General features: G+C 32.5%; 5 protein-coding genes across 5 annotated transcripts; 2 read left to right on the top strand and 3 right to left on the bottom strand.

The window, feature by feature from the left end:
• Nucleotides 1-8,907: 8,907 nt before the first annotated feature.
• LOC143078488 (uncharacterized) lies at nt 8,908-13,305 on the top strand (the record flags this gene model as incomplete). The annotated part of the gene is made up of 2 exons (XM_076253348.1): nt 8,908-9,425; nt 12,972-13,305. Coding segments are annotated over 2 exons (852 nt in total), but the record flags the coding sequence as incomplete, so codon positions are not given.
• Nucleotides 13,306-23,875: 10,570 nt separating this feature from the next.
• LOC143080412 (uncharacterized) lies at nt 23,876-44,033 on the bottom strand. The gene is made up of 15 exons (XM_076256248.1): nt 43,987-44,033; nt 41,748-41,792; nt 39,110-39,198; nt 37,929-38,000; nt 36,170-36,368; nt 34,101-34,192; nt 32,873-32,953; nt 31,940-32,024; nt 30,765-30,776; nt 30,065-30,166; nt 29,072-29,086; nt 27,630-27,737; nt 25,522-25,640; nt 24,870-24,969; nt 23,876-24,110 (listed from the first exon to the last, which is right to left on the bottom strand). The coding sequence occupies exons 1-15, from the start codon at nt 44,009-44,011 to the stop codon at nt 23,899-23,901; spliced, it is 1,356 nt and encodes a 451-aa protein (XP_076112363.1). The 5' UTR covers nt 44,012-44,033; the 3' UTR covers nt 23,876-23,898.
• Nucleotides 44,034-51,026: 6,993 nt separating this feature from the next.
• Nucleotides 51,027-61,557, bottom strand: LOC143080414 (thymidine kinase 2, mitochondrial-like). The gene is made up of 9 exons (XM_076256250.1): nt 61,408-61,557; nt 57,708-57,757; nt 56,860-56,934; nt 56,090-56,143; nt 55,428-55,517; nt 55,184-55,257; nt 54,204-54,372; nt 52,062-52,142; nt 51,027-51,239 (listed from the first exon to the last, which is right to left on the bottom strand). Exons 1-9 carry the CDS (start codon nt 61,529-61,531, stop codon nt 51,156-51,158), a joined length of 801 nt encoding a protein of 266 aa, XP_076112365.1. The 5' UTR covers nt 61,532-61,557; the 3' UTR covers nt 51,027-51,155.
• An 86-nt stretch (nt 61,558-61,643) lies between these two features.
• LOC143080413 (dehydrogenase/reductase SDR family member 4-like) lies at nt 61,644-74,302 on the top strand. Its single transcript, XM_076256249.1, has 9 exons — nt 61,644-61,855; nt 63,605-63,782; nt 64,028-64,105; nt 64,801-64,824; nt 66,118-66,188; nt 67,043-67,094; nt 71,485-71,619; nt 72,490-72,545; nt 73,385-74,302. Exons 1-9 carry the CDS (start codon nt 61,749-61,751, stop codon nt 73,497-73,499), a joined length of 816 nt encoding a protein of 271 aa, XP_076112364.1. The 5' UTR covers nt 61,644-61,748; the 3' UTR covers nt 73,500-74,302.
• Nucleotides 74,303-78,205: 3,903 nt separating this feature from the next.
• LOC143080415 (uncharacterized) lies at nt 78,206-88,342 on the bottom strand. The gene is made up of 2 exons (XM_076256251.1): nt 88,167-88,342; nt 78,206-80,305 (listed from the first exon to the last, which is right to left on the bottom strand). Exon 2 carries the CDS (start codon nt 80,263-80,265, stop codon nt 78,502-78,504), a length of 1,764 nt encoding a protein of 587 aa, XP_076112366.1. The 5' UTR covers nt 80,266-80,305; nt 88,167-88,342; the 3' UTR covers nt 78,206-78,501.
• Between the last annotated feature and the right edge of the window lie 55,837 nt (nt 88,343-144,179).

Below are 144,179 nucleotides of genomic sequence, written 5' to 3' on the forward strand. Positions count from 1 at the left end.
AACAACGTCAGTACCTTGAATCGACTTTTGGTTATATTTGGCAACAGCGCAATTATTTTCTCTTTTTCTTCTTAATAAATCATCAGCAGAGATTTATTTGTTATGAGAACAGTTTGGTACGTCTAGTGGAGCAAATACTGGACAGTAAACGAAGGTGAAGAGCATACCCAAAGAAGCTTTTTCAAGAAATGAATGATTTTGTATTCGAAATAACATACGTTTTATAAATGTTTTTAAACATTGACATCTGGTGGTTCTAATCTTGGGAATTAATAATAAATTTTTCGATTTTGATGAAAATTAAATGAAGAATTGGTCATATCATGGTATATGCGTGAAAACGTGAAATCGATTATCTTGTTTAAAAAAAGAAAAAAACACGTTAAATTGACTAGCACGATGAAGTCTCGTAAAGTGAAGTACCAGAATTGTAAGATGGTCTATAATTCATCAATTAAATATCACACAAAATTTGGTTTAATTTTCTGTTGTTATGTCTTTTGTGATTGCTGCAATATCTATATTTACTACAATGTATTCGTATTCATGTACAAATTCTTATCTACTATATCCTATTATTTACCTCATTTTTGCCACACTGTACGACCTTGCTAAAATGCATTGGGAGAGGTACTCTGATGCACTGCAAACAAATTGGTGAGCCGGAAGTCCCTTCGAATTATGAAAATTAATATTTCTATTTAAATTTAAAAAAATGTAGCTATATAATTGCAAAAAAAACCATCTGAATAACGAAAACAACTTTTTATTGCATGAATATTTGCATAGTAATGTTATCATTTATCAGCAAACTGAATTTTCATATCATCTGGGTCCGTTATTTTATGTAAAGCCATTTTGTCAAAGATTATCGTTGTTTTTCTGATATTGTTGTACGTCTCCTCCCCCATATTGTGTTCATATTGTTCCATATATTAGATTTATTCCTTCATTGTATGTTTTTTTGTATATATGTCTATTCGATTGCGTTAAGCCATTTTAATTGCTACTTTATGGTGTGTCTTTTCATGTTGTAATGTTAAACTACTACGTCAGGTTAGGGAGAAGGTTGACGCCTGTTAAAACGCTTGAAAAGTTATATAACAAAAATACCGAATTCCGAGGAAAATTTTAAACTGAAATTCCCTCAGCAAATTCAATGTTTAAAACCTGTTGTTGAGTGGGTGTCGTTTGATGATGTGGTTCGTATGTGTTTTTCGTTTCTTGTTGTCGATATTTTAGACCATTCGGTTTGAATGTGTTTACTATAGTCATTTTTGGGTACTTAAACTTTAGCTATTCAATGTGAGCCACGGCTCCGTGTTGAAGGTCGCACTTTGACTTATAAATGTTTACTTTTTACACATTGTGACTTGTATGGAGAGTTTTCTCATTGGCACTCATACCACACCTTCTTATTTCTATATAAATCTCTTCAACAGACGTATTTAACAGTGAGGAAACCTTTTCCACTGATCGCATTTACTGAAGTCTGGTCAACGAACTGCAATATCAACAAGGAGAACACATCTAATATATTCAATATAAGTTATATCAAATTGTTAAGTCTAGTTGTACAAATGCTGTATGAATCTTAACTGAAGCAAAACAGGAAAAAAATCATGTTTCTTAACATTATTCAAAATATTTAAAAGGACGATGTGTACTTGTTTCCACATGAGGTTTTTGAAGCTATAAAATGACAAGCTTCGCGCTTTGTCGGTTGGTTCCCTCCGTAAAATATCCAGTATACCAGGTACCAGTTTACGCGCTTTAAAGATTGCAATTTAATATCTAGTGGAGAAATATAGTTACATTCTTGTTGCTGTGTTGGAATCTATATTTTCATTATTAATTATTGCAATTTAATTTCTAGTGCAGAAATATAGTTACATTCTTGTTGCTGTGTTGGAATCTATAATTTCATTATTCCGGAAGAAGGAAGAATTCGAAATCCTTTTACTCTGTGGTGTTGAATTAATACATGTTCCTACATTTTCTTATATGTACATTGATTATTGTTCTGTCCAAGAGTTGTTTTATTTTCTTATGCATGACATTGGCAAATACTAAGTAATTTAGGACATGGTTTGTGATTCAGTTCGTAGATAGGATTATTAATTTAGTTTTATCAACTAGTATTAGTAAGATGAGAATAACCCTGTGCACTTTTCAATTATCTCAAACCTGTCTTTCATGTTTTGAACTTTTGTTGATATAGCAAAATAGAGCTACCTGGAGATTTTGAAGACAAGTGACACTACCCGGAAGAATTGAAGCAGTTGACATTAAGGTTCACAGAATTTAAAAAAAAAACATAATGATTACAGCAATAAGGACACAGGCTTTACCTACATAAAATAATTCCGGACATGATCATACACTAAATAACGGTCTTATTAGAACTGTTATAGATAATAATCATTTATCATTTAAATAAAGGTGTTCGCTATGTGCAGATTACACATGTTAGATAAGAAAATATGTTATAAATCATGTTGCGAAGGAAGCACTGACTAATGAACTTTGATACCCTCGGGATGAACAGTCCATCAGCAGTGTTATATATTCAGTGCTAGTAAATGAATACAACACATTAAGACTTATATTCATGAGTGTCAATACACGGTAGAAATTAACTAAACAGACTATAAAGAAGGACTAAAGTTTTCTACAGAAAATGTCTGTACCAAGTCAGGAAAATGAAAAATGGTTTCCATTCGTTTGGTGTGTTATAAGAGTTGGTTAAATCGGCTAGTGTAAAACAACTGATACAGGAAAACCAATGGTCTAATCTATAATATAAAAACGAGAAAAGATAAACACTTCTGAACCACATTAACAAAGGATAACCATTAAAACACATTCCTCACCGTATACATTCCTTTGTCTTCCTTTCTTCGTATAACGTCTGTAAAATGTCAGCGGCAAGTAACAAAATGAAGCATTTTGGCCAGTGGGCGTTGAAAATCAATTGAAAAAGAGATCATAGCATCTCGATCAGAGTATATGAATATGCTGATTCATTAAATTGTATTTTGTTGTGTATTTCATCTGACTAGATAACGTTAGTTGGGTCAAATATATGGCGTCGGTGATATTAAGTTCAGTTCAAAGTTATAAGGACGGATCAAGCCTTTTTTTGTCAAAATGCCGATATATACAATGTTTTGATCACTACAACAATGATATGTAGAAAGCAAGATAACAAAAATACCTAACTCTGAGGAAAATTCTAAATGGAAAGTTCCTAAGTGAAAGGTAAAGTCAAAAGCTCAAACACATCAAACGAATAGATCACAACTGTCATATTCCTAAATTGGTACAGACTTTTTCTAATTGTAAAAATGGTGGATTAAACTTGGAATTATAGGTAGCCAAACATCTTACTTGTATGACGGCCGCATAAAATCCAGTATATTGCCAACAATGTGTGAATAAATCAAACAGACGTTATAGATAAAAAAAAAATTGTCAAAAATAGGGTAACAGCAGCCATAATTGTGCTATAATCTTAAGGACAAAAAACACAAACAAATATGTCAACAACGAAAATCAAAAAGTTATACTGACAAAGCACATTGAAAAAAAACCAGAAAGACAAGAATACACGAATTTACCATAGTGCTATAACGGGATGTATAAGTACCTAGCCACGTCAAATGGGTATTACCAAGTATAGACTGATCAGTTCAAGTAATAGTTTTCCAAGGCAAATAAAATAATACTATAACACGTTATTAAGATGATAAACAACATCAGTACCTAGAATCTACACTTCGAGACCATAGTGTATTGTTTGTGAAGTTGATACGTAATATTTATCAACAAGGTATTGGTTTCGTCCAATGATATTTATTTTTAAAAGTCTGAGTGGTAGCTGCAAGCACATGAGTACCGAATGAGTTGTGAAGTGTATAAATCGTATGCAGGTAAAGTTGGTATATTGCTACTGAGGTAGGGTAAGTTGATCTTTTTAAAATTAAAATCGTTTTGTTTGCCATAGATTCTGGTACTGATATGACCGTTAATGTCAAATTCGAGGTATAAATCTAAAAATAAGGCAGAGGAAGCTGTGTCTGTTGTTAAATTTATTTCTAGTTCCGGAGGATATATGTGTGGAAGCCAAACAGAAAAGTCTGGATTGTTAATGGAATCAGAAAAATTATCATCAAAATATAGGAGCGGAATTTAATGCTCTGGCTTTTTTTTATTATCATTTTTGTTAACAAGTGTCTAAAGGAAATTAAAGTTCATCGCGCATTTTCTCAAGCAACAGGTTGGGACAAAATGACACATTTTGTATGGATTATACAGGAAAAAACATCATTATGTGATTAGAATCTAAACTAAATGATAGAATTGTAAAATAAAATACGAGAAGATATCTTTTAGAAAATGATGAGAATAACAAAAAGAAAAGATGGGGTCACCGTGCTTTTTTTCCGGCTAAAATACAAAATATCAAAATTCCATGTATAATCCTTCGGAAAATGCACCATTTTACAGTCACCTCCCTTAAAATGCCAATTTAAAAATATAAAAAAATTAAGCCAAAAAATCTACACTTTTAAAAATGTTAATATTTCTTACTTATAATGTTATCAATCTGGTTTTTTTTAAATGCAATTCACATAAGTTATCTGCTTTCCTGCATCAAATTTTGCTAACTTGATTAAAAATTCTATGATTTTACAATCCAAGATGGCGAAAGACACTCATACCACCGTAAACAAAGTTATGAAACTTTTTCCCCTTTATATTTTTCAAATTGAAATAGGACGAAAGTTTGTAGTTCCTTTTTCATTCTTTATATGTATTACAACAATGATGGGTCAATCAGGTCAAAATAATTTTTGTTCATATGGATGCTTGTACAAGAAAGTGAAACTTCCATGTTAACACATTCCAGGTTAACATGTGGTTAGTTCTTTGCCATTTGTCTTACATGATATCAATAACAAAGATCATGACATGTTAAAGATATGTACTCAGATACGCTGAAAAAAATCCCATGGTCAATTTAAATCTATATAGTAAATCCTTTTAAAAACACATGCAAGGCTGCGACTCAGATCGTCTCCACGATTTAAATGCACATTTATGTTTGCATTTCTTATCAAAAAATTCTTACTTTCTGTCAACATGGTCAAATGGCAAGACAGAACCCAAATAAAGGTTAGTTATAAAGAGTTCTCACCAAAGTTATTGAGAAATATCCACCCAAGTGAATTGTCAAAATGTAAGTAAGCGTCATAATTCATTAGGCGAATATATATATATTTATTAAAGTTTTGTACACCGGTATGTAAACATTACCACGTGTATTTGTTTATGAAATTACACGTGTTTGAAAGTATATAATAGGTTAAATGTTTTTCATTGGTCGAGGTAGAACTGACCATAATATTTGAATAAGGTCATTTCAAATATTTCGTGCTATACTTTTGGCGGTTTTGTAAATTAAAGATATTGTCATTCGAGGTTCGCTTTTGGTGCAGTAAAGTTGTAAGCTTGTGCTTAACCTGAGTATGTCTGAGAATAGAGAAGGAAGTCCAATGTCCGAAGGTGAGACTGAGCATTCACACATTTCAACCAGTAAATCACAAAGTAGCAACCACATAGTAGAAGAGCGCCGTGATTTAGCTGATACTTTTGAACTTTTTAAAGTGTATTTTGACAATAAGCTAGTAAATCTTAAATCAGATTTGGTCTGTGAACAGGACGTAATTTCCAAAAAGTTAAAAGAAGAGGTTTCCCTTAAATTCAAGCACGAGGGCAACAAAATACAATACAAATTTAACGAGGAAACTATTACCGAGTTAAACAAGGTTTATAGCTTTGTTCCCCGTTCAGAAACCAAGGTGTCACGTATAATCATAGACCTCATAGATAAGGTTAAGGGCAGAAACAAACTGATACGCATAGCAGATACTTCAGTCGGTGGTTGGGCTACTGTCAGAGAGTATGAAGCAAATGTTATCGCTTCAGACTCTGAAGATGAAAAGAAAATCCGCCAGGCGGAGTCCAGAGCCATGCGTTCGACTAAAGACAAATCCCGACGCCCAAATCCCTTCAAGACAACTTCTAGACCGGCTCCCGTTGAAACTGCTCCTAATCCTTATTATTCTAATCAGTATCAGCGTCAGAACCCGCCGCCCTTTCGAGCTGGCAGCGGGCGGCGTGAGCCGTCCCAGCACGATATGTGTCATGCCTGTAAACAATTTGGCCACTGGAGGAAGAACTGTCCACTTGTCAAACGCAACCAGTTCAACTTCAACAATACACAACAGAACAATTAACAATGAACAGTTAGTTAATGATAAGTATTTATATTTATTTTTCTGAATTTGATAGTGATTATTGTTTAAATCATGATATTGAGATTTTGCTTAGACAAGTAAGATTTTTTGAAAATTTCAAATCTAATACGGGTATTTTCTCTGGTGTAAAGGAAAGGTTAGCTGAAAGTATTTAGTACTGGGAGCATATTAGTGCTAATTCATTTATTTTAGACACACTGAAAAATGGTTATCTTATTCCATTTATTGATACTCCTTCGAGCATGTACATGAAAAATAACAAATCTGCTCTTAAGAATGATAATTTTGTTAGCAAATCTGTAAATGAACTTGTTCTTTCAGGTTGCGTCATTGAGGTCCCATTTCAACCTTACATTGTCAATCCGCTCAGTGTAGCTACTCAAACGTCTGGGAAAAGGCGTCTAATTTTAGATTTGAGCACTTTGAATTTATCGGTGAAAAAGGAAAAGATTAAATTTGAAGATTGGAAAATAGCTGTGCAATATTTTCAGAAAAATGATTATCTGTATAAATTTGATTTAAAATCTGGTTATTTTCATTTGGATATATGTCCACAGCAGCACACGTATCTAGGTTTTTCGTGGGAAGATAAATTTTATTGCTTCACTGTTTTAGCATTTGGTCTTTCAACGGGTCCTTACATATTTACAAAGTGTCTCAGACCATTGGTCAAGTATTGGAGAAAAAATGGTATAAAAATAGTTTTATATCTTAATGATGGATTTGGTATGAATAACGAAAATAATGAATGCATCAAAGATGCTGAATTTGTGAAACAATCACTTTTGAGTGCGGGTTTTCTTCTGAACGAAGAAAAATCAGTTTTTACTCCTGTACAGAAGTTGGAGTGGTTGGGAATCATTTGGGATTCATGTAATTTCACTTTATGCATTCCTCAAAGGAGAATTGACGAATTATTACAATCTATTCATAATGTTTTCAGAGAAATTCCATATATTTCTGCCAGAAATTTAGCCCAGGTAACGGGTAGAATTATAAGTATGTCTCCTGTGATCGGAAATATTACTAGAATAATGACTAGATATTGCTATATGTCTATTGAAAGTAGAATGTCATGGGATAGTTATTTAGTTTTAGAAAGTAAAAGTTTTGTGATATCAGAATTAAAGTTCTGGCTTGATAACATTGCAAATGTAAATTTTAAAACATTAAATCAATATAGTCAGTCACATGTAATGGTATATTCTGATGCTAGCAGCATAGCTGCCGGAGCATGTACAGTAGAGTTTGAAAGTAAAATTTTTCACACTATGTGGAAATCCACTGAAATGTTAGAGAGTTCCACGTGGAGGGAACTAAAGGCCATAGAATTGGCGTTGATGTCTTATCAACATGCATTTGCTGGAAAATCCTTAAAATGGCTAACTGATAATCAAAATTGTGTCAGAATTGTTCAAGCAGGAAGCATGAAAGAAAAACTGCAAGATATAGCAATTTCCATTTTTTCTATTTGTTTACAAAAGGGAATCTCCATTAACATACAATGGATTCCGAGAGGGGAAAATTCGAAAGCTGATTATATCAGTAAAATCATAGATTATGAAGACTGGGGAGTTTCAAAATTGTTCTATACTTTTATTAACGACCTTTGGGGTCCTTATACAGTCGATCGTTTTGCTAGTTCTCGTAACACAAAATTAGAAAGATTTAACTCTTTATTCTGGAATGTAAATACAGAAGCTGTAGACTGTTTTACTCATAATTGGTCTGGTGAAAACAATTGGATTGTACCACCTATTTACTTAGTATTGAGAGCTATAAAACATGTAATTGCTTGTAAAGCTAGAGGTACTTTAATTGTACCAAAATGGATATCTGCGACCTATTGGCCTTTCATTTTTGATAAAAATATGAATTACAGAGATAACATATCTGATGTTATTGAATTTAAAAATACAAGTGGTATTTTTGTCAGTGGTTCTAATAGAAAATCCATTTTTGGCACTGAACCTTTTATTGCTTCAGTATTGGCAGTGAAGTTAGATGCGACAAGGATAACAAGGCCCTAGTGCACTAATGTGTATTGTAGCTGGCGAGGTTAAAGTTCCGAGGCCCTAGTACATGAATGTGTATTGTAGCTGGCGAGGTTAAAGTGACGAGGTCCTAGTACACGGATGTATATTGTAGCTGGCGAGGTTAAAGTAACGAGGCCCTAGTACATGAATGTGTATTGTAGCAGGCACGGTTGTTGTTAAGGCCCTAGTGTGTATATACATTGTAGAAAGCATGGTTGTATTCAACACGGCACTAATGTATGTAGCATTGTAGCAGGCATGGTCAAATAAATATTGGACAAGGTCCTGTTATGTTTACAGTGGCATGGTTCACTTGTATATAAGTTTTTAATACTTTGACATTTTATAATGTTTGTTTCACGATTGCACATTTTTCAGATATTTTTCGAGTTGGTAGATGGAAACAGAATTCAGATATTTCGGATGAACTTTCTACATTGAAAGCTAGACTACCAGAGTACTGCTTGAGCTCACGTTCTCTGAACACTCGTAAAAAGTACCAGTATGCCTTTAATGCTTTCTGTAAGTGGACTGAAATATATAATATTACTCCATTACCTTCATCTGATTATACAGTTTCTCTATATTTGATTCACATTTCACAGAATGCAAAATCGGCAAGCAAGATAAATGAAGTAATATACGCCATTAGTTGGGCACATAAACTGGCTGGATTTAATAATCCTTGTACATCTGAATTAGTAACGTTTGTAAACGAAGGAGCACAGAGAAAATTGGGACATTTTATCACTAAGAAAGATCCTATTACACCAGACATTTTGCGAAAGATTGTTCATACTTATGGTCATCTTAATAGTAATCTTAAAGACTTAAGAACTGTTTGTATGTGTTTATTAAGCTATGCAGGTTTTTTAAGGTTTTCAGAACTAGTTAATTTGAGAGGTATCGATATAAAGATTTATTCTACACATGCAAATTCATATTTGGCGAAGAGTAAAACTGATATTTACAGAGAAGGGAGGGATGTGGTTATTTATAGAACTAATCTTGTAACTTGTCCTGTTTGTATGCTAGAACGATATCTCAAATTAGCTAGTATCACCCCGTATAGCCCCGATACAAATGAAACCGGACGTTGACGCGTTCGAAGCGATAATCAGGACAATATTTAGGATGACAACAATTTCGAATGCCTCTCTAGAACTTATTTGAGTATATATAAATATGTCAATGTGCATACTAGTTTATTTATTCAATTATACAATCGTTGTTAGTTTTAGATATTGCATAGAACGTTTGATAAAACTGCTAGATGCAAAACGCACAGACATGGTGCAATTTTATACGTTTTATGAGATAAACAATGCTGAATATCTTTTCGTGCATACACCTTTTCGTATTAATACCTTAAGCAATAACAAATAACTATACGTTGAATTACTATGTGCCTTCAAATGTTCCCTAGAACTAAGAATAAACGCAATATCATAGTAAATAAGTTTTCTCTTACTGTATTGTTCGTTCCACTAAATGTGTCGCGTTCGTTGTGCGTTTTTAAATAATCACTGTGCAGTTCGTTGACAAAAACCGTCACAAATCACTTTCTTGTCAAGGTATTCGAGATGATGTCGGCGACCCTTTTTTCGGTATTTTATTGTAAATGTTTATCCGTTAAATTAGTCAAAATAGTTGAACTTAAATCACCAGTCACCCAAAGCCAAAATTGCAGTGTTTAACCAGCGTACATCTGATAGGAATGTTTCTATTGAAAATTGGGACTTTCAACGTTATTCCTGATGAAATGAACAGTTAATAAATATATTCCAGAGGAAATAAAGTTTCAAAAAGTATAGAACAGTCATTAAAACATTAATGAGTTCCTTTTCACAATTTGAGGCTCTTCCAAATGCTGATGTTGGACCAAATTCGCATAGACGAAAGTAGACATAGGAGTTCGTTGAACTTAGTTTGCCGGATGGCATTCCAACTGCTTTATCTATGGGTGTTTTTTTTTTTTTTTTTTTTTTTTTACATATAGAGCTTTTTAGATGTGGGGTGATGGCCAGTGATACAGTGATACAACTTTCCACCAAAGTTTAAATGAAGTGGGTGAATAAAGCAATTATTATAGTCCAATGTACAACATTTAACAGTGAGGAAAACCTATACCATATAGTCGGCTATAAAAGACACCAATATAAAAAAAATGTGAAAAAATAAAAACGAGAAAACTAACGGTTATTTATAACTTATGGATTATTTATCAAAGAAAAAAAAATGACAGATCTATATAACCTATGTTATACAGGCCCATGACGTAGGACCGACACGAAAAAAATGCGGCGGGATTAAACATATGAGCCCCCAACTCTCTCCTTAACCTGGGACACTGGTGTAACAGCACAACTTATAAAAATAACCTAAAAAAAATCTGTACAGTTGCAATTGGCTCAACTCAAAATGTCGTTACAAGGCACAAAAACCATATACATAAAATATCGACAAGGAGTAATTGTAGTAACTGATAGTTATTTCAAAGCGCATTAAAACTAAGAGGTAAATCATGTATCTAAAGTATTAGTCATTGAATATGTTCCAGACTGTATGAGTATTTGGACCGTACGCGTACGGTCTGGGCCGTATGCGTACTTTTTCAAAATACTCATACGGTCGGACCGTACGCGTACGGTCTGACTAACATTAGAAGTATACATAAATTATCGACAAAGGACGAATGAGAATATACGATCCAATGTCTCGTGTACTTTACGAACCATTGAAAAACTTTTTGAGAGGTCCATAAATGGCCTATTGAAAGGCAACATTTGTGTCCTTATTCAATATAATACCTCATTTTATCCAGTGGCAGTCCAAACTTCTCTGACGAAATTCCGGAGGGCCTCCTTCCAGGACCTACATGTAGTATCTGTTGCTACTTTGTGCTTATCCTGAACGTTAAGCAGCCAACAATCAGCTATTACGTACGCGTGTCATTAACAAATAAAGGGGTCCAGAAATTGTTAAGTATCAACTGTGAAACGTTTCAATTTTTTATTGATATCTATTAAGACATGATAGAAGAAACGAAGCAAATGTCTAAGGTTAGGTTGATGGTTGATGATTGATGCTTTGCTCAATTGCATAATTTACCGATGACGCCAAAGGTAACTGGGGAATATAAATATGGTCCTTTTGGTCTTCTCCGAAATAAGTCGAAATTTGAATGAAATGCATATGGGTGGGTATAGACTTTAAGGTGCTTAAAGTACCAGAATTACCAATCATGTAGATTTTGGCATCACAGTAGAAAGACTGTAATGTTCGAGGAAACTAAGCATAATCTTTATACCTTAAAAATTAAACAAACAAAAAAAAACATAATCGAAGAAAGCATTTCAGTTAATATTAAGAAGTATCTCTTCATATTTATATCTTTACATTAAAGAAACTGTATTACTATTGACGGCTATAAGTTACATGTTCATTGTATACACATATTCTCTAGCTTTAATGTAACTAAAATCCATTAATTGTTTTTGATTGCCGTCTACATCAAAAAGAAGATGTGATATTGAAACAACTCTTCGCAAGAGACCAGACGACACAAAAATGAACAACTATAGGTCCCCGTACGGCCTTCAACAATGAACAAAGCCCATACCGCATAGTCAGCTAAAAAATAACACAGAAATGACAAATGTAAAATTTAAACAATTCATAAGAGAAAACTAACAGCCTAATTTTTGCACAAAATAGTGAACACAAATATATATAACCACTGATTACAAGCTCCTGGCTTTAGACAGGCACATACAGAATATGGCGGGATTAAACATGTTAGCGGGCACATAACCCACCCCTAACCGTACATTGACTGTCGTATGGTAAACATTTTCTAAAATTCTATCAAATTAGATATTCGGACGTGTGTATCTGTATGCTTAGTCATATTTGCATCTGTCGAGTTATGTATTTGTACCAATTTAACTTTCGTATACATAAGGATTTTTTTTTTTAATGTACAAAATACCTCCAAAAGTGTTTCGACAATACAACGGATATTATGGGTTGCTGTCTGCATGTTATGGTTGTAAATTATTTATTTTTTAAGCATGCATATTGGTTATAATCATATCAAATCACTATTTCATACACACAAAATTCATTGACAAACGCAATATTGTGTCAACGAAGCGTACAGTATAAAAAGGTGTAATGACAACGAAGCGTACACAACATGAAAATAAAGACACTTTAAAACGTGTATTTTTTTGTTTCTAGACAAAGCACAGACATACGACCTTTATAAGTTTTTTAATTTTAACTATGAAATTTTCAAAAATGTATGTTATAAAAACTATCAGGTACAAGAAACATTAAGTTTTGAATATTTAAAAATACCAAGCACGTTTTATCATTGATATCGTCGTGCGTTATTTGATGTTTGTATATAAAAATTCCACATATTTGAAAAACCTTTTAGTAACTAATGAGTATTATGGCAAAGAATATATTGGAGCAAAATATCCGAAGAAGAGATATTGGATTTTCTTTAAAAGTATTAATTTCTTACTGTCTGAACTCAGTGTTACACGATGTGTTCGATTCGAACGCGTCAACGTCCGGTTTCATGTGTATCGGGGTTATACAGGGTGAGTATTACATCAAATTCTGATGAATTTATTTTTAGATCCGTTAATTTTTGTAAGTCTGATAATTCTTATAAACTTAGAAGTACAGGTCCGTTGTCATACACGAGAGCTCGGGAAATACTACTTTCAAGTTTACAGAGTATAGGCTTAGATAGTAAAAAAATTGGACTGCATAGTCTCCGTTCAGGAGGGGCATCGGCTGCTGCAGCGGCTGGTGTAGAGGACAGATTGTTCAAAAAGCATGGTCGGTGGAAAAGTGACACGGCAAAAGACGGTTATGTTAAAGAGTCTTTGAAGGATAGACTTTCTGTAACAAATAATATTGGAATTTAATTATTGATTTTTTCTTTTATTTTTTCTTTACCCTTTCTTTATTTTTCGAAGCTTTGCTGCACACTGTCAGGCGAGCTGATCCCATACAAAGGTGTTGAGTTTATTTTGTAAATAATTTATGTTCGCTTGAAGTTATGAATTAGAACATAAATATATTTATTAAAGTTTTGTACACCGGTATGTAAACAGTACCACGTGTATTTGTTTATGAAATTACACGTGTTTGAAAGTATATAATAGGTTAAATGTTTTTCATTGGTCGAGGTAGAACTGACCATAATATTTGAATAAGGTCATTTCAAATATTTCGTGCTATACTTTTGGCGGTTTTGTAAATTAAAGATATTGTCATTCGAGGTTCGCTTTTGGTGCAGTAAAGTTTCCCACCCTCCCACCAGACTTAATGTATTTTATTTGTGTTATTTTTTATTAATGTGAAAAATAATGTGTGTAAGAACAGAATCTTTATTTGATTCATAATATGTATTTTCGTACATAATGAAAATTGTTTTTATTTTTGTAGATTGGTTTTTGTGTTGGTTACCTGCAGCGGCCTAGGCAGACAGTAACACTGATGAACATTTTTTACGTTGCATTTGTCTTTAATAAAATTAAAGCTTTGCTGCACACTGTCAGGCGAGCTGATCCCATACAAAGGTGTTGAGTTTATTTTGTAAATAATTTATGTTCGCTTGAAGTTATGAATTAGAACATAAGGTGATTTATCACGTATGCGTTACAAAAACAAAATTGAAGAACTCCATGCAAGTATCAATCTTATATGTGAATAAAAATTATAGAAATATAATATATATGTTTTGAGCACCAGACACAAGTTGTTTCCTTTTTCCTTTTTCCTTTTTCGATATTCAAATTTTGAAAAATATTACAAGTCCAAACTGAATTTTTTTTCCCTCAAAATTTTTTTTCACAAATTTTTTTTCCTCAAATTTTTTTTTCCTTAAAAAAAAAATTTTTTTTTTCAAATTTTTTTTCACAAAATTTTTTTTCTTCAAATTTTTTTTTTCCTCAAAAATATTTTCCTCAATTTTTTTTTTCCTCATTTTTTTCGTTTCCTTATTCGTTTTCTATTTCAATTTTCGATTTTCATTTCCTTATTCGTTTTCTATTTCCTTTTTCGATTTTCATTTCCTTATTCGGTTTCTATTTCCTTTTTTGATTTTCATTTCCTTATTCGGTTTCTTTTTCCTTATTCGGTTTCTATTTCCTTATTTGATTTTCATTTCCTTATTCGGTTTCTATTTCCTTATTCGATTTTCATTTCCTTATTCGGTTTCTATTTCCTTTTTCGATTTTCATTTTCTTATTCGTTTTCTATTTTCTTTTTTGATTTTCATTTCCTTATTCGGTTTCTATTTTCTTTTTTGATTTTCATTTCCTTATTCGGTTTCTATTTCCTTTTTCAATTTTCATTTCCTTATTCGGTTTCTTTTTCCTTATTCGGTTTCTATTTCCTTATTCGATATTCATTTCCTTATTCGGTTTCTTTTTCCTTATTTGATTTTCATTTCCTTATTCGGTTTCTTTTTCCTTTTTCAATTTTCATTTCCTTATTCAGTTTCTATTTCCTTATTCGATTTTCATTTCCTTATTCGGTTTCCTTTTTCTTTTTCGATATCAAATTTTGAAAAATATTACAAGTCAAAACTGATTTTTTTTTCAAATTTTTTTTACAAAATTTTTTTCCTCAAAATTTTTTTTTCCTCAAATTTTTTTTTCCTCAAATATTTTTTTTCCTTCAAATTTTTTTTTCTGATTTTTTTTCGTTTCCTTATTCGTTTTCTATTTCCTTTTTTCAATTTTCATTTCGTTATTCGTTTTCTTTTTCCTTTTTCGATTTTCATTTCCTTATTCGGTTTCTATTTCCTTTTTCGATTTTCATTTCCTTATTTGTTTTCTATTTCCTTTTTCGATTTTCATTACCTTATTCGGTTTCTATTTCCTTTTTTGATTTTCATTTCCTTATTCGGTTTCTTTTTCCTTATTCGGTTTCTATTTCCTTATTCGATTTCTATTTCCTTTTTTGATTTTCATTTCCTTATTCGGTTTCTTTTTCCTTATTCGCTTTCTATTTCCTTATTCGATTTTCATTTTCTTATGCAGTTTCTTTTTCCTTATTCGATTTTCATTTCCTTCTTTGGTTTCTTTTTCCTTATTCGGTTTCTATTTCCTTATTCTGTTTCCTTTTTCCTTATTCGGTTTCTATTTCGTTATTCGATTTTCATTTCCTTATTCGGTTTCTATTTCCTTTTTCGATTTTCATTACCCTATTTGGTTTCTATTTCCTTTTTTGATTTTCATTTCCTTATTTGGTTTCTTTTTCCTTATTCGGTTTCTATTTCCTTATTCGATTTCTATTTCCTTTTTTGATTTTCATTTCCTTATTTGGTTTCTTTTTCCTTATTCGGTTTCTATTTCCTTATTCGATTTTCATTTCCTTATTCGGTTTCTTTTTCCTTATTCGATTTTCATTTCCTACTTTAGTTTCTTTTTCCTTATTCGGTTTCTATTTCCTTATTCTGTTTCCTTTTTCCTTATTTGTTTTCTATTTCCTTATTCGATTTTCATTTCCTTATTCGGTTTCTACTTCCTTATTCGATTTTCATTTCCTTATTCGGTTTCTATTTCCTTTTTCGATTTTCATTTCCTTATTCGTTTTCTATTTCCTTTTTCGATTTTCATTACCTTATTCGGTTTCTATTTCCTTTTTTGATTTTCATTTCCTTATTCGGTTTCTTTTTCCTTATTCGGTTTCTATTTCCTTATTCGATTTCTATTTCCTTTTTTGATTTTGATTTTCTTATTCGGTTTCTTTTTCCTTATTCGGTTTCTATTTCCTTATTCGATTTTTATTTCCTTTTTTGATTTTCATTTCCTTATTCGGTTTCTTTTTCCTTATTCGGTTTCTATTTCCTTATTCGATTTTCATTTCCTTATTCGGTTTCTTTTTCCTTACTCGATTTTCATTTCCTTCTTTGGTTTCTTTTTCCTTATTCGGTTTCTATTTCCTTATTCTGTTTCCTTTTTCTTTATTCGGTTTCTATTTCGTTATTCGATTTTCATTTCCTTATTCAGTTTCTATTTCCTTTTTCGATTTTCATTACCCTATTCGGTTTCTATTTCCTTTTTTGATTTTCATTTCCTTATTTGTTTTCTTTTTCCTTATTCGGTTTCTATTTCCTTATTCGATTTCTATTTCCTTTTTTGATTTTCATTTCCTTATTCGGTTTCTTTTTCCTTATTCGGTTTCTATTTCCTTATTCAATTTTCATTTCCTTATTCGGTTTCTTTTTCCTTATTCGATTTTCATTTCCTTCTTTAGTTTCTTTTTCCTTATTCCGTTTCTATTTCTTTATTCTGTTTCCTTTTTCCTTATTCGGTTTCTATTTCCTTATTCGATTTTCATTTCCTTATTCGGTTTCTATTTCCTTATTCGATTTTCATTTCCTTATTCGGTTTCTATTTCCTTTTTCGATTTTCATTTCCTTATTCATTTTCTATTTCCTTTTTCGATTTTCATTACCTTATTCGGTTTCTATTTCCTTTTTTGATTTTCATTTCCTTATTCGGTTTCTTTTTCCTTATTCGGTTTCTATTTCCTTATTCGATTTTCATTTCCTTATTCGTTTTCTATTTTCTTTTTTGTTTTTCATTTCCTTATTTGGTTTCTATTTTCTTTTTTGATTTTCATTTCCTTATTCGGTTTCTTTTTCCTTATTCGGTTTCTATTTCCTTATTCGATTTTCATTTCCTTATTCGGTTTCTATTTCCTTTTTCGATTTTCATTTCCTTATTCGTTTTCTATTTCCTTTTTCGATTTTCATTTCCTTATTCGGTTTCTATTTCCTTTTTCAATTTTCATTTCCTTATTCGGTCTCTTTTTCCTTATTCGGTTTCTATTTCCTTATTCGATTTTCATTTCCTTATTCGGTTTCTATTTCCTTTTTCGATTTTCATTTCCTTATTCGTTTTCTATTCCCTTTTACGATTTTCATTTCCTTATTCGGTTTCTATTTCCTTATTTGATTTTCATTTCCTTATTCGTTTTCTATTTCCTTATTCGATTTTCATTTCCTTATTCGTTTTCTATTTTCTTTTTCGATTTTCATTTCCTTATTCGGTTTCTATTTTCTTTTTTGATTTTCATTTCTTTATTCGGTTTCTTTTTCCTTATTCGGTTTCTATTTCCTTATTCGATTTTCATTTCCTTATTCGGTTTCTATTTCCTTTTTCGATTTTCATTTCCTTATTCGTTTTCTATTTCCTTTTTCGATTTTCATTTCCTTATTCGGTTTCTATTTCCTTTTTCAATTTTCATTTCCTTATTCGGTTTCTTTTTCCTTATTCGGTTTCTATTTCCTTATTCGATTTTCATTTCCTTATTCGGTTTCTTTTTTCTTATTTGATTTTCATTTCCTTATTCGGCTTCTTTTTCCTTATTCGGTTTCTATTTCCTTATTCGATTTCTATTTCCTTTTTTGATTTTCATTTCCTTATTCGGTTTCTTTTTCCTTATTTGGTTTCTATTTCCTTATTCGATTTCTATTTCCTTTTTTGGTTTTCATTTCCTTATTCGGTTTCTTTTTCCTTATTCGGTTTCTATTTCCTTATTTGGATTTCTATTTCCTTATTCGGTTTGCTGGAGAAAATCGTTTCGTAGTGCCGGGACACTACAACTACCATGGCATGCAGTCGTTTTGTATACTCATTTTTCAATTATATTTGTACAAAAGAATTAACAAGGGTTAGTACCATGTAATTTTCAGTATGTTTTTATCAATTTAATATTGAGTTGATATCAATTACGACACAATTTGTCCACTACGAAACGATTTTGTAAACTACTAAACTCATCAAAATGTCCACTAAGTAGCATGAGACTAGCTCATCAAAATGTCCACTAAGTAGCATGAGACTGAGTTGTTTCTTCGTATGTAAAGTACTGTCTAATACCGCAGTCCCACTAGGCCACGATCGCACTACGATCTGTGAAAAAAATGCAAATTTTGATGATCGTAGTACGATCGTGTAGATCGTAGTACGATCGTGTAGATCGTAGTAAGGTCGTATCACGGTCGTGGTGAGGTCTTCAAGATCGTGATGAGCGTGGACAACTTTGAACATGTTCAAAACAATCGTGTTGCGGTCGTGGCGAAATCATGTCGTAGTAGAAGCGTAGTGAAAGCGCGCTAAGGTCGCAGTAAGATCGCAAAGGTCGCTGTACCATCGTAGCGAGAGCGTAGCGAAAGCGTGATTCTATTCGGAGAGAATGTGCTACGATCTCACAGCGACGTTATTACGACATCACTACGACCATCTCGTTCTCATGGCGACTACACCACGTTTACACCACGCTGTTTAAGACCATAGCACGATTCTAGCACGCCCTTGTCGTACTCACCACGCTCTTCTTACGACCTGCATGACTACGTGCATAATACGACCATCATTCTCGTCATTTTCACATAAAATATATTAAATCTCTCCAAATTTTGTTTGTCTATATGTGATTAGGACTTCTTGTCCATTTTCTCTAACGGCCCAACCATGCTTCTCGTTTCTATTTAGATTAGACCGGCCGTTGGTTTTATACTAGTAATTTTTGGGGCCCTTTATAGCTTGCTGTTCGGTGTGAGCCCAAGCTCCGTGTTTGACACCGTACCTTCGCCAATAAAGGTTTACTTTTATAAATTGTTACTTGGATGGAGAGTTGTCTCAAACGCACTCATACCACATATTCCTATATCTATTGACACATCTGTGTCATCTCTGGTATCGTTCACTAAAATATCGTCATTTGAGTTTTATGGACCAGCAATAGATTGTAACTTGGGTTGGATTGGTCGGTCCGACATCTCTGCTGGATCAGGATTCGTTACTATTGGAGCTCCCTCTGCCTCTACATCAACCCCTACCACCACGCCCACGTGTTCTAGTAAATTTTGGCAGCATGACTGTATTGTTTCCGCGAAATCTACGTATTAATCAGAAATAGAAGGAATGGAACTGTATTGATATGGAACACGATGTTGACGTTATTGCTGAGAACGTAGTAAGATCGCGGTATGAGCGTAGTATAACCGTGGTAAGAACGTGCTATAATCGCAGTAGAAGCGTGGTAGATCGTGTTGCAATCGGATAACTCGTAGTATGGTCGTAGTAAGAACGCGATGAGCGTAGAAAGATCTTGATAAGCGTAGTGAGGTCGCAGAATAAGCGCGGTGAGAACGTAGTATAATCGTAGCGGGATCGTTGTAGAAGTGTAATGAGGACGTAGTAGCATCGTGAAAGCAACGGAAATTTACATTTTCATGCCGCTCATACGGCGACCTCACCACGATCTGAATTTATTTTAGATCGCGGTGAGCGTGGTGGGATCGTGGTCTTGTGGGACTGGGGCTTAATCTTTATCGTTTAAAAATGGTTCTCCAATTCAGAAAAAAATGAGATCTTTCTAGTATACAATGAAGAACGAAATCATTCTCGTCTCAATAAAAGTTGCAAGACAGCCCTAGCACCGGTTTGAGCAGAATTGTTTACTAAAGTCAATATCGTCACAGTTGTACGTGGCATAGAAGACACACAGATTTGAGGCAATACGAACAATTTAATATGAACAGCTGACAAAGAAAGACTAACAAATCTGTCATAGATTGCCCGACAATTTTACTTATACATTAATATATAACAAGACACATTTAAAGTGAAATACATGGTAAGTTACTAGAGGTTGTATATATATATATAATCCCTCAAAAATGAAGTTTTATATGGTATGTATATATGATTAACCAAGTGTGTTCCGTCCTGCCTGTCGATTTGTCCATAGATCTGTAAAGTACTAGTAGTTACATTATGTATGTGGTCTTTTTACCGAGCACAGAAAAAAAAATCCATCATACATGTCATTTTTACCGCGCTGAAGTACGTCCATTATTCATTTTTCATTATTCAAAATTTGATAATGAATAATGGAATAGTTCACTATTCACTATTCAATGTAAATGAAATAGTTTAGGTTTCATTATTCAAATTGGAGGGGTGAATAGTGAAATAAAAATTAAAAAAAAAAATAACTGACACTATAGCTAAGTTCCGTACGTATTTCTAAATTCGTCATTTTGGTGTTATCAAACGAACATTCAAATTATTATAAGAAAAAAATAAAAACACTCTGTAAATCTTTTATTTTATTTATTTATTTAGTTCGGGAGGATAAACTAATGGCTTTTCCTTAACTATTTTTAACAGAAATTAAAATTGAGAATGGAAATGGGGAATGTGCCAAAGAGACAACAACCCGACCATAGAAAAAAACAACAGTAGAAGGTCACCAACAGGTCTTCAATGTAGCGGGAAATTCCCGCACCCGGAGGCGTCCTTCAGCTGGCCCCTAAACAAATATATACTAGTTCAGTGATAATGAACGCCATACTAATTCCATGTATAGACAACCTTAATACCAAAACATATATATCAAAATACTCTACGTTGTCTTTTTTTATTTCCCCTGGATCTTTGCTATTTTTCATCCTCTCACGATTAAAGATATAACAAGTTGATTGTGCAGCAATGACCATTAGAGGGGTTACGGTGGACCTAAATACCAAAACACGCGTGAAAAATTAAGAAATAGCCAATTTTGAATAATGAAATGGATATTTTGAATAATGGAATGGACTGCTGTGACCCTTCAGTCCGTTATTGCAGATAAACCTTATACCTCATTCGAAAACTTACTAAGAATGGAACAAAAGGTATATAGTCAATATGTTTCGCAACGCATATTAGAGGAGTACCGACGGACATTTAAGTATGTGCCTGTCCCAAGTCAGGAGCCTGTAATTCAGTGGTTGTCGTTTGTTTATGTGTTACATATTTGTTTTTCGGTCATTTTTTTACATAAATAAGGCCGTTAGTTTTCTCGTTTGAATTGTTTTACATTGTCTAATCGGGGCCTATTATAGCTGACTATGCGGTATGGGCTTTGCTCATTGTTGAAGGCCGTACGGTGACCTATAGTTGTTACTGTCTGTGTCTTTTTGGTCTTTTGTGGATAGTTGTCTCATTGGCAATCATACCGCATCTTCTTTTTTATATATTAATATCGAAATACGCGTGAACATTGAGAACTAGCTTATTTGGAATAATGGAACGGACTGCTGCAACCCGTCAGCTCCTAATTCAGGAAAAAAAATATACACCAAATTAAAGCTTATTGATAGAGGAATACATTGAGAATAAACGATATGTGCCGCAATGGCAATTAGCTGGGTTGTGGAGGCCTAAATACAAAAATACGCGTGAAAATTAAGAAATAGCAAATTTTTAATAATGAAATGGATATTTTGAATAATGAAATGGACTGCTGTGACCCTTCAGCCCGTAAGTACAGATCAACCTTAGCTTATACCTCACTCGAATGCTTATTAAGAATGGAACAAAAGGTATATAGTCAATATGTTCCGCAACGCATATTAGACCGGGAGTACCGACGGACTTAATATCGAAATACGCGTGAACATTGAGAAATAGCTTAATTTCAATAATGGAATAGACTACTGCAAATCGTGTTATGACCCCCTCAAGCTGTCGTTAATTCTCGTTGACCTCGAATTTAAGCCCTTATATAAGTTGAATATTTGTCTTTATGTAGTATAGAACTTTATCAATAAAACGACATCAAAGATTCATCAAAGATGTAATTTAATATATGATATATAAAACAAAAACAAATACCGATCACTCCAGTGACACTTAGAAATATAAATAGAAATATTTATGAAAAGCCAAAAAAGAAATGTACAGCGAAAACCTACCGCTTAGGACCGCTTAAATGATGTTGAGACCCCCGGTCTTTCAATGTCCTAAATTTGACGAAATAATAGACTCTGTAATATATAAAACTTATATCAAATGGATGTAGATACACACGTGATTAAAAAGGAACTTGGGTTCTGGGTATTGTATTTATGTTAAAGAGCAACTTTGAACCTCTGTGGTGGCCAGACGGGCCCGGATCTCAGAAAAATATTTAAGTGGGAAATAGCCTAGGTCAATACCTTTGAAATGAGCTAGGTCCGGTTCAGAACTTTGATGTAGGGATATGCCGAGTAGTACCGAATGTGTGGTTAATACGGAAAATAACGTTAAGGGTCACCTTTGAACCGAGCTCTGTGGTGGCCAGACGGGCCCGGATCCCCAAGAAATATTTCAGTGGGAAATAGCTTATGTCAATACCTTTGAAAGGGATTGACACAAGCTATTTCCCACTTAAATATTTTTCTGGGATCCGGGACCGTCTGACCACCGTATTGAAATAGAAACCGAATACGGAAACAGAAACCAAATAAGGAAATGAATTTCGAATAAGGAAAAAGAAACCGAATAAGGAAACAGAAATGAAAAAAGGAAATGAAAATCAAATAAGGAAATAGCAACCGAAAAAGGAAATGAAAAAGGAAAAAGGAAAAAGAAACCGAATAAGGAAATGAAAATCGAATAAGGAAATAGAAACCGAATAAGGAAATGAAAATCGAAAAAGGAAATAGAAAACGAATAAGGAAATGAAAATCGAAAAAGGAAATAGAAACCGAAGAAGGAAATGAAAATCGAATAAGGAAATAGAAACCGAATAAGGAAAAAGAAACCGAATAAGGAAATGAAAATCAAAAAAGGAAATAGAAACCGAATAAGGAAATGAAAATCGAAAATCGAAAAACGAAATAGAAAACAAATAAAAAAATTGAGGAAAAAAAAAATTTTTGAGGAAAAAAAAATTTGTGAAAAAAAATTTGAAAAAAAAATTTTAAGGAAAAAAAAATTTAAGGAAAAAAAATTTTGTGAAAAAAAAATTTGAGGGGGAAAAAAATAGTTTGGACTTGTAATATTTTTCAAAATTTGAATATCGAAAAAGGAAAAAGGAAAAAGGAAACAACTTGTGTCTGGTGTTTTGAGCGGAGGTGAAACTAATGTGCATTTTCCGCCTGCGTAAAATTAGAAGTTTTTCCTTTTGTTTGCACTGATTTAAATTTATGATGTGTTTATTTATACGAGATAATAAATCAATCAAAAAAGGACAATGATATACAAAACGTTGAATAAACTCGGATATTATTGTCATTAAATGTGTATTAATCTACTATTTCCAGTAAGGAAAAATGCCATATTTTTTTAAGAAAGAGTCAAGCAGAAACAACTCCATGTTTCTCATTTAATGAAAAACTTTAGTTTATAGCTGCGTTTGTGTGTTATTTATGCCCCTATTGTAGTATGTGTATTTTGATAAGTAGTTGATTCGAATTTTCATGCGTTTTATATAATCAAGACCCTTGATTTAAGTTGTACAATTTATATATAATGTTTGTAGGTAATTACCGTTACTAACATATTGTCGTTAAAACATTCGAAATAAAATGCAAAAAAGTACCTACAACGGAGAGAAGTTATAAGGAAATCTGGTAAGGAAACAGAGGGAAGATTTTAATGTTTACAAATAAACAAATGTTGATTACTTCATGTTTCATCGAGAAGATATAAAGAAATCGTGTAAGGGAAAAAGAGGGAAACATTTTAATGTTTACAAATAAACAAATGCTGAGTATTGCATGTTTCATCATTCCACTGCCAACCAAATTGCTGTCTTAGTTCCATACAGTCTTCGTCGTGATATTTGTTACTTGGTTCTCCTTGATGCCAGTTGTCAGTATAATGTGTCACTGATTCCCCGCTTGTCCACTCCCAATGACCTTCCCTTTTTCTATCTGTCGCACCAACCCACCATCCTGATGAAAGAAAATCATTTCAAATATAGCCTTGTTTTTAAAAAGGAATTCCATTTATGAATACTACAATCGAAATTGTAATTATTTCAAACATTTAGAAGTAAATTACACAAGCGATAGTTTCATGCAATCGTCGCTGAAAGAAAAATGTTCAATGAATGTTCATAACATGTACAAGAAAAGATTTTTTTTTTGTGTAACTTTAGCGGGAAGAATGACTCAAAGAAAAATCGTCGAGAAAATTTAAAACCTGAATCTTCATACATTTAATTTGAATCACGAAATCAAATCGCCGCGAATTTGGATAGTAAAGGCTACACGCGAAATAGTGTTTTTGCGAAAACAAGTTGGTTTACAGTATATAAGAGGAATATTGTCAGACTCTTGTAAGAGAAGCTTGAACAAAGGACTTGCATTGCAGTCAGACTATTTTTGTTCTTATTTTTACCGTTTGAAGTACGACCTTTCACTGCTTGTGACGCTAGCAATTGATATTGGTTCTTATTCTTACCATGTGAAGTATGACTTTTCTCGGCTTGTGACGCTGGCATTGTAATTGGTTCTTATTCTTACCATGTGAAGTATGACTTTTCCCGGCATGTGTCGCTAGCATTGTAATTGGTTTTTATTCTTACCATGTGAAGTATGACTTTTCCCGGCATGTGTCGCTAGCATTGTATTTGGTTTTTATTCTTACCATGTGAAGTATGACTTTTCTCGGCTTGTGACGCTAGCATTGTAATTGGTTCTTATTCTTACCGTGTGAGGTATGACTTCTTTCGGCTTTTGACGCTAGCATTCGACTTTCAGTAGAACTTTTTATTACTGCAAGTCTTGCACCGTGACTTCTGCACCATGACTAGAATAGATACGTTATTACAATTTCAATTTCAAGTTCTATAGGTTGGCGCCAAATTCATAAAATACATGTCAGTATGTTGCGATTTAGTTATATTTATATAGGGCGTTGCCATACATTAGTTTTATCAGTTATTTCATTGAATATTTACCCCTCAGACTTGTAAAATGTGCTTCCATATACGTGTTCTTTCATTAATAGTTTGACCCATGGGTTATTTGATGCATGTTTGATCCTATTATTAAGTGTTAGCCGGATCCCAACCCTCCCCTTACCTAGGACAGTGGTGTAACAGTACAGCATACGAATGAAACATAAAAATCAGTTGAAAAAAGGCTTAACTCATCAGATGGATAAAAAATACAAATACTACAGATACAAGTGGATGTGGCCGGGTACTTGTACATCCCAACAACAATGATGCTTAACACAAAAACACATATGACAAATAGTCAACGTAGTTTTCAGGAACGGACTTGAATATTATTGCATAAATAATGTCGTTCTGAATATATTTATTTAACAAATATGGAATATATATATATTAGTTACCTCAGCGCTATCCCATGACAATGTGTTTGAACTAAAATAATAACAGTGGTGAGATCCACCAGTATAAAGATACTCCCAGCCAGGTTTACAATTACCTGATGTTGGCGGCCGCACGACATCTACAAATATAAGAATAGACAGACATGTTTTTAGTACTAAAAACAAAACAAAAAACAAACATATATTTGTGGTATGTGTTATGTAGAACAAACATTAGGCGAAACAAACGAATGTGCATTTACTGTCACATGCTGAAAAAAGCGGAGGTAGGTAGGAATTTTGTTAGTTTTTTTTGCATTGAGTCTATTGGAACAAAATAGTGACTTTAACAGTGCTTAATCAAAAATGGTCAAAAACGATTTTAGGACAGTGGATAACAATTAGGGTAGGTAGAGGAACATGCAGTTAACGCATATACTTTTTTTATCGATCTGATGAGCTTTATTATGATGGGAATGCACTTATCCACTGCCATTGAACTAACATTAAAACTAGACTTTGCATTCGTTGAATAGTCTCAATCCTAAATTAAAGCATAACATATACAAGCACTATAATATGAAGTAGCTATTTATCAAAGGCAATAGTCAAATAAAACTAGACCAACTTTGCCCTCGGTAGCTGAACTTTTGTTCCTCTATAATTTCTAAATTAAATGTAAATTACGGCGATTTTAGTAAAGGACTGTTATAAATCCCGTCAGAATCTAAGCATTGAAAGCTATAAAGCATATATTTCTTAAAGTTAGTTGTAATTGTTTCTTATTCTATATATAAACAAAACAATCTCTTGTCGATAGTGATTATTTAAGTACTTTTACCATCAAATTAATATAAAACATATGTATCATAATATTAGTATATCCTCACCATAGTACACTAATACTCATATGAAATATATAATTTGAACACAAACTGAATTTTAATATCTATGATATTTATGCATCACACTTCTTTCCAAAATTAACCATATTAAGTATGAAATGTTTCATTACCATAGATATATTTAACTTCAAACATCTTGCATGTGAAGTAGAGCTGTTATGTATGTAATTAGTGCTGTTTTTAGATAATAGAATAAGTGTGCCATTTTGGGCTAATTTTAACTCAAGTTCTTTCAAATCTTTGCATTTGCTTTGATTTGGTATCGGGGCCGCGGTGGCCGAGTGGTCTAAGTAGTTACTATTTTAATCACTAGCTAGTAAAACTCGGGTTGTGAGATCGAACCCTGCTCGTTCGGGAGCAGACGACTCCAATCTTAATTCACTAGTATTGTCAGTTTTTTCTATCGAAGGTCGGTGGTTTTCTCCAGGCACTCCGGCTTGATCAACAAATAAAAACTGGCTGCCACGAAATAGCCCCAAAGTGGTGGTAAAAAGTGGCGTTAAAAAAAATTACAAAAAAATGATATGATATTAGTACAGAGTAAACTGAATTTAAACGAAAGAAAATTTCAAATTTCATTTCAATACTTAAACATGAATATAACCAGATTTTCAATGATATTAAATGTGTTACATTAACACCCAAAACCTTTAAATCTATCAGCATAAGTTTGCTCTTGTACAGTTTTTTTTTAAAGTAGCTAGCGCGATAATATGTACTAATTAAAACACAAAAAGGTTCTACAAATTTTTTTTTCTTCTTTTAACCTCATGATTACAATCAGGTAGGTACATTATCTTTTTCCAATTCCAAAGGTCGAGCAAGAGGACGTGTGTTACCAATGTCTTTATTGAGAAATTCCGGTAAATAAGTACTGGATACTAAAGCAAAATCCATTAAATGTAAATACATCATATTATACACTATGGGAAATTGGACCCCAAAAAAGTGTTTGGTTTGGAGTTCTTTTCATTCTCTTTATTGTTTTAATATCTTTCAAAACTGTTTGTGTGGTTTTTTTTTTCGTTGTTTTTATATGAAAGTTATGTGGTCATAATTACATTTTTTTAAATAAGAAACAAGGATTTTGAACTTCATCTCTTCAAATATTTCAATATAAATGTATTAAAAATTTCTCTCTATGTTCAGTTTGAAATTGACATTTTCATTATGTTTTCCTTCAGTAGAGATGTTGTGTTTGATGGCGATAGAGATGTTACTTACGCGCTACATTGCACGTGGTCCCTGTCCACTGTTGCGTACAGGAACAGTAGAAACCGGAAAATCCGTTTGAACATTGTCCACCATTTCTGCACGGATTTGGGTTACAGTCTGATAAAATAATGTGATTATAGTAATTTAAAAATAATATACATTAAATGCAGAATTAATGTAGATTCTACCATAACAACTTTATAATTGGTCATGATATTTATCACAGTGAAAGTTTAATTTCGAAAATTTCGAATGTAAGGCTGTCCGATCATTTTGCAATTAAATTTTGATTTCATTACCGAGAATGAATAAATATCATTATTACAATGCTTGCACATGAATTACCGTGATTTCCCAGTGAAATAAAAACCAATAATTTCACATGTAAATGAAACATGGTTGTTTCACTCCTCTGACGTCATGATCAGACAACAAAGCATCTGTGAATGCGTAGAAAAATATATAGTTCCTCATATTTTCTACTTTAATTTCACAAAAATATCCATTTGTCAATGTAATAAAGAGAATGACTAATCAAAGAATTCAAATATAAAAAATGTAGAACTCGTGACCAAAAAAAAACTGATAACTGATTACTTCGATGATTACTCTATAATTATAAATGTGTTGAATTTTAAGAACTCGACAGAATAGTCGAAAGCTTGGTAATATTCTTCTATATAAAACCAATTTAAATGCCTGACGATTTCAAACTTTGAAAAATAGCCTGGCTCCATATTACTAGTTTGTTTGTTAGTGGCTATCCCATGTCAGGAACCTTTTCAATTGTTGTTCAATCTGATATTTTTTGTGGATTTTATTATAAGGAGCCTTTGGTGATGACGGCTGAACTGTGAACGGTTATGTATAATGAATTCACAGGATTATGCACACGCAACAATTGCATACACCGATCTTGTTGAGACTGTTTGTTGCAAACCCAGGTATATCCGTTAAGATTATTATTACATGTACCATAAATGCATGGGTTCGGAGTGCAATATAAATTATGTGAAAAAAATGAAATATATCAGAGGATAAAATTCTGTAACTCCATACCAATCCAAAGAAAGATGGAGACAAAGAATAACCTATTTCTGGGAAATAAGGAAATACAGTACACAAGTTAAACGTTTTTGTACGTCTGTCCTTTTAACATTGATTCCCGTCAACAGTACTTTCATTTAAATATATATATTAATATTAAGGATGGCTGCTTGCTACAGTTTCTGCAATCTAATAGTAAAATTTGTAACTTGAAAGAAAAAATATTATACTCCGGACATATATAAATCAATCAAATGTACCTCTCAAAAGTGACTAACTATACACTTACAATGGATGTGATCTACTAGTAGAATAATAGGTATGTTAGTATATATATTAGGCAAAGTAATAACATCATCGAATTTGCAAAATTTATTTGACAGTAGTAAAGTTTTATAACTTACGATCGACAACAACACCTGTAAAATAAATTTGGAAAAATATATAAATTTTGTGTGCGATACCAAGGTTGCTTTCAAAGTTCACAAGCCGTGATGAACTGACAAAGCCCAGATAAAAGAAAGAAAACGAAATGAAAAACAAGTACACTATAGATATCAAAGACTGATCATAACACCTTACACAAATATCTAATTTGATGCCTCTCTGAATTACACACTGAGTTTGAGAGGAGACGAAGCTACAGAGGGAGGCTAAATGCATTCGTAAAACATGGCTTTATGTGAATTCATATATCAATTATATCACAGAACAAATTCCTTATATACAAGATATACATGTATATAAATAAATACAAAACGATACCTTATCTTAAACGCATAGTTTTATATATATATATATAGAGAGAGAGAGAGAGACGAATGTATTTTATTAGACATTCATCAGTGGGAATAATTGCATAATATTGAAGTGTGAGTTTTATCTCTTGCTTGTCATAAGTGTCAAAATTGTTGGCTGTTATGTTTTATTGTTGTTTTGTTTTGTATATGTTTTTTTATATGTGTTCATGTGTTTCAGCGATGATCCTTTTGTACTGGATTTTATACTGAATAAAATTAGTTAGTTAAATTAGTATATAGATATGCTCGAACCGGAAGTTATTTACTGCCACTGTAAGTGTTGCTTTCATCCTATTGCAGGTTATTCATAATGTTGAAGTTTAAATAATGAGTCTAGGTAATATTTAAGGTTGTTTTATACGACATTGACATGCCATTGTTCTGATTAACTTGAAAATACACTTTAAGATTCCTTAATGATATTGACATTTTGCAAACGTATTTGTTCATAATAAAAGAATGTAAGGGTATTTCTACATTTCGCTACAAGTGCATGCAAAAAAATGAAATGTATTTATTTATTTCAAGAGATAATTAATGCAACAAAGGAGTAATGTATATAAAATAATTTCCATTTAATATTGTGTATATACTTACGTGTACTGCATGTTAGCCCAGTGAACCCTTGTAGACATGCGCAGGTATATCCAGCAATGTTGTTAACGCATTTTCCGTGTTGACATGGATTCGGACTGCAATCTATTATATAATGTAAAGGAACAATCCTGGTATCTATGATGAGTTTATTTACATTGCAAAATGGACAAAAGAGTTGACAGGAAACAATAGTGTGTACCAATTATGTTAAACGGTACACAAATAGTCACTGTTTCTTTCTTTTCACTTATCATGTTTATATAGAAATATTTATGAAAATATGGTCTCACAAATTTGACTAATATCCCTCTCATCATCTTAAAGTTCAAATAGTAGTATTGTACCATATCTTAGGAGTTTCATGCGGTGTTTTGTGTGATGTTTTGGGTTTCAGATGTTTTAAGATCAAAACACTTAAACTGTTATTTGGTATACCAAAATGAAATAACGGTGTAAAATTATTTAGATAACCATTTATAAGCAATGTTTTTAAAGTTCTTGTTAAAAGATACAGTTATGTCTGATAAAGTTTAATGTCTAGAGTTTCAAATAATATGTTACACATTTTATTTTTATTTTCTGAAAGTTTTTTGGATGACTCTACCTCAGGTCAAAATTCATGCAACTTCTTCATTTAAATCGTAATGTAATTCTTTTCTAAAGGGGCGGCTGTTGTATGGTTTAGTGAAATTGTACTTACGGTTAACTTGCACTGAAACAAAACAAATCTTATATTACCATACAACATACTCAATATCGTTTAAAATGTTGTAAATCGTAAATGAGATTCATTTACCATTGGCGTTTCTAAAGTGTAATATAATGCCTATGATCCTGAAAATAAAAATCCCGTGTACAATGCAAGATAGAAGGTACCATTTTCAGTCTCATAGAAGCATGGAAGGGTTTTCATATATAACGGAAATATTTTAAAAAATGCATCCCATGTTTGTTACTCAAGCAAAGAATCGTTTACAGTAACACGAAGGGTGTCACGTGTGGGTGAGGATTTGGTCATTCTTTTCTAGCACATGAGATCAACCCCATTTCTAAGTGGCGTTCGTGTTGCTTGGTGTTTAGCTTTTTATGTTCTGTTGTTTAACTTTTGTTTGTCTTAGTGTCGTTGCTAGTTCTTAAACATGGTGTCCAATATTTCCATTTTGTATCTCCCATATTTAACCCCACCGCTTACGATGAAGCAGGCTTGTAACCACTGGACTTTGTCCGTCTAAAATACATTGAGTACAAAACTTTCAAAAGGTTTACTTGACTACAATGCATGTGAATGATTATATACTTTTTCTGCAACTTGACTATGTTGAGTTGTAGCAATTTTCACATACGCAGTACAGTCACCTCCTGTTTGTCGATAGTTTGAATTTTACGACACTAATTATACAAGGCAGACTTTTATCAAACTTTCCGTAGCGTCTATGAAGGTACTATTTTATATTTGGTCTTCAGTTTTATATTGTTGTGTTACAGTGTGTATGCAATTATTACATCTGCCGTGCAACCACTTCCTGTTTACCAATAATTTGGAATCTTACAACCGTTACTTTCATTGTACAAGGAAAGTTTTCACCACATGTTTTGTCTTGCCTGTAATGATTTTTAGTGATGATTCAGTACACATGTTAACCCAGTATCTGCGTGGTGTGACACAATTGGTCTTGTCATTTATATACAAGTAAACTATTCTATCGTTTATTTTTAAGTTCCAGTATTTAAATATTTAAATATTTAAATATTACTTAATGATTATAACAATTTTGAATTCAGCATTTTCCTTTGTCTTTTTTACGTTCCGATCGTGGAATCGTGACCATAATCAATTTTATAAATCATTTTCAAGAACAGTATCACTAAATATACCTGCTCCACACTCTCTGTTACAAAGATCCCAATCACAGCAGGAAATCGTACATTTAGGTCCATGAACTGAATGAATTAGGCGACACTGAAATTTGCGATATAAATCATCTCACATGCAAATAGTATAAGTCATATGTAAGCGTTTTAAATTACATTGTAATACGTACATTAAAAGAGCCCATAGCACGTTCACATGCACACACTTGCAGAAGTTAAAAGAGTATTCTTCTTTAATGACTTGACTTGAAACCAATTTTGATAAAATAAACATATGCATGTACCAAAAGAAAATGGTATTTTGTATCTTTCAATCAGTTGTATTGAGGTTTAGAGATGGTATGTCAGTAACTGGTAGTAGTCCTTTGTTATTTTATGTATCATTTTCATTTTGTTTAAAGTTTCTGTTGTTACCTATTATGACATCGGTCTCGGATTTCTTTTAAACTGAGTTTTTCTGTGCGTATTTGCTGTGTGTGTGTTTTTTTTTTTTTGTTTTGTTTTTTTTTATATAGGCTAGATGTATATGGGTAGGTTGAGATCTCACAAAACATGTTTAACCCCGCCGAATTTTTGCATCCGTCCCAAATCAGGAGTTTTTGGCCTTTGTTAGTCTTCACGGATTTTTAATTATAGTCTCTTTCCGGTGTTTAGTATGACGTCCATTATCATTGAATGTGTACACAATTTTGTTTGGGGGCCAGCTGAAGCACGTCTTTGTGTGCAGGATTTTCTCGCTGTGCTGAAGACCCATTGGTGGCTGTTGTTTGCTCTTTGGTAGGGTTGTTGTCTCATTAACACATTCCCCATATCAATTCTTAATTCTATGTCTATAACAATATTGATAATGCTTATTGCTGATAGTGCAGAAAAATAAGCACAATACTGAAAAAAAAACTTTGTATACTGTTAATACAATGAGTTTTAAACGGTTACCACGTCTTTTCGTCGACATGACGATGACCATGCTACACTTGTTTGACCAAGACCAACAGGATGTTGTTGTACAAAACATTCCTGAAAAATATCAAGGCACGAACTGTTATAAAGTTTCTATAACCAGTAGCTTATACAAACACACCTTTATTTTCACTGAGATAACTGAACTATTAAAGTTTATATGTTAACCTGAGGTCATAAGAATATCACTTGAAATCATATATCAATGGGTTTTCAAGATTTTTACATTCTCGATATATACTTTATATCATAAAGTATGTCTTTACACTGAGTATTGTAGAATCAATATCATTCTTAATGAGATATGAAATGTGAACATTGTAACTTTCAATTCTCTATAACTTGAAATCGTACAACATTTGTTTCATCAACTTTTGTTTGTATTATTATTAGGTTGTTTCTGTCTAAAATAAGAAATAGCGACGAGAGCTTATTCGAAAAACTGGATAAGATAGGGTTTGTTTTCATCAAGCTATCGGTAGCGCTGCCTGAGAGAGTTTGAACCTAGCTTTTATGATTTCTTTATTTATCACCGAATAGTTTTTGAATAGTTTTTTGAATAGATTGTTGTAAACATGTCAGTAGCCCTGATTATTTACTAGTTGGTGATATGCTCCGAATTTGATATTCTAGAAATTCAAGAGCAGTATTATCTACAAGATGAAATAACAAAACTACCGAAATTCCAAGAAAAATCAAAAACAGAAAGTCCGAAATCAAATACCAAAATCGAAAGCTCAAACACATTAAGCGAATAGATATATACAACTGTCATATTCCTGACTTGGTACGGGCATTTCTATAAGGAAATGAAAATTGATTAATTCTATAATTGCTTAATTTTGTGTTTCCTACGCGTTTGTTGATGCATTAATCTGATCAGCGTTATATAAAAATTACTTGTTTGAAATAAACTTTAATACTACGACTGCAAGATCAAGATAAAACAATTGAAACATCATTACTTATACCGAATATAGATTTTGGAATATATTTCCTTAACTGTTGAAATAGAAAAAATTCTATTTCCTTGAGTATTATGAAACACACTATTATATTGATATTAAAAAAAACTTCTTGTCCATATCATGAAACGCAAAACATTCAGTTTAGACAAGTTGAATCGTAAAGAGGTCATCGCAAAAACAAAATTAAAACTTAGAGATTTCAACATGCTTTGAAAATATAAAGAACTCGAACAAACCTCGCCAGAGCCACACAATTTGATATCATTACAGCTGGTAGGGTCTTGTTCATAGTTACATGCAAAGCACAAAGTTCCAGTGTGCTGAAAAGCTGAAATATAATGATTACCATTGTTGTTTCGAGAATAGTGTAAGTTTCAATAATTAAAGTTTGACAACATTGTCTCAATATACAAATAAATTATTAATTGATAAATATATGAGTGAAAGCACTTCTTACAAAACATGGAATTTGTCATTGTATTTTGAGAATAAAGTAATTTAACAAAAAGACCAAATATCGATGAAAATTCTAAACGGAAGCTCCTTAGACAAAAACCCAAACACCTCAAACGAATGGATAACAAATGCCATATTCTTGACTTGGTACATGCATTTTCTGATGTAGAAAATGGTTGAATAAAATTGGTTTTATAGCTAGCTAAACATTTCGCTAAAGAATAAGTATGAAATCACCAGCTGTGTAGGTTAGAGTTCAGAAGTATTATTCAACAAAAACTAAAGTCGAAAACGGTTTCTTAATATCAAAACAAATGTAAGCTATGTTACAAATTTGATTTTCTAGCACATAGCTATAACTTATCTTCAATCCTAAAAAGTATATTTTTTAATATTAATTTGAAGAAAAGAAGATGTTGAAAAATATCTTATGCATCTCACCAAAATAAATTTATTGATGTTCAGTAGTTGTCGTTTGTTGATTTGGTTCATTAGTGTTTCTGTTCCTCGTTTTTTTTATAAAAATTTGACCGTTGGTTTACCCGTTTAATTCTATCCTAATTCTATCTTATTTTTGGGAAATCGTTTCAGAAATTCAAATGTAACGTCACTTTGTGCGTTGAACTGGCTTTGGCTAACTCGGCTGTGTATTTTTATGTTCTGGTATTTAGGTTGTTTTATGTAAAGTATCCGTTTTTATTCCGTGGTTAGTCACCACTTCGGTTTTATCATGTATATCGTTTATATAGTCATTTGTATAAAATTAACTGTTTGCAAAAGTATGAATTATTCTAAATAATAAGGATGTTCTTATTCCAGGCAGAAAATCCTAGCCGTATTGGTTACAACTTTTTAGAACTTTTTGTGCTCTTCAACTTTGTACTTGTTTTGGCTTTCAAACTTTTTTCATCTGAACGTCACTGATTAGTCTTGTGTGGACGAAACGCACGTCTGACGTATTAAATTTTAAACCAGGTACCTTTAGTTAGCTATTATTCGTGTGTTTCTCTGTCCTATATTTTCTCCCATTTATTTTTGTTGTAGTCCTGTCATGTAATGTTGTAATTTTAATGTTATATTTAACATTGTCATTAAAGCGGGAGGTTTGGCATGCCACAAAACCAGGTTTATCCCACCATTTTTTTCTTAAAATGTCCTGTACCATGTCAGGAAGATGGCCATTGTTATATTATAGTTCGTTTCTGTGTGTGTTACATTTTTAATGTTGTGTTTCTGTTGTGTCGTAGTTCTGTTATATTTGATGCGTTTCCCTCAGTTTTAGTTTGTAACCCGGATTTGTTTTTTTCTCAATCGATTTATGAATTTCGAACAGCGGTATACTAATGTTGCCTTTATTTAAATGGTTTTACTCTAGTCATTCCTTAGGGTCCTTTATAGCTTGATGTTCAGTGTAAGCCAAGGCTTCGTGTTTCAGACCGTACTTTGACCTTTAATGGTTGACTTAGACAAATTGTGACTTGGACGGAGAGTTGTCTCATTGTCACTCATACCACATCTTCTCATATCTATGTTCCTTGTATAAGATATTTTATAAGAGAGTTACATACCTGTTCCACACAGTGAGCCAGCATTACAGATATCTGAGTGACAACATCGGTTACAGATATCCCTCTCACCAGTCAGCGATCGATACTTCACTGACAAATGAATTCCTTGTATGAGATATTTTATAAGAGAGTTAATTACCTGTTGTTCCACACAGTGAGCCAGCATTACAAATATCTGAGTGACAACATTGGTTACAGATATCCCTCTCACCAGTCAGCGATCGATACTTCACTGACAAATATATTCCTTGTATGAAATATTTTATAAGAGAGTTAATTACCTGTTGTTCCGCACAGCGAGCCAGCATTACAGATATCTGAGTGACAACATTGGTTACAGATATCCCTTTCTCCAGTTGGAGATCGAGACTTCACTGACAGATGTCGAACATGCTGGTTTTTGTTTGTAGAGTTACTATCGAATATTTCATTTTCTCGCTTTCCAAAAATCGTACTCCCAGAAGACCCACACTTATTTGACTATTTAAAGTAAAAAAAAAATAATGATCAGATATTAATATAAATATTCATTTCAAAGTTATATATAATTTTTAAGTTGCTGTAAGGAACAGGCTTGATTTTCAATTTTACCATAAATTCTTGACATGAATCTCCACCATATATTTACATTGCAGCAGTGAATATATTTCTTATTGTGTATGTTTAATTTTACTGTGATTTGTTGCGACTGTCAAACAAGTGAGAGGTTTAGCTAGCTACACAGCTACTTTTGCATAGGTGCCATTTCTGTACTTAAAATCTGTAGTACAGGAAATTTACTTTTAATAATTAGTACTATTTCTTTAGTTTTAAATTATTGTAATATTAAGGTAGATGTATTTTACAGTACTTTATTTGTACTTAAAATTTTGGTCCAGAAATAATACCAACAATAATCACAATAATCCATGTTTGAAAATCATAATTTTCAGAGATTTGAAATAGACCAAACTTTCAAAATGCTGCAAATGTAACGGTGTAACCAAACATATGTAGTACTGAAATTCCAAGTACAAAACAAGTGCTTTAAAATACAAGTATATACATAAATATTACAATAATTTTAAGGTAGAAGAATAGTACTGAATATTAAAAGTATATTTTCAGTACTATAGCTTTTTGGTACAGATATAGTACCTATACAAAAGTAGCTGTATATAAAACCAGGTTCAAGTCAGTATTTTCTACATTAAAAATGCATGTACTAAGTCAGGAATATGACAGTTGTTATCCATTCGCTTTATGTGTTTGAGATGTTGATTTTATCATTTGATTAGGGATTTTCCTTTTTTGAATTTTATTCGGAGTTAAGTATTTTTGTGATTTTACGTTTGGTTGTTTAACTGGTTCTTATCTTAGTCAGTTTAAACAATTGATTTCAGATAGAAGGTACTAAGATCATTATTTTCAGTCGTATACTTGGATATGTCAAATAATAGTAGTAATGAATGATAGCACTTTTCGAAGTCATAGAATGATTTGTTTTCAGTCCCTCTGTCACTATCGCAAACTTGAAATTTGTGTACTCTCCCGGCGCACGTGAGATCACCCCGGATTCTTGGTTGTGTTTGTGTTCTCAGTTTTTGTTTTTCTATGTTGTGTTTGTGTACTATAATTTGAGTTTTGGACTTCCTTTATGCTTTGGCATTGTCAGTTTATTTTCGACTAGTGAGTTTGAATGTACATTTTGTACCTTTCGCCCCTATTTCATATAATTTTTACAATGGGACATTTCAAGGCTAAAAGAAAATTGGGATTAGATTTTTGGGTTTGAAATGTGATTCCTTTATCCGTCATTTTGATGGTCAAAGACACCCTGGTTTAATGCGGGGACAAAAAGCATTTTTCACACAATTAATTTCCTTGGAAGTTCAGTTCTTTTCCATCATTTAATAATTTCATAGCTTTTACATATTTATTTTTGGGACCTCTTTTCTTCCAAAAAGTACAAAGGGTTAAGCGCTTATATATATAGGGTCCATATGTGCTATCAAGTTATATGTTCGTTTATAATCAATTAATATTAACACCATATTTTACCTCTGGAAGACTGCATCCCAAGTCAAACAATGTGTGGCCGTCATATGTAACATACTCTCTCATACTGCAGATCTAAAATCAATAGATGTATAATCTATACGTACAGTGTACAATGTACACAATTTGGTTAATTTGACATACATTAGACCGTTATTTTTCTCGTTTGAATTGTTTTATATTTGTCATTTCGGGGCCTTTTATAGCTGACTACTGTAAATTATGAAATTAATACGATATTTTTATTATTGCGAAATATGCGACAGGGTTATTATCGCAAAAAATTAAACTCGCATTTTGAAATTATTTATATGAATTACTCGGGATTTTTCTCCCTATCGCAAAAATTAAAATTGCATTTAAGTCTAAAATAACAAATTCGGAATAATAAATGCACGCAATAATTTCTGAATTAACAGTATCTGGTATGGGCTTTGTTCATTATGAAGACTGTATGGTGGCCTATAGTTGTTAATTTCTGTGTCATTTGGTCTTTTGTGGAGAGTTGTCATACCACATCTTCTTTTTAATATTGATATGTTTGCTGCCATGGTCACACTTATTAATCATATGTAATGCTTCCATGTGTGTCAATCTTTTAAATAATCCTAAACAATAGCCTTATTGAGAGCAGAAATTGTATGTTACCAAAGATGGTTTGTTTAGGGTTTTTATGTGAGTTTTTTTCATCTTTTAAACGAGTGATAATTAATACAAATGCATCCTCTCAGATCATCATTAGACACAATATCACTTTTCCTTGTCCATTGTTTTTAAAATGTTATAATTAAGATATGCTAACTAACGCAAATGAAAATAATGGTCTAGGAGAAAAACGTTGTTTCTCCATTTCTTTTACACATTTACATTCGCAATATACAGCACTGATACAGAAATAAACGTGTCATTATCCTGCCATTTGCACAAAGGCATGTGCTTTTTATTGGAAATGTCATGTATAAATGATTGGAAAAACACATGTAATAGACTCGTACGATAAAATATTGCCAAGTGATTTTCCAGAATTTGTGAAATGGCCTATAATTCATCAATTAAATATCTCACAAAATTTTATAGCCTTTTATGTTGTTATGTCTTTTGTGGTTACTGTAATATTTATATTGTAATAAAAATGTATTCGTCATCCATGTAGAAATAAGAATCTGCTGTATTTAATTATGTACCTCATTTCTACCACATTGTACGACCTTGGTGCAAAATGTTGGATTCGGTACTCTGCTGCACTGTAAACAAATGGGTGAACCGGAAGCCCCTTCGAATAATGAAAAAGACTTTTTTTAAATTGAAAAGACATAGCTATAACAATTGCAAAACAACATCTGAATAACAAAAAAAACAACTTTTTTTAATGCATAAATATATGCATAGAAATGTATTCATCTATCAGCAAGGTGAAAGTTATAGCAATTAAAACTGAAAATAAGACATGGTAGAATTAGTTATCAAAGATACCAGGATTATAATTTAGTACGCCAGACGCACATTTCGTCTACATAAGACTCATCAGTGTCGCTCATATTAAAATATTTATAAAGCCAAACAAGAACAAAGTTGAAGAGCATTGAATCAATTCATTTTTTTCAAATTTTAAATTTTTTTTTTTTGTGTTGTCATGCAATACGAAGACGTAAGACAAAAATCATCAAATTAAGAATAATAAAACCCGAGTATTCATTTGCAGTGTCAGTATATTATGAGAATAAATTGTTTTATTTTAAAAATATTTTAGAAGCAGAGAAAACATTGAATAACTAATCATAACCTCTTTTTTAGTTAATAAACAGTCATCAAAGGTACCAGGATTATAATTTAGTACGCCAGACGCGCGTTTCGTCTACATAAGACTCATCAGTGACGCTCATATCAAAATAGTTGTAAAGCCAAACAAGTACAAAGTTGAAGAGCATTGAGGACCCAAAATTCCAAAAAATTGTGCCAAATACGGCTAAGGTAATCTATAAGGTAATAACTATTATTATTGTGTTTCTCTGTCCTATATGTTCACTTATTTATTTGTATTGTAGTCCTGTAATGTTATGTTGTCATTTTAATGTTATATTTAACATTACCATTAAAGCAAGAGTTTTGGCATACCACAAAACCAGGTTCAACCCACCCTTTTTTTTTCTCTAAAAAATGTCCCGTACCAAGTCTGAAAAATGGCCATTGCTATTTTAGTTCGTTTCTGTGTGTGTTACATTTAAATGCTGTGTTGCGGTTGTGTCGTTTGCTTCCTCTTATAATTGAGTGTGAATTCACATTGCTATAAGACGTGTCACGGTTCTTTTCTGTCCCAAATTCATGTATTTAGTTTTGATGTTATATTTGTTATTCTCATCGGAATATGTCTAATGCTTAGTTCGTTTCTGTGTGTGTTACATTTTTATGTTGTGTTTCTGTTGTGTCGTTGTTCTCCTCTTATATTTAATGCATTTCCCTCAGTTTTAGTTTGTAACCCGGAGTTGGGTTTTTTCTATCGATTTATGAGTTTCGAACAGTGGTATACTACTGTTGCCTTTACCTGTTCCTGGGATAAGAAAACCCTTAGGGTTATTTTTTAATTACATTGAATCTATTGTCTATCCCCATTCACTGACGGGACCTCGAATTGATAAGACAAGTAATGTGATTTATACATAAATATGTAACTATAATATTTTCATCTTTTATGATATATTGAATTAAAATGAACCTATACAAACACCACCTCTACGCTAATACACACCATGTACAGTGGTAAACATACAATGTAACAACGAGAATAGGCTTCATCCCACAAACAAAAGCAATGAAAGGTGTTGTTGCACATTTTACGTTTAAGAAAATTTTCAAAAGAAAAAAGTACGAGACACAGCGTAAAACATCTTGTCGTTGATGCAACAAAGCTTGAGTTCTGTAACTGAGGTTCCTTTTGGCTTTAAATTTGCAGCTATCCCTTTCATTTACACTAGAACACACCCGTGATATCGCGGGTCCGTGACTGATATATAACTATGCGTATGCCTTATTTTAGTATTGGTATTGTCATCTGATAAAGTCATGCCGATTATAACATGTATAAGGTGCACAGTTTTCTCTGCTTTCAAAATCTTTCTGTTTGAACCCGTCGACCTGGGACCTATCAATTATTGGTAATATTAATAATTTGGAAAACAAAAGGGCCTGGAATGGAATATTTTTTACTCAACAGTATACAGCAAAATTCTAAATACACTGTTTGGTGGTGCGCCTGTCTAATGCGGAACGTACAGATAAGGTAATAGGTAACAGGTGAATATACTATTGGTATCGGTGTCGGACTCGATCCGGAACTTCATAATTATTGGCAATATTAATTACGTGGAAAACAAATGGGCCTAGAGTGGTGTAATTTTTAATCAACACCATTGTACTATATTAGTTATATATAAAGTTGAATTCTTTGATTCATCGTTTTTACGTGATGACGGCTGACAAATTGGACCTCGTAATTTTAGTATTATAGATATAGTAGAGTTTATAAAAATAATAAAACTCTTCATTAACTAAGTGCGTCAGAATCAATTTTCGGGATATACATTCATTAAGAATTATCAAACATTTGAGAGGTTTGAGTGTACAGATAAGTAGAAATCTTTTGTATCCGTCGTTGAATATTTCTTGTCAAACGAAGATGTTTGTTTGAGCCTGGAAAATTAAATATCACGAGAAGTATCTATTTCCCAGTTATGAAAATGGCATACATGAATACTAGTATATCACTTCAGTCAGAACAGGCCTTAAATTGTGAGTGGACCTTTCCAAGAAATCGCATTAACAAACCTGTTGTCTGGTCAAATAACTGCAATATCAATAAGGAGAACAAATCTGAAATATGCAATATACATTTTCATAAATTGTATTGTCGAGTTGTGTCAATCTTTTACCGAAACAAAACGGAAGAAATGTTCTTGATTCTTTTTTATTATTTATAACTTTGAAATGAGCGATTTTGAACTTATTATAAAATGAAGAACATAATAAAATTGAGAATAGAAACGGGGAATTTGTCAAAGAGACAACAACTCGACCAAAGAGCAGAAAACAGCTCAAGGCCACCAACGTGTCTTCAACAGTGCGTGAAAATCCCACGCCCGGGGTTGGACTTTAGCTGGCCCCTAAACATAAATGTTTACAAGTTCATAAGAAATGGACGTCACACGTCAACCTAACCTCCGAATCATTTAAGGATCATTTGAAAAGAAATTTCGAATTTTGAAATTGCAAAGTAGAGTAAGAGTTACTAATTCAAATAATTCGTTTCATAGTAAAATCAAAACAAACAGTATTTATGGGACAACATGTAAAAAGATACAATCTTGATAAATTTAAAGTCAAACAAGAATATATTGAGACATGTGTTGATGGGTGGTGCGGTCTCTCATGTTCCATGTTGAAAAGAAATTTTGGGTTACTTAGAAAAGGTATAAAATTTTAATCTTGTTATTCAAAGCCAATAACTTAAATGATGGATTTCAAGAGTAAAAACTTATATTTCATTCTTTGTAATAATAGATTAATTGTCAGTTGTCCGTGTTGTACTGAGTAATACCTCTAAAAATTGGTTTTTAAAGTTTATAAAAATAACAACCAGCAACGCAAGTCTTAGATATAAGTTTATGTTGAGCATTTGTTTTCGCTTTCTTACAATGCGAGCGTCACTGATGAATCTTATGTAGACGAAACACGCGTCTGACGTAATAAATTATAATCCTGGTACCTTTGATAACTACCAACATAAAGTAATTCCCACGCATGTTGTTTTACTTTGGTATTGGTCGTTTTGGTATCAGGAACATACGATTACGATATATCACAATATTAACTGCTATCCTGTTAACAATGACAGTATTGGATATATATGCTTAAAACTGAAGCTTAATAAGATGTTTCTGTAGAATAGTGTAATTGTGGACATTATAACCAAAGTATCAGGATAGACAATTTTCTTCATCTATGAATCAATGCTGAACATTGTGAAATAACTTCTCACTTTGATGATAATGTTGTGATTTGGTTTCGAACACGTAATTGCACTTTTCACAAGTATAGTATTGGTGTAATTTCTGAATATGTTGGTAACAGCATAGACATGACAAAAGAGTACCCAGATATTTTTGTCAGTTAATGTCTTGAGCTTTCTTTTCTTTACACTGTTATGCAAGAAACGTGCTGGGTTAAATTTTGTAAGGATTCTTGTTGATTTAGTAGCGGTAACTTGATAAACATGCACTTCATGTTATATAGAATAAAAAAATAAGCTGTGATTTTTCGTTAGAGTAATTATCAACTTTCTAAAAATAATTTCTTTTGCCGATAGAAAGGGAATCATAAAATAAGAAAAGTCATGTGAAATATGTTACTCTGAAACAGTACGCACATAAATAGCGCAAAAATCTAAATATATCTTAATCGAGTTTATTATTGATTTTGCGAAGTATAAATCCCGCAAACTTTCATTAAACACTCACAACTGCATTTACCAATAAAGATAAAAAATTTAGCAAAGCTGTAATGAAAATTCGGAATTTTTTTACCCATAAAATGATGAATCAAAATTTGAAAGAAAAAAATACAGGACAAACAAAGGCTATTCAAGATGATTTCGCTGCATTCTTATAATTCCTGACAAAAGGAAGATTTTTTAGTCAAAGAACTCTATCATTTTGCAATACAACAATTTCTCACATTTTCTTTTACATTGAAAAGTGGATCTGTGAAAGAAGTTTTGAATCTCATATGCATGCCATTGTCAAATGATTTAGCGCATTGTTTGTGATTAACCGCCCGTACAAATGTGAACTGATCTAGTCATAACTGTATCAACTTTAAATATTATGATATTGATAAATGCGATTTACTTTTCAATGATTCCAATTAAGTATATTTCATGTTTTTGAACTTTGCTTCATATAATTAACTAAGACTACCTGAAGATTAGAACACAGGTGACATTAACGTTTTACAGAATTCAAAAACCGACACCATGAATTACAGGAATAAGGGCACATGCATTACTTACAGACAAACACTCCGGTCATGATCATAGTTACACTATAAACGTTCTTATTGGAACATTTATAGATAAGATTTATTTATTATATACCTTTAAATAAAGGTGTTCGATATGTTCAAATTAAACATGTTTGATAAGAAAATATGTTATAAATCATGGTAATACCGAGGCACTGACTACTGAGCTAGTGATACCTCGGGGTACTAACAGTCAACCAGCAGTAGTATCACATCTGTTCTAGTAAATGAAAACAACTGGTTCAGATCAACATTTTCATTTCAAATTCGACTTACTAGTTATGCGGTACGATTATATTGATAGAGTAGTGACTTTCCTTATCATCTAAAGTATTGATTGGTTGATTGATAATTGCTGGTTTAAATGTGAATGTCGGCAATTTTGGATATATCGTGAATGCCAGTGTTAATTGGTGGAGCAAGCCGCAGAATCCTGAGGGAACCACCGAACTTCGGCAGAAAAACTTGCACTCCTAATCAATTAAGATTAAAATTGAGAATGGAAATGGGGAATGTGCCAAAGAGACAACAACCCGACCATTGAAAAAAACAACAGCAGAAGGTCACCAACAGGTCTTCAATGTAGCGAGAAATTCCCGCACCCAGAGGCGTCCTTCAGCTGGCCCCTAAGAATGGAAAGCTCTTGTCACGTAATAGGTTCAAACTTACAACCTCGATGTGGAAAGATCAATGATAAAGTACATGAATTCCTTAGACCACTCCGCCACCGAAGCCTGAAATTGACAAAAAAATAATACGAATACACGTGATCATGGAAAAAAATAATAAGAAAAGTGGCAGGAAACCCCAAGAGGACAACAAAAATATCTAAAGACGAAAAACACCGAAAAAACAAACAAGTCACAAAACAATACACGGAAAACAAAAGAAAGAGCAACACGAAACCTACCAAATATTGGGTTCTCCTGAAGGGTAAGCAAATCCTGCTAAAAAATGACACCCCTAATGTTGGTCCTGTTTAGCACAATTTCGATGATGAAGCTTTTTCAGAGATTGGATTAGAGGAATAATTTATTGATGTAAGTCAAGGTTCAATGGTGACTTGACTGTATCTGAGTATCATTTATTTCAAATTCAAGTAGATGGATGCGTTTGATAAAGTATGAAATAAAATGTAGGCGAGCTACCATAACCTACATAGCAAGGCTAGAGGGTATGTTAGCTTCTTTTTATTTTTTCCTGAACTCTAATGTATGTAGTCTGGCAGGAACATACTGCAAACTAAACGTGTTAAGCAAAAATTTGTATCAGCAAAAACACTACTCCAATTTCTGTCCACTGGTCAAAATCAGGTGTTTTGACAAGTTCGACAACAATTAATTGCGATCGTTAGCTTCCGCCAATGCTTTATGTTTCAGAATTATTATAATTTTGATGTAAATGAACGCATAAAGCAATAAGTTAATAAGTCAGGTCAGCACCACATGGAATCCTTCGACCATTTGTAAGATGTCGTGATTGGGGATCCTTCATTTCTTAATCAAGCTGAATTCTTCGTGTTTTAGGTCATGTTCTCTTTTCTTTATTCGTTAAATAAAATTAAAAATGAAATGGGGAATGTGTCAAAGAGACAACAACCCGACCATAGAACAAACAGCAGCAGAAGGTCACCAACAGGTCTTCAATGCAGAGAGAAATTCCCGCACCCAGAGGCATCCTTCAGCTGGCCCCCTAAACAAATATATATACTAGTTCAGTGATTATGAACGCCATACTAAACTCCAAAATGTACACAAGAAACTAAAATTAAATAAAAAAAACAAGACTAACAAAGTCCAGAGGCTCCTGACTTGGGACCGGCGCAAAAATGCGGCGGGGTCAAACATGTTTATGAGATCTCAACCCTCCCCCTATACCTCTAGCCAATGTAGAAAAGTAAACGCATAACAATACGCACATTAAAATTAAGTTCAAGAGAAATCCGATTTTGATCTCATAAGATGTAACCAAAGAAAATAAACAAAATGACCATAATACGTAAATAACAACAGACTACTAGCAGTTAACTGACATGCCAGCTCCAGACTTCTATTTAACTGATTGAAAGATTATGTCATCATCATATGAATATCAGGCACAATCCTTCCCATTTGGGGTTAAGTATCATACCATCATAACATATACATGATATATGAGAAGAACATAACCCGTGTCATGCCAACAACTGGTTTTTTTTTAAAATAAATGCGTTTAGTTCTTATATAGTGAATCAATATTAACGCCAAAATATGCAATCTTTTATGACCAGACAACATTTACTAATTTTTCTTTTAATTTTAGCTATCTATTTTTTCTCTATTTATTATTTATTTCTCTCTATTTTACTTAATTCTATAAACACCCATCCAGACCCTTACATATGATTTGCCACTGTCCCAGTCTAAAGATGTTCTGAAGAAAATTCGTAAAGGTTTCCATTGAGAGTCGCCATCACGAATTGTTCGTCCAAAAAAAGGTTATATCACAACTCACTAGCTACACAGTTTTGAAGTCCTAGATCCTGAGATAGAAATAGTTGTCTTAATCTGTAATTTTACCAATTGTGTGATTTTAAGTGAGTGTGATTTCACATAGTTGATGTTGCATTCATTGCAAGAGACTTTAACCCTGATGATGAACTAATAATTGGTCTTATTTGTACTTGTTTGGCTTTAAAACTTTTTTGATCTGAGCGTCACTGGTGGGTGTTATGTAGAAGAAACTCGCGTCTGGCGTATTAAATTATAATCCTGGTTCTTTTGATAATTATTTGTAGTTTGTATGATTCCCTCAATGTCGGTAGCATTACCTCGATTTATAAGATCTAATTAACCTGATTATTGATGTCTTCAAAATCATTAACTACGTACCGCATTTAAATGAATACCCCACCGATATATCTGGTATCCAAGTCAAACACTGCATGTCAGACAGGAGTTTTGATATTTTGGTTTCGTTGATATACATTCTTTGATTTTTGTATAATTTTGTATGATTTTTGTATGATCTTTGTTATATTTTTTGTAAAATCAGGTTCAATCCACCATTTATTACATTTGAAATTGCCTGTACCAAGTCAGGAATATGACAGTTGTCCATTCGTTTGATGTGTTTTATCATTTGATTTTACCATTTGATTAGGGACTTTTTGTTTTCAACAGTATTTTTGTGATTTTACTTTTTTGGCATCTTTTAGTTTGATAAGAACTGCATGTGTGGTCTGTAGGAAGCAGTGCTGGTAGCTGATCATTAATGGCTCTTCAGAAAAGATCAATCTTTGCTGATGTTTTTTATCAAGTAGTTTAATTCAATTATAGATTAACACAGCTTCTAAATATAATACGGACCAGTGTTATTCAAAGACTTCACTTCAAAATGACTACAATATTTTTAATGTACTACACAAACTATAATAAGACGATGAACCATGGCAGAGAAGTGGGCAGAAAAATCTTCATGAAATTAATGAGATGTACAAAGGCTATATCACTGAAATCACATAATTACAAACTTTTTAAACTATACTGATTAATCTATTTATCTAGAAAAAGAAACGCAACTGTCACATGTGTGTTAGTCAGGTAGACAAGACTTAATCTTGTTAGGAAATGAGATGTTTCAATTATGCTACAATTGTATATTAAATCTTTTGGTCTTACCAGTGGTTCCTAACAAACTTATTAAATTACCAATACTATCCGCATTGAGGAGGCTGCCTCATGGTACCTAACAAACTTATTAAATTACCAATACTATCCGCATTGAGGAGGCTGGCATCATGGTATCTAACAAACTTATTAAATTACCAATACTATCCGCATTAAAGAGGCTGGCATCATGGTACCTAACAAACTTATTAAATTACCAATACTATCCGCATTGAGGAGGCTGGCATCATGGTACCTAACAAACTTATTAAATTACCAATACTATCCGCATTGAGGAGGCTGGCATCATGGTACCTAACAAACTTATTAAATTACCAGTACTATCCGCAATGAGGAGGCTGGCATCATGGTACCTAACAAACTTATCAAATTACCAATACTATCCGCATTGAGGAGGCTGCCATCATGGTACCTAACAAACTTATTAAATTACCAATACTATCCGCATTGAGGAGGCTGCCATCATGGTACCTAACAAACTTATTAAATTACCAATACTATCCGCATTGAGGAGGCTGGCATCATGGTACCTAACAAACTTATTAAATTACCAATACTATCCGCATTGAGGAGGCTGCCATCATGGTATCTAACAAACTTATTAAATTACCAATACTATCCGCATTGAGGAGGCTGTCATCATGGTACCTAACAGTAGCAGAGCATTTCATAGCAAAAGGAAGATTATAACTGTTCATGCAATATTCCAGCAATAACAAGAATGTGTCCAAAGTACACGGATGCCCTACTCTCACTATCATTTTCTATGTTTAGTGGACTGTGTAATTGGGTTAAAAATTCTAATTTGACATTAAAATTAGAAAGATCATATCATAGGGAACATGTATACTAAGTTTCAAGTTGATTGGATTTGAAGTTCATTAAAAACTGATTTAACCAAAAACTTTAACCTGAAGCAGGACAGACAGACAGACGAATTAACAGACGAACGAACGGATGCACAGGCCAGAAAACAAAATGCCCCTCTATTATCGTAGGTGGTATCGTAGGTGGGGCATATAAAAAGCTATATATCAGGAATCTGATGTACAGTAGTTGTCGTTTGTTTATGTAATATATACGTGTTTCTCGTTTCTCGTTTTGTTTATATAGATTAGACCGTTGGTTTTCCCGTTTGAATGGTTTTACACTAGTAATTTTGGGGCCCTTTATAGCTTGTTGTTCGGTGTGAGCCAAGGCTCCGTGTTGAAGGCCGTACTTTAACCTATAATGGTTTACTTTTTAAATTGTTATTTGTATGGAGAGTTGTCTCATTGGCACTCACACCACATCTTCCTATATCTATATTTCTCAATTGAAAGGAAAATAAACTTAAAATAGAAGACAAAGGAACAGAGACAAACTTGTTTACCATGCAACAGTGAATTTACAAAGTAGAGTTATCAATTTCTAATCCTTCAGAAGTATTGTTTCTTGCATGTAACATAGACTCCACTTCAAAGATAAGCCTTTTTGTGCTGCGACAGTGTAAAGGCAACACCAAGCAAGCACTCAGAGACAATATCTCAGACACATTATACTGTTATCATACTTGTCAGACTTTAAAATTGAAATAATTCAACTATCTCGATTGGATAAATCTGATAATCCACTGGTATCAATCATGTCAATGTAGGAATCTATATTTATCAACTCATATTTCTTATCCATTTTTTTATTTCCATACATTTAAATAAAAATACTTTTCAACAAATAAAAAATTCCTAAACAATAAATGAGGTATAATATTGAAAATTTTGAACACTTTTGTTAAGTCAAAATAGTAAAGAAATCAAGACTTAAACTCAATGTAGTGTATATTAAAGTGCAGACTAATTGTACATATTCTTGTGTGATTCTGACAGTTTTGAGAAACATTGTAGAGTTGAAATGATAAACTAAAAAAACATGCAATCTTACTTTCTATTCCATTATTAATTAGAACTACAACTGAACATTTAGGAGTTTTAAAATATTCTAGAAAAATGTATTTCAAATTTTTAAAACTTATATTTTTTCCAAAATTGTTGTGCATAAAAGCACTGGCAAAAGGAAGGCATTGTGGAAAAAATATGAAAGCAGTAATGAATATTTCAAGCTAAATTTTTTATCAAATTTTTTACTCAAAAATTGTTATTGATCTTTTTTCTTCAAGTTTCTAGTTTTGTCTAGTTTCTGATGTTTTGATATAAGCTGGGAGATAATTTATGAAAAAAAAACAAATATTTAAAGTTGTCTTTTAACCCTATTTTAAAGTGACTATAAAATAATAAATAAGTTAATAGATGAAATTTATCTCCTTTCCCTCAGATTCATGTACAAAAAATGTAATAAGATTGCCCCTACATATGTCAAAGTTTCAATTTCATCTGCCAACAAATTAACTCAACCTGAATAAAAAAAGAAAGAAACAAGAATGTGTCCACAGTACATGGGTGCCCCACTTGCAGTACCATTTCCCATGTTCAATGAACCGTAAAATGGGGGTAAAAATCTTATTTGGATTTAAAATTATAACGATCATATCATAGGGAACATGTGTACTAAGTTTCAAGTTTATTGGACTTCCACTTCATCAAAAACTACCTTGACCAAAAACTTTAACCTGAAATTCACACTACCATTTTCTAAGTTCAGTTGACCATGAAATTTGGTTCAAAAGTCTAATTTGGCTTTAAAATTAGAAGGATCATATCATAAGGAAAATGTGTACGATGTTTCAAGTTGATTGGATTACAACTTCATCAAAACTACCTTGATCAAAAACTTTAACCTGAAGCTGGACAACCATACAAAGAGACCGATGGACAAACAGAGGCACAGACCAGAAAACATAATGCCCCTCTACTATTGTTGGTGGGGCATAAAAAGTAACATTACCTCACATTTATATCTAAATGGCAAGACATTGCTTTTAGAGCTTATTATTTATTTCAACTAATTTCAAGAGAAATTTGAAATATAAATCAATTTGAAACAGTAATGGTTTCAATTGTACTGCACCAGATTGGGCATTTCACCAATCAATATCTTTTCAGATTTAAAGATCTGGGACGTACAGATGTACAGATTTACTTATTTACTGATTTACAGATATACAGTCTGACATACTGACAGACACAGAGGGTAAAGCTTAATGATCCCTCACCTATGGTGGTGGCATTAATATTTCACCTAACCTCTATGAAGTTTATCTATCATTCCCATTACATTTAATTTGCATTAAAAATCCATTATTATACACCAAAAGCACAACATCTAGTAGCCCATTAAATAACAAATATATCAGATACATTGCAAGATCTGTCACCATAGCAATGGATATATGAATCAACAGGATCACTAGCATTTTCTTCTATGCTGCTGCTGAGAAACACAACCTCACTGTAATGTCATATCACAATCATGATGTATCCCAACTTGAAGCTGTAAGTCTTTCTTTACACTAAGTTTATATCATTTGGTAGTGATAACATTGTTTGTTTCTGCTTCATCCACTGTCACACATAATTTTCTTTCTATTTTCTTCAAATACTTTGTGCATGTAGTCCAATTCATAATTAGCATCTAATGTCTGAAACAAATAATAAATAAATGAGTTTTGTCATGTTCTTAATCAGCCCATGTAGTAAAACACTGCTTCAATATATATACATAATGAGGTACTGTAAATGGCTAATCCTAACAATTTAATAATTTTATTAAAAAAAAAAAAAAAAAAAAAAAAAAAAATCAAAGATAGGTAAACAAAATATTTACGCATGTAATACTGATTTGTTTGTGTTATTAAAATTTGCTGACACAAAATGTAAGAAATTATTTTAAAATAAGGAATTTATCTCCCTCATGCAAAGCTCTGAATCCTTTCACAGATTTGGCTATACTTTTTGGACCTTTAGGATTATAGCTTTTCATCTTTTATATAAGCTTTGGATTTCAAATATTTTGGCCACGAGCATCACTGAAGAGACATGTATTGTCGAAATGTGCATCTGGTGCAGGAAAAATTGGTACCGTTAATGTTACAAGACGGTATACTTTTCACCTGACTTTCGGGTAAATTTTGTTTTGAAATCATGTTTGTGCATCCAAAACAATGATTCAAATGCATACATTTGAAACGATAATTTTCATTTGACGTTGACAAATATATTGAAGGGTTAGATTCCAATTTCTACCAGTCTGTTATTAAGAAAGCTCTGTGTTGCTAGGAAAACTTCCTCTCAGAACTGCAGCTATATATCAAAGTAAGGTGGCAATCTGATCTAAGTATTCCGAAACCAAGATGACTAATGGAGGTGTAAAAACCTATAGATGTGTGGCGTATATCAGTAAGTGGTCAATAACTTCAATTCAATATATAGGCTATATATAATATAATAAAAGTGATACATACTAGTACTTTACATGGAACTGGAAATTTTCTTTGATGTATTAACCAATCTTCATGTAGATTATGTAATGTTTGTAAGTATTCCTATAAAAAAATAATAAACAAATTCATATAATGATCTATTTTTAATGGTAATTAATTGATCATAGCATGTTAAGGGTTTTGTTGATGGTTTTCAGTAATTGTAAACATTCTTTGAAATTTTAAAATAGTTTGTTGTTTGGTTTGTACTTTGGTTGTTGTTGTTTATCATACGGTTATTTTCAAGCAAAGTACTCATCCTGTACTGGTTTTTGTTGTCTGTTCTTTTATTCACTTTAAGGTGGTACGTAACACTACAGGGAGATAACTCTGTAAAATCAGCAGAACGTTTTAATGACGTTGTGTTGTTAAGGGAATATCAAGCTTCTCAATGATCAAAATAAGTTTTTGTCAAACTGCTATATAACCAGTGTAATTTTTCTGATTAAACGGTTGGTTCAAAGTTTTTGAAATTTTTATATTTTGTCAAAGGGTCAAACTAAATACTTTGTCAAAATTTAAAGAAAATTAAACGAGCCAAATTAATTTTAGTTCAGGTGTTAGGTACCACCTTAAATAAGGAATGACTGTAATATTTTTTCTGTCTATGAAGAAATAACATAAAAAATTTGGTGCACACTGAAAAACGCGCGTAGCGGGTTATTTAACAGTGTGCATCACATTTTTTGTTATTTCGAATAGACAGAAAAAATATTACAGTCATTTCTTATAATTTAATTCTAAATTCCATTTTAAACCGTAGAAAACCATGAAAAAACGTTGATGACGTCACAGTCACATGACTAAATTATGTCTATGGGCTCATAACAAAATAACGTCAGCATCAGAAGACGCGTTACATCCAAAATTAAATTATATAACTTTGTTAGTTCACTGTCAGAGCAAGATAAAAAGAGGGCTCATGATTCTAAACATTTGTTTAATGCCACTTCATGTTTAAAAGCCTGTCAAATTGAAGGAACCTCTGATATTAGATGTTTTCTTTGTTGCATTTGCCATATATATATGTATTTTTTTTTTATTATATGAAGAATTTAGTGTTAGTAATAAATATATGATATTTCATGCAGTAATATTTTTTACCAAGAAAGCCCAAAATGGATGTCTAATTATTTCCTGAAGTTATAAAAAGGTCAAAAGTAAACATAAGATCTATAATGGTTAACTATGTAAAACTACTATATTTTTGTGTCACGTATGTAACTTAATTAATGTGTGTAACTTTCTTAGTGTCGCATGTGTAACTTTCTTAGTGTCACATGTGTAACTTTCTTAGTGTCGCATGTGTAACTTTCTTAGTGTCGCATGTGTAACTTTCTTAGTGTCGCATGTGTAACTTTCTTAGTGTCGCATGTGTAACTTTCTTAGTGTCGCATGTGTAACTTTCTTAGTGTCGCATGTGTAACTTTCTTTGTGTCGCATGTGTAACTTTCTTAGTGTCGCATGTGTAACTTTCTTAGTGTCGCATGTGTAACTTTCTTTGTGTCGCATGTGTAACTTTCTTAGTGTCGCATGTGTAACTTTCTTTGTGTCGCATGTGTAACTTTCTTAGTGTCACATGTGTAACTTTCTTAGTGTCACAGGTGTAACTTTCTTAGTGTCACAGGTGTAACTTTCTTAGTGTCGCATGTGTAACTTTCTTTGTGTCGCATGTGTAACTTTCTTAGTGTCGCATGTGTAACTTTCTTAGTGTCGCATGTGTAACTTTCTTAGTGTCACATGTGTAACTTTCTTAGTGTCACATGTGTAACTTTCTTAGTGTCGCATGTGTAACTTTCTTAGTGTCGCATGTGTAACTTTCTTAGTGTCACATGTGTAACTTTCTTAGTGTCACATGTGTAACTTAGTGTCACATGTGTAACTTTCTTAGTGTCACATGTGTAACTTTCTTAGTGTCGCATGTGTAACTTTCTTAGTGTCACATGTGTAACTTTCTTAGTGTCACATGTGTAACTTTCTTAGTGTCGCATGTGTAACTTTCTTAGTGTCACATGTGTAACTTTCTTAGTGTCACATGTGTAACTTTCTTAGTGTCACAGGTGTAACTTTCTTAGTGCAAAGTGTGTAACTTTCTTGGAGTCAAATCTGTAACTAATCACTCACTATTGGGATTGTTTGTTCTTCTTTCCTTTTTCGTTTTTTAATTCTGTCATAAACTATTTCTGGAGTTGTCTGTAGGTATACAATCAGATCTAATGGACACTTGTGAAAATCTAAAATCCAATCAAACCATTCACTTAAAACTGCAAACTCTAAATCAGGCATTTTACCGCTAAAAAATAGAGCATACAAAATATGTAGCCGGAGTAGTAAATGTAATTTAATCATCAATGAATGAGTTAACTGAAGTTCATATCTTTTGCATGTTTTCTAGAACTGTGGAAAAGTTCACAAATGATAGTTGAAGAAATAATTAAATTTATAATTGAAACACACATATTTAACTGTAAGCTCTTTAAGTCTTGGTCATTAATGATACCCTGTTACATATATATTTTATTGACAGGAAATTGATCAGCAATGTAATTGAAGATGCATCTTCACATGAAGACTGATACCATATGTTTAGGTGCCAATACATGTAGTTTCAAAAATAGTGTTTATGTGTAAAAATATGTGTTAGAATTCATTAATGAGAAAAAATATTAAATGTACCACATAGTAAACTATGCTGATATGATGATTGATACCAAATTTCAGAAAGTTCTTATTCCCAGTTTCTGAAAATTGAGACACAAATTTTGTTATGGTTATTTTGCATATTATGTGAAGAATATGCAAGAATTTGGTAAAAGAAGATTGATAAACATAGTTGAACCATAAAACTGCAAAGCATGTTCACAAAAAGCCAGAAAAAAATTTACACTTAAACTTGCAATTAGTTGAGATTTGTTGCTCCCTGTTGTAGGCCTCTCTGTGACCTTGAAATATAGAACAGCAATTAAAGTGCTGTTCTTTTGTTTTCTGTGTTTTTTTGCTGTGCATAAACTTATTTTGTGTCTTCTTTTTCATTAATAATCTTTGCCATAATAATCTTATACAGTTGCTTAAAACTTTTTTCATTTCCTTAAACAATCTTTTACCTGTTATGCAAGTTCTCTACAAAACAATACTTTGCACTATATATTGACCTTTCCATCAATTTAATTGGTTTTTCCTACAAACAAAAAAAAACCAAATTATAATCACAATAGAACTATTTGTTGTATTTCTCAATAATGCTTGTTTTTAACTATGGATCTTAAAACTAATGAATATATTTTACATTCAAAAGATCATCTTTAACCTTAAAATATCTAGAATATAGAAAGGTCAAAGGTTACTAACCTGTGATTTGACATGATTCTGTAACATTGTCAATTGTACATATGTCTGGAGTGTTAATGACCATCTTGTTGGATCTTCATACATCTTGGCCTGTTCAAAATACACACGTATAATAATAAACTATCAAACATTTGGCTGTATCTTACAAAACCTTCAAGAACTTTGGGTACTCAATGATCTTCATCTTTCTGTCATATTTGACCATTTTCAGTGGTGGATCCAAAATTTCATAAAAAGGGGCTGACTGCCTATGATTGGGCCAATTCCAGGCTATGCTTCTGTGATTTCCTATATAATCAACCTAATATTTCCCGCAAACACCCCCCCCCCCCCCCCCCTTCCAATCTGCCTCTGATTTTAACTTTTTTTGTTTGAACGTCACTGATGTGTCTTTTGTAGACCAAAGGCAGATCTGATGTACATTTGTACGAAGCATTTAATCTGGTATCTATATTGAGTTTATATTTTAATGTAGATTTAAGGTAAAATAAAAATGGAATATTTGCTGATTTTTTCTGGTCTTCCTTTTTTTTTTAAATATACCTAGAGTAGAGCATTTCAGATAGGTTTCATAAATCTAAATATACTCATATCAGCATAACATATTTTTGTTTTACTAGAATCTACAAATTGTAGCTCAATATGTTAAATATTATACATACTAAAATATTTCCTCCTTGAACATTTCTCCATTTGTTTACAGGTTCTTCTATCACCTACAAATATATACATGTATATCACAATTTATCTTGATAAAAGAAAAATATTAAAAGGGAATCAGAAGAAGCCTTCATTAAAAAAAAATTTCATTATGCATCTTTGCTATTTTCAACATAAGCTGATTTGTACTTCAACATGGAATTTTTTTTCTAGGACATTTATTCTGTTAATTATTGGTCGAATACAGATTTTTTTTCAAAATGTACATTATTAAATCCATACATTTATTTAATGTTGAAGTTGTATTTAGAAATCATTTTACTGTTACAAAATGATAGAAATTATTATAAATTAAGGAATGTATCTCCCTCATGCAAAGCTCTGATTCCTTTCACGGATTTGGCTATACTTTTTGGACCTTTTGGATTATAGCTCTTCATCTTTTATATAAGCTTTGGATTTCAAATATTTTGGCCACGAGCATCACTGAAGAGACATGTATTGTCGAAATGCGCATCTGGTGCAAGAAAATTGGGACTGTTAATTTTATTAAAGGATGTTTGGTTTAATCTACATGTAGAATAAGATAAATTCATCCTATGCTTCATGTTATGTACCCTATATTATTGTTGTTCAATTATATAGAATAACAATCTTTAAAACAACTTTCAGAATCTTGGGTCAACTTAGCATATAATAGATGTGAGAAAAAATTGACAGGCATTTATATAAAACCCTAATTTTATAGATTAAGAAACATTTTTTCACATACCTCAACATCATGTGTGTCTTTAAAGTATTCTAAAAATGATGTTTTACCACTGGCAATGTTTCCTTCTACACATATCTGTAAAAAAAATTAGTGTAATCTTTTATTACAGAAATATTGTAATATCAAAGTTCATAAATATTATATCACAATAAAAATACATTTTATATAGCATTCTGTTAAACATGTGAAAATACAAATATAATTGTATAATGCTAAATGCAAGTGCTTTAATATTCTATGTCTATAAAAATATGCATGATATCATTTAAAAAGAGTTGTCTCCACCTGAAATAAATTCAATTTAGACAATTTACAGGTTGTGTTCATATACCAAGAAAACATTGACTTTTTGTTTGATTCCTATGAATTATCGTCTGACATGCAGCGGATATCATGCCTGAATTTGTCAAAATTATAGAAACTCATGTTTGAACATTTTTGTTAATGTTTTAATATATGTGTATTGCAGTCTTAATAGGTATTCTTTATATTACATTAACAATACATATAAATAAAGACAAAGTATAAGAAACTGGACCATGAACCACCAGTAGGTCGACTTTCACATGTAAATTGATGCGTAGTTAAGTCATTATTTTTAAAGTTGAATATTTTTTGTATTTGAAATCTTTGATTAGTTTTTTCTTCAATTACATTATTTACTTACAGTAAAAATTGAAGCAATTTTTTAATGCAAAAATCTTTATAACATCTTGATAAAAGCTGCTCTTGCCAAATGTCAGAAAGAAAATACCAGATTAATTAAATACTGTGAGAACGAACAGCATTCAAACCAATGTAATAAAAAATTATAATGCAATCTGCTCTATATTTTACATTAAACTTACTGTGAACTTTTGATGGTGTCCATTTTTCTTTGGCAACGCGGACATAATACCTAGAAAATAAAGTGTGATAATGTTGTTATTCATAAATGACAAAAATAAACAAAATAAATACTAAATACTAACATCAGACAAATGAAATCCTTAAAAAGTTTTCAAGATGTCAAAACCTGCCTTAAACATTTTTCTGGTTTGCAAACAGTTTTTAATTTGAGTTCAACATTTAATCTCAATATATTAACAAAGAAATTTACTACTGCAGCACATAAATGTGAAAGGCCCTAAATATAGTATGTATAGGCAGTATTTTGTAAAAAAAAACACACAAATGAAACTTTACTTTAAATGAATATATATGTTACAGTAAATAGGTGAAATTAGGAATTACACGTAATTACTAAGCATTTCAGTAAATACCTGTAATCACTAGCCAATTTAGTAATTACATGTATTTACTAGTTGATTCAGTGATTACTGGTATTTACTGATTATTTTTGTCATTTTTACAGCTATTTACTGACTTGATTTGTTTGTTTTAAAATTAAAGACATAATTCAAGATACCAAACCAGAAAGTAAAGGGATAGGGATTTTTAGGGCTCATACTTAAGGATTAAGGAATATAAGGCACATCAAAAGTGCATACTCTTTAGAGTTTGTGAATCGAAACTGGAAAATGGTGGTTTAATACGTTTTGAAACTCCATAAAAATCAGCATGCAAGATATAGATATCAATCCAAAATTTAGAAAGACATTTGAGGGAAGCTTGAAGTGATATTGATTTGAAAATTGGTAAAAAGTTTTATCCAGACAAGTTATAGATGAACTTGGAGTTTTGTTTCAGGCTGATGATTTTGTGCAGAGTTGTGGTCCTTGAACTTTGAAAATTAACTCCACACTTACCCCTTATGCTTGTAATAATTGATTTCAGTATTGGTATTAAGTTGACAAATTGCAGATCAAGTTCAAATTTAGTTTATATCTGATGATTTTCTACATAACTTATATATTCATTTTGTGACATATATGACAAAAAAAAAAGCAATTTAAAGCAAACACTGATATACATTATAACACAATAATATAAATCATGATTGATGAATAAATTGAGTTAAAAAAATCAGGTGAGCGATTCAGGATCTTGAGAGCCTATTGTTTATATTAATTTTGCTTTTCAAGTTGCCCAATGACAAAAGTCAAATTCCCTTTTCTAAATAGTTCATCAGTTTTCCTAGTTTCTCGTTTTTATATAGGGGCACTGTTCTTTTTCCCAATTGAATGGTTTTACACTAGTATTTTTGGGAGGCTTTTATAGCTTGCTGTTCGGTGTGAGTCAAGGCTAAGTATTGAAGGCCATACCTTGACATACAATGGTTTACTTTAAAAAAAATTATGTTACTTGAATTGAGAGTTTTCTCATTTGCATTCATACCACATCTTCCTATATCTATTAACTATAAAATTGAGGAAAGTGTCAAAGCGACAACAATGACTTCTTCTGTCGGACATTTGTGATGAATCTAATCTTTTTGTGGATTGAATAAGTCACCTTAAAATTTCACCCCTTTTGTTGACATTATTTTCATTTTGTCGAGCATGCATGCGACTCTTATCGCAAAAACGCGAGACACAGCGAACCAACCTATGTTCCGTCATCAGCGGCTAAATTTTGATAACTTTCTTAAATTATCCTGGATTTCTACCTAACTTGAAAAGAAGCTTGTTTATGATCATAAGACAAATATTAAGAGGTAAATTAATCATGTAAAATGAAATCCTTTTTTTCCGCATTTTATTATACATGTTATATTGAACTTGTTTGTAGTTTTCATGCCATTTAACATTAACTTTTCACTATGACTGGGTTTCCACCAAACTTGGACAGAAGCTTGTTTATGATCATAAGATAATATCTAGAAGTAAAGTTTGTAAAATAATACTTTTATCGTATATTACTTATAGCTGATCTTAGTTTTTTTCCAAGTTAACATTAATTTACATTCAAAGAGGTCCAATTATTAACTTGCAAGTGCACAAGTCATCAACCAATGAACCATGTTTCTCAGCATATTTAACAAAATAGAACCAGTGAGATTGCCTGCTAAAAGTGAATTCTAATATCATTATAATTAATGACTTTACAACACAAAAATCATGTTTAATTTGCTATATATTTCGTAGCTTATGCACCAATATCAAAAACAACACTTTAGGTTGATCACTTTCGAAGAGTATTCACTGATCTTCTAGTAGGTATTCCCACAACTTTTGATCAGCTGACCATATTACAACAGTGTTTTAACAGTTAGTAAATAGGTGTAAAAAATCATTTAAAAATTAGTAATTACTTGTAATAACTGGGCAGTTTTAGGAATTACTTGTATTTACTAAGTGCATCGGGAATTACATGTAATTCCTAAATTTTAGTAATTACATGTAATTCCTAATTTCAACTATTTACTGTAACATATATATAGCATGAAAAGTAACGACATGATAGACATATGTGTTGAATGTCTTGAAAATTAGATACAACACTTATGATTTTAAGTTTTTTTTTATTTATTCATCTATGCCCAAAAAGTGCAAGACATGATTTACTATGTAAGGACTGTATAGCCAGTCAAGGTCGTTAAAAACTTCCATCATCATCATAGATTATTGTGTATTTTTTGTAAACTGTTTCGCTTTTTATTTTGATGTTTATTGTTTGTTTAAACTTGTATTGCCACATACACAACAAAAGTTCAATGACAATAAACATGATAAAATTAAATTGCATTTAAACATAATGATGTCTTATAACTATCAATGGATGTTTTCAGTCTTTATGAGTAAATTGTTGTGAGTACTGTAGTAATTAAGGGTTAATTGATATTAAGGATTATTAAAGAGTCATATCTTATTTTGTTAGGCTATAGTTCTCCTTTTATTGATTCTTAGAGGTTGTTTTGTCCTCTGGAAAATTCTTTGCAAATAATGAAATTACAAATGTCTGTTCCTTTTTAAACAAATATTCTTTACCATTTATTCTGTTAGGGACATATACAATGTATACTAAATAGCATCAGTGGCGGATGAAGAAATTCCATACATGTAAGTGGGGATCCACTTTGGTAAAGCTTCAGTGATTCCCTATATATTCAACCAAATTTTTCACAGGAAAGGGGGGGCAGACCCCTGTCTCCCCTAAATCTGCCTCTGAGTAAAGAAAAATTTGAAATATTCCAGGAATATATGTATATATTGTACATTGTGTAGATGGCAATTATGTGGATGATTGTGCTGCTTACAGTAATAACCAAGTCTTTGCAAAAACTCATATATTTCAAATAATGTATTGTGTATCCTTAAATAGGGGAACTTAAATATATACAAATATGACAGATATATTCCCAGCTACCATGCAGTAAACAAAACTGCAAGTGTAATATTTATTCCAGTGGAAATTATATTATGACTATTTTGTGACACTTTCTGTCATGTATTTCAACAGAGAAGTAAATCATATATCTATCTATAGATTTAACAAAGGATCAATATAAGATCATATAATTTTACCTTTAAATTAATTTGCATTGTTTATAATTGACAATGTGTAAAATTTAATACAATGACTTTTTATGTAACATGTGAATATATTTTTAACCACGTGTTTGCTGTTAACTGGATGTTTATACACACATAAAGCATATTTGTTTACGTTTAGAAATGCTCTTTCTGTTATCTTCCCTGTTAACTAGTCTTGAAGCCTTCCTACCAAATGTACATAAACTACGGACAAGACACCTTTTGAACAAAACATTTTCAATAAACATAGCTGACATGGCTTAATATAACGTAAAACTTATAAATATCAGCCAATTAAAAACGTAGAAAGTGTTTGATAAAACCAGAGAATATCGGAAAATCGTTGTGGGCTGTATTGGACTCTATAACTCTCAAAGTACTCCGAATGACGACGGGATATCCCTTTCTTTTTGCTTGAATGCAAATTTTGTACTTTAAACTGATAACAAAGTCCTGATAATTAACCTTTGCAGAATGTTTAGCAGGTTATCTAGACAAATTGCAGTAAGGATGTCAACTACAGCAGCCAGAGCACAGAAACTAAAGGGGAAAGTGGCCATAGTCACAGCATCCACAGAAGGGTAACATAAATTTATCTTTTTTATCAGATAATTCTCAATTGTGCATATTAGACTGTCCTATATGTAAGCATACCTGTCAATTCAAAACATCTATGATCTGGGACGATCTCACAAATATATCGTCCTTCACCATGTTCACCACACATATCCTTCCCTGTTACGCTTATATCATGGTTATCACTAGTCCAAATAATTATGTCGTCTTGAAAGCTCAGAAAGGCTATTATAATTTTTTTCTTTGACGCCTTACTTCCACGTAAGGCGTCAAAGAAAAAATTATAATAGCCTTTCATGATCAAGACGTCATAATTATTTGGACTAGGTTATCACCATATTTAACCGCTCCATAATTATCATATCACGTCTTTCGAGACGAGAGCATGCATTATCAGGGACGTCACAATGTATGAGGAGTAGTTATCAGCGCATAACGACGTGTGAGGTATATATTGGGGGGAGGGGTGGTAGGATGGCACCTGAACCTGAAATCCTGTGCTTAAAACAAAATCTTGAGGTTCCGAATTTAAATAAATTTAAATCCCGACTAAAAGAATTCCTGGATCCCGAAATCCGGAGCTTAAAAACACCTGATCCTGGAGTCCCAATAAAGGTACTATCCCCTCCATAGATTATCAAATTTTCTACACATTAAATTAATATTGTAAAATTTCAGCTGCGAGCCATGATGTGAACTTTTTTGGTGAGTGAAAGCAGAGATCGAGCTATAAAAGCTTCAATTGTGTCTCTCAACACAATGAAGCTTTTTTAGCTCGTTCTCTGCGCTCACTCACCAAAAAAGTTCACATTGTGGCTCACAGCTGACATTTAATGATATCAATGTGTAGAAAATTTGATAATCTATACCTCTCACATTGTGACGTCACTGATCATGCCTGCTCTCGTCTCAAAGCCCTATTTGAGAATTGTGGAGCTACTGAGCAGGGTGATATAGACGTAGGGAAGGATGATAAGAGATATTATTAAGCTAGCTTTTGTTGAGCATAAAACTGTCTTATGGAGAGAGAAAAGACCAGTAAGGCCAAAATTAAAAATATGTTTGTTTCCCCTCCCCCCACCCGGGTCAAAAATAAGCCCCCGGGTCAAAAAATTATTTTCCACAAAAAAATCGAAATTATTTTTTTCCTGAAAATAATTTGTTTCCATTTTTGGAAAGTGCTTGAAAGCAGAAGGATTGATAATCTAAATAAATACACTCAAACTGAGCACAAACAACTGATAAGTGGCCTAGACTGGACAAGTCAAACCATTCATGTGACCATGCTATGACAATCACATCCAGTTAAAAAAAAAAAAAAGAACCTGCCTTCCTGGTCTGTTTACAAAGGGTAGACCCGGGGGAGAGGAAACAGACATTCTTTTAAATGTGGCCTAATAGAATGATAAACGGTAAACAGGTAATCATGTTTCTTTGTATACATGTAGATACCATGAAATATCAGCCGCTCCAGACCACGCAATGTGAAGCTTTTTAGCTTGTTACCTGCAATCACTCACCCAAAAAAAGTTCACATTGTGGCTAGAAGCTGACATTTTATGATATTAATGTATAGATAACTCGATAATCTACACATATCACTATCAGCTGTGATCAGCCTACTCTTTATCTTGTGATTTTTCTCTTAGAGTCTTTGTAATGACCAGCGAGTCCAAATATTTTTGATATCTTTAATTTTTTTTTTTTTTCTGTTAAAATATTAACATGTAATTATGAATGATAATTAATTTCAGAATTGGTTTTGCCATAGCCAGACGTCTTGGAGAAGATGGTGCACAGGTTGTTGTCAGTAGCAGAAAACAAAAGAATGTTGACAAGGCTGTTGATGTATTGAAAAAAGAAAATCTGGATGTCTGTGGAATTGTTTGTCATGTTGGCAAGAAAGAGGATCGAACAAAACTTATACAAAAGGTTAGCTGGCTTTAAGTGTTTAGTAGCCATGGTAACATATACGTTTGTTGTAATCCACTTTTTAAGCTTGGATGGAGTAACTCATACATTCATGGTATAAAAATGCTATTTAACCAAATGAGATGATAGTAATTTGCCTCAATGTCTTTAAACATGTTAAAGGTTACAATGGGGTTACTACATAACCTTTGTACTACATTGATATCAGCATACATTGTATTTTTGATATTTTTGTATGTTTTCAGACGATAGATGAATATGGCGGAATTGATATTTTAGTATCTAACGCAGCAGCCAATCCAACAATGGGTCCTTTAATTAATGTAAGTAATAATGTATAGCCAATTCTTTTATGTAACAGGCAAGCATTTTGGAAATAGAACATGTATTAATATAAAGCAAAATTTCAAAACTCTACTTTTTACTCAAAATTGTAAACATGGATGACAGGGAACAATAAATTTTATTAGTCCTTCTACTTGCAAAAGCCAACAACAGAAAATATCAATTGTGCTGTCACATTTCTAAGCAGGATCATTGATGAATGTGAATTTCAAATAAAGAGCAGAAAACAGCAGAAGGCCATCAATGGGTCTTTACTAAATTGAGAAAATTCATCATCAAGAAGCAGGCTTCAGCCGGTCCCTCACCAAAATATATATACTAGTTCAGTTAAATTGAATGTCACACTAAACTCTGTATCAATATTAAATCAATGTTTGTATTGCAATGACGTACATGTCAGAGTGAACTGTGTTTTTAATGAAAGAATTTCAGTATATGACAATTAATGAAAAGGGGGTAAATATATATACATAAGTAGATTGAAAAAAAGATATGCATTACATTTTTAATTTGATCACTTCTCACAAAAAGTTAAAAAAATAACAATCATTATTTATTCATTAGACCTGTACAGTTTGTTTTTTGTGGAAACAGTTGTCACCATGCCGAATAATGATGCTGTATTTCAGATATCTATTAAAACTCATTTATTATAAAACTCTATATTTTGCAGTGTTCAGAAGATGCCTGGGATAAGGTAAGAATTTTTGTTTTCCAATGAAAAAAAAATTAAGAAAAATGTAATGAACATAAAATACTTTCAGATTGGAATAATAGAAGATCTGAAGGGTTTACAACATTGAGACATCAACCCAATGACAAAAACAACTGATGATGTCTTGAGGATAGCATGCATCCTTCAATTATAGAATGGTGACCGCAACAATCTGCCTTTATCTTTCAATTCTTTAAATATTAAAAAGCATTAAGATATGAGTTAGGACAACTTCTGACAAAGTTTATAACAGGCACATGACAATACGGTGTGGTTAAACTGCTTCAGATGTTCCTAGACAAACATTTTAATAACAATCTGTAAATAAACAGAATTTACTTGAAAGAACATACAAATACCATGAATACAGGAAAAGTATACTATTAACATGATTAATGTTTAATAAAAAAAAAAAAAAAATTTATTAAGAAAACAAAATGAATAACAAATTCTGATGTAATTTTTATGTAATGATGTTTTTCATTGGCAAAAAGTTACCATCAGATCCATAGTTAACATTTTGTAACTAAGGAGGGAACAGCCATTTTAATTGCTTGGATAAAAAAATGTTCTATTACTATCATATTATCAAAAATAAAACAACATCTACTTCAAATTTGCTGTTTTGATGTGGTTTTATCCAAATTTGAATCGTAAAAGTAATGTTATAATCTCAAGTTTGTAAGTTTTAATTTATATGATGTCGATGTTTAGCTATGTTGCTGTACATCAGATTTATCAAAATATAATAGTACATGTACATAACTTTTAAAGCAAATGGTTCAAAGGTGTGTAGTAGATATAAGATATAAGGCAAATGAAAACCTGAGAGGTTAAATACATTTGGAAATTTGAAAACCTGACTTGAATAAAAAAAGGGACATTAAAACTTTGCAAGAGAGCTATCTCCACTAGGTATTATTTCATACATTTGTTTTACTTTGCGAACCATGATAAATCAATTATATATAATTTTGTGTTACCATGGTTACCGGATTAATACTGTAAATTCAGAAATTATTGCGATGTTTTTATTATTGCAAAAAATGCGACAGGGTTATACATTTGTAATCGTAATAACAAAAACTCGCATTATGGAATTTTTGTATATGAATTAAACAGGATTTTTTTTCTGAATATCGCAAAAATTAAAATTGCATTTTCATCTAAATGTCAAAATCGCAATAATAAATGCATGCAATAATTTCTAATTAGTCAACTGTCTCATTGGCAATTATACATCTTTTTTGTATTTGTATATTTTTATTATTTCAGCTCTTTGATACAAATGTGAAAGCCACATTTATGCTGTGTAAAGAAATTGTACCACACATAGAGAAAAGAGGGTATGTCATTAAATCTTAGAATACTCAATTGTAGTGGTCAATATCTCACCTGATCCAATGGTCAGTGTGACCAGCTGTATGACCTTGTTGATTCTGTCCATAAATATTTGCTTTTGTGTCCTGAATCTGGACACAAAAGCAAAGATTTATGGACAGTTTCAAAACCACTTGTTTTTGTTCTCTAACATAAAGTTTACCTCAACCAATTGTTCTGAAACTTACACAATGCTTCTAAATCATGTAAATACCACAAAACTCTGATTTAATAAGGTAAAATTTTGGTGGCATCACTTTTACAATTCTTGAGTAATGCATGCCCTTTATAACGATACATGCACCAGGGGCATCATCTCACCATTTATTTATAATAACTCACATTTCTGACTTGAATATCTAGTTTGTCAGAAGACTAAACCCAAATTTTGTAGAAATGCGGATGATTTTGTCAACTTTCACTTAAATCTCTATTTGTTTAACTAATTGGAATATAGAAAGCCAATGCATTTTACTTTCTTGCATTTCTTTTTATCAACATGAAACACTTGTTATCTAATTCTTGAAACAACAGATAAAACCCATTATTCTAATTTTAACCAGCTTGACTCAAATTCTAAACTTAAAACTATTTTAGATCCCAATAAAGATATTCTGTCTATTGTTGTCATGGACTTGTGTAAATAAGGTCCACATGGGTCAATTATCTATACACTTATATATATATTATTAATATAAACTTGACTTGTCTAGCATTTTTGTCATGTATTCTATGTTTCTTGTGTATACTATAACTGCATTTATACTTTTTTTGTAATAAAAAAATATATATATATTAAATATATTGATTTTTTTTCCAGTGGTGGTTCTATTGTGATAGTATCATCTATTGCTGGATATGTTTCAAGTGACGTAAGATCATAGCTATTTTAATCAGAATTATTGTGGATTCATTTATTTTCCTGGGTAGCAATTTTCGTGTATTTATGAAAACTTGCATATTCGTGGATATTTAAATTTTGTTGTTTTAGCAAATTCTGCATACATTCCCTTCTAAAATCTGTTTTATGTTGAAAATTTAAATTCGTATTTCTCCTGTTCCCATGAAAATTGGTATCCAATGATTATTGATGAATCCACAGTACTGTTCTTTGCTGAAATGTTTTATTGTGACTTGAATATAATCATTATGGTGTAGGTTCCAATCGGCGCAATACGTTTGCGTGGATTGGTCCTTCATTTGTGTGGAAAAAATCCACATTTGCATGGAAAAAATCCACATTTGCGCGGAAAAACACATTACGTTTGCCCGAATTTTAACTGTTGAAAAGTTACTACATTTGCGCAGATTTATTAAAAAATATATGAAAAATAAATCCATAACTTTTAATAAAAAAAACAAAAAAACTTAATGGTGTTTAAATAAACTAAAATGTCAACAAATCAAGTGAACAAAATAAAAAAGAATTAATTTATTAACAAATTTGCCGACTATTTAGCAGAAAACTACGTTACCAGCAACTCAAAATTTCTATCAACAATGTGGACGGCTGTGCCCAATGAAGAAACAAAACGTACCAACATTACAATGGGCCAGAGTCTTTTCATAGTCATTACAATGAACAGTTTTATTCAACTCATCCAGCCATCTACACTTTCATTGAGATTATTATATAAGTTCAGGCGACTACTAATATCAAAATTCGCAACAGTGATAACCAAGCCCTTGTGAAATGCACAGACCAAAGAGAATATGCAGTTTAACCGTTCAACAATTTCTAAAATTTCAAAATGGTAAAATTTCCCGTCGATCTCAATCTCAAATTGCTAGGATACAAGTACCAGATAAGGACTGAACTATAGATCATTCCTGTATATATATTATCCGCATGTTTATTCCGTTTTATTCATGACTCTATACGTTGAATAATCTTTTCCATGATAGACGCTGTTTTTTATTCAAAATGTTTCTTTTACATTAATGTAGTGCTTTTTAATGTTTATATAAATAAATAAAGACTTGTCTTATATATGTTAATCAATAAGATGTAGTATAATTGCCAATTTATATTCCAAACAATAATCGGAAAACAAATTAAAGGTAGAAAAAAACTCAGATAAACTACAGGTAAGTTCGCGCAAATGTAATGCGTGTCATTTTAAAATCCAGGCAAATGAAGGTCGCCCATTCCAATGATGCTATTAGTAGGCAAATACTAAGATTAGTTTTATGGGTAGAAATATACAAGGAAAGAATACAATCCAGAGACTAGCAAATTTCCAATCTAAAACACTGTATTTACACTGATTACAATAAAATGTACTTTCATTATATAACATTATATGGTGTGGTTCAAATTTTATTAGATATCAACAATTTTTTGAAGTTTTGTTTCACCAACATTTATCCATAGATTTAAGTCAAAGTTAATCTGGGATGAAATAAAAAAAAAATCAGCAACAGTTGAGTTTATTTATTAAATTACTGGAGTTATTCCCCTTGGAAATTCAACCTATATGCAAGATTCATTCATACATACATTACTTGTCACATTTTAATAAATTTCACATGAAAGATTTAAATCAACAATTTCTCAATGTGATACAAATAGTGTTTTCCTTTCAAGTGTCATAATTTACCTCACTTTAAGGAGAATTATCTTCAGGGAAATTTCCAAACAACATTTGTAGTTTAAATCTATATATATAACTGAATTCATAGACTAAGTATGGCAATTTTAAGTAAAGATATGATTTGATATTTAGTTTTGATTTTAAAAATTATAAAAAAATTGCTACAACCATAACAATTGATTTTATTACTTTGTCCAAATCAAAATATAAGTTTAAGCTTTTAAAGCAGTTATCAATTTATAATACACCTGTTTGAAATTCAGGTCTAATGCAGTTATAAATTCTTAATTAAAGTAAACTTTTTTAAATTTTATTGTCTGTCTCTTTAAGGATAAGTTAGTAAAGAATATTTATAATTTTTTTCACAAATTTCAGAGTGCAAGAAAGGTAAATATAATCGCTATAAATGGAAATATAACTACCTTGTTTTATACACACCCAATTAATGGCTAAAAATCTGCCAACTGCCGTCAATCTCATTTTAATAACACAAACTTCCATACTTTGATAATTTAAATCATAAAAACTTTGATATATATGAAGAGTAAGCTATTTTTGTCATAGTTAGTTTCATAAAAGTTACATCTGATGCTTTTGGGAATCCAGAATCACCCCCCCACCCCCCCCTTATTTTTTGACAATTAAGGCATTTGAATGGGAACATACAGTTGGAACAACCCCTTTTTAAATGACTAGATCCACCCCTGGAATCCTTCTGTAGATATATGTATGTTCAGTCTTCCTCACCAGGTACATTTAACCAGGCTTTGTTTTTACTCTTCCTTAAAAAAATAATAAGAATCATTACACTGTCCATATCGTCATTTCAGCTTCTCCCAAACTGATCGTAAATATATATTTTCAATATTGTTGTAAGATTTTAGGTTATTTCTTTGAGGAGATATAATTTGAGTATAAATCTAAGGCCATGCACAAAAATTACGCGACAAGTAAAGGGTCTCTGGATGATCACTTGAATTATGCTTACATATTTTTCCCCTGAGTTTTTTTATGAGAATATTGTTAACATAGCTTAACAAATTTAAGTTTTTCCTTTGAATGTTTCTAGTTGGCCGAATAAACTTATTGACTAAGCTAACATACCATATATATTTTAATACAGGAAATGTGTTTTTTCCTTATTGAAGGATGTACACAAATTTGAATAAAATAGCCATTTATTTTTGTTATTGTTGAGAAAGTGCATTTTTAGCTCACCTGACCTGAAAGGTGACCCGTCAAACTTACCAAGATGGCCGCCATGGCTAAAAATAGAACATAGGTGTAAAATGCAGTTTTTGGCTTATAACTCAAAAATCAAAGCATTTAGAGCAAATCTGACAAGGGGTAAAATTGTTGATCAGGTCAAGATCTATCTGCCCTGAAATTTTCAGACGAATCGGACAACCTGTTGTTGGGTTGCTGCCTGTGAAATGGTTATTTTAAGGAAATTTTGCAGTTTTTGGTTATTATCTTGTATACTATTATAGATAGAGATAAACTGTAAACAGCAATAATGTTCAGCAAAGTAAGACCTACAAATAAGTCAACATGACCAAAATGGTCAGTCGACCCCTTAAGGAGTTATTGCCCTTTATAGTAAATTTTTAACAACTTTTCGTCATTTTTTGTTACTTTTCTAAAAATCTTCTTCTCTGAAACTACTTTGCCAAATTTAACCAAACTTGGCCACAATTATCATTGTGGTTTACAGTTTATAAAATGTGTTCGATGACCCAGCCTACCAAACAAAATGGCCGACATGGCTAAAATTAGAACATAGTGGTAAAATGCAGTTTTTGCTTTATATCTTTGAAACTAAGACATTTAAGGCAAATCTTTCAAGATTTTAATGTCCATCAGAATAAGATATATCCCCTCACAAATTTTCAATTGAATCAGACAACCTGTTGTCGGGTTGCTGCCCTAAAATTGGTGATTTTAAGGAAATTTTGCAGTTTTTGGTTATTATCTTGAATACTAATTATAGATAGAGATAAACTGTAAACAGCAATAATGTTCAGCAAAGTAAGATCTACAAATAAGTCAGCATGATAAAAATTGTTAGAGGACCCCTTAAGGAGTTATTGCCCTTTATAGTCAATATTGAACAACTTTTCGTCATTTTTGTAACTTGTATAAAAATCATTTCTAAAACTACTTGGCCACAATCATAATACTGGGGTATCTTTTTTTTTAAAAAGTGTCTAATGACCCCGCCTACCAACGAAGATGGCCAACATCTGTAAATACATTAACAGGTGAGCGACACAGGCTCTTGAGAGCCTCTAGTTAATGTCTCGTTTGGAAACTATTTAACCTATGATTCTTATAATAAATGGCATATAAAAATATGTTACATATTAGAAGAGTTCCCTAAATAATATTCTTGTTAAAATCATTTAATTTCAAAAGATTTTAAAAAAAAGATGTAAAAAACATCTGACAGTGTCTTCAATTGAAATACCAAAATTGGCATCAATATTGAAAAATTCTCGATCTTTTTGGCAAACATTAGAGGTTTAACTGCGAGATTATGGGAATGAAGACAACAAAATAATCATTGAAAGTATAATGGTTAGATGTCAGACTATGTACAAAATTGGCTGAATTACAACATCAATTATGCTATGATTTATTTTTTAAAAATACTTCAATTTTACAACAGGCTATTCCAGCTTATGCAGTAACCAAAACAGCATTACTGGGTCTGGTGAAAGGATTAGTAGGAAGCTTAGCACCAAAGAATATTCGAGTGAATGGTATAGCACCAGGTCTAATCGATACTAAATTTAGTGCTGCTGTGAGTATATATTCAGTTTTATAATGTATTTCAATATGAATTAAACTGGAATGGAAATACAAAGAGGTCAATCAACATTGAACTATCAAATGATGAAAGTAAAGCAATGTCATGGCCAAAATGAAAAAAGACAATAAATTAACTATAGTCCACAGGCACTTGTTTCTATCCATGGAAAGGTCGACTATCTATATGACCTTCTCATGGATAGAAACAAGTGCCATAAAACATTACAAAGTAAACAAAAGATTGCAACACAAGCACCACCAAAGAGGAGGGTGAATGTCAGGCGTTTTGGAAGGGTTGGTAGTTCCTGATTAACTAGTAACATGTGTTAAAATCTATTGAAAAGTCTTAAACAAAGATAGGGCATTATGCTGCAACGTAATGGAAACTGTCACTACATTACCAAATTAACCAAGGTAACATTTGAATTCTTTAATCCTTATTTATGACCAAACATAAAAGTTTGAAATGTAAACACACTTTTTCAGGACTGTTTTTAGAAGGCAGTAACAAAAGAGAGTCAAAATATACCAAAGGGGCATTCAAATTTAACCCATATAAAGTAGAAAATAAACTGACTGTGACTGCCATACCTTAGAAAAAAGGTAACAAAAAACACAAACAGATATTGATAAATAAAATATCAATGTAATACAAAACAGAAAACTGAAGTACAAATAATTGCCCTGTCAGAGGCAAGGAAAGTTGTGAGTAAATTAATGGACACTCAATACTAGATCAGGGTCGGATCCAGCCATTTTAAAAGGGGAGTTTCAACCCAGGATAAATGGTTTTAAAAATGCCTGGAAACACCCTTGTATTGTAAATAATCATTTATATTTATAATTTTCTCTTTCATTACAGTTGACAGGTAACCCAGAAATGTTAAAGATGGCTTTACCAGCAATTCCTTTACACAGGTAAGTTATCAATTTTTTACTGAGGAAGAAAACCTGCTTTCAGGTCATGCTATATATACTCTATTGAACGTGGGTAGGTATAGGTTTCTAAAATTTTCAATATCTTTATATGAAGACATAGCTTATAGTGTGAAATGTTGAAAAATAATTTGATTCTAATAGGAAAATTCTGACACAGACTTATAAGGCAAATCTAAAGCAGCCATTTTGATTTGGTGAAGCAAAAATGTTCTAGAAAAAATCTTTTACAATTCTAAAATTAGCATATAAACGAAAACTTTCTTAAGATTGATTTTATTTAGTTTTTAAGTCCAAACATCATCACGAAAAATGTCGATTTTGATCTATGGTGTTATTTAAAATAAAACTGATGTTTTAATTTAAGATAAATTACCCTTTCATATGATTGCATATTGGTATTCATTATATATGCAGTATGTGGTATTAAATTGTTATTTAAAAGTTCAAAAATATTTTATTGATCAGAAACTAAAACAAAACAGATGAGACACAATTTGATTATTATATTCAAGTGAATTAACTGTTGTAATATTTTATTCAGATAAAAGTTTTGTTTAAATTGCAATTAAGTTTTCAGACAAAATAGATTGTTTCACAATAAGGAGGATACTTATGTGAAAAAGGTGAAGTTTCCTCTGAAAATTAAAGCTTTTTTTATTAAAATTTCATTTTTTGCCTTTTTCATGAATCAATTAAATTTAGTTTCCAATTCATAATATCAAAAGCAGTTGAGAATTATTATCTCCCTTTAAAAGGAAATAGCAAGTTAATTTTAAAATAACATTGTCGCTTAACTTTACATTTTTTGTCTGTTTCAGGCCAGGAATACCAGTAGAATGTAGCGGAATAGTTTCCTTTTTGTCATCAGAAGATGCATCTTATATAACTGGAGAAAATATCGTAATATCAGGTGGCATGCCATCACGGTTGTAGATTATGTTTTGAAGCAAATGAGATATCCATTCAGCAACTATCAGAATGACTGCCTTTATGGTGCTAAAGTATTTGAGGACATCTGTTAACAGTTTCATTTTTTTATCTGCTTTTAGAAGTAAAGATTACATTCATGCAATGTAAACCCTGTGTCTTTAGCTTCATATTTATACATTTTCCATACAATATCATTTATCCTTTGAATTGGAATAAAAAAAACGGAAAAGAAACAGAGCATAGAGCAAAAAGTTCTAGACAATAAATGAAATATTTGGTTTTTCTAGTTACAAAATGAGATGTATTTGTACAACCAATATAAACTCATGATGTCATTGTAAAGTAATTTTTTTTTAATTTGAGTTATCTTTCTTTGTCTACAGTGCACTTGAACCATTTTTTTCATTTTTGACAAGAGAACTGCCTTTGAATGCCTAATGCATTTTAGGTCGCATTGCAAAATGAATGCAATTTTTACCCTTATTTGATAAAAAGCACTTTGTTTATACATTGCCTGTAATCAGTTTTTTAAAGGTTGTTCTTGTTCTTTATGTAAAACTATCATAAATTTTACTTCCTTAGCAGATTCTTTAGTTTATAGATACAAAGGTTGATTATGATTGCTTGTCTTGTGCATAACCAGTATCATGAGTTGACAAATGAGACGAGGTATTGTAATCCTACTATTGAATTGTAATAATATATAGCTGTTAATAAATCATTGTGTTTATAATGAATCATTTAGATTTTTATATATATGTGATCTTGTTGATTTTTAATAATTTTAATGAAGAAATGTTCAATATTAGTTTTTTCTTTGTCTGCCATTTGAACTGCTACATTCAACAACTTCGGTTGCATGTACACAACACATAAAATTCCCAAAATTCCCATAACAGGAGCTGCTTCCTTCCAACCTTAGTTCACTCATGATTTCTGATTGGGCTTTTGTTAGATGTATTTTCTGCTTTGTATTGATGTCATCGGCGGATCCAGGAGGCGGGGGCCTGGGTTCCCCCTTTTGTGGGAAAAATTTGGTTGATTATATAGGGAATCATTGAAGCATGACTGGAGCGCCCCCCCCTTTAGGTCAGTCAGCGGGCCCCCTTAGGAAAAGTTCTGGATCTGCCACTGGATGTTATGAGTACTGTCCCTCGATAGGGGAGGTTTGGAACCTTCAAACATGTTTAAATTTCATATGGGCCTTGCCCAAATCAGAAGCCTGTGGTTGATGTCAGTGTCATATTTTTGTTACAGCCAACTAAACAGTATGGGTGTTTGACAAGCCTATGACACTTGCAACATGGGATAGTGATCAAGCCTTAGTGTTACATTGTAACTAACTACTTTAAAAGTTAAAAGCTTAATATTTTGGAAGGTAGAAAACCTAAATGCTAAATACTTTGTATATAAATGCCTCAAGTTATGAAGTTCATGGCATTTGTCCTTGATATCACATTCACGGTTCAGTGACTTTTTGAAAAAAAAGATTTTTGTAATGTTAATTTCTCTCTTTTTAGGAAAGAGTAAAAGTATAATTATATTTGGTCAGTACATACCTTACACAGTCTTCATGCCTGTCAGACAGTTTTCCCTTGATCTCAACCACATTTCATGGATCAGTGAACAAGGTTAAGTTTTTGAAGTCCATATCTCGGATACTATAAGCAAAAGGTCTACTATATTTTGTTGTATGTAATGATTATAAGGTGTACTTGTCAAACATGCAGGTGTCATCTCAACTGTGCTTTGCTCATTGTTGAAGGCCATACAGTGACCTATAGTTGTTTATTTCTGTGTCATTTTGGTCTCTTGTGGAGAGTTGTCTCATACCACATCTTCTTTTTCATATTGAGCTCATTTTTATGGCTCAATGGTTGAAATTAAGATTTTGTGTTTTGGTCAGTTTTTCTTAAACAATAAGCAATAGGTCAACTATGTTTGGTTTATGAAACGATTGTAATGTTTATATGTCTGTGTGTAAATTACCTTGACATCATTTTCATGGTTCATTGTTCAATAATAAGTTTTCGTAGTTGAGTTTGTTTCTTAGATACTATAATTGAATCTTCAACTTTATTTGGTCCATGGAATGATTGTAAAGTGTACATGTCAAGGTTCATTTGTCCTTGACCTCCTATTCACTATGAAATATCAATTAATAAAAGAATCAACCAGTTAAGGTGGAAAAATAAATTATAGATAAAAAAATGACAAACTGAAAAAGTTATAGTGTTGAAACCAGTACAGATGAATGAATTGGTTGTTTATATCAAAAACCTTCGACATACAATTCCCCCCAATTTTTGTCAAGCCTGTGCCTTTAAGTGAAGAAAGCTTGACATATGGATAGTGATCAGGCGACAGCAGGGGCGGCTTTAACTATCTTCTTAAAAGCTTTATGTTTTAAAAGGTAGAAGACTTGAATGCTTCATACTTTGTATATAGATGCCTATGTTACGAAGTTTCCATCTGTCATATGTCCATTGTCCTTTACCTCATTTTCATGGTTCAGTGACTACTAGAAAAAAAAAGATTTTTTGTATTGTTAATTTCTCTTATAATTATGAGTAATGGGGTAACTAGATTTGGTATGTGTGTATCTTGCAAGGTCCTCATGTCGTCAGTTTTTTTCATTTCATGGATTAGTGATCAAGGTAAGTTTTAGTGGTCAAGTCCATATCTCAGATACTCTAAGCAATAGGTCTAGTATATTTGGTGTATGGAAGGATTATGAAGTGTACATGTTCACCTGTCAGGTGTCATCTGACCTTGACCTCATTTTCATAGTTCAGTGGTTATAGTAAAAATTTTGTGTTTTCACTTTTGGACTGTTTTTTTCTCATACTGTACGCAATAGGTCTACTATATTTGGTCTATTGAATGATTTTAAGGTGTTCAGGTCCATCTAGCAGGTGTCATCTGACCGTCACCTCATTTTCATAGTTCAGTGAAGTTTTTGAGTTTTGGACTTTTTTTCTAAATACTATGCAATAGGTCAACTATGTTTGGTGTATGAAAATATTTTACAATGCCCATGTTAATCTCGCAGGTTTCATTTGACTTTGACCTCATTTTCACAATTCATTGCTGAATTCTCAGTGTTTAGTTTTTGTGTTTTGGTCTGTTTTTTCTTAAACTATAAGCAAAAGGTCAACTATATTTATTGTATGAAAGGGTTGTAAGCTGTACATGTCTGCATGGAATGGTTGGTCTGACCCTGACCTCATTTTAATGGTTCATAGTAATTGGTCAATGTTTAGTTTTCTTTGTTAAGTCTGTTTCTTAGAAACTATAATCAATAGGTCAACTATGTTTAGCCTATTGAATGCTTGTAAGGTGTACATGTATTTCTAGCCAATGCCAGTTCAAAGCCAATGACAACAAATAAATAAACCATGTCCTCCAAGACTAAAGAGGTACACATCTAAAGGATTTAGTGTCAAATATCACACACCCTCTGAGAACAGTTCAATGGCATAACCTTGTGCACACCAAAAATAAAAGAAACAAGTGAAACTGTGAGCTACTGCTCAATGATGATACCCTGCCCGAATATTTCAGTTAACTGTAAGTTGTTGAGTGCTGAATCTGAAAGCACATCACACTGTATAGCTTACTCATATAAACCCTGAAACCAAATTTCAGAAATCCTCTTATTCTACATTGTTCTAGTACCTGAGAACAATTGGAGAAAAATGACACAAAAATTTTCAGCTTCTTAATTAATCATTCTCTGGAGGACAATTCTCATTGACAATGGTACTGCATCTTTCATTTTTTATATTTATTGTCCTTAAGGCTTGTTCGTCTACCAGAAAGTGAAACATGGATTATCCTGATAATGAGAATAGTTTATTTTTATGAAAACTTTTTACAATATATCATAATACACATCATCATTTTTATAACCATTTACCATAACTTTTCAACATAAATATATCTTAAAACAGATAAATGAAGATTCAAAATCCTGATTGGTAATGTATACATGTATCCATATCTTTTACTTGGAACAATAGATATTTTTATTTTACTCTTTTTCCCTATTTTTGTATGAACATGATGAAAGAAGATGAATACATAATTATCCTTAGAGGTAGATTGGGAGGTCATTTTAACACTTCAAAAGACAAATAGGTACATGTAAGTTTAAGAATTACTGAAAAAATTATGTCATATAGAAATAAAATCTGCAGTATTTATAGGTCCTTAAAGCAACACATATATACAAGGAGCATACAAAGACTATATGATTTCAGATAATTATATAGAGAACCCTAAATAAAAAAAGATTCCAAGCAAATTGTTTTTAAACAATGTTAAATACAGATTAATTTGAAATTATTAAATTTTGTAAAATTCTTTCCCATCTTATATTGTAACCTCTATGAACTTGAGAAAGCTGTTCTAGATCTCTTATAATAATCAACAGTAGAACACACAATAACAAAACTTTAGTGCAGTAAAAAAATTGACATTAGTGCTAGGGAGCTTCATAATTGAATATCAACAATGTCAACCAATAAAGAGCTGGAAAAAAACAAACAACATTTGGGAAAAAGCATACATAGGGAAAAGGCCGTACATTGACCTATAATAGTTTACTTTTTTGCTTTTAAAACATGTTAAAATTTGTAATTTTTAACCAAAAAAATTGTTTTACCACAATTTTTGTTTAAATTTCAAAAAAATCAAGTGACTTTCCTTTTAAAAGTACTATTAACCATGTTAACTATGTATAACACTACTGAATAACAATTAATTATGGAAATTGGTTAAGGCAAGCTTGACTAATTGAAAATATACATGATGACAAGCAGATGGATTACAAAAGGGCACCTCTCACTTATTATCACTTTTTATATCATAACACTTTCAAACAAAAAAATATTTGACCAACAAATAAATGTACACGTGTATAATAGTTTATGACATATGTAAATAAACAAAATCAAAAACCAAATTCAAACCACATGTATTAAATACACATACATATTCTTATCTATATATATTCTAATACATCAAAAGTATCAGTAACAGCTTCTTCAACAACCATTTGTTCTTCAATTACTTCCTCGTCTGAACTGTCATTCTCTGTACTACTTTCGCTTTCACTTTCATCAGGTGTTGGTCTCTTTGGAGGCTTCATCGCTCTTTTAACTTGTCCAAGTAATCCATGACCTTTGACAACATGTTTTTGGAATGCCTGCTGATCCTCAAAGCCTTTTTGACAAACAGAACAGGTATATGGTTTGAGTGTTCCATCCTGTCCATGGACATTTCTCAAGTGTCGTCTGACACCTGCTGGCTTGCAGAAGACATTTTGACAGATAGGGCAAGTTCTTCTCATATAGCTTTCTTTCACATGTTGACCATGTACTATATGGTTTTTGTAGCATTCCTCGTATCTAAATTTTTGTTTACATTCAGAGCAAAAGAATGATTTTCCTTCTTCATGGATCCTTTTAACATGTCTCCTCATATTAATGACATTTTTTCCACAAAGTTCACAGAAGTTGGAAGGTTTTTGATCTGGAGGCAGATGTTGCAATTGATGTTTACGTAGATGTTCAGAACGAAAGAATGCCTTACCACAGATTGTGCAGACTTCATTTCTCTCCCCAGTATGGGATTTGGTATGACGATAAAGATGTGCAGCTTGACGGAAGCTCTTGTTGCAAATGGTACATACAAATGGCTTTGCACCTGAATGTAAACGCATGTGGTTTTTCAGGTTGTCCTTCCTATTGAAAACCCTCCCACATTCCTCACATGGGAAGTTTGTTTGTCTGGTACGAAACAACACTTCTTCTTTCTCCTCTTTGACTTTTACTATCTGTGTTTCTAACTCATCAGATTCTCCCTTTGAATTTTCATCAATCATATCATCTTTTGTTTTACTTTCATCTGTTGCATCAATTTCATTCCTTCTTTCTTCATCATTTTTCTCTTCAGTAATAAGAACCAAATCTGTCACATCTGTGACATTTTCTACAGTTGCCGTATAGGTATTTTCTTTCAATTTTTCTGAAGTATTCCTGTCTCCCAACTCTGACATATTTTCAGTTGTATCTGGTATAATAGTCTTGTCAATGTGTTTAAATTTTATATGTGTATGTAAAGTTTTTTCATATTTGAACTCTTTTTTACAAATCTTACATGGGAAAGGTCCAACAAGGTGAGTTTTCTTATGAAGTTTATAGGATGTCTCCCGAAAAAAGCTCTTGTAACAGATCTCGCATGTAAAATTCTTTTCATCAGAATGAATCAAAATGTGCTCTTTAAGATGTTGCATGGTTAAAAATAGTTTATGACAATTCCCACACTGAAAATTACGAGGCCGATTAGCATGTTGACCTTCAAAGTGAATTTTCAATTTTTCTTCCGTATCAAACCTCCGTCTACACATTTCACATTGATAAGGCCTTGCTGCATGTACCATCATATGTTTCTCATACTCTTTCATAGTTATACAACCTTTACCACATAAACTACACAGAAACTTCTTTGTCACAACATGCTGCATTCGGACATGATTACGAGCAGAGTGTAGAAGTGTAAATCTTGCATCACATACTTTACAACTATACCATATCTTTTCCCCAATAATTAAAGTCTCAATCTTGTCTATTGTTTTATCATTTCTAGGTGGTTCAGTGGTAGATTTTGTAAACACCAAATGTATTCGTTTCTTGCCAGTACTTGATGGTATGAATATCTTCTGGCTTTCATTTCCTCCATTAAACCTTATCTCTATACTGCTCATTATGAATAATCTTCTATGAAACAATGCAGGAATGCTTTGGCTGTAAAAGAAATAAAAATCATTTAGCTTTTATACAAAAAATACAGTAAACAAGAATGTGTCCTAAGTACATGGATGCCCCACTCGCACTATCATTTTCCATGTTCAATGGACCGAGTAATTGGGGTCAAAAGTCTAATTTGGCTTTAAAATTAAAAAGGTGCTCCGCAGGGCGCAGCTTTATACGACCGCAGAGGTCGAACCCTGAACAGTTGGGGCAAGTATGGACAAAAAAATTCAAGCTTGATTCAGCTCTGAATTTGGATTGTGATCAATTTTTTGACATTATATGGGTTTTTTACACAAAAAAAATGTCAAGATCTTACAAATCAATTAAAGATTTTTTCTTCAAACTTATTTAAATTTAAAATTAAATAGTTGACACAACATAGGTTTCTGACACAGAATGAATGTGATCCAATTAACTTTAAAAAAAAAATTTGCCATTGAGCAATTCACTATGCTGTTGAATATTAATCCTCTCCAAAAAATGTTTGAAGAAATTTTCTTTTTATTATGAAATCTGAAATGAGAATAAATTGACCCCCCCCCCCCCAATTTTTTTTTCACATCCCCCTTTCCCTTATTCCAAAGCTTATCTCAATTCAAATTTCTAATGGAGTTTGCAACAATAACTACTCATTTAAATACATCATAAAATTTTACTATTCTGGACAAAGAAAGATAACTCAAATTGAAAATTTCTTGCTATTGCACAATATTGTGCAATTAGATATTTCTTGCTATTGCGCAATACTGTGTAATTGAAAATACTTGCTATTGTACAATACTGTGCAATTGAAAATTTCTTGCTATTGCACAATACTGTGCAATTGAAGATTTCTTGCTATTGCTGAATATATACTGTGCAATTGAAAATTCAATACTTAATATAATAATTTTGGATCCTGATTTGGACCAATTTGAAAACTGGGCCCATAAACAAAAAAGTACATGTTTAGATTCAGCATACCAAAGAAGCCCAAGTTTTCAATTTTTGTTAAAATCAAACTTAGTTTAAATTTGGACCCTTTGGACTTAATGTAGACCAATTTGAAAACGGGACCAAAAATTAAGAATCTACATACACAGTTAGATTTGGCATATCAAAGAACCCCAATTATTCAATTTTTGATGAAATCAAACAAAATTTAATTTTGGACCCCGATTTGGACCAACTTGAAAACTGGGCCAATAATCAAAAATCTAAGTACATATTTAGATGTAGCATATCAAAGTACCCCAAGGATTCAATTTTTGTTAAAATCAAACTAAGTTTAATTTTGGACCCTTTGGACCTTAATGTAGACCAATTTGAAAACGGGACCAAAAATTAAGAATCTACATACACAGTTAGATTCGGCATATCAAAGAACCCAAATTATTCAATTTTTGATGAAATCAAACAAAATTTAATTTTGGACCATTTGGGCCCCTTATTCCTAAACTGTTGAGACCAAAACTCCCAAAATCAATCCCAACCTTCCTTTAATGGTCATAAACCTTGTGTTAAAATTTCATAGATTTCTATTTACTAAATTATACTAAAGTTATGGTGCAAAAACCAAGAAAAATGCTTATTTGGGCCCCTTTTTGGTCCCTTATTCCTACACTATTGGGATCTCAACTCCCAAAATCAATCCCAACCTTCCTTTTGTGTTCATAAACCTTGTATTTAAATTTCATTGATTTCTATTTACTTATACTAAAGTTATTGTGCGAAAACCAAGAATAATGCTTATTTGGGCCCTTTTTGGCCCCTAATTCCTAAACTGTTGGGACCAAAACTTCCAAAATCAATCCCAACCTTCCTTTTATGGTCATAAACCTTGTGTTCAAATTTCATAGATTTCTATTGACTTTAACTAAAGTTAGAGTACGAAAACTAAAAGTATTCAGACGACAACGACGCAGAAGACGACGCCAACGTGATACCAATATACGACCAAAAAATTTTCAATTTTTGCGGTCGTATAAAAAGATCATATCATAAGCAACAAGTGTACTAAGTTTCAAGTTGATTGGACTTCAGCTTCATCAAAAACTACCTTGACCAAAAACTTTAACCTGAAGTGGGGCAAATGGACACACGGACGTTAGAACTGACGGATTGATGGACGAATGAACGGAGGCACAGACCAGAAAACATAATGCCCCTCTACTATCGTAGGTGGGGCATAAAAACTAATACAAAAAGAGATGACCTGCTGATGAATTGTCTCCCTTTAACATGTTTGACTTACTACTGTGGATTCATACATTTTTACCACTTTACAACATATTGCATGATTTAGGAAATATAGTATTTACGTGGAGATTGATTTTATGGTTTTGCAATAAGTTGAAAACAAGCTTAAGCCTATAAGAAATCGGTACATCATCATTTGATCATTGGTCACTTAATTTAGTGTTTTTCCTTTACTGTGTTTACCATGTTTCCCCCTTAAATCACAGGTATTTGGGGCATGGACCCCCCTTTTTTGGACTAAAAAAAATATTGTTTAGTGTTTTTTTTATTTATTTACAATATTCTACAATGTATAAACACATATCAAGTCTCAACAGTCCATTGCTAGTCGATTACAATAACTTTTTTTACTATCCATACGAGCCCAAGTGAAAAAAGCTCGTATGGATAGTAAAAAAAGTTATTGTAATCGACTAGCAATGGACTGTTGAGACTTGATATGTGTTTATACATTGTAGAATATTGTAAATAAATAAAAAAAACACTAAACAATATTTTTTTTAGTGAGGTCCAAAAAAGGGGGGTCCATGCCCCAAATACCTATGATTTCTATATGGCAAAGTCATGTCCTAAATATTGAACTTTCATCTAATTACCGCTTATGATCATAAAAAGTATATCACCTTTAATCCCTTCAAGTGGACAATAGACAATTAAGAGTGATCAAATAGGTGTTAATTGCCAATTTGCCCTTTCGGGTATAACTGTTTGGATAGGAAAACCCCAAGCTGTCACTTGTGACATGATAAATACCACATGGTCTGCAAAATATTAAAGTAGTATTACTTTCTTTCTCTTCCTACCACTTTTTGTAAATCGAGAGTGAAAAGTTTGATTATGAGCTTAATAAGTTTTGGTCTTTCTTGAGAAAGTGATCATAATTGGCTTTAGTTTATGTTTCATCCATTTGTGGCAGATGTGGTTATTGCACACATTTTGATTTTTAATTTCATACATTTCGGTGCTTAATTTTACCTGTTTTCGCTAGTAATTCTTTAGATCTTTTTGATAAAAATTCCCATGTTTCTTTGTTGACATTTTCCTTTCACTTTAGCAGTTAAATATGCGAAGTTTTTCATTGGTTATTTGTCAGGGGTAGATTTTCAATTATTATGAATTACACCAAGTATTACTTCCCCTTATTATGCCAGATATACAAGGTGATGAATTATTTTGTGTGTTGTGTATAAATTTCTAAATAAAGCATGTCATTTAGTTAAATAAGTTGTTTATGTAAGAAATTTAAGTAGTATTTATTATATCTTTATAATAGATTTTGATGATATTTTGGAGATTGAAATACGGTTTTGGACCGCATATATATGGGAAATATTATGTTTTCCTTCTTTTAATAAATGTGTCTCTTTGGTAATTTGTCGAATACTTTACTGTTTAAAGGTAATAAGACCACCTGGATTTATCATTAGTCTGCCACTCTTTTATTATACTTGGATTTATCATTAATCCGACCAATAAATGAAGTCTGTAGAAAAATAAGTCTCTAAAATGTAGACTTTTCACTATTTAGAACAAGTTTCAAGTAATTTTGAGTTTATTAACTTCACTTTAAAACATTAGGAAACCGTTTAAAATGTAGCTTAATATTTTACTTTCGCTAACTACCACAGTGTGTTCTCGCGGTTGATTATCCAATAGGGTTGTGAGTGTTGTAGTCCTTGCCAGCACTACCTATGTTTACTACTAAATTTTGAGATGACTGTTGAATATTTATTCAGATCTATTTTTATACTGTAAACTGTTACACTTGTTTTTACACTTGTTATATTTCACATTGTGATAATAAAGTATGTAAAACTGATTGAAATTAGAGTCTCATTGCCAATATCATACATCTCAGTACAACAAGGAAGAACCAGTCTGATTACACATAACACAAAAGTACATCACTTGTCGCATCCGTCGTCAGTCTGTCAGTCTGTAGTTTGTGGCAATATCAGACTTTTTAGTAGTCAGCAGGGTTTGGTGATGTAAAGCCGCCCGACCCTCCTGTTACACATTTAATGCATTAAAAACGCCATATTCATTCCAAATCTCTTGTCAAACATTGTTTATTTTCGTATTTTTCATTGCTTTAGGCGGCCATTTAATATTTTAGTGTAAACTACTGGTCGGAACCGGATCAGATATGACAAAAATCCGTATTTTACGATAATAACTACATTTGCACAAATGGCACAGTAGACAGAAAACAATGATACCTAAAGAGAAAACTAAGCATTAACAGACTTTTTGTTGGATAACTTTGTTAAGAATATATATCATTTTGATAAAAAGAAACAACTGGGACTGATTCATTGAATACCATGAACCAATATATTTCATAGACATGATAAAGATTTTTTTTTAACTGAGTAGGTAGGGCAACTTGAACCATACATATATTTTTATTTGGCCACAGAGGAAAAAATAATTCTGGAACTATACTAGTCAACAAAAGAAACGATACACGACTTTGAAATAAAATTCATCAAAAAGTATTAATAATACTTTTAAAAATATAAAACAAAATGAGACACACAATTTTAAAAAGCTTTCATTTGCAATGTATGCACATGTGTTAATGAAAATCAAAACTTGTCGGAAAGTATCTAAATTCCGTGTGAACGATTATAGGGTGCAAATTAGTTTTGCGGAAAGTTGAAGAAAAATCGAATCGTAATTTTCTAAGTTCTAAATAAAATTTCAAATTTGTTTAAAATAATTCAATATGCTAATGATAATCAAGTTGTATTTCATGTTGCAACTAATGGGTTAAAATATTGTTTTTTCAAATTTTTGGGGAAAAAAGGTTTTTTTTTTAATCTCAAAAAATGCAATTTTTTTTTTTTTTTGTCTCAAATCAATGCTTTAGATATGAAAACAACACACAGTAAATTTGGAACCTTTCGGATTAGTTTTAAGATTGTGACAGATTTTTGAATATCACTTTACACATACTGTCTATGGTAAATCAGTTGATAATGTACATGTATACATTTTAACGATTTCTCTTGGGGCCGAACTTTGCTTAACAAATAAACGAAGAAACTGTATGATTTTTAAAAACAATTTGATGGCAAACATTGTCTTTAACTTTAAATGAGAGGTTGGCATCATTAGTTGGAACTTCTGTTTTTCAAATTGTCGTTTTATGTAAATTTTGTAAAAAAAAAAATCGCCAAAAAACGTCACAAAAGCAAAAACATATTTTTTTTAAACGGATTTATATTTCCATAATGATTATGTATTACTACCTTCAATATTGGTCCTATACAAATGTAACACGTAAAAGTACATGCAAAATTCCTGTGGTTTTATGATAATACCCTCTAATCCTCAAAATTTTTTAATTCCCCTTTCCAGAATCTAAAGTACTATCTGACTATGGGTAATCTCATTGTTCGTACACCAAAATAAAAATAAATTAATGTTAAGTCAATGGTTGAATTTCTATTCTTTATCACGTTTAAAACCAATCATTACGTTCTTGTTGTATGCTTTTTGAAATATTAACCAGAATGCATTAGATTGATGTGAATGGTGGTGAAAAGACCCGCCCCCTTTTTGTCCCCTAATTCCTAATTCCTAAACTATTGGGATCAAAACCCCCAAAATCAATCCCAACCTTCCTTTAATTATAAAACTTTTGTTAAAATTTTATTGATTTCTATTTACCTATACTAAAGTTATTATCTGGAAATCATCCATCTTGGACAACGACGCAGACAAAGGGATACCAATATACATGATATACGACCAAAATGTTTTTAATTTTTGCGGTCGTATAAAAACATACATATGTATGATACGACAATAATTTAAAATACATGTACATGTATATCTTCTTCTTCTTAAGGTTTTCCAGTTTTCCATCAAAAATTGATTAATAACTGGTGCATACATGGCCTATTTACTTAAAACTAGTTAATATTCTAGTTATACAAAACGGTGAGAGAACCGATGTTGTGATTAAAACTATGTACTTGAGATGAAGCTACATGTATCTAAATGAGAGTGAAGGGAGTAGCATATGTGAGCTGCTCTCTGAATGAGTCGACTATCTGTGTATTTACAACTGTAGTTGGTAAAAGATTCCATTGGTTAGTGTGTATGGAACAAATGAATGAGTCTTTATTATCTATATACAGTGAAACCTGGGTAAATCGAACCCTGATAAAACCAAATTTTAGTTTAAACTGACCAATTTTCAAAGTCCGACAAAATTTCCCCATCAATTAACGTTAATCTAACCTGAAAAAATCTAACCCTGTCAACACCGAATTTCAAACGCTTTTTGAAGGCTCGATAGTAAATACATGTATGTATTTGAAAATTACCTGTCAAAATCTATTGATAGCAATCAAAACAAAAAAAAGCATTTTTACATTAGTTATTTGCATGATTTAATTAAACAAACACAGGATGACAGTATCCCCGAGGGTATTTGAGGCTTAATGAACTGGTGAGTTGTTATTACAAACCAATTAGCATGTTTGTGCCTAGTATGTTTTCAGTGATAAAATGATTTTTTTTGTAAAGAAACGTTAAACTGGCCGCTGCCCCTTTCCCTTAGAGTAATTTAAAAATGCACGTTACTCAAATATTTACGACCACAAATTCGTAACTGCCATTCAGTAGCTTAACTGTTTAATTAAACAATAGTTTTAAAGCGTTTCACTGGCATGACTGGATTAAGAAGTTGTGCAACACGACAAGGTCAATGACTTTCGAATTATATTTATGGGATGCTGGATTCCCTCTACAGGCATTATATATATAATTCAGATGCTCCTGTAGACTTCCATTAGCTACATGTACATGTATTTATCAACGATAAAGTCCGAGAATAAACTGGACCTTTGCTGTCTCTTCGCTCTTATCTTGTGGCAATTAACAATCAGCGGATGACCAGTTTAGTTCGAGAACTCGTGTGTACAGATAATTGAAAATGACGATCTCGATTCAACTACGGAATCGTCATTTGACAGTGACAGAGAATCAGAATTAGTCAGTGAGTTAACTGAGAGAAAATAATTATAAAGTGCAAAATCGCTCCATGTCGGACATCATTGAACGATTAATACCATTACACAAGGAGCGTGATTGAGGGAGTGGCTTTTGATTTATAAAAAAAAGTAACAATATGTCCATCTTCATCTACCTAGATTTTTACATTTACATGTTAATCATCATGAAAATAAATTGTCGTCTTTAGTGTAACCTATCATCCCTTGTCAGTCAGTAAGTGCCAAAATTATTTTGGTGTCGACTTCCGTTTACCTGTTTAATCCGAACACATAGTCATATAAAAAGCGAACAAAACACAAAGTCCCTTAGGTGTTCAGTTTGGCCAGGTTTCACTGTATATTATTATGCATTGAGAAATTGCATTAATAAAATCCAAGATGATGGTCAGTAGAAGCCATTGGCTTATTTAAGGACCCGAAGATAAAGGTATAAAGGTATTATTAAGTTATCTGGAGTTGAGATACTAGTAGTCCAAATAATTATGACGTCTTGAAAGGCTATTATAATTTTTTTCTTTGACGCATAGCCTTTCAAGACGTCATAATTATTTGGACTAAGATACTAGGCCTATAAATTATTTACTAACTTTGCAACCTTCTTGTCAAACTTCTCGTCAAGTTCAGAACATCTGCTGGCTCATCTTTTGACGTGTACAAAGCGATGCCATAGTGGAAATATTTCTGTATGAGTGAAAACGCCAAAAATTGGTTAATAAAGTACACATTTCATAACATAATATCTGATGAAACTTCCCTCCAACTAATTCCGGAAACATGAACAACCTTGTAATGTGATTCCGATAACGGAACGAATCTTAATTCCGGAATGCCGGATTTTTATGTGATCTGTGTATATATGCATACTTGGCGGTGCATTACGTTTGCGCGCATTACCATTACATTTGCGCGCAAAAATCATTACGTTTGCGCGCAGCTTTCGATTACGTTTGCGCGCATTTTTTTTGGGAAGGTCTAAAAACAGGACAGATAAAACCAGGACAGTTATTTTCGATACGTTTTTATCTGTAACTTTTGTTTTACTCAACATATTGATAAAATTTAAATTGCATAATAAAGATCATGGTATTTACTTATATTATCTGCAAAAAATATAAAATAAGTAAGTTAAAAAAAATCTGCCAGGACAGTTTAATTTTATCAAAAAAATGGCTGAAATTGCCGAGAAAAGTTTACTTATAATTGAAATATTTTTCCCAAGACAACTGTCTGGCATAATATTTTTGTATGATTATAAAGATTATGAAATATTCATTCTAAAAATCTATGATTTAATATTTTTTTCAGCTTTTAAAGGTAAAAAAATCTGCCAGGACAGTAGCCTTTCACGTCATAAGACCCGCATCATAAGACATGTCTTAGTCATAAGATACTTTCGAAAACCAGGCCCCAGGACAGTAGCCTACTCCGTTTGAATTATCAGCTGGACATTAGCCTAATATGCTACATGTTTTATAAATGGCAGAAATAAACATTGTTTTTAATCATAAATAAAATAGTATATTTAACTTATCGGGCTTTTTTTTAAATGATAATTAGGACTAAATCATTAAAAATAAAACTACAAATTAAAAACAAATTTGCCAGGACAGTACTATTTCATAGGAAGAAGTGAAGAATTCTCAACGAATTTTTTTATTCTATTCAAAGTTTTCAGTTTGAAATTTATCCGTGATAAAGTCATTAAAGTGAATATTTCTAGAAAACATAATTATATTGGTGTGGTTATTAAAACACTATTTGTTGATTTAATTCGATTTCTATTCATTGTATCAAAGGCAGAAGATATATATCGGAATTATGTTTTGACAGTAATAAAAACTTCAAAGTCACTGATTGGTGTCAAATACTCAAAAGGTGTAAATTCACTAATAAGTAATGTGTTTAGAGCACAGGAAAGTGTCACTTTTTTTTATCCTCTTACAGATTTTTTTTAACTTAGCTATTATTTATTTTTATATTTTTTGCAAATAATATAAGTAAATACCATGATCTTTATTATGCAATTTAAATTTTAACAATATGTTGAGTAAAACAAAAGTTACAGATAAAAACGTATCGAAAATAACTGTCCTGGTTTTATCTGTCCTGTTAATAGACCTTCCCAATTTTTTTGGCAGGTAAACTCAGGTAAACTCAGGTAAAATACAGGTAATAATGCTTATTTATTTATTTATTTATTTGTTCAATTATTTATAAGTATCAGTACCCCTTCCGTTAGACTTGGTATGTTGTCTCTTTGACACATTCCCCATTTCCATTCTTAATGTTATCATAAGGCACATATTTTGAAAGTATTCAATCAGTAATATTTTAGGGAAAATACAGGTAATAATGCTTATTTATCTATTAATTTGTTCAATTATTTACAAGTAACAGTACGCCTTCCTTTAGTATAAGTCTCATAAAGCAGGAAAAAAAGAGATAAAACCGCAGATTTTTTTTCCGATTTTCAGACACAATTCAATAAGTCAAAGGTGTATGCAAAGTTTTAAGAAAAACCGTGACTTGGCATAGCCTATTTATATATTGTAACTTGACCTAAGCTATAACGGAGTTTTTACTTGCTTTTAGAATTCAACATGAACAGTATATAATTTGACTGATAAACAAACTATTTTTAAAATTAATAATTGATTAATATGAAAATACAAAAAAAAATATAGTTATTTATAACTTAATATAATTTTTATTTATATTTTTACCTGAGATTACCTGTAAAATAAATGCGCGCAAATGAAATCAAAAGCTGCGCGCAAACGTAAAATATTTTAATCCCCAAATGCGCGCAAACGTAGTGCGCCCATACTGGGAGTTGGCAGGTCTTTTTCACACAGTTTTAAAACAACAATACTTAAATACCAAATCATCTTTGAAATATAAAGATTATGTATCAGATTTTTTTAATATTGATAGAGGGGTTAAACAAGGAGACAACCTCAATCCCTCTTTACTAATGTCTTCAGTCATTAAGCTTATAACTAGTAAAGTGGGATGCATCCTTTTTGCGGATGATCTTTTGATCCTGTCAGAATCGAAAGAGGGTCTTCAAAACAGTTTAAATAATGTTGAATTATATTGCAACACATGGCAACCGTCTCTTTGAACTCCGGCAACTTGACAAAACAAAATCCATGATTTTCAGTCAGTCCTTCCATGATCAGTCCAAACAAAATGGTGAAACATCACATATTTACTATGAGAATGAAGCCATATAGAGCGTATCAGAATATTCATTTTTGGGAATGTAGATAATAATTAAGATTAGACAAAAAAGGCAAAATAACTATTTCAGTTTTGCAATAAAATCCTATACTAAAATATGGTGTGGTTTTGTTTTTCATTTGATGTGTTTGCATCTTAGATTGGGATTGCACTGAGTTATTTCATGAGTTCTTTTGTGCTATATTTTCGATACATTTTTATTGCCCACCTACGTTAGTAGAGAGACATTATGTTTTCTGGTTTGTGCGTCCGTTCGTTCGTTCGTTGTACCGTCTGTGCGCCCGTTCGTCCCGCTTCAGGTTAAAGGTTTTGGTCGAGGTAGTTTTTGATGAAGTTGAAGTCCAATGAACTTGAAACTTAGTACACATGTTTCCTATGATATGATCTTTCTAATTTTAACGCCAAATTAAAGTATTGACCCCAATTTCGCGGTCCACTGAACATGTAAAATGATAGTGCGAGTGGGGGAATCCGTGTATTATGGACACATTCTTGTTAGTCTATCTTATAGCATCTTACAATTGGCTCACTCTATTTTTCTCATACATGCTCACTGTTACAAGTCTATAGTAATACATCGGTGTCTTCATATTTCATGTACTAAAAATGCGTATATATATTACTCGAATGTGAAACATACAGCAATACTCTACCAAAGCAAGCCAGGAAACAATCCATCAACGAGGAAGTAAGTTAATCATTTAACTTTAAAGGGGGTATGGTTTTCTTGTCTGAGCGCGACCATTTATTGTCCGCCTCCACCAATCAAATATTTTTTTTCTTTCAAAACTTAACACTATAAGGTTTTAGAAGATCAGAATTGATCATATTTTTTCTGGTTTTAAATTTTGCCTGACAATATTTTTTCGAACGAATTTTTGATCAGACGATATTTTTTTTTTGAATGAATCTTACCCCTCACTCTTTTTCACAATTTGAACCTTCTTAGCAAGGAAAGTGAACAAAAACAACACCACAAGATGAGAATAAACATTTTGTTTACTTTGTTGATATAAACTTGTTCAGAAGAAGTTAACAAGTGCACTTTCGGAAAGTCGGAAAGTTTAGAAAACAACCAAACAAGTACACAAAAAGAAGTATACAAGATGTGTTGCAATGCTACTATAAGACTAGTTGTATGTTACAAGTGAACAAAGACCATGTACACAAGGCGAGTCTATACTTTTTGCTCACTTTGTCAAACGTCAACTTGTTCAGAAGAAGTTAACAAGTACACTTTCTGAAAGTCGGAAAGTTTAGAAAAATAACTAAACAAGTAACACAAAATCAAGTTCACAAGGTTTGTTATAATGCAACTTTACCACTTATTTATGTCAACAAGTTGAGCTGAGAACTGATCAACTCGTGACTATTAAAAGCTTCCATACAGCTGTATGCCACCATAGTTTTTGACCATATAGGTTTGACTTTTATATGTTGTACAGTCTGTCAATATAAAGGAATTTGATGCGACTGTCTTACCAGTGAGAGGTTTAGCTCTATAAAACCAGGTTCATCCACCATTTTCTACATTTGAAAATGCAGTAACAAGTCGGGAATATGAAAGTTGTTGTCCATTCGTTTGATGTGTTTTGTCATTTGATTTGGCCATTTTATTAGGGACTTTCCGTTTTGAATTTTTCTCGGAGTTCAGTATTTTTGTGATTTTACTTTTTAAGACTTTTAATTTATGAGAAAAAAAGAAAAATACTGTACATCTTCGGCTAGCAGGAAAGTTCTATTCCGTGTTGCGGTTTATTTGCTATACTTCATATGTTAATTACAGCCAAATGGATACTGCTGAACACTAAGATGAGATACTCTTTTACTCCGATACTTTATTTCACACTACAAAGGTTCAAACATATACATGACACAAAAAATCTGTTTAAGAAGGATACAATTTTAAAATATTTACAGTATTATCATTGTTAATGATTTAGATATTCCTCATTTTATCATACTAAAGGTAAATAATCTATCTGCACAAATGCACATGTACAATTCAATCTTATGAGTAGATGACACGCAAAATAACTAAAAAGAACAGTTCTATTGCCATCTATATACAAATATAACCAGGGGTGTAGCTGGCTATTATTATTACAAATTGGAAATGGATTTTGAAATGGTTTTCGAGCGAAGCTTTAAATTCTGCATTCTTAACATTTGTAAAACCCTTTTTGTAGTTAAACTTACAACCGTTATAAATAGCCCTTGTAGCCCACACAGAACTGTGAAACAATAGGTTAACCATTCTGATTCATTAACAGAAGCAACCAAACTGAAAATCCAAAGGATTCCCGAAATGATCATCAGTCTTAAATAAATTATAGCATTCGTATAAGGAGGAGATTTTGAGATAGGACCAATTTCGAGGTTGAGCCGACACATTTTGTATATAACGGCTAGAAGACAAGCAAAGTTCCCTAATAAGGAAAACATCACCGGTCCGGAGAAGAATATCACATTGGCTGGATATTGATTTGGAAAACACATATCTTTACCATAGCCTGCCACTAAGGATTTGTTGTCATAATTATCAAGAATAACTGCTGGGCAAACAAATAACAATGGAATAGCCATGCCTATGAGTAACAAACACCGTCTACGTCGCCTCTTTCCCCCTTTTGTATTTGGTCCATTTGACCTTAATTTGATAAGGTTCCCCGCAATATAGAAACTTGAAATAGACATAAAAGAGAATACACTCAACCAAAGGTAATGAAGGAAGACTCCAATCACGTAACATACCACCTCAATATCTGAAGCTCCAATGCCAACCATGAACAAAACATTGGATATCAGAATTGACACTGACACATTCTCTAAATTTGAACCTGGTATACTTTCAGATAGACCGAATTTTCTATATACATAAATCAGCACTACTAAAGCAATTGCAGATATAGAAAAACATACATACGTTAACAAAGTGTTTGCTTGATGGAATAAGTTAAAATGCTGTTTTGATTTCCTTTTTGATATTGTTTGACACTTGAAATCTACAATTGTAATCTGTGATTTGTTTCGCACAGCATTTATGAAAATGCTCTGACATATCTTTTTCTGTTCCTGAAACGCAATATTATATAACATAACATTTTTATACATAAACTTTTGAATATCAAAGAAGACCTTTTGTTGAGGAAAATCGTCATTTCTTACGACAGGGGAATTGTAGTCTTCTTTTTCTTTCTTTATATTTAATGTTCTGTTCAGGTCCACATCAGTTAGTTGCAGATTCCATTGGTTATTGTTAATTTCATTTTTTATTCTTTCAAGTTCTTTATCAAAAACAGTCTTTGTAACAATTAATGTCAATTGGAGAATATGAACTTCAGTTCCATTTTCCTTTCCCAAAACTAAATGATAACCCCAAACTATTATGTTTTTGACTTGTAGACTTTGTCCAAATATCCAGACAATTTGATAGATATCATTTAACAACAATGTTCCATCTGATTTCAGAATTACATTTTCCATTTTAATAATTGTATTTGTGTAGGTTTCCTCGTGTGAACACAGTCCATTCTCCACAATCTACAAAATAACAACAACAACATTGAGCGCAGTAAAATACGTAGTTATACTAACGAATTTAAAAATCTGATGAAAATTGAAATAATATATTTGCAGAAATTGTAACACAGTGATGAATGCTGTACCCATATTTTGACTATTTTATTTATTATGTCTGTTTTGTTCACGCATCGTTGTAAATATAACGGAATTTGATGAGACTGTCGAACAAGTGAGAGGTTTAGCGCTATAAAACCAGGTTCAATCCACCATTTTCTACATTTGAAAATGCCTGTACCGAGTCAGGAATATGACAGTTGTTGTCCATTCGTTTTTTATGTGTTTTGTCATTTGATTTTGCCATGTGATTATGGACTTTCCGATTGAATTTTCCTTGGAGTTCAGTATTTTTGTGATTTTACTTTTTTCAAAGTAGAAGATATAAAGAGATTATTGTATTACTCAATCGGTGTGTGGACGTGCAAAGAAAGAAACCGCAGTGTGTCACTAGTCTACTTTCATAGTACATGTAAATTTTTATAGGATATGATCGATTCTAATCGTTATCTTTTCCTCTAAGAATTTGTTCTAACCAACTTTATACCAAAGTTGTAGAAGTATCATATTTACACTGGTTCGTGTTGCTTAATCTTTAGTTTTCTATGTTGTGTTTTATGTACTATTGTTTGTCTGTTTGTCTTTTTCTTTTTAAACCATGACTTTGTCAGTTTAATTTAGACTTATGATTTTGAGTGTCTTTCTGGTTTTTTTTCGCCTCTCTTCAAAGCTATGCATGGCGATATATTTAATAGCTTACTTCGTTAATAGTTAGTTCAATATATGTTTGAGAATAATCCTCTGTGTTCAACATAATCAATCGGGGATTTACCGATACATTTGGCTCACATCAAAACATATTTATATATGTACAGTAGAATAGCAGATAATGGGGGTGTTTGGATATACGCCTGAGGCGGCCTATAGTTACCCATAGGTACCTATGGTTTGATATTTTATACACAAAATATCAAACCATAGGTACCTATGGGTAACCATAGGATGCCTCAGGCGTATATCCAAACACACCCATAAACTTAATAACTTAATCATATTCATAATTGTTATTTCAAAACTTTAATAACATTTCAGTTCAGCAACAAAAATGCCATGCGAAGTTATAGGAAGAAAATGAACCTACCGTCGTTGTCCATTCGTCACAGGTTCCAGCCTCGGTTTCAGCAGCAGTATTCGTTGGTGCGAAGATAAACATGACAGACGCGGCAAAGGTCGTATGTCTTCCACCTTCAACATGGGCGTCATAATCCTTTCCAACACACACTGTTTCAAGGCCATCTGGAACACAGTGTGTGTTTCTGTAAACTGGAGGACGTATGCCCACTAGTCCAACCACAGGATTTACATATGAATTGCAATTTTCAGCATCATTGCCAATTGCAAAGAACATACAGGAACGAGGTTTGATCGATTCTGGTGGTATCTCTTCGTAAAAGGAACCTCGTTTGTAAGACTGGGACAAAATATAACCAAATCTTTCTTCTTTTGACAAATTAAGAAACGTTTTGAAAACATCTTCTACGACCGCAGGATTAATTGTCACTTTTACTTTGAAGACAGCAAAAGTACTATAATTATGACATAACCCGCAAAATCGATTTTTAAAAAGTAGATTAGATTGAACTGCTACGATTGGTCCATTGTATTTCGTATCATGTTTGCTACATTTTTCGATAATAGTACTGTTATAATAATCATCTGGACATGACGTTACTGTAAAGTATCCAGTCTTTCTGTATATATCATTATTTCCTTTGTGACACGTCGTATATTTGGAAAAATGCGACAATTTCGAACTCTGTTTAACTTTGTTATCATGACAACAATCATTGAATGTTAAACAATTCTGATCACATCTACAGAACTTATGCTTCATTGACATCGTAATGTTGCAAGATCCGTCTTTCAAACAAGGATAACGTAAAATCAAGTCTGAAGTCGGTCCAGGTACATCAGTCAATAAGGTATCATTGGTACTTTCTTTAAGTTGGTCTAAAAAACTTACTGCACGAGTCATCATGGTAACGTTTCTAAAATATGACTGTGTAGATTGTTCATGTTTTGAAAGTTTAGACATTTTTGAAACCTTCTTTTCAAATGCATTTGAAACATTATTCAACACAATAGCCGTAAAAGTGAGTCCAGAAGAATTTTGAATTGTTGCCGGAGACAACATGAAAGTATTAGTTCGATAATTACCTGTTTCCTCATTGGATTTATACAAACCACCCTTTTCAGTGGTAACTTGTAATTTTGTATCGTTCTTCATGGCCGATATTCCAACAGTTATTGTATTAATATTATTTTGAATTCTACTAGTATCAAATGATTGCTCTGACTTTTTCTTAGGATTAAAGGTACTCAAACTTTTTGAAATCCTCCATCCTGTCGTAGAAAATAACATATTCTGGTCAAATGGCGTCACTGCAAATGTGGCTTCTATATGTGGCGATATATGATCAGCATTACCGCTTCTAATACTTCCATGTTCCGTTGTCGTGGTGATACTAGCACTACACAGTAATGTTAGAAGAAACATCGCATGAGTTTCTATAGATGTTTTCATTTTGTATACTTATCTGTTTTTCATATTCTATCTCCAACGTGTTGTACAGTTTTTCTGAACTGTATCAAAGATAAGTCTTTTAAAACTCTTTAAAATCAATTTATTTTATTTGGCAGAATAATGAAACTTGCTTCCAATCATTGTTCATTTGAAGAATAAGTCTTTCCTCTGGTGGGCATGGCTTAACTTTTACCACATGATAATTATTTTTCTTCACAAAACCATAAACTTTTGAGTTTGTGCTCAAATAAAACATATATCAATATCGTTTTAGAGTTGTCCTGAATGAGAACATTCAAACCTTGATATGTATCTATTACATGTATTAGTAAAAAATGAAAACAACACGTTATAAGTTTCACTAATATTTTTTTAAAATATATTTTCTTTTCTTTAAGTGATTTTATTGCAATTTTTATAACATTTTCTTTCTTTTGTTTCTTAGATAATTGTATCTGTGTATTTTCTATTTTCCAGATTCAATCTATAGAATTCAATTACATAAAATTGAGAATGGAAATGGGGAATCAGAGGCGGATTTAGGGGGGGGGGGGCAGGGGGCCCGCCCCCTTTTGGGAACAGATTTGGTATCTTATATAGGGAATCCCCGAAGCGTGACTGGAATGGGTCCCCTCTTAGGCAGTCAGTGGGCCCCCACTTATGAAAATTTCTGGATCCGCCACTGGGAATGTGTCAAAGAGACAACAACCCGACAATATAACAACAGCAGAAGGTGACCAATAGGTCTTCAATGCAGCGAAAAATTCCCCCACCCGGAGGCGTCCTTCAGCTGGTCCCTAAATAAATATATATACTAGTTCAGTGATAAAAAAACGCCATACTAAACTCCAAATTATACACAAGAAACTAAAGTTCAAAATAGTACAAGACTAACAATGGCCAGATGCTCCTGACTTGGGACAGGCGCAAAAATGCGGCGGGGTTAAACATGTTTATGAGATCTAAACCCTCCCCTATACCTCTAGCCAAAGTAGAAAAGTAAATGCATAACAATACGCACATTAAAATTCAGTTCAAGAGAAGTCCAAGTCTGATGTCAGAAGATGTAACCAAAGAAAATAAACAAAATGACAATAATACATAAATAACATCAGACTACTAGCAGTTAACTGACATGCCAGCTCAAGACTTCAATTACACTGATTGAAAGATTATGTCTTCATCATATGAATATCAGGCACAATCCCTCCCGTTAGGGGTTTAGTATCATACCATCATAACATATACAAGAAGAACACAACCCGTGTCATTCCAATAACTGTTTTTTTTTTTAAATAATTTGTTAAGTTTCGATGTAAAGACCCTATAAATGAATCCATTCAAAGCCAAAATATGCAATCTTTAATGACCTGACAACAGTATCGTAACTATATCCCTTCTTAATAAGTCTATTTAAAGGTTTTGTTAGCTTTTGAGGTGAATACCGACCGTGCAAGGGCTGTACAGCCAGTCAAGGTCGTTAAACACTTCCATTTTTTGTTTGAGGTGAATACTGAAATTTTTGTGCTTTATAGAATATTACCACAAAAGATTGTATGTGAAATACTTGAACGTATAAGAAGTCTGCATGTAGAGTTTTATTTACGACTTATGTCTTCGTATCGATGATAAAATTTAGTAAATGTTTTAACTAGTTTGTGATACCAAAAACCCTGGTGTAATAATTTTTAGTAATACACAATTTTCTCTCGTTGAAATCTAAAACGTTGTTACATACACGAGCGAATCGTACAAGTTGGGATATATAAACACCGTAAGATGGTGACAAGGGAACGTCACCATCTAAAAATGGATAATTTACGATAGGAAATGAAAAATAATCTCTTTTATCTTAAATTTTAGTATTAAGATTCCTTTGATGATATATATATATATCAAGATCGAGGGTCCGTGTAACACTTATCAATTCAAAGTTTTAAAAAGTTTTGAAATTTTAAATTTTTTAATAACAAAATTTCAAATTGTGTGAAAGTTTTGAAATTTTGAAATTTTAACCAAATAATTAAAATATTAAAATTTTAAATATCGTTTTTAAATTTGATAGTTTAGAAATTTGATCAAACTTTAAAAATACTAAACCTAGCGTGCAATTTTGATTATTTCACTTTTTGGAAGTTTGATTTTATATATTTTTGATTAAGATATCAAAAATAGAAAAGGGGCGAAAAGAGGGGTATCTGTAAATTGCGAAACGAAATAAAAGCGGAACGAAACAAAACAAAATGAAAACATACTGATACTTAAAAGTTAATGTATATAATAAATCCACAGGCAGACAGTTGTAAGCGGTGAAAAATTGGATGACAAAATAATTATTGCTCAATAGAAGAGAATTCATTTTAAAACGAGACGTACGGCTCTGATAATGACCATTTTACTTGCTGGTTTTCCCAGCACCCATATTTTGGGAGTAAGAGTAAAAACTGACCAACCCGCAGTAGGTCATATAGTATGGTTAGGTTGAGTATGTATATATATGTTCTACTCAACTTTAAGCAATAACATTGCTCAATGTGTGTTATCTAATTTGATTTTAAATTTTTCTGTTTTGCTCTACGACTTCTTACTTTCTGCAATCATGTTGGCAGTTGAACATATCATTCAATGTACATTTTGAACAATCATCTTTAACGTTTTAAACAACTATTTCTGTTCTCTAAATTATTGGTCTTAAATATGCAAAATACGCTTTAAACGTTTTATTTTCATTTTCTATCGATAGCATGACGATCATAATAATATTGCCTTGTATCAATGATTTCAGTTTTAAGTATTGGTACGGTAGGAATACTGAATTCAAGGTGTCGCAATGAACGTTATGCTAGTCTGAAAAGTGGAGGTTTTTGGTATCTTTGTAACGCTGAAATTAAGAGTAGTATTAGTAACATGGAGCCAGGATACTGTTATACTGTTATAAGGTATCTACATACACTCATCATAGATAGATACCAGGATGTAAATTTTGGGCAATGAAGTCAAATAAAATTAAAAAGTCCACATAAAGTAAGCTCTAACATGATTTAGTAAAATCTGATAAAATCATATCAAATAAACGTATACCATAAAAAATATTTTCAGCCTACATTTCTATGTAATACTTGCCGCTCTAAATTAAGCGACCATTTATCTATTTGTGGGTGTCGGCATTTTGAAAATGGATAATTATTTTCAAAAGTTTATATCAGCGATAAATGGTAATCTGTTTAGGAATCCGATTAATAAATATTGCCACTAAGGTGACACTTTTTTTTACTTGGATACTTCCACGAGGGGCTTCAACTATAGTACATAAAATATTCTTTTCCCCAATTTGATGAAGAAAAAAAATCTGTGTCCAGAATTTCCCCTTGCCTTATAGTGTTAAATTTTGAACCAAATAATATGATTAATAGCGAAGAAAACTTAATAAAATTGTTAGTGCTAAACATGACAAAACAACCCTATTCTCACTTTAAAGTTATATGGTTGCTCCCTTAGACAACGTTTGACTGATGCTTGTAAAAAGTATATGCATTCATCACATACGTAGCTCCATTAGGGCCCTAAATCAACCACTGTGTTTAAATAGCACAAAAGGGAAAGGTTTTTTTTTTTTGTATTAACGAATATCATTGTTCCATATTCGTTATTTGTGCATTACTAAGTAATCGTACGAAAATCAACTATGAGCAAAGTAAAAGAACACGAGTACGTCAAGTCAGAATGGGGAATGTCACACTGTCAGCTGCATGATGGACTTTTCCCTGTTTGGCCACACACCAATATTGCTCTCGAAAAACCAGTACAATGTAAAACGCTAAATATAAGTAAAGCATTCACCTACGGAACGCTGAAAACTGAATATTTAAAAGTTAAGTAATTATAAGAACCAAAACAACTGCAGGTGTGTTTGGCCAAAATGAATTTAAACATATTGAAATCCATTTTTAAGGGCTACTTTGCCCGAGGGAGTTAAATCCTAAGTTTCTTTGTAATTTCTATGTAAACAACCTATTTTAAATTATCGATTTTTGTTGCCAGTGACAAATATTTCATGAATGTTCAGGAACAAATTAGCAATAAGTACAACAGGGGTGTGAGGGATTGTGCTAGTTATTCATATAATGAAGACATAATCTTTCTATTAGTTGAATTGAGGTCTGGAGCTGGCGTATATGTCAGTAACTGCTAGCTTTATATATAGTAGTCCTTTGTTAATTTATTATCATTTCATTTTGATTAGTTTCTTTTGTTTCCTGTTCTGACATAGGACTTGGATTTCTTTCAAAATGCATTTTACTCTGCGTATTGCTGTGTGTTTGTTTATTCTAAATTGGCTACAGAAATAGGGGAGGGTTATGACCTCACGAAACATGTTTAACCCCACCGCATTTGTGCGCCTGTCCCAATTCAGGAGCATCTTTCCTTTTTAGATTTGTATGATTTTAATTTTAGGTTATTGCCATATTTCGCAGTTTAGTATGACGTCTATTATCACTGAACCATCACTGAAATAGAACACTTTTTTGTCTAGGGGCCAAATAAAGCACGCCTAGTACAATGTTCATTGCGACACCATAAATTAAGTGAAATCAATCATAAAAGGCAATATATTATCGGCATGCAATCGATAAAAAAAGAAAACAAGACGTTTTAAGTTGCATGCGACCGAAGCGCTTTTTTCCGGATCTACCTTCATCAGGAACGTCAAAAAGGCGAGTAATACTATTTGGCCTACTGCGAGTTGGTCAGTTTTCACTGTTACTTCTAAATCTTGGGCACTGGGGGCGGGACATCAAATAGCTCTGAATTGTATATCTCAAACCCTAACCTTATATTAGAGATTTAAATTAACTTATTTGATGCCGGTTTAAATAGGTATAAGTATTTTTTGATAAATTCACAACCTTAAAATTTCAGGATACTGTTATCCCATGTGATGTCTAATATGTTTTGACTTCTTCTTTTTATTATTTATTTTGTAATTAAAAATGATTCGATATGTTTCGTGCTATTTATTCCTAACTACATTTTAAGCCTCGGTCACACCTTAACGGATAGCTCCAACGGATGCCTAACGTATACATTTTTTTTCAATCTGTTCATGTCCGTTAGACATCCGTTCTTATCCGATAGACGTCCGTTCTTATCCGTTAGACGTCCGTTCATATCCGTTGCATGTCCGTTAAATACATATGAATTGGTTTTTTTTTTAAGAAAAAATACGTATTAGTACAATTGTACAATTCTAACAAAATTGTCTTGATTTTTTTAAGACACCATATTTATTCAAAATATATTCAACTTATCTCATTTTTGGTTTTGTTTCATATTGAGAGTTTTTTTTTTTTTTTGATTAATTAAGTTCATGATATAATGGAGATAATTTGATTTGACTAAAAAAAAACATGCACTGTAATGTATTAGGACAATATCAGCCAGTCAAATTGCGAGAAATTACTCAAAATCAGAATAATATCTTATAATTGCTTACACTCGTACTAAGCCACCTTTCAGTAATGTTATTTTGAAGAACAACACTGTATATTTATTTTTTTAGCTTTAGTGTTATTCATCTGTAAAAAGTAAAATCACAAAAATACTGAACTCCGAGGAAAATTTAAAAAGGAAAGTCCCAAATCAAATGGCAAAATCAAAAGCTCAAACACATCAAACGAATGGATAACTGTCATATTCCTGATTTGGTACAGGCATTTTCTAATGTAGAAAATAGTTGATTAAACATGGTTATAAAGCTAGTTAAACCTCTTACTTGTATGACAGTCGCACTAAATTCCATTATATTGACAACGATGTGTGAAGTAAGAAAACAGACATAATAGGTAAACTATAAAATTGAAACAATAACAATATATCACCCCAATTACCATAGGGGTGACATGAAAATGTATAAAATAAGGGAACAGCGGGCAACATTGTTATAATTTTGAACACTCTAAGTCTCTAAAACAAACAAATATGTAATAAAGAATTACAAAATGGCATATAGATCAAGCATATTAGAAAAAAAATTAAAGACAATAATACACATATTTACCATAGTACAATAACACAATTATGACGGGATGTATAAGTACAGAGCCAAGTCATATATGTATCAAAGAAATATAAGAACGTACCAAATACTATCCCGAAAATAAGCTAAAAATTCAAACTTCAAGCATGCAAAAAAGGTATTTCGTGAAAAAAAATCCCGAAAAAAAACAATCAAAATTGTCGACGTTGTAATGATGCATGCAATGATAAGTGTATCCCTAAACGAAACACCGGCTTATATACGTTTTGACTAGCTAGCAGTGATGCAAGTTTTTTTTTTAATGCTGAGACAAGTTTAAACGACACAAATTTAAAAATGTAGTGATTTTCCATAAGCTTTATTTTACAGATGATTTTTATCAATGAATATGGTATAACACAACCCTTTGAACATTGATAAACTACTGTCACCTTTGTTCATGTAATTGTTTTTGGTATAACTAAAAAAAAGTAAGTTATAGTTTATCCATCAATATGTGATAGAGTTTGTAAGATCTTTGAGAAGGTTGATATTGACACGAATGGTAACTATCCATAACAACTTCCAGTAAAAGTCAATATCGTCATAAAGTTACAACTTTTTGGCCAAGTTTAAAATTGGAAATATCTTCTAAATAGGTTTATATGCATTTAGTTACAAGAATCTTTCAGATTTCATCCGCCCTCACCGTTTAACAATTTTCGACTCCGTCTAAAAAATCATGTTAGTTGGGTCAAAGCATGATAACTTATATTATGTGATAGAGTTTGTAAGATCTTTGAGAAGGTTGATATTGACACGTATGGTCACTATCCTCAACAATTTCCAGTTAAAGTCAATATCGTCATAAAGTTACAACGTTTTTGCCAAGTTTAAAATTTTGGGAATATCTTCTAAATAGGTTTATATGCATTTAGTTACAAGAATCTTTCAGATTTCATTAAGTTAAGTAACATATCTATAATTTAATAACTGTCTTTAATTGATTTGTATTTTGTTTCCGTAATTTGTCAATTATATTGTTGATGAGGTCTTATCTGTAATTTGACCAAGTGTGTCTTTTTCCCAATTAACTGGGTGAAAATTTGCATTGCAGATGATGCATGCATAGCGTTGGTTTTTGTTTGTTTGTTTGAATTGTTTTTCACTTATCGTTTTGGGGCCTTATATAGCTTACTCTTCGTTGTGAGCCAAACCTCCGTGTTGAAGGCCGCGCTTTGTCTATAATAACATTAACGGTACCAATTTTCCTGCACCAGATGCGCATTTCGACAATACATGTCTCTTCAGTGATGCTCATGGCCAAAATATTTGAAATCCAAAGCTAAAAAGGTTTATTTTTTACTAAATATGACTTGAATGGAGAGTTGTCTCGAAGGCACTTTTTTCTATGTATGTTTCTTTTGTCGGTGCACCTTTTCTGCCTCCTTTGTGTGTTTGTATAACCTTGTTTTGTCTGACCCGGATCTATTTTTGATATTTTAACAGCCGTTTACTTTTACCTTAGTTTTTAGCATGACATTAACGTGATATTTTAAATTTCTTTGGTTATGAAAATATTTCTTTTGTCAATGCAATGTTTTATCATTAATAGGATTTATTTTAGACCTGTTTCGTACAAAGAAGACGGGTTTAGCACTAGCTTACTGCATAAGCAGATGTTTTACATCGTTTTATTTGATTCAAATGCAATTTCTTATGCGAAAGAAGCATTTCGATGCAATATCATTTAAAAACCCTTCATTTGTATTAACTTTTTACCGTTAAAGAATCAATTTTTAATTTCAAATCATGCAATATAATGAAATATAAGTATGATGTTTCTATTTCAAAAGCAGATATATTGATATAACGTTTCAATAAACATAGCCACATATTTTATTAAGTAATAAAGAGGTAATTTTACGTTTTGTATCTTTTACAAAACAACAAAAGATGGAAAAAGGCGAAACAAAAGTGGGTGTATAGATAAAAAGCTACTTGCTGTTTTCAAAAAGCAACAATAGGGGTCCTTAAAAAGTAATTGTATATTGATTCTAAAAATATATCGATTCTGAGTATTTTTTTCTGTGAATTACTGCAAAAATAGCTCCTTCCAAATTGCAAAAGGTCACTTCCAGTTGATAATTTTCGAGATCATATGTCAATTATCTCTTTGAAAAAGACACTATACTTTAACCATGTACCAAAATTAAGTAATATTGGATTTACATTTCAGGGGCAATAACTCTTATAAGAAGGCATCGTATAGCTTTGGACAAGATTGATCATTTATTTCTCTCAACAACCCAACTATTTTGAATCACTTCTTTTGTATCTAGCTTTCATAGTTTGAGAGGAGATGCACACACTATCTACGGGCAATATTAAGAATATGACCTTGACCTTTGATCTTGATCTAAATGTTGAGGGTATGACTCAAGGATATGCAATAAAAAGTCCTAAAGTCTTTATGGCATACGGTTAATGAGTTATACTGATATACGAAAAAATAGAAAGTGACGGAAAGATAACTTCTGTAAAATGTCACTGGATTGCTTCCAAATTAGCCAACAATTCCTTAGGATGTAACGAACCATTCAGAAAAAAGAATTTTATCGGTATCTTTTTTTGGTATGGAGAAGATGCACACACAAGATAAGCAGTGAAAGGAGAGATAACTCTTACAAATTGTTTGACTAGCAGGGTAAAAATTTAAAAGCGCATAAACTGTATGATACTATATAAGAAATATTTTAGTGACATATTGAGAAACAAAATTTCATGCAAGAAAAAATTTTGGCGGAAAAAAAAATCTTTCCACCCTTAAATAAAGGCAACAGTAGTATACCGCTGTTCAAAACTCGTAAATCCATGGACAAAAAAAAAACAAAATCGGGGTAACAAACTAAAACTGAGGGAAACGCATTAAATATAAGAGGAGAACAACGACGCAACATTAAAATGTAATACACACAGAAACATACTAAGCATTAGACAAAATCCGATGACAAATAACAAATATAACATCACAACACCAAATACATGAATTTGGGATAGAAAAGTACCGTGACACGTCTTATAGTAATGTGAATTCACACTCAAATATAAGAGAACAAACGACACAACGGAAACACAACGTTAAAATGTAACACACACAGAAATGAACTATAATATAACAATGGCCATATTCCTGACTTGGTACAGGACATTTTTAAAGAAAAAAAATATGGGTTGAACCTGTTTTTGTGGCATGCCAAACCTCGCACTTTGATAGCAATGTTAAATATAACATTAAAATGACAACATAATATTACAGGACTACAATGCAAATAAATAGGAGAACATATTAGACAAAGAAACACATGAATAATAGCTAACAAAAGGCATCAGGTTTAAAATTCAATACGCCAGAAACACGCTTCGTCCACACAAGACTCACCAGTGACGCCCAGATATAAAAGTTCGAAAGTCAAAACAAGTATAAAGTTGTACAGCACTGAGGATCAAAAGTTCATAAAGGTTGTGCCAAATACGGCTAGGATTTTCTGCTTAGGATAAGAATATCCTTATTGTTTAGAACAATTTATTCTATTGCAAACAGTAAATTGTATCAAATGAATATAAAAGATATACATGATAAAACTGAATTATTAACTAATTACAGAAAACAGAACCCGGATACATTACATAGACCAACACAAAAAATAGACACACCAGACTTAGTCAAGGCCTCGACGCAAAAAGTGAGAAAAAAAAAGTGACGTCACATACGAAGTAGTGAAAAAGCACAAAAATTACGTTACATTAGAAATTCTGAAACAACACAAAAATAACGTCACACATGCATGACTAAAACTATATCTCAAAAATAAGATAGAATTAGGATTGATTTAAGATTATATTTGAACTAAATATTGATATTACATTTAACAATGCACATTGCAATACTCATTAATAGCAAATTGAGGTAGCAATTAACTATATTATATAGCTATGTCCGGTTTGTTTTGAATCTAACTTCAAACGTAAAGCATCGTACAAATTACGTTGAACGAAATCAAATCTAGTAAATGAAGGCGGTGATTAATTTTCTTTACCATAACACATGAATAAAACAGAAAAGACGTCAACACATTTGACAAGATCCGATTAAAATTACAAATATAACATAAAACTAAATACATGAATTTGGGATATATAAGTACCGTAACACGTCTAATAGTAATGCAAATTCATACTCAGCAAAACAGTCACAATCGGTAATAAGTCACGTTCTGTAATTAAAAGATTAGACGACGTTATGACAAACCACAATCTCCCATGTGGTAAAAATGTCCTTAGCTAGTTTGGTCAAAGACACATCGTATGGATCAACCATTTCGTGATGGTGTCCATAAAATTTATGGAGTGTAACTTTTAATCTGTCCTCCTCATAACTTTGTTGGAGCAGTTTCTTCGTAAGGAGCACACTCCTGTATATGAAGTCCGTCTAGAGTAAACAAGCACGAGAATAACGTATCAATTGTGATATGTAAACACCATACGAAGGGACAGAGGGTATGTTACTGCTGAGAAATGGGAAATTGATAATTTGGAAGTTGAAATCGTCCCGTTTATCATAGATTTTTGTGTGAAGTCGTTCATCTGCGTCAATATTAAGGAAAAGATCATCAGTAGTATCCCTAATTTCAAGTTCACTGGGATATATGAGATGTAAGTATTGGCTGAAATATGGGTTATTCAATATTAGAACATCATCAATATATCGGAAAGTAAAATTAAAGAATTTCGCAAGGTGCTTTTTCTTTTTGTCTTTTAGAAGGTTCTGAATGAATTATGCTTCATACGAGTACAAAAACAAATCAGCCAGCAGGGGTGCACAATTAGTACCCATTGGAATACCGACTGTCTGTTGAAATATAAATCCTCCAAACCCAACAAATATATTGTCGATCAAAAAGTCCAGCATTTTGATAATATCATCTTCAGTATATTTTCTGGAAGATTCAGTGTGATTCTTCACAAAATATGAATTATTGTAACCCAAAACAAGACATTTGTATCTACGATTCCCATTTTTATAGAAAAAGCTCTGTTTTATGAGATGGTGAAGTCAATCTCTTAACTAAGCATGGGGAATAGTGGTGTATAGCGTAGAAAAATCAAAAGTCTTTATGTTGCTGCTAAATTGCAAAGATTGTGATCGAAGATTAAGCAGTAGATCTTTCGAATTTTTGAGAATCCACATCTGGTTAACCCCACTGGTAGAATATATCTTATCACAATATTTTTAAAGCCCATCTTTAACTGTAGAAAGAATAGTAGTCAGTACTTTAGAAAGATGTTTAGTCGAACATTTTGAAGATCCAGCTATGTATCGTTCTTTATATGGAGTTTTGTGTAATTTAGGTATCCAGTATAATGAAGGTAAATTTTCTTCGTTTTCTTTGATGTTGATACCAAAAGAAAGAAGGACAGATTTATGATTTTGTAAAATTTCGTCCTTGGTAAATGATGTTAAAGAATATGTAGGGTTACCAGTAGTTTTATTTATTCCAATCTCTGTTGTAAGACATTGCAAATGATGTATTTTACATATGAAGACAATATTATTGGAGGCTTTATCTGCTGGAACAACGACATATGTGTCCGGATTCTGGAAAGGGTTAGTAACTCTTGTACTCATATTACATCGTAGTTTTTGTATGCGCCTCTGAATGCATTATCGAATAGCTTTGATCCATTCAGACAAAGTGTCCAGTTCTGGTCCGTCTGGTTCGCGCTTTACTCATTTTCTTGCATAGTCCTCAACTGCATCCATCAGTCACTTGAAATTCTTTTTCCAGTTGATGGGCTGGGGGATTCTATATTTTGGTCCCTTGGCTAACAACTCTCTTAGTTGTTCATTGGTAACGATGCTAAGGTCACCAGTAATAACATGACCAGCTGGACTATAATTGTATTGTGACGATGTACATAAGCAACCCGGAGGCTTGCATTTCGTATCTTTGAGGTTAAAGGCCTCTAAAGCTCTCTTGTGGTTGAAAATCTTGGATGCAATAGACTTGGTGTAAGTATTAGAAATAACAGGTGTAGCTGAATTTTTGAAGTAATCAGGTATAGTCTTTTGTACAGATTTTTGATGGAAAATAATGCTAATTTTACAGCATCTAAACCTTTATTGGCGAATTCTACCTTAAAAAAATAACGTTTTTCCTCATTATTGGATGTAGTCGATACGGGTTTGAATAGTCTATGGTTAGCAATGTCCATGATTATTGCAACTAATCTATACAAAACAGAACGAGAATCAGTAACGGAAGTAGTTTGGGCTTCTTGAAATAGTAAAGAAAGTTTTGACAATGGAATGGAGTATACTTTAGTTCTGATATGATGAATTCCTAAAGGTTTTTGAACAGACGTTAACAGACTATCTATCAATTGTCACAATGTGTACAGCAGGTGGTATATATTTTCTGTGAACATGACTTCTATTACGTCGAGCAGAAGTATTACATAACTGTAATGTATTGACGGTACTACACCTGGGACTAGACAAAATACCTACACCATCAATTTTGTCATTTCATCCATAGGGAATGGCTGTTCCCAACTCTCTTATCCAAAAGTCTTCTCTTTGTAAACGATATGGTGTACTCAATATGGGGTCATTTGATGGATGATATATTTTCTCTATAATCCGGACTTCATTGAAACAATAGAATGGTCAGGCTGATTGAAATGTTTATAGAGAAATTTGTTGTTATTAGGATCATTTACATTAGACCGATGATCATTAATTCTACAATTGAGTCTTTGTCGAGTTTCCCCGACGTAGATCAATCCACAAAGAGTACATTCAATACCGTACACAATATTGGAAGCGGTGCAATTCAAATCCTCATGACTATGTGTATTGTAAATTTTGGTGGTTAAATTACTTTGAAATGGGTATCAGTTATTAGTATATGACAGGTTTTTTACAATTTTTACGGTTACATGTGGAAATAGAGCAATATTGATGGTTGTCATTGAAATCTAAAATATCTGAAAATTGAACTGTACATGGCCGAATATATTCAAACTTGCCTGAATTTTTATAATTCAATGAGGATTCAGAAGACTGCACATGTGTCATTTTCATAACATCATTTAAGATGATCCTGGGGACACCTGATAAAATCGGTGTTGTTGTGTCCTTGACAACAGCCTATTGACACCTTTTTTTATCCTGGGCGGCGTGTCATCCGGTATAATATTTTTTGTTCTACCAGTTTTCATGCTGTTAGGCTACCGGACTGGTAGAATCCTCGGGGACAGATTGTCCACCAGCAGAGATTCCGGTCCGGTGGTGATAATTAAAGGTAACAGTAGTATACCGCTGTTCAAAACTCGTAAATCCATGGACACAAAAAAAAATTGGGGTAACAAACTAAAACTAAGGGAAACGCATTAAATATAAGAGGAGAACAACGACACAACATTAAAATTTAATACACACAGAATCATACTAAGCATTAGACAAAATCCGATGAGAATAACAAATATAACATCAAAACCAAATACATGAATTTGGGATAGAAAAGTACCGTGACACGTCTTATAGTAATGTGAATTCACACTCAAATATAAGAGAAAACAAACGACACAACGGAAACACAACGTTAAAATGTAACACACACAGAAACGAACTATAATATAACAATATCCATATTCCTGACTTGGTACAGGACATTTTTAAAGAAAAAAATGGTGGGTTGAACCTGTTTTAGTGGCATGCTAAACCTCGCACTTTGATGGCAAAGTTAAATATAACATTAAAATGACAACACAATATGAGAGGACTACAATACAAATAAATAGGAGAACATATTAGACAAAGAAACACATGAATAATAGCTAACAAAAGGCATCAGGTTTAAAATTCAATACGCCCGAAACGCGCCCCGTCCACACAAGACTCACCAGTGACGCCCAGATATAAAAGTGCGAAAGTTAAAACAAGTACAAAGCCATGAAGGTCTATTAGGATATGAAACTATTAAAGTTCGGTTTAAAATGTCTTTTCCAGTGTCAAATGAAAGCTTATACGCTGATCCCAAAAATATGTGGTTTCAATGGTTTTTTTTCTAAATAAGGGAAATTAAATGTAATTCCGGTATGATTTGATAGTTTGCTTGACATTGATTCCAAAAATATATGGTTCAATACACTTTTACAATAGATAAGAACAAAACATAGCTACTTCCGGTTTTCACAATGTAACTTCCAGTTGGCTTTCCATGTTCAAGTAGCTTGCAACCTAATGCAAAGAGTCCCATGGCTTTATTATAAAATTGAGAAAGGAAATGGTGAATATGTCAAAGCGACAACCATCCGACCATAGAGCAAACAACAGCCGAAGGCAACCAATGGGTCTTCAATGTAGCGAGGATTCCCGCACCCGTAGGTGTCCTTCAGCTGGCCCCTAAAATATGCATAATAGTACAGTGATAATGGACGTCATACTAAACTCCGAATTATACACAAGAAACTAAAATTTAAAATCATACAAGACTAACAAAGGCCAGAGGCTCCTGACTTGGGACAGGCGCAAAATTGCGGCGGGGTTAAACATGTTTATGAGATCTCAACCCTCCCCCTATACCTCTAGCCAATGTAGAAAAGTAAAAGAATAACAATACGCACATTAAAATTCAGTTCAAGAGAAGTCCGAGTCTGATGTCAAAAGATGTAACAAAAGAAAATAAATAAAATGACAATAATACATAAATAACAACAGACTACTAGCAGTTAACTGACAAGCCAGCTCCAGACCTCAATTAAACTGATTGAAAGATTATGTCTTCATCATATGAATATCAGGTACAATCCCTCCCGTTAGGGGTTTAGTATCATACTATCATAAAATATATGAGAAGAACATAACCCGTGTCATGCCAACAACTGTTTTTTTAGAAATAAATGTGTTTAGTTCCGATGCAAAGACCCTATCAGTGAATCAATGTTAAAGCCAAAATATGCAATCTTTAATGACCTGACAACAGTATCGTAACTATATCCCCTTTTAATAAGTCTATTTAAAGGTTTTGTTAGTTTCTGAGGAGAATACTGACATTTTTGTGCTTTATAAAGAATATTTCCATAAAATTTTGGATGTGAAATACCTGAACGTATAAGATGTCTGCATGTTGAGTTATATTTACGAATTATTTCCTTATACCGGTGATAAAATTTAGTAAATGTTTTGACCAGTTTGTGATATCGAAAACCCTGGTGTAATAATTTTTCAGTAATACATAAATTTCTCTCGCTAAAATCTAATACATTGTTACATACACGAGCGAATCGTACAAGTTGAGATATATAAACACCATAAGATGGTGACAAGGGAACGTCACCATCTAAAAATGGATAATTAACAATAGGAAATGAAAAATCATCTCTTTTATCATAAATTTTTGTATTAAGCTTCCCGTTTATGATATAGATATCAAGATCGAGGAAAGGGCAGTGGTCATTGTTATCATTAGCTTTATTTAAAGTAAGTTCTACAGGATAAATTTCTTTAGTATACATACTGAAGTCGTCATTATTTAGAGCCAATATATCATCCAAATATCTAAAAGTATTGTTAAATTTTTGTATCAAATGTTGTTTTGATGGGTCTTTGCTAATTTTAGTCATAAATTGTAACTCATAACAATACAAAAACAGGTCCGCAATAAGTGGTGCACAGTTAGTCCCCATTGGAATTCCAATAACTTGACGATATACGGAATCTCCAAAGCGAACAAAAATGTTATCAAGTAAAAATTCAAGTGCATAAATAGTATCAAAGCATGTCCAATTGACATAGTTCTTTTGTTTATTGCTACTAAAAAATGATCTAAAAGAGTTTGAACATATGTACTCGCATTCCGACTTTTTAAATGCCCAGTTAATTAGGGATGTGAATTTTTTCTTAATAAGAATATGAGGTAAAGTGGTATATAGGGTAGAAAAATCAAAACTTTGAACAGATTCAAAATCACCAATATATGCATGCAATTTATCAAGTACTTCCAACGAGTTTTTGACACTCCAAAAGTAATTAATTCCACTATTTTCAAAGGCCTTATTTGAACAATTTATTATCAGGTTTTTTATTGTACCAAGTGTACTAGTAAGTAAAACAGACAATTTAGTAGTTGAACAATGGCTGGAAGATGAAATAAATCTATATTTGTAAGGTTTTTTGTGCAGCTTCGGAAGCCAGTACATAGTTGGGACTTTCATTGTGTTTGGTTCTGCTTGTAAAGAAGTAGCTAAAAGTATATATATTATGTATATATATATATTATGTATATATATATAAGAAGTAAAAGCAAAGGTCAAAATGTAGAATGTCAAATTTATCTATGACGTTGAGATCAATTTCAAAGTCATATAATAAGGACCTCAAATCAAAAGACCCTGTATCTTAATTATATATGATTATGAGTTATATTACCATATGCATAATTTTAAATATAACAGGGAAACAACCTCCAGTTTTCACTTTAGCATACCATTTCAGTCAATATATATGTGTTATAACATGTTGCAACTAACAGTTAAGTAATTATGTGTTGTCGATATCTTATACGGTTTTTATAAAGAGGTGAAAATAAGCCAAAATCAATATTTTAAATATGACCTTGACCTCTAACCATGACTTTTTTTCAATTTTTTTTTTATGCCAATGACATCAAATTGAAAGACCCTAGGTCTCTATCACTTATGGTTTATAAGTGCATATTCCTTATAACAAATGCATAGGAAAATAATTCGTATAATGGTTCTCCGGATCGCTTCGACAAATTTATTCTTCAAATCCTGATGCTATAACGAGAATTTTTGAAGTATTGTTGAAATAGTTTTGTTGCAATATTTTACTATTGCAAAGGAGATGCACACACATTAAAACAGTGTTTCGGATATAACTCTTAGTATGGTCAAATGTTAAAGTGCATAAAGTTTGAAAACATATATCAAATATCGATTCGACATGTTGCGTAACAAAATTTACACGCAAGAAACAAATATGGCGGAAGAACAAATAAATAATAATTAAAAACCAGACAATAATTGAAGGTCTTTCCACCCATAAAGATCTATTTTGATATGAAACTGTAATCCCATTGTCAAATGATAGCTAATTGTACGCTGATTAAAAAAATATATGATTTCTATACATTGTTATGCCCCATTTATAGTAGGGTGCCCAGTATCGAAAAAGACGTCTAGTTAACGAGTTTAAGTTAACGGAGAACACACGGCTAAATTTAGATACAGACTATTGAAAAATCATTATATTTTCCAATCATGAATGTCGTCGTATGCTGCCGTAGTCACGGTTTTCAAAATTTCGTTGTTTCTTAGGGTACCTAAAGATACTGTACCGCACAGGTCATCTTCAACACAAAAATTAAAGTTATTCCTCTTTGTTTTATTTGTTCAAATTGTACTTAGCATTTAGCTTAAATATCAAATTATTCATATAACGAAAGCTAAAAAATATTTATATAATTTAAGTATAAGTATTTCATGATTTTAGTAGGACTATTTTTGTAGCTGAAATTAACAACATTTTCAACGAAAGCTTATTATGTGTTAAATTCTCCCTCATAAATTCGTCCGAATTTAAAACATTTCTAATCTTTCTACATGGCGAAATAAGAGGAAAGTCAAAATGTGGGTTTGGTTTGCTCGCAGTAACTTATTTTCTGTGCTATACAACATTTAATTATTATAATAAAACATTACAAATAAATCCCAGCAAATACATGTACACATCTAGCTATTCTAAACTAAATCTATTCTAAACTAAATCATTATAAATTAATAGACGTGTTAGGAAAGTCGATACTACTGTTGGTGCTCGTGTTGGATGGAAGATAAATACAATAAGATTTGGGGGGTCATCTCCAAAATTATAAATACTCTATTTTTTATTACCTGTATGGCCACTGAAATACGTTATTTATAGTGTGCAATACATGACCGATCGGGCATTGTTAAGAACCAAAATTAATTTTCAAATGTGATAATTAAAATAAATTACGTGGTACATTTGTAAATTAAGGATACACATGAAAAAGAGGGGATGTTTTTGTTTTATTCTCAGAATCAACAAAATTCCTTCGAAAAAATATTTGATAAGGGTTTTGGCCCGCTTGATCTCTCAATGGAAGCAAACTACTAGTATCGTTTTGCTTCATTCTGGTACGATTTAAAAAAAATAATAAAAAAAAAAAAAAAAATATTTTGGAAAACACAAATCCCCTTTTCACAATATGAACGCTCGATGATTTATTTTATAATGCAAATTTGGGATTTTGTTGTTCACTTGCCTAATAACTTTTAGCATTGTATGATTGGGTAGCATTTGCATTGTTTAATGTCTCCCGAAAAGTCCACCAAACAATTCAACTGTTTGTTTTAGTTCGTTCCTTTGCTGTTCCCATAAGGTCACAAACGACTCTGACTGTCTCTAGACGTCTTATTGCGTCAAATAATTCCAACTGTGACCTTGACCTTTGTCTTCAAAAATTAATAGGATTCTAGATTTTCATAAGGACTAAAAACGAATCAAGTACGGTCAAATTCCTAGAACGTTGTTAAATATAGAGTGTCAACAAGTGTGTTACGGACGGAAAGGCGGACCGAGGGTAAAGAAACCCTCGAATTTTGTAGGCGAGAGAATAAACTTGAACCCATTGGAATCGGAAATGCAGACAGATGTTATTTTACACGAAGACAATGGGGTTCAAATCGTCAAATGTCAACTAAAGCAAAGTTTGTTTGTATCTGTGGCGTAATCAATTCCATCTAAGATTTGATGGTCAGTTCTTAATCAGTTTAATGATCTTTCATCTTGTTTAATGTGACACTTTATACGATACATTAGTTGCACAGTTGAACTGCAATAGCATTTACAAGTTTATCCAAATAATCTAAGACCATTAATCAATGCCTTTGCTTACATAAATTAAGAACATGTGTTTATAGCTGGATCTTGTGAGAAACTTTATGTATTGGTCAGTTATATTGGAGTAGTAGCTTGAAGTAACATGTTGTTTTATAGAGCTGGAATTTAGTAACGTTTTGTATTGGAAGTTATAATTGTGAACCTTCAAATATATTATATATATACATGTACTTTTATAAGATTAAACATGTGAACATTAAGGAGACTTAGTTCAATTCTAACAGTGACTTTATGGTGGCATATATCATACTATAGCTAGTTCCCTATATTAACGGGCAAGATGGAGTTATACGATCCCGGATACGTAGATCCGAATTAATGACATAGTTTCTAAAACACACAAGAAAGCCCCGTTATATCTGGTGGAGGTACCCGTGGTTAACTATATCAGTTACCGGAGTTATGATGTCTGCGAAATCTGGACGAATTAGCAAAGGCATGGCGTCTTTGGAAAGCATAAACATTTTTTGGATTTATTCAATTGAAACTAGCAGTGCTGTTATGATCAAATTAGACGAGAGATAGAAATAGGATAACTTTGTATATGGCATAATGTAATTAAGTGACTTGCTGTAAATATTTGTGAAACTTTTGTGTCAGTCAATTTAATTTTTATGGAAACGCATTATCCTCGAACTTTGAAGAACATTAGAAGAACGCCTGTGAGAATTTTTGATGAATAGAAACCTGAGATGACTCTGAGATGTTACAAAAGACTAGCAGTAAACGTGTATATCGAAACTTTTGTGTTAGTGACAATGTATATATGTACAGTGTAAATACCAGTATGGACTGGCGAATCTGTAAACTGGTCCGCCGTTCTATCTATAGCTTCGCACCGAAGGAACGGGTTGGAGCTATTGTCACATTGGCATTAATTGGACAAGTCTTACAAATTCAACGATTCGCTAATAAAATTGGCCAATTAAAGTGATAGTAAATTGACCTCAAATGTTAATACTGCGATGCCGCAAAATAAACAAGTATCTGTTAATTAACCCCATGGAAGTAGCGCAGATAAATGACCAACGAGCGTATTAACATGTTCTTGACAAACTGAGCCGGTATCTTTTGTTCCCTTAAAAACTCAGTAGGGTAATAAATGTGCTAATTTTTCTTTGATTTGATATCAGCATAATAAATAATTAGACATAGTCCATGATGTAGTAGTCTCGTCGAATTATTAAATCCCGTGGTCAGAATTCTGACCACGGGATTTAGGCCATACCTGTTGTCAGTGTAGCGATAAGTGAACACAACAGGGGTCCAGTTTAGCGAATCTGTCGATCCGTAACAGGCAACCTATCTACAGGGACCGTCAGAAATGAAGGAAACTGGCACTCATGTTACAAGATAAGAAGAAGTGGTTCCGCAAGTTCAAACCGTTGAAGTCATGTGGACAATATTTTCATTTTTGTAAATAACTTTAAGTTTTCATAAAGTTAATGTTTTTATCCATTCAGAATGTTTTATGCCTAGGTTTATTTTTTTTTATTGTATATTTCTTTTTACATTTTTTTTTTGTATTACACATGTTTGATTAAGCTAGTTTTTAATCTCTTGTTATTACGAGAGTGGGCGTATTGGGTGTAGTTAAGTTAACCGAGAAGGGTTGCTTATACTAGTTGGAGGTTCATGGGAGTGTCCATGTGAAGATGATTTACAGTGTTGGTAGTTCTATGGTGATACGGTCACATAGAAGTGAAAATTGCAGCTAATGAGATGCTGATTTTCTGAATTGGATTGCCCAGAGATAATGATTAGTTGATTTTAATTGATGCTTTTAATTATTTTATCATTTTGTTTACGCTTGGATTAACGGTCAAAATTCGCGATTAGACCTTACCATAATGTATTTGAATATATTAATAATTGTCAAACTTGTGTTATATATTTTTATGATCTTTGTTTAGTGCCTCTTTTGTAGTTATAAATATCAAGAGTTTGAAGTTGAAAGGATAATTGCTAATTTAGATTTTAAGAGTATTAATCTTTTTGCAAGTTTTCCACAACTATTCACGACGTAAATTGATAAATTACATGGTATAGCAATTATCATTATTTTTTTCCATTATTATTAGTTTAGATTTTTTTTTTAAGTAGTTTTAGTCAAAGAAAAAGTCTATTTTTTAATGTTCACATTTCCTCCCCTTATCTTTTTACTTTGTGTAATATTTTTGGTATGATTTTTTTTAATTCGAGTGAAAACGAATTTTGTTTAGCGGGGAGTGATGTGGCGTAATCAATTCCTTCTAAAATTTGATGGTCAGTTCTTAATCAGTTTAATGATCTTTCATCTTGTTTAATGTGACACTTTATACGATACATTAGTTGCACAGTTGAACTGCAATAGCATTTACAAGTTTATCCAAATAATCTAAGACCATTAATCAATGCCTTTGCTTACATAAATTAAGAACATGTGTTTATAGCTGGATCTTGTGAGAAACTTTATGTATTGGTCAGTTATATTGGAGTAGTAGCTTGAAGTAACATGTTGTTTTATAGAGCTGGAATTTAGTAACGTTTTGTATTGGAAGTTATAATTGTGAACCTTCAAATATATTATATATATACATGTACTTTTATAAGATTAAACATGTGAACATTAAGGAGACTTAGTTCAATTCTAACAGTGACTTTATGGTGGCATATATACTATAGCTAGTTCCCTATATTAACGGGCAAGATGGAGTTATACGATCCCGGATACGTAGATCCGAATTAATGACATAGTTTTTAAAGCACACACAAGAAAGCCCCGTTATATATCGTTCTTTAAATGTCGTTTAAACTTTTTGTTTCTAAAATCAGAATTATCAGAAAAGCTTATAACGATCTTTCCAAAGACGTATGCTTATGATATAGAATCAAAAATCGTGGACACCTTTTTAATAGTCTTATAACAGATGAGAAGTGTGTGTGTGTGTGGGGGGGGTATTTATTTTTGTGTTTATTTGTTTTGTGTTGTACTTATTTTTATTTGCTGTATACTACCAGTGTGCGCATTCAAAATCTAACTTCAATTACTGAATAAGAGGCTGATGGTGTGTGACCGGTTCATACATAATATTGCGGGGTTAAATATGTTCGTAAGAGCTCTTGACGAAACCCTTTTCTAACATCGGACAGTCGTGTAATTGTAACAGTAATTCATAAGTACATACTATGCAAATCGATTGAAAATGGCATGACTCATTATATCGGCAGGAATCGTTAAAAGAAATAACATAAAGACAATAGACACAAAGTACCAATATCAAAGTACTTGCAGTTACTGAAAGTAAAAGTATTAATAAAATAACAAAGGCTTACAAGATGTTAAAACAAGATAAATTATTCACAAAACTAATATTAATTTGTCTAAACATGTATTTATTGAATCTTTTCTGGTTCTTAAACAAATAATTTGATCTTTTCCTGCGTACTCTAATAAATACAATTTTTACAGATTTGTCTCAGCGGTATCAAACACGCCCAAACAGGTAACAAAAGAGTTCAGTTTTTATACTCATTGAGAAGGTCCCAAATCATATTGTATATTTCTTCCGACCAACACGAGCGCCAGCAGTAGTATCGACTTTCCTAACACCACTGTGTCTAAACCACACCGGCGAAATTTGTTCGGACTCGATGGTATCTAACATCCGGCACAATGACGGAACATTAATAGACAGAAGAAAGCTAGGTTTCTCCTTATTTTCTTATTTTTTTTATGATATCGAAGAATATATATACATATACAACTATTTTCTATTGTGATATGCAATATTTTCTACAACCGTTCTATATTAACGAAGAAATAAGTCAAAATGCATGTCAAAATGACGAATGGAGTGAACCTTGCCTCGAAATTGTTTAATTTCTCGTTAAATTGTTCACATTGTACGGAAAGAAAGGTACGGGAAGATAGATATTGACACGGAGATTGTAAATTTAGTTATTATGAGCATCTGAATAATTGTATTTCTGTGTATGGAACGAAAGAAAAGGGTCATGTCAAATTAAAATAAACCGGTTTCGTCAATGTTGTTACTCCACAATCACCCGGTTTCGTCTATATATATCACCCGTTTTTTTTTGTTTTTTTTTAACAAACAATTTATGAAAAGAAACTTTGGCACGGATCTGAACATTGTCTTTCGAGAATTTAAATATATATTTATTGTAAAGTAAACTTGGCGTGTTAAATCTATTTTAAACGGGCACTTTTGGACATAGTTAATTATGATAATACACATTTTCCTAATGAAATGCGTATCCCTTATTTCACTTAACTTCAAACTAATTTTAAATGGAATATAAATACTGAATAGCAAACACTGGTATCTAATTATTTGGTAACATTATTTTATTTTCTTTGTTTATAATATTAGTATGTAAAGATGAAAAATAAAAGGATGTGTTTTGATTGTGCCATAATTTTAATTTACTATACTATATTATATACACTTAGTTTACAATATTTACTATCAATTATTAATACATTTATGCATTCAATCATTGACGAACAGTCCCAAACCGACTATAGTTTATACTGTTCTACACAAATTAATCATGCATGCAGTCCTGCCAGATTTTCTGGTACTATATATACTGTGTTACTTGCGCACTAAAGAGAGTTTTCACACTTAAGCATCCATAACATAGCAGTGAGATTTGTAACGTTCTCCCCGTTTCTGGTACATTTATTTTCATAGGCATGTTTTTCACATTATTTTTACAGTTCAAATTCATTTTTTGTACAGTTCAAATTCAATTGAAACTTCAAGATAACTTTCGAAAACAATATCTGACAGTTTTGTATTTTCAATGTGAATAAAAGTTGGTTTGCAAAACATGACCGTCATTTATATTTAGGTCTTATTAAGAAGAAGTGACGGTAACCACTTATTCCATAAACATTGACAATGAGACAACTTTCTTTTAGACACAAAAATTATGTTGAATTAATCAAGTTTAGGTCAGCGTATGCCTTAAACAATGAGAAAAACACACAAACTGTATGAAAGCAAGCTATAACAGGCCCTAAATTATAAATGTAAAACAATTCAAACAAGAAAACTACCTGCCTATTTTATGTTCAAAACGCATATGGTATAAAGCAACCAAAGACAACCATGGAATTACAAGCGTGTGATTCGGGAATGGACTGAGTTAAAGTGTTGTCGCTGACACAAACAGTACAACAAAAGTACAAATAATAAAAAATGATGAAAAAAACTTAACTCGTCCAATGACAGAGCCTGTATAGTAAATGCGCGATGTGTGCCAAAACTTGTATCAAAATTAAAATTATCCCTTAAATATAATAAATATAAATGTATTCGCAGTTTACTATGAAGTCCACTATCACTGAACTAGTATGAATATTTATGAAGGGGCCAGCTAAAGGACGCCACCGGATGCGGGAGTTTCTCGCTTCATTGAAGTCCCATTGTGGCCTTCGGCTATTTTCTGCTCTATGGTCGGGTTGTTGTCGCTTGGAATTTGTATGAACTTTAATGTTGATAGACATTTTTAAATAATCTGTTGTTTTTTTATACAGATAAGCTGTCCTGAAGTTACGGTGCGACATGTTTATGCTGGACAGACGGATAGATAGACGGACAGACGGACGGACCGACTGACTGATAGATGGAGGAACGGACGGAAGGACGGACGGACGGACAGACGGGTGTATACAATAATACGTCCTGTCAAAATTGGGACGGGCGTGTAAAAACGCAAAGAAATCATCGGAAAAAAAAACTCGTAATTAAAGGTCAATAAGTTTTATTAGGATATCGGCCAAGTCGATTTATTTGTATATTTGTCTGCCTTATCATTTTTGCTATATAACTTTTATATATATTTGAAAAAAATGTATAGAAATCGACAAAAAGAACTTGATATTCGGCATTTATTTTAATAAACATAATCCAACTCACATAATCCGATTTCCCGGGTGTCCCTGTTTTCTCATTTCTTACAATATTTTAATTCGGTATACACTTTATAAGATAAGTGGCGAATCTAGATGACGTATAGGTTGCACGCCCCGACCCCACCTTTGGTTGCCAAAACTATATTGATTCCTGTATTTAAAGATTTTGTAAAACAAAAAATAATCAAAATATTGTTCGACTCGCTACGCTCGGCGGTATGTAAAAGTTGTTCGAGTTATGTCCACTTTGAAATAAACTGAATCCGTCTGTCCGTATATATTGTCAAAATATATTGACCAACGTCAGTGTACGATCATCATAACACAACGGCGACAATACAGACTCGTTTTTTTAAGTAATGTTAACAAAATAATTATTATTGAATTTTGTCGATGACCTGAGACTATTATACTAATTTGGACATAGCAGTTTAGTTACAATAAGGGATAAAAAAAAATTAATGCATGGTAGCTGTAATCCTACATTCATTTTCTATGTCGATTATGCATGCATATACAGTTGTCTTATATCAACATTTATCCTTAAGAAGATTTATTTTTAACGATTGTAGAAAAGATTACATACATAGAATGATTAGATTACTTATAAAGGTGTCCATCCTTTTGTGCGAGAAAATCACATATCAATTGTGTGTTTCGATTTTTAAGACCGTAAACTTTAATTTCAAGTTTAAACATGTTCAATATATTTTCCCATAACTCATATAGAAAACGCATATTTAGAGAGCTTTAATCTCAATATGCTGTTAAAAAATTTCGGAATGCAAAGTAAATTAAAATATTTGTGTTCTATAAGAGTAGGAATGGCAAGTTTTTGCTTATTATTTATTTGAATCTGAGACTCGTATAAATAATAAGCCGTTGTCCGGTGAACGAACTTGTTTTCCAACGACCCACAAAACTCCTTTTGAACGCTGAAGTTAAATAATCAATTATAATGTAATGCAATTATGATTTTTTTTATTTGACCAAACCGGGTTATGCATTTTGAAATCTATGACGAAACCGGGTTGTATACATTGACGAAACCGGCCAGTTCCATTTTGACATGACCCATTTCTTTCGTTCCATACACAGAGATACAATTATGGAGATGTTCATAATAACTAAATTTGCAATCTCCGTGTCAATATCTATCTTGCCGTACCTTTCTTTCCGTACAATGTGAACAATTTAACGAGAAAATTAACAATTTCGAGGCAAGGTTCACTCAATTCGTCATTTTGACATGCATTTTGACTTATTTCTCCGTTAATACAGAACGGTTGTAGAAAATATTGCATCTCACAATAGAAAATAGTTGTATATGTATATATATTCTTCGATATCATAAAAAAAATAAAAAAATAAGGAGAAACCTAGCTTTCTTCTGTCTATTAATGTTCCGTCATTGTGCCGGATGTTAGATACCATCGAGTCCGAACAAATTTCGCCGGTGTGGTTTAGACACAGTGAACACGTCTAATAAAAATAATATAGTTATGCAGAACGTGTCGTTACTTTGAAGTTACTGTGAGCACCTCGATACAAATTTTCCAAGTATTGGACTTATACATGTTATATACTATAGAACCCCACCCGTATTCCCGCCTATGAAATGCCCGTGCAGTACTCACTAAAGACTTATATTATATAGATACTATCCAACCAATTCTTCAAACTTGTTTTACAAACTTGTTTTACAAACCACAGTTACTAAAGATAGAAATAGATAAGGGAAAACCCAAATCTAATGGAATAGAAATACATTTACTATCACGGGATTTTTATTCGGATTGAAGCAATAAGAGAGGGTTCATATTTGTTCCAAATATCTTTCGTGAAATGTTAATCGATGCGAAGAAAATAGCTATTTAAAACACAAATTTAGTCCTGCCTTGATTCAAACACACATTACCTCGTGCCGTTAGTCGTTTTGTAGTTCACACTACCAGGTCATTAACTAAGACAATTGTCACTCACTTCGTTTCTCATTTATGCTTGTTGTATGATTGATTTTTATGTTTTGAATAGTCCAATAAATTTGAAGTTCGTTGTTTTGTTTGAGGAAATATTTTTTTTGTTGGTTTTTATAACTTTAATCGAGTTTATTGAAGTGGTAGTTTTGTTATAATTGTAACATGTGTAATACACAAATCAAATCCTTCGGTCACGTTTCAGACCTGGGTTATGGCTGAAGTTCGTTGTTTTATTCAGTATCTTGAAGTTTTGCTGTATATCTGAAGAAGAAGTCCGTAACGTAGTAGGAATGAAATACAATAGGATCAGTGTATTATATGTCAGGGTTCTGCTTCTGAATTGCTCATTTACATGCGAGGAATTAGCAAAAATAGCTTTATTGATGCTATGGGAGCACGGAAGGATCATGTATACTTTAAGATATTGCATGATGTTTCAGACATAGATCATCTTCGTGCTGATTATTACAAAATATTATAAAACCGTTCGTGCTATAAATCCTACACTAGCAGACACAACTGCAGTTATTTCAAAGCTGAATCGTCATTAGGTATGCCTGAGCGAACCCATGCAGCCGTTCAAACATGTGTGCCATACATGCAGGTTCAATCTATTTGCCAAGTTTTAAATTGGGATGTTTGTTTTTTTGTGTGAAAATAAAACATTTAAAAAAGACAGGAAACTCCGCAAAGTAGAGTCAAATGACAGAAAGGATAATTTAAGGAGATCAGCATTTGAAAAGAATGACCAAAGATTGCTTCGAATGATGGATGACAAAGCATTTTTTGACAATGCAGTCTATCATTCAGGTTGTATTACCAAGTATTTGTTAAGTAAAGCTACATCAATTAAGTCTGAAAGCTTAAACAATGCTAGTTCTATACTAGACCACGACACCGCTTTTCGGTCGCTAATTTCTGATGTACACGAAGATTTTTTTGTTGGTAGAAAGGAATTCCCCATGTCGCAAATATTGCAAATATATATTTCTCATCTTCCCGATCACCTACCAAAGACATACCCTGTAACTAAACTACAAGATAAACTGGAAAGGTATTACGACAAGGCAATTATTGTGCAACCACAGCGCGGTCAAGGGAAGTCAAACTTTGTATTTAGTAGCAACATATCAATAGGTAACGTTGTTGCAGCCGCGGGAAAGTTGAAATCAAAGTTAAAGACATCTGAAATTGAACAGGACGTATCGCAAGTGTCCGACAATATCAGCGATGATCAAATATTACATTCCGCGGCTAAAATCCTTAGACGTGACATCGAAAATTTTACCGTTTAACCGATGAATACCCGACTCCGAACGAGGCGTCCTTAGTCGTATCTATGGAGCGAATGCCTTCATCGCTTACAAAATTTGTCTGTTGGCTGATGGATAACAAGTCATTTAAGGACGCGTCCGAATCCTATGTTGTTCAGTTTGACAAAATAAGGAAGGTGATGGGTATAACTGAGTGCATTGTTTCGGTTTCCAAGTATACTTTTACTCCGTTCCACCTTGGTCTTGCTGTGCAGTTATACCATGTTTTCGGATCGAAACATCTCATAGAGACCTTGTATTCCCCATGGTGTCTGTGCTTCATACAGAGAGATCAGGCGATACATCACCAGCACTGCCAATCATGAAATAGAAAAAATCACTAACGATGTTTACGTTCCGGATGGAATAATTCGTATTCCAGTTCGCAGAGGTTTGGTTCAGGAAGGTGCTGATAATATCGATATTAACACGGAAACCATAGATGGAAAAGGCACCTTCCATTCAATGGCAAGGGCTGTGTTCCAAATTCGACATTATAACGAAGAACCAAGCATAGATCAGTCTAAAAATAAAAAAAAAGAACCCAAGAAAGGTCAATACAGATTCATGACAGTGCTTTCTCTCTGTCCGCTTGTATGCCGTTTGTGAAACCAAAAACAAGAGAAACGCCTCGTAGAAATAAAAATGTATACGGCAGTATAACTGACAGCGCAAGCAAACTATCCAATACATCAGAAATGCTTTGGGTTCTCTTACGGTCGATCTCTAGAAAGAATTTAGAAATTCCTGTTTTATTCCCAATAGACGTGCCTCAGAAAATACCGTTTTGGACCGGCTGTAACAGCTGTTTGTCGAATTTTAAACCCCGTTTCTCCATTGTGTCCTATACACCTATTATCGATTCTAAGCCAAATGATATGGCAACGGTATACACTACGATGCGAAAATGTGTTGATATGACAGAGCCATAGGCCAGAAGTATTCAGTTCAAACATTTGACCAACAGCTATACTCCATAGCAAAACAAGTCCATGGACCATGTCAGAGACATTCCGAAATCACATAATACGCCTAGGTGGTTTTCATACATTATCATGCTTCATCGCAGCTATTGGAAAGTTATGGGGTGATGGAGGTTTAAAAGATTTGTTAGTCGATTCTTCGGTTTATGCTTCTGGAACAATAGACCAGATGCTGAATGGAAAAGAGTTTAATCGAGCCGTAAGAACCTTGACTTTGGCTTTTGAAGCTTTGTATGTATTATTATTGACTGCTTTCTTTAAATGGTGCGTCGAAAAAGACGTAATTAAGTCATTTCCTATCAGTTTTTGGTCTTCTTTGTCGTACATAGCTTCTAACTTCAATTCAAATCCAGAAGTCTTATCATCGATTCATTCTGAAATGGCTGACATTGAACGTCATATGCTTCTTCTCATGAAAGACTTTAGACAATGGGGTTGCAATGTATCACCAACATTTAAATTTTGGGACATGTTTCTCACGACAGTCGAAATAATGTTGCAAAACATTCGATCCAAAAGAGAAGGACTATGGAGTTTACATTTGTCGTCAGTGTCGGCTATGGTGCCTTTCATTTTTGTCACAAGCAAGGTGAACTATTCTAGATGGTTGCCAGTTTATATACAATATATGTTCAATTTACTTCCAAATATTTTGCCAGGTTTTGAATCGGGCGATTTTTCTATTCGACAGAAGCCAAGTGCCTTCAATGGGATATGGAGTGACATGGCAACAGAAAAGACTGTCATTAAGGACTCCAAAAATGTGGTTGTATTGTTAATATCACAAGACAAAAACCTGCTTTGATAAGGTTGGCCCTTACACGGCACATTTCAGTTCTGACATGAGAAAAAAATCTGGTTTCACTGCTGTCGCGGAGCAACTGTCCCATGAAGAGGCAAAACCAACATCTATGAGAAGAGACGATGATCATCTGAAACTTCTCTTAGATCATATGCATCAAAGAATGACAGATCCCTTTGACGTCATCCAAAACCCCTAATCAACATCTCGACAGGAATGGATGCACCAAGAGATATCGAACATTCATTAATCAATGCAGCACAAGATGGTGCGAAAATGGCAAAATCATTTATTTACGGTGCTCTTGCAGACGACCAACATGGTAACTTTTATGGTCCGATTACTCGTTCAAAGTTAAAGTCGTTCGAAGATCTTACCAACAAGACAAAACTTAAACGTAGGTCAGGTGAAATTATTGAAGGTCACATCAATCTTGAGTTGGTCTTTCGTCGGGCATTTGTGCTTGCAAATAGTCGGGATGACGTCACTGTGGAAAAAGTCTTGTCATTTCCTATCGGGCCAATACCAACATCACTTTTTCATGATGATGGAACTATGAGGAAAACATGCAAAGCCGATCTTGGCCATCAACTGGAAGCTTTAGTTTCAAGTGTCAAGTCTTTGGAACATTCCGATAAATTTTCTACTGTATTAATACGAGACGGTATGGCTTTGATTCAATCTCTGAAAGTGAAAAAATAAAAACCTCTGGAGATTTGGCACTAGTCTTTATCCAATCCCATTTGCTTTGTTTGAAAAGTACAGGTTGTCTCGTCGACGTTTTCTATAGATATGATTTAGAACAGTCAATAAAATCAGAGGAACGTGACCGAACATCAAGTTCTTGTTCGTCAGTTAAAGTGTTTTAGGTCATAGACGGTCGTCAAATTCCTGACTGGAAAAACTTTCTTGGAGTTGGTGAAAACAAGCAGGTTTTGATAGATTTCTTAGCGAATCGATTGTTCAGCATCACGATAGACCAACCGTTGCAATGACACACGGGGAAGTCATTTATCTAGCTGGCACTTCCACTGACCCTATTTCTGTTACGAAAATATGTTCAGAAGGAGTATTCAGATTTGATGAATTGTTTTGTATACACGAGGAAGCGGATACTCGCATGATTTTACATGCTATTCATGCAGACAAAGTGTTTGGTGTGAAAGGAATCAAGGGAAGGATAATAATGAAGTCACCAGATATGTACTGATTTTATGCGTTCATTACTTCCCCTCCATGCAGCATACACATGAGCTATGAATTCAAACAGGCACTATAACTTGCGCACAAGATTTGCGCCGCTATATACCTGTCCATGAAATATGTAAAAGTATTGGGTCTATCATGTGTAACATTCTACCAGCTGCACATGCAGCAACAAAAAAAAAAAAAAAAAATACAAACGTTATATCGAAATACACAGAAACACATAAAATCAGAATAAAATGTACAAAATATTAAAAATCAACATCAGTCAAATACAACCAATCACAGTTCCAGGTCTTAACTTATAAGCGATCCAGAAATGCAACTTTGAAAAGATGAACACGTTGAAGTTTGGATAGACTCGAGGCTTTCACACCATACATCAAAGCATTACCGTAGTCAAGTCGCGACGTAACAAGAGAGCATACATGAGTTTTGCAAGCGTCCTCCGTTATATATGATTGAATCCGTCCTATGTTACGAATCTGGTGGAAACAGGATTTGGTAATTGCATTTGTATGTTGCTGCATGCTGAGGGTTTGATCGAGAAAAACTCCAAGATATATAGTGAAATCCTTCCTGAGACCGCTGAAATGAGGGTGAGAGCCCCCTGGACTTTCAATGTACATAAAATTCAACTAAATCATAGACTCTGTATATATAAAGGTTATATTAGAAGGACTTCCTAGAATAATGTCGCCTTCGATATCTCTGGAGGGCTTAGGTTGTCACTTTTCAGCAACATATTGTCAAAATTTTAGGACAAAGGGCACAGGGCAATGGTGAGAGCCCCCTGATCTCTAAATCTTTCTAATATTATGCAGACATTTAGTAAATAGGTAGATACAAACGTGACTAAAAGGAATTTGGGTACACTTCCTGTCTTCCATGTTTACGGAGCGCCCAAAGTTCCAGTTGGATATTCAAGGTATATAGTGAAAACCTACCTGAGACCGCTGAAATGAGGGTGAGAGCCCCCTTGACTTTCAATGTCCATAAAATTCAATTAAATTATAGACTCTGTATATATAAAGGTTGTATTAAAAGGATTTCCTAGAAACATGTCGCCTTCGATATCTATGGAGGGCTGAGGTTGTCATTTTTCAGCTACATATTGTCAAAATTTTAGGACAAAGGGCACAGGGCAATGGTGAGAGCCCCCTGATCTCTCAATCTTTCTAATATTATGCAGACATTTAGTTAATAGGTAGATACAAACGTGACTAAAAGGAATTTGGGTACACTTCCTGTCTTCCATGTTTACGGAGCGCCCAAAGTGCCAGTTGTATATTCAAGGTATATGTGAAAACCTACCCGAGACCGCTGAAATGAGGGCAAGAGCCCCCCTGGACTTTCAATGTGCATAAAACTCAACTTAATCATAGACTCTGTATAAATAAAGGTTGTATTAGAAGGGTTTCCTAGAATAATGTCGCCTTTGATATCTATGGAGGGTTTAGGTTGTCATTTTTCAGCTACATATTGTCAAAATTTTAGGACAAAGGGCACAGGGCAATGGTGAGAGCCCCCTGATCTCTCAATCTTTCTTATATTATGCAGACATTTAGTTAATAGGTAGATACAAACGTGACTAAAAGGAATTCGGGTACACTTCCTGTCTTCCATGTTTACGGAGCGCCCAAAGTGCCAGTTGTATATTCAAGGTATATGTGAAAACCTACCTGAGACCGCTGAAATGAGGGCGAGAGCCCCTGGACTTTCAATGTGCATAAAACTCAACTGAATCATAGACTCTGTATAAATAAAGGTTGTATTAAAAGGGTTTCCTAGAATAATGTCGCCTTCGATATATATGTAGGGCTTAGGTTGTCACTTTTCAGCTACATATTGTCAAAATTTTAGGACAAAGGGCACAGGGAAATGGTGAGAGCCCCCTGATCTCTCAATCTTTCTAATATTATGCAGACATTTGGTTAATAGGTAGATACAAACGCGACTAAAAGGAATTTGGGTACACTACCTGTCTTCCATGTTTACGGAGCGCCCAAAGTGCCAGTTGTATATTCAAGGTTTTTGTGAAAACCTACCTGAGACCGCTGAAATGAGGGCGAGAGCCCCCTGGACTTTCAATGTGCATAAAACTCAACTTAATCATAGACTCTGTATAAATAAATGTATTAGAAGGGTTTCCTAGAATAATGTCGCCTTCGATATATATTGAGGGCTTAGGTTGTCACTTTTCAGCTACATATTGTCAAAATTTTAGGACAAAGGGCACAGGGCAATGGTGAGAGCCCCCTGATATCTCAATCTTTCTAATATTATGCAGACATTTAATAAATAGGTAGATATAAACGTGACTAAAAGGAATTTGGGTACACTTCCTGTCTTCCATGTTTACGGAGCGCCCAAAGTGCCAGTTGGATATTCAAGGTATATAGTGAAAACCTACCTGAGATATTTGCCTTATTTGTATTCGTACATTAATAAAAACCAAAGTATTCAATTCAAGATTGAATTAGCTTCCTTATTTTATATAATTATTATTAAAAAGTGTTGTTAAAATGTTATAAATTCACGAGTGAAGTGAAACTTTTTTTCTGAAAATTTGCGTAGGTCCACGGTTAATCCTTATAATTCCTTAAATAGGTTTGGTAACGTGTTGATGTGTATGAAGTAAAACCATTTTTTGGTTCTTATTTAACTCTATCAGATCACAAAACCCCCGGATACGCAATTGTGTCAGATTATTCGTTGCGAAGCGGAGATCAAAGGGAGATTACTCGGTACGCGCATCGTAGGATATTGCAAGTAAAATTATTGATTGCAGATATATTTCGACGATTTTTTGAATAACTTTTCAATATTCCATGTTCCTCTACTGTTGTAACATTAAAATAGTCATGGAAAGGTTGAATATGACATTTTTTCAAGTACTTTCAGGTTATTGAACACTCCCAAAGAAGAAAATTATACATTTAACTGACTTTTCTCTGAAACTTGGACTTATTGTATATTCTCAAACACCCTTTTGGTAGATAGAAGGACACAAGAGGGGTTTATCAGTCATTTGTCAGCAGAACTTGTGTTGCAACAGAATCATTATTGAACTTTCCATTACATTAAAACAAAAGTATTGAAAAAAGGAAATATAGTCTTCAAAATTTTGAACATTGCCATTGAATGAAAATAAAATCAATTTGAGGTGGACAGAAGTACATGTACATTTTTTGTTTTATTATACTAGTCCTATAACATATGACCTCGGGGGCAATATTTACTATTTCTATTTACTTTCTGATATTTTTTTACTATCAATGTGCCACCCGCATTCAAAAAAAATAAAAAAATGAAAATATCAGTATAAAAACGTTAAAAATCTGAGACTACTATAAAAAAGAAGATGTGGTATGATTGCCAATGAGACAACTGTCCACAAGAGACCAAATTGACACCGACATTAACAACTATAGGTCACCGTACGGCCTTCAACAATGAGCAAAGCCAATACCACAGTCAGCTATAAAAGGCTCAATAAGACAATGTAAAACAATTCAAACGAGAAAACTAACGGCCTTATTTATATAAAAAATATATACAATGTACTATATTGACAAGTAAAATGATGGTAAAAATCATTGCAAGGACATTTAAGCAAAAATGTACACGTGTATTGTATATTCTGCAATACAGTACACTTTTCAACCTGTAGTGCTGTACCCCATGTAGTTCCTGTGAAATCAAAGTACTAGTAACCTAACCGTTCTAAGGTCTAAACACCATATATTTCTAAACATCTGACATCTAAATAATTGTTGAAATCTAAACACTTGTTAAAATCTAAACATGTTTAGATGCTAAACGTGTTTCAAAACGTACACAGAAAAAGTGTTTAGATTAGAATTTAGGATCTAAACACTGTTTTTACAGTGTAAGGACCAGTCCTGTCAAATGAAAAAAAGAATAATTCTCTAGACTTAAACATACATATATATATACACATTTAAATGGAAAGTTAGTTTCTTGAGATCATGCACTTTTCAACTATAAAACTTCTGTAAACACGGAACCTACCACACTCGATGTAGCTGATTTCCGGTTACCCAATACCAGAAATGTTCGCCACTGACAGTCAGCTATTGATTATTGGGTAGAACTATACTATAAATATTTATATTTATTTATTTACTATCTTAATTTAATGTATGAATTAGAATGATGTGTACATATATACACATTCTTGATAACCTCATTCATCAAGATAAAACTTCAAAAACAAAGAAGAAAAGTAAGAAAAAAGGTGACCTTAGAAAACATAAAGATCAGCAACGTGACAAAACTAAACGTTAAACAAGGTTTTGTTGGTGGCTGTGCTTTGTTCTTAAATGGCCACGGAATCCAGAAACTGAAAAAAAGGTTTTGTCACAATCGGAGCACTAGTATAAAGCTTAAAGTTCAGAGTTATTTGCGGTTGTGGCTTCTTTTTGGGTTTTTGCAGTTTTTGCAACCAGGACATTCATCTTCACATTCAATATCTGATGCAGTAAAATCACCAAGTAAAAGATCAAGATTGAGATCACTGTCATCCCAAGATAAGAAGTCACTTTTAGAGGACATTGCGAAGTGAAATTTGCGACGATTTTTTGGGAACATATATATATAATTTGTAGGGCTTTTGTTTGTTAAATGCACCCATTGAAGTTATAACCCCTTTTGCCGTTCTGTACTCAACTACTTTTAACGATATTTTCTCTCTTATATGATTGCCGCTAATTACATTGTTTGTAAAAACCTGATCAAAATTGATTGAAATGATTGACCCTTTTAATTAAGGAAAGACATCCTCATTATTTTTATATTTGGAAGAGAATTTGATTATATAGGGTAAAAACCCAAGTTCATTACAAAGCATACCAGACTGATTTAAAGGGAAAAGAAGGGTCAAACGGCAAAACAGAATTGCTTACAAATAAAAACGATTATTTGGTAATAAATCTTTTTTGGGGCATATTTTTTTTCGGTTCTAAATTTCCAATCGATTATTCTTCAATTATTCCTATTCTATAATCTTGATTTTTTTCATCCATTATTCTCTATTCAATGAATAACCGTCGAAACCCATCCATACCTTCCTTTATACTTTTTGCCGCAGTGGCCGTAATTAACCTTCATTTGAAAAAAAAACCGGTTAAAACTGAAGCCTTTTTCCATTTTGTTTTTGAAAAAGCTTTTAGTGGAACCAATCATTCATGAAAATTAAAAAGAATATCAAATAGTATCGATGATAAAATTTATATATCTTAATTCCATTTTTAATTAGCATGTGTATACATGTATCATAACCATATCCCAGCCAATTCACAAATGCACCTGTTTTTTTTTGTACTGGTATGGATAGTAAACCCCACATTGACAGAAACAAGTGCCTGTGGTTTGAGGCGATAACTCTTACAAACCAAAGTGTTAAGTTAAACAGGGTCAGTTTCAAAAGCGCAATAACTGGTTGATATCATATGCAAAAAGTCTCAGCGACATCTTTTGGAACAATAAAACAGCAGAAGAAAAAAAGAAAAAACAATTGTTCTCCGAACAATGTCTTTCTACCGGGTCTTTTAAAGCATTTTTTTTTACAGTATTAGCTGTTTATATCCTCCACCTCTGATAACTAATTAATATCTTATTTATAATCTTACCACATATCAAATTAAAGTGAGCATCGTTTGACTTCTGTTGGTGTAGTTTCAAAAGCGTTGTTTCCCTTTGAAATTGACTGACTGAAACATCTTCCAGTACTTAATAATTTAATTTTGGATGTAACGCGTCTTCTGATTGGCTGACGTTATTTTGTTATGAGCCCATAGACATAATTTAGTCATGTGACCGTGACGTCATCAACGTTTTTTCATGGTTTTCTACGGTTTAACATGAAATTTAGAATTAAATTATAAGAAATGACTGTAATATTTTTTCTGTCTATTCGAAATAACATAAAAATTTGGTGCATACTGCTAAATAACCCGCTACACGCGTTATTCAGTGTGCACCAAAATTGTTATGTTATTTCTTCATAGACAGAAAAAAATATTACAGTCATTCCTTAAATATTATTATCAATAATTGATATTCTCTATTTTATCTGCAAATGTAACATCTTTGATGTATTATGTTTATCATAACGAACATCGTTAATGTATTTGTTCCAAAATAAAACATGAGTGAAACTGTTTTTGTTTTATCATAAATTTATGAATAAGAATAATTATATTGTCTGTTTTAATTTATTGAATTTTTGTCATACCGAGGTCATTAAGCAATTATTACAGTACAAGCTGTTTATATCGTCTACCTTTGATAACTAATTGATATCATATTCCTAATCTAACCATATATCAAATTAAAGTGAGCATTGTTTGACTTCTGTCGATGTAGTTTCCAAAGCTTTGTTTCCCTTTGAAATTGACTGACTGTAACAGCTTTTTAATTTACATGTTTTAAGTTACAAGTGTAAATTTTTGTTTATATATATGAACGTTTGATTCATTATACATTTTATAGTAATTTGTGATTCAGTTTTTGCTAATTCCTGTATCTTAACAGGTATAATAAAGGAGAACTAGTTTGATTTTTATATTAAAACTAGAACTATAACTATGACATTTTGAAAATAATTATTTGAGGGGGTTCCAGTTTGAAAATAAAGGTATTTCCCGTCTAACTGTCTAGATCGGCTACAGCTAAGCTTTCACCCTCCTAGAAATTAAACTCATCATAGATGCCAGGATTAAAATTTTATATTTACGCCAGCCCGAATAAGTAGTGCCTTTCGTCTACTTAAGACTCATCATTAACGCTCGAATAAAAAAATAATTAAAAGGCCAAATAAAGTATGAAGTTGAAGAGCATTGAGGACCAAAAATTCCTAAAAGTTTTGCCAAATAGAGCTAAGGTAATCTATTCCTGAGGTAGAAAGGCCTTAGTATTTCAAAAATCAAAGTTTTGTTAACAGTATATATATAAACAAAAGACTTTCATATAGTTACATTTATAGAACAGCATGCAACTGTCAACGTCTGTTCACAAAACAAATAAGTTTAGATATAAATCTATACACAACAACCTAGAAATAGTAAAGTAGAAACATTTATAAACGATTCATCCTAAGAAAAAAACAACGGCAAACAAATAGAATATATTAGAAATATGACAGCCACTGATATGCATGCTAAACTTAGCAGACGATATGAATATAAAATATGAAGCAGAGGTGGTCATCCGTTTGAGTAACAAATCCTCTCATTCGCCAGTACCGCTCAAACCATGCAACACTCTTTTATAAAAATGCAACACCTTGCAGATTACCGGGAAATAAGTTTGTAAATAAAAAAACCTAAAGAAAGATGAAAGATGCCAAATAAAGGCAATTAGAAGTATACAGTTGTTCTATAGTCATTAATCGAATTAACTGGTGCAAATCCGGGTCACAAACCAAAACTGAGGGAATCACATGCACACCAACTAAGAGAAAAAAAGGGAACCACAAAACACTGAACTGCTACAAAAATAAACACCTACATATATAGAAATAGACTATGTGATAACAACTGCAATATCCCTGACTTTGTACAAGACATGTTAAGAAATAAAATGTTGGATTAAACCTGATTTGACGGCTAGCGAAACCTCCTACTTATAATACAATGATAAAAGTACCGCTAAAATGAAAACATTTATTATATGACAGGAATACAGTAAAATTGAATGCAAAGTTTTATCATTGTCCGTCATTCCGTCATTCCTACATTCTGCCAGTCCGTCATTCCACAACAGACCATTATACGGACTTTATTTCTAGAAGCTTTCAAATATTCGGTTGATTTTTGGTATGTGAGTTAACCATGATGAGTTACAGATTTTAAGTTTCGTTTCGCTCCGCAAATTTTTGCCGAAATTACTGACTATAGACTTCGATAAATTGTTGAAAATCACAGTTAGACCCCGTTTACACTAGCAAAGAAGATCGATTCATTTAAGATCGCTCTTTGGTCTAATGTAAACGGGAAAGATCGATCTTCAATAGGACTTAGGACTAAGTTAAACTGTGTTATCAGCTTCAACACCTAGAATGATTGAAATCCTAAGAGAAATTAAGTGTTTAACTAAAGAGTATGAAACTCTGCAGAAAGAAATTTCAAGTGCACCGACGCCGAGAAGATCGCTGATTCCATTCGTGTTCCAGCCTTTTAGTAATCAAGGATCTCATTCATCTAAGCGTATGAAAATTGAAAAGCCAATTGTCGGGCACCTTCAAAATATGATGGTTCTGTTCCTTGGGAAGATTACAAAATTCAGTTTGAAATGATTTCCGAATTAAATTGTTTGACTGATAATCAGAAAGCAATGTTTCTTGCAACAAGTCTAAGTGAGAATGCGCAAAGTGTTTTAGCCGATATTGATCCGAAAGATTATCAATCGATATGTGCAGTCTTAACAAGTTGATCACTGAAAATCTAAATTAGTCAATTTGACTAATTTAATTAGTCATTTTGACTGTCCTCTAGATGACAATGCACTTTAATCATTTTGACTATGCTCTTAGTCGTTTGACTAGATGGTTAGTCACATTTGACTGAGTAGGGTGGTCATTATGACTATGTTAGGAAGTCAAAATGACTATATGTCATACTCGTTATGACGAATTGGATTGTTCAATTGACTATGCACATTTGTCAGTTTGACAATTGAATGCAGTCCATATGACTGATTGAAATAGTCGGAAGTGACCATGTTGGTTAGTCAACATGATTACTGTGAATAGTCACAACTGTTAGACTGTTATTTTTATTTGTGTTGTGTTTTTTGTTCTACCATTTAATTTGTGTGCGTTTCATTCCGTTTCGTTCTGTTATGGTTCATTTCTTCTGTTATTCTACTTTTTGTTGTTTCTCTTCCATAGGATTGACAAATACATCTGGAATATAATATCATTAAAAATACCACAGCAGCAATACTAACAATGACAATAGTATAGGACCACAAAGTGCTCAATGTTCAAAACCTTCCTATATCTTAAGTTTCCATGTGTAACCATTACTCAGTGACATATATTAAAGACTAAAAATCAAATAAAGAAAATAAATTTATTGTAAACTCATTGTTAATTTGAAGTGTTTATTTCAGATATTTTATCGGTATCAACTCTGCATGTGTCAGTGTGGTATTATCTATGGTAAAAAATCTCTCAGCTGTGTTCATACAAACAGCAATGTCTTCATTTGCTGAAAAATATAATTATATCATTTTAGAAGCTAAAATATAACAATAGACAAGTATATCAGTCATGTTAAAAGTTTAAAGAAAAAACTAATTTTAAAATCTTTGATCTAGTGATTTAATCACTCATCTTATACCATTAATTTGTAATGTAAGCACCGGGATCTTGACAGCCACCCATCCTATATCACAACATTGTAACATTGTAATGTAAGCACCAGGATCTTGACAGCCACCTATCTTATACCACAACATTTTAATGTAAGCACCAGAATCTTGACAGCCACCCATCTTATACCACAACATTGTAATGTAAGCACCGGGATCTTGCCAGCCACCCATCTTATACCACAACATTGTAATGTAAGCACCGGGATCTTGCCAGCCACCCATCTTATACCACAACATTGTGATATAAGCACCGGGATCTTGACAGCCACCCATCTTATAACACAACATTGTAATATAAGCACCAGGATCTTGACAGCCACCCATCTTATAACACACCATTGTAATGTAAGCACCAGGATCTTGACAGCCACCCATCCTATATCACAGCATTGTAATGTAAGGACCAGGATCTTGACAGCCACCCTGAGTTTTTGATTCAATGTTGTGAATATCAATTGCAGTGTTTATTTTTAACAGGTTTTGCTCAGGTGAAAAAAAAATATCGCTAAATACTCTTTTCAATCGACAATACGTTGAATGTGTATCAAAATTAATATCCCGTATACATATCCCCCCTTTTTTATTGTCGTTACGTCAACATGTGACGATATAACTTTCATTTATACACTTCTTTTTCTTAAATTTAATTTTTGTAAGTAGGAATTAAAACAAATACACATCATACTTACTTTAAACAATTGGTTTATTTGACAAAATAACAGTTTCCGTGCCTTCTGGTTTGTTTACATCTACACAATCTATGGAACAAAGGGAACGCGAAAGAGTGCGCGTGAAAACCGATCCTCTACACCACGTGGTGCTGTGACCACTAACATAGTCAATTGACCATGCAGGTAGTCATAATGACTTGACGGGTAGTCATATATGCTTTTGACTACCTTTCGGCTGATATTTGACTAACTGAATAGTCATCATGACTAATTTAGATTTTCAGTGATTTGGAACCGAAAACAGAACAGAGCTTTTCCGTGTACAGCTAAAGAATATCCGTAAAAGAACTTATAAAAGATATCAAGAATTGCCTGAATTGGCGCAATGTATCAAGAGACTAAGCCGTAATGCATATCCCAAAGCTCAACTGGAACTGCTAGATATGTTGAGCCGAGATAATTTCATTGATGCATTAGATGACTCGGATACATGGTTGCATATAAATCAAGCTCACCTCAAGACACTGGATGATGTAGTTAAGTTAGCTGTTGAGCTTAAGGCACTTTATATCGCGGATAAACAAAGGGATACACCTTCAAGTGTTCGGAATTTTTCTATTTCGGAAGGTTCAGAAGTGTCTGATCAAATTAAAACACTGACTGATGTGGTAGAAGAACTTCGAACTGAGGTTCTATTTCTTAAGCACGATATGAGTCAACAGAGACGCAGATTCAATAATAATACCAACAAGCCGGGAAAAGAGGATGTTGGACTTGTGGCGAGACATGTTATATAAGAAGAAATTGTCCTAATGATGACAAAAGTAACACGAATTATCAACTGAAAGACAGAATAAAAGGCGGTCATATAGCGAGTGGCGATGGTGAAATGTATATTCTTGGTAAATTTCAAGGTACAAATGTTCAATGTTTAGTAGATACAGGTGCTAATGTGACAATTTTGAACGATGAGGTAAATGTATCCGATTCTCTGTCCGATGGAAACAAAGTCGTGTTGTGTCCAACATAAACAAACATGAAACTTGCCAATGGTAAACCACTTACAATTAGAGGAATAGGCAAAATGAACGTTGAAATTGGGAGAACACTCAAGTTCTCACACACGATGTGTGGGTAGCTGATATTGATGAAGATATAGACTGTATTATCGGTTATGACTTCATGAATTGCATTGATGTGACTAACAGTACAATGACTGTTAACAAAGAACAGAAATTTTGTGCAATATTAAATACACAAGATGTACGATGTTGTCTGGTTGCTGCGCCAGAAATAACAGTTATTCCGCCGTGTGTCGAGCAGATTTTAAGGTGTGTATGAAAAAACTATCAAAACGCCGTATGAAGTAGTAACGGTACCTAACGAATCAGTTTGTTTTCTAGATTCGCCAAAAGAAGATATTTTAGAACATTTATCTTGTTTGTATACAAACATTATTAGTGACTTGGTATACCGGATTCAAAAGTTAGAATTAGCAAAACTAAGAGTTGCCCATTACAACAGGTCTGGAGCCGTTTAATGAAGATTTAGGTGATAGGTGATGGTCAGGGGATCCATTAGACTCGATTAGTAGGGGTCTAAAGTTTAACATAGGTTTCAATGGAAAAAGCCTTGAAAATCTTCTAATTATAGGATTAAAATTTCTTTTTTTTTTCTAATTCTTACTGAAAAAATTCGATCCCTACTAAGCATATGATGTCAGAAAGCTTACCATCGTAAAATATACTAAAGTTCAATATAGAACAATATCCACCAATGAACAAGTAGACAACTTTATTGCAAGTTTCAAATTCTTATTCGTATACCAAACATTTATGAGAATTAAGATGGTATAAACTACCATCTGAAATTACCAAGTTAAATTCCACTGACACTATCAAAAGGAAGGTGTTATAGAACCTTAGATATCAGTAAAACTGCGTGCGCTCTTATTTCCGTTATATATATATATATATATACTGAGGTTTTGGGAACTGTAACGTATATTCAGTAATAAGGAGTCCGACAGATTGTATTCGTGATATTCGTCATACTTTATGGTGCGGGAATGTCATGTTGCGTATACTTTATTCAATTTCTTTGAACTCGTACACATTTTTATTTAGGGACAAGCTGACGATGTTTTACGTTTGCGCGCATTACCATTACGTTTCCGCGCATTACCATTACCTTTGCGCGCAAAAATCATTACATATTACGTGCAGAGTTTGTTTACATTTGCGCGCATTTATTTGACAGATAAACTTAGGTAAACACATACATATACATGTAATAATACTTATTTTACTCATTTATTCAATTATTTACAAGAACAAGAACCTCTTCCATACGTTTAAGTCTCTTCTCACTATTGAGGAGGAGTTCAAACATAGCAAATCTAAAAAGTAAAAGAACTGATAGTGCATGGCTTTACATGAGTTCAATTGCTTTGAGAAATGAAGTCCGTTAACTTTTCCATCCTGGTATTTTCTAAATTGCTCCATCAAATAATCGTAACCCCCCCCCCCCCTTTGTAACGTCTGCGCACTATTGCTGGTGTATAAAGTGTATTTTCTTATTTAAAAGCGATCACTATTCGGTGAAACAATATCACTCTAAAATATTCGCAATGAAGTTATATGTATGCCTTAATCTATAACGGGATTTATAACGATTACTTTATATTTTGTTTTAGAATTCAATATGAACAATATGTTACAGTAATTTGAATAAACAAATATTTATGGTAGGGTGTAAGTGAAAAAACTATATGAATAAAATTTTATCCTACATTGAACTTTTGATGTCGTCCCTTACCTGAGTTTACCTGTAAAATAGATGCGCACAAATGTAACCAAAAGATGCGCGCTAAGGTAAACTTTTTTAATCCCCAAATGCGCGCAAACTTAATGCGCCCCATGCAGGGGAAGTCCGTCTACGGGTGCGAGATGTTCTCGGTGTGTTAAAGACCAATTATTGGCCTTGGGTTGTTATCTGCTCTTTGACCATGGTGTTGGTTTTTTTTTACACTTGTCCCGTTTCTTTAAAAATGGTAAAAAATATAAATGTCATGTTGAAAAAAATGTAAGTATTTTCAGTTTTATATAAGCTCAATAAATCTATTCTCTTTGTTCACTCTGTAAAAGTCGTCAATGAGATTTAACTATCATGGTGCTTTTTTCAACATTGAATTTAGTTTGTAAAACAAAATGTTATATAAACTAAATTAAGGGAGTTCGCTTCTCAGTTTTCAAAACAAAAACTTTTCAAAACACTAGTTTATATTGATAGGGAATTAATAAAGGAATCAAAAGAGCAAAACATATATATAGGTCAATGTCACAGGCACTCGTCGTAGAAAAAAAAATCCTATATAGCTTGATATAGAAAAACATCTTTTGAAATGCATTATGGGTTTTAGTACCATGCTACCGTACGCATATAAATTACGCAAAAACGGATTTGAATGTCATCTTATCAAAATATATAGCTCTAAATCGAGTTTAATATTATTGATTTTACAACCCATAAATCAATCCTATTCAAACGTGTATTTGAAAACTTCCAACTACGTACGTTTAACAAGTGCATGTAAAGGTATACGCAAATATTCGCTTGAAATATGGTCCAAGGTGTTGCATCTAACCTTTTGATAGTGATTTGGTTTAGACTGCTTGTCTGTCCATCAAGTGCACTAACAACCTTGAGGTTTAAAAGTGTATCAACACTATTTGATACAATTCAAATTCAATTCAAATTATTTATTCAAGAAAACTCACAAAGAGCATAAAATGAACAACACTAAGATGATAATTTTTCTGTTGCTTTGCTATCAGTTTTGTAAAATATACTCAAACTTAGAAATCTAGATATATTTCTACATACATTGGCATGTTCATTACTCATAAGCCAAATAAATTTGTTATCTGTGTTCATGTTTGAACTATTCTTATTATAGCAAATGAACGTATTGTTGATATATATATATTGGTACCAAATTTATGACAACTGTTTTTTATTAACCAACTAAGTACATTATTGCACAAAATGACTGGTTATTAAAAATAACATATTTTCTGTAATGGCCCTGTTTTTCTGTAATGGCCCTGTTTTTTCTGTAATGGCCCTGTTTTTCTGTAATGGCCCTATTTTTCTGTAATGGCCCTGTTTTTTCTGTAATGGCCCTGTATTAATGCCCAGCTTGTCTGATTAAGCCCAGATTAGGATTATGTTCTAACAAAATTTAACTAATGAACCAAGGTAAATCCAGGTAAATCTTGTTGAAAATGAAGAAAAAGAAAAAATTTTATTACAATATTTTATAAAAAAGAATTAAAAGCAACTTTTGGGTAAATAATATTCAAAAAACACAAAATGAATTTATAGGCTAAATGTAATTCACAAACATTTGAAATTATTTGGGTGAAAAAAAAAAACATTATATATACAAGTAAATCATATCAATTGAAATATATATATCAAAATTGTAGTATTTTTTCTTCGAAACAAAGCATTAAATTTTGAGTTACACTACATATTGAAGTAAAGCACCCTAAATTGACATTAAAGCAGAGCACTTATACAGATACAAATTTCTCTTAATTGAACACATAAGAAAATACAAAGTCTGAATCAATGTTCAGTAGACGAGAAGCAGCATCTACATACTTGTTTTCAGTGTTTGAATACAAAAATAAGAAAATGTGGTATGTTTGCATATGCGACAACTCATCAAAAGAGACCAAAATGACACATGCAGAAATTAACAACTTTGATAGGTCACCGGATGGCCTTCAACAATGAGCAAACCCCATATCACATGGTCAGCCTAAAAGGCCCCGAAATGACAAATGTAAAACAATCAAACGAGAAAACTAATACCCTAGTTTATGTACAAAATAATGATAAAAAAAACATATGTTAAACAGTAACAAAAGGAAACCACTGAATTGGGACAAGCATTTTTCAGAATGTGGTGGTGTTAAACTCGTTTGTAGGCGCCGTGAATCCTCTCTCTTACCCGGACAGTAGTGTAACAGTACAACAACAGAACAAACTATAAAAAAAACAGTTGAAAAGGTCGCTTTACTCATCAGATGGATACAAATAGAAATACATCTTACAAAAACACCTTTGTGGGTGTCAAATGGGTGTAGACGAGTACTAATACATCCCCACAACAAAATGAAAATTTGTACAGATCTGAATGTACTCTCAGTAACTGACAGCTAGTTCAAAGCCAATAACAACTAATAAAAAAATCATGCAACTCAGACTAAAACATCAATCAAGCTGCACACATCAAACATCCTATGGATTTCGAAAAAAAAAACGTCAAAAGACCTTCTGTTGTTGTTTAAACATCATTATTTATTCAAATAATGCAATTAATTTAACCAAAACTGTTGATCAAATCAACATAGATGGTTTTTTGACACGTACAACCAAAAGTGATCCATTCCTGCTAACAGACTACAACCCAGTTGGGCGTATGCTAATCGTCAGTACGCAAAAGAATCTAACACACTTATCAGCTGCAGATATCATATATGGTGATGGTACATTTTACACCTGTCCAAGTCTATTCTTCCAACTGTACACTTTTCAAGCACTGGTTGACGGAGCAATGTATCCACTCGTACACAGTTTACTTCCAGTCAAAAGTGAACTAGTATATACAAGATTCCTGACTTTACTTAAAGATCTCTGCCACCAAAACCAACTACAACTTCAGCCTATCACTATCTTCCTGGACTATGAAGTCGCTATCCAAAATGCAGCATACTCTGTATTTCCTGGCATCAACGCAAAAGGCTGTTTCTTCCACTACACACAATGAATCTGGAGAAAAGCACAAGAAACAGGTCTTCAGGTTCCATAC

This window comes from Mytilus galloprovincialis, chromosome 6, assembly GCF_965363235.1.
Source record: "Mytilus galloprovincialis chromosome 6, xbMytGall1.hap1.1, whole genome shotgun sequence".
Classification (NCBI taxonomy): domain Eukaryota; kingdom Metazoa; phylum Mollusca; class Bivalvia; order Mytilida; family Mytilidae; genus Mytilus; species Mytilus galloprovincialis.

What these genes read in the sequence shown, in the direction of transcription:
- LOC143080413 (XM_076256249.1), top strand. Translation starts at nt 61,749, where the DNA reads ATGTTTAGCAGGTTATCTAGACAAATTGCAGTAAGGATGTCAACTACA. An exon ending in CCACACATAGAGAAAAGAGG is followed by an intron (nt 66,189 to 67,042) that starts GTATGTCATTAA and finishes TTTTTTTTCCAG; the next exon opens with TGGTGGTTCTATTGTGATAG. An exon ending in CTGGATATGTTTCAAGTGAC is followed by an intron (nt 67,095 to 71,484) that starts GTAAGATCATAG and finishes ATTTTACAACAG; the next exon opens with GCTATTCCAGCTTATGCAGT.
- LOC143080412 (XM_076256248.1), bottom strand. Translation starts at nt 44,011, where the DNA reads ATGATCATGACCGGAGTGTTTGTCT. An exon ending in TGGGATGCAGTCTTCCAGAG is followed by an intron (nt 36,369 to 37,928) that starts GTAAAATATGGT and finishes TACTTTAAATAG; the next exon opens with TCAAATAAGTGTGGGTCTTC. An exon ending in AAGAAGTCATACCTCACACG is followed by an intron (nt 24,111 to 24,869) that starts GTAAGAATAAGA and finishes TTCTTTCATCAG; the next exon opens with GATGGTGGGTTGGTGCGACA.
- LOC143080415 (XM_076256251.1), bottom strand. Translation starts at nt 80,265, where the DNA reads ATGAGCAGTATAGAGATAAGGTTTAATGGAGGAAATGAAAGCCAGAAG.
- LOC143080414 (XM_076256250.1), bottom strand. Translation starts at nt 61,531, where the DNA reads ATGTCAGCTATGTTTATTGAAAATGTTTTGTTCAAAAGGTGTCTTGTC. An exon ending in TTCAAGGAGGAAATATTTTA is followed by an intron (nt 55,518 to 56,089) that starts GTATGTATAATA and finishes TATTTTGAACAG; the next exon opens with GCCAAGATGTATGAAGATCC. An exon ending in AAGAACAAACAATCCCAATA is followed by an intron (nt 52,143 to 54,203) that starts GTGAGTGATTAG and finishes ATTTTTTTATAG; the next exon opens with GAATACTTACAAACATTACA.